General features: G+C 38.1%; 10 protein-coding genes and 1 pseudogene across 17 annotated transcripts; 4 read left to right on the top strand and 7 right to left on the bottom strand.

Moving 5' to 3' along the window:
- Positions 1–673: 673 nt before the first annotated feature.
- LOC103715084 (universal stress protein PHOS34-like) lies at positions 674–6386 on the bottom strand. 2 transcript variants are annotated; one of them, XM_088710592.2, is made up of 4 exons: positions 6157–6386; positions 5946–6040; positions 5038–5159; positions 674–785 (listed from the first exon to the last, which is right to left on the bottom strand). In XM_088710592.2, the coding sequence occupies exons 1-4, from the start codon at positions 6353–6355 to the stop codon at positions 761–763; spliced, it is 441 nt and encodes a 146-aa protein (XP_088566718.2). In that variant the 5' UTR covers positions 6356–6386; the 3' UTR covers positions 674–760. The 2 variants fall into 2 exon arrangements, with proteins under 2 accessions (XP_088566718.2, XP_088566717.1); XM_088710591.2 differs by lacking the exon at positions 674–785 and adding an exon at positions 1569–1906 and having other exon boundaries at positions 6157–6385.
- A 5178-nt stretch (positions 6387–11564) lies between these two features.
- LOC103715085 (kinesin motor protein-like protein) lies at positions 11565–32580 on the top strand. Of its 2 annotated transcripts, XM_008802602.6 has the most exons (12): positions 11565–12472; positions 13178–13384; positions 16440–16616; positions 19008–19112; positions 21998–22075; positions 22224–22305; positions 26062–26224; positions 27303–27632; positions 27844–28062; positions 28164–28758; positions 28853–28918; positions 31783–32580. In XM_008802602.6, the coding sequence occupies exons 1-12, from the start codon at positions 12281–12283 to the stop codon at positions 31963–31965; spliced, it is 2397 nt and encodes a 798-aa protein (XP_008800824.4). In that variant the 5' UTR covers positions 11565–12280; the 3' UTR covers positions 31966–32580. The 2 variants fall into 2 exon arrangements, with proteins under 2 accessions (XP_008800824.4, XP_088566712.2); XM_088710586.2 differs by lacking the exons at positions 11565–12472; positions 13178–13384 and adding an exon at positions 14680–14790.
- Positions 32581–35444: 2864 nt separating this feature from the next.
- On the bottom strand, positions 35445–51727 carry LOC103715086 (ABC transporter C family member 14-like). 2 transcript variants are annotated; one of them, XM_088711102.2, is made up of 12 exons: positions 51432–51727; positions 45391–47623; positions 41852–42172; positions 41063–41149; positions 39874–40503; positions 39512–39676; positions 38925–39219; positions 37765–37979; positions 37156–37461; positions 37008–37071; positions 36193–36432; positions 35445–36016 (listed from the first exon to the last, which is right to left on the bottom strand). In XM_088711102.2, the coding sequence occupies exons 2-12, from the start codon at positions 47506–47508 to the stop codon at positions 35916–35918; spliced, it is 4542 nt and encodes a 1513-aa protein (XP_088567228.2). In that variant the 5' UTR covers positions 47509–47623; positions 51432–51727; the 3' UTR covers positions 35445–35915. The 2 variants fall into 2 exon arrangements, with proteins under 2 accessions (XP_088567228.2, XP_008800828.4); XM_008802606.6 differs by lacking the exon at positions 51432–51727 and adding an exon at positions 47753–48283.
- Positions 51728–71657: 19930 nt separating this feature from the next.
- Positions 71658–75137, bottom strand: LOC103715087 (Tetratricopeptide repeat (TPR)-like superfamily protein). Its single transcript, XM_008802607.6, has one exon. It carries the CDS (start codon positions 74780–74782, stop codon positions 71924–71926), a length of 2859 nt encoding a protein of 952 aa, XP_008800829.3. The 5' UTR covers positions 74783–75137; the 3' UTR covers positions 71658–71923.
- Positions 75138–84541: 9404 nt separating this feature from the next.
- LOC103715121 (protein LURP-one-related 11-like) lies at positions 84542–85479 on the top strand. The gene is made up of 3 exons (XM_039116290.3): positions 84542–84709; positions 84808–85041; positions 85226–85479. Exons 1-3 carry the CDS (start codon positions 84557–84559, stop codon positions 85352–85354), a joined length of 516 nt encoding a protein of 171 aa, XP_038972218.3. The 5' UTR covers positions 84542–84556; the 3' UTR covers positions 85355–85479.
- A 1289-nt stretch (positions 85480–86768) lies between these two features.
- Positions 86769–112736, bottom strand: LOC103715088 (uncharacterized). 2 transcript variants are annotated; one of them, XR_005507074.3, is made up of 28 exons: positions 112469–112736; positions 112151–112346; positions 111940–112058; positions 106552–106668; positions 106269–106415; positions 105433–106133; positions 102429–102550; positions 102217–102308; positions 101772–101982; positions 101585–101648; positions 99739–99887; positions 99556–99626; positions 99295–99468; positions 99039–99110; positions 94883–94984; positions 94706–94795; positions 93120–93195; positions 92923–93022; positions 92752–92821; positions 92347–92526; positions 91871–91993; positions 91698–91781; positions 91195–91379; positions 90960–91098; positions 90807–90866; positions 90593–90618; positions 88845–88949; positions 86769–87200 (listed from the first exon to the last, which is right to left on the bottom strand). XR_005507074.3 is itself a non-coding variant. In XM_039116289.3 (27 exons), the coding sequence occupies exons 1-27, from the start codon at positions 112559–112561 to the stop codon at positions 87087–87089; spliced, it is 3756 nt and encodes a 1251-aa protein (XP_038972217.3). In that variant the 5' UTR covers positions 112562–112736; the 3' UTR covers positions 86769–87086. The 2 variants fall into 2 exon arrangements, 1 of the variants encoding a protein (XP_038972217.3); XM_039116289.3 differs by lacking the exon at positions 90593–90618.
- Positions 112737–115165: 2429 nt separating this feature from the next.
- On the bottom strand, positions 115166–119306 carry LOC103715089 (ABC subfamily C protein). Of its 3 annotated transcripts, none has more exons than XR_015973089.2 (5): positions 118351–119306; positions 116581–117107; positions 116129–116321; positions 115542–115696; positions 115166–115439 (listed from the first exon to the last, which is right to left on the bottom strand). XR_015973089.2 is itself a non-coding variant. In XM_008802609.6 (5 exons), exons 1-4 carry the CDS (start codon positions 119195–119197, stop codon positions 115571–115573), a joined length of 1710 nt encoding a protein of 569 aa, XP_008800831.4. In that variant the 5' UTR covers positions 119198–119306; the 3' UTR covers positions 115166–115439; positions 115542–115570. The 3 variants fall into 3 exon arrangements, 2 of the variants coding, with proteins under 2 accessions (XP_008800831.4, XP_088566761.2); XM_008802609.6 differs by having other exon boundaries at positions 116129–116338; XM_088710635.2 differs by lacking the exons at positions 115166–115439; positions 115542–115696 and adding an exon at positions 115774–115957 and having other exon boundaries at positions 116129–116338; positions 118351–119239.
- Positions 119307–123306: 4000 nt separating this feature from the next.
- LOC103715090 (stress-related protein-like) lies at positions 123307–124519 on the bottom strand. The gene is made up of 3 exons (XM_008802610.6): positions 124349–124519; positions 124020–124253; positions 123307–123915 (listed from the first exon to the last, which is right to left on the bottom strand). The coding sequence occupies exons 1-3, from the start codon at positions 124379–124381 to the stop codon at positions 123499–123501; spliced, it is 684 nt and encodes a 227-aa protein (XP_008800832.4). The 5' UTR covers positions 124382–124519; the 3' UTR covers positions 123307–123498.
- Positions 124520–130179: 5660 nt separating this feature from the next.
- Positions 130180–132617, top strand: LOC103715091 (pollen-specific leucine-rich repeat extensin-like protein 4). The gene is made up of 2 exons (XM_089927116.1): positions 130180–132160; positions 132419–132617. The coding sequence occupies exons 1-2, from the start codon at positions 130180–130182 to the stop codon at positions 132487–132489; spliced, it is 2052 nt and encodes a 683-aa protein (XP_089783242.1). The 3' UTR covers positions 132490–132617.
- A 3932-nt stretch (positions 132618–136549) lies between these two features.
- Positions 136550–141149, top strand: LOC103715092 (2-oxoglutarate (2OG) and Fe(II)-dependent oxygenase superfamily protein). Of its 2 annotated transcripts, none has more exons than XM_008802614.5 (5): positions 136550–136694; positions 136787–136892; positions 137087–137118; positions 138584–138791; positions 140508–141149. In XM_008802614.5, the coding sequence occupies exons 1-5, from the start codon at positions 136587–136589 to the stop codon at positions 140723–140725; spliced, it is 672 nt and encodes a 223-aa protein (XP_008800836.4). In that variant the 5' UTR covers positions 136550–136586; the 3' UTR covers positions 140726–141149. The 2 variants fall into 2 exon arrangements, with proteins under 2 accessions (XP_008800836.4, XP_008800834.4); XM_008802612.5 differs by having other exon boundaries at positions 138584–138796; positions 140508–140996.
- An 884-nt stretch (positions 141150–142033) lies between these two features.
- Positions 142034–142923, bottom strand: LOC103715093 (translocator protein homolog pseudogene; annotated as a pseudogene).
- Between the last annotated feature and the right edge of the window lie 548 nt (positions 142924–143471).

The following is a 143471-nucleotide window of genomic DNA, read 5'->3' as shown; positions in this document are numbered from 1 at the left end:
CTTTTTCCCCTTCTTTTCCCGCGAACCAAACGAGCCCTAAGGAGTCCACCAAGTACTTATTGAAGATGTGTCAACCGAGCTAACAATTATTGGCTTTCCTTCTCAGTTATTATCTCCATCTTTAGTAGTATACCTCTCAAAAGTTAGAGCACATTTATTGATCACAAAAACAACAACAATACTTTGAACTAGATGGAAGTCATAGCTATCTGCGATTCCTTTCATATGCAATGTGAACAAAATAGTAAATAGTATTAAAATAGGAGAAGGAAAAGAAAATAGGAATATTTATTGAGTAAAAGACGAAATCAATGGAACATGAAAAGATCAAGAAGATGTAAAGAAAACATGGTTGTTATCTTTGAGGTATAAACCTTGACATAAATGTGGTAGATTTTCTGGACACAGAGCCATGCAAGTTTTTCTAGCTGTACTATAACGGCACAACAGATTGAAGAAAAGAAACTTTTAATATCACTTTGACATAATTTATTGGGTGACAGTGTAAGTGCAAGGAGGGGGAAGAGGTGGTAGAGTCACTAAACATTGTTCTCCAGCAAGAAACATATATTGAAAGGTGGTACTAGTAATGGCTAGATCCCTCTGAAAAATGGATCAAAAGCAAGTCCATGAATCAAATCTTCCATAGATCTGCCTTCTTGGGTCCACCATGGCTGAAGGTCCGGCGAAAATCCATGAACACTTTGACTCTCCATCATGTACGTTATCAGAAGGTAAGTTACAGGTGCTCTTTGTAGGCTCAAGATGCAGGATTGTTATTGAATCTGAATGCAATATATAGGTTCATGAATCAAATCCCATCGATTTAAAACCATCATATTTGGTGGAATGATCATCATAGTCATATAACAGTCAGGATCCAAAATCACTGCAGGCTGTTGAATGCATATTAAATTATCAACATGTTTCAAGATACCATTAGTAGCCACTATAGCAGAAATTAATCAACGACAATAGCAAATAATGGTGTTATTTGACTCGTTAACATATTTTATTTAAGAGCTCTGAAAAAATGAACACTTAGATTTTACAAAATGGAGCTCATAACCACTGTATTCCTGAAAATAAAAGCAAGCATTATATTGCTAAATATGTACTTTATACAAAAGTGTATAAATGTCAGGGAAATACTTTTCCAAACCATAGCTAATATAAAAACCCATTAAATTGATGTTGCTAATTTATGCAATGATCACCATGAACAGTAACATGAACTTCGAGCATATCTTTTTTGTCTCTGGAAACAAGACGCACATAGAACTTCTGTTGCAGGCTTCACAACTTGCATCAAAATTTCTTTTAGAAAGCTAAGTAATAAACAGCTAACCATGTGCGATATTGCCAGGCAACCATCAATGTAATAATAATGATCCTATCATAATGGACAGATATAGATTTGCCGAGTTGCTATTAACTTAAACACCAATAGTTCTGCCCCTTTCGAGGGGCATAAATTTGTAACTACAGTAGAGCATATAGTCTAGGTGCCCTGCATCCTCTAGCGGGGACGAGCGGCCCACAAGTGTCAGGAAAATTAAGCAGATTCCTCAAAATAAACATCATTTCACAAAATATATTTCACACCTTTGTAATGATTATTCAGAACAACTGAATTATTTTACATCATTATCACATATTTACTGACAACATATACTCTGCGCCTTGCAGAAAGTGCACAAAATGCTTGTTGAGATAAAGATACACAGAGAACTTCTGATTGTCAGCGTTTTATTGCATAAAACACAAGTTCACAACAAATTGTAGAACTTTTTCTTCTGTATCTTTCAAACAGATTGATCAGTGCTTTGGCTTGGGCTTTTTCACTATCATCACGGTACAGTGTGCATGATGAGCACAGTAATCGCTCACACTTCCCAAAACCGCTCTGCAGTTAAGTATAAAGGCTATCCATATTAGTTGAATTAACAAGAGCAAAATATAGATAGCGCGTACTCTTTGTTTTACTATAATTCCAATGCTCATGCAATAAAGCACCTGGATCCACTACAAAGATAATTATTGAGACAAGCATTATTTTGCATAGAATTTTCAACAGAGCATGCCTGGTTTAACTATTTTAGAAACCAAATGCTTATAATTAGAGAAAAACTTCCTACACATTCAGCCTAGAAGGAAAAGAAAATAAAGGAAACTCACTTTTACCATTTAATTTACCATAATACTGAAGGCCTCTAGTGGAGGTGATGCATCTAATAGTTGTAAGTCATCAAAATTGAGAACAGATATATTTAGTTTTCCACTTTTTGCTGTTAATTCTGTTTATTTTTAATCTTTAGTCGGTTTGTGTTAATCTACAGCTGAAATCTTTTCATTTGAAGCCTTAACAGATAGTTAAATAAGTCATATTACTGTAGCAGTACTGTTCATTAGGATTGCATTAGGGTTTTGCACTTTTCCTATTATTATAAATAGGGTTACTGAGTCCGTAATACAGTCTTGGAATAGTTCCGCAGATTTCATTGGAGTGGGAGTAGGTCGCAGACCCTTTTCTTTTCTCCTCTTTCTTCTCCTTATCCCTTCTTATTCTTTCTCTTAAGCTATTATATCCTTTCTTCCCGATATTGGTTCAGATCTAATCAGATCTTAATTTAATACATTATTATTCGATCAGCATGTAGCCTTCTATCTTTTACGACATTGCATTAAGTTTGGCATTAAATAGATCCAAGCAACATACTTGCTTCAAGAGGCCTTTTGAATCTGCACTCTTTACTGTGCACAAGAATTGAAGATCCTAGAGTTCTTGTAACAACCCAGGACCTCACCCCAAAAAGCTAGCCGAAAGGTATTATTTGAGTTCCTCGATCCTATATAAGTACCCAAGATCTACCCAGTGTATAACCAATGTGGGACTAAACACATGCTTGCATTCCCTCGTTTAAGCCCTAGTGTCCTCATCAATCTAAGAGTCCAAATCCAATCACAAATACCATGATTAACCTATGGTCAGTCTTAATGGACCCATGCAGTAGTATCCCCTAGCCCATATGAGCCGTAGACCAGGTCCACTTTGATACCATTTGTAACAACTCAGGACCTCACCCTAAAAGGCTAGCCAAAAAGTATTATTTAAATTTCTTGGTCCTATATAAGCACCCAAGATCTACTCAATGCATAGGCGATGTGGGACTAAACACACTGCATGGTCCTCAAGGTTCTCAAAGAGGTATTTATGGTTAGATGAAGCTTCGGACACCTGGAAGCTTTGTTGCAAGCCAACACAACCTTCTATTGGAGTTTCATCATCCAACAAAACTCGGAAAGTACAATCGAACCAGAATGTATAGGTAATACTTGTAAGGACTTGCATTGTTTCTGGGCAAGTATGACACATGAAGAACAAGTTGAAGAACCTAGGATAAAGATCTACTGAATAAGGAGCCTATGGTCAAACAATCATCCTCCAACATGATAGAGGAAGGCCAATCAGCTGAATATCCACAACCAGAGCAACATAAGTCATGTGAGCATGCACGGTTTCCAATCATTGAAGAGAAGATCCACAGATGTTGAATAATATTGGCCAAGATCTGATGCTTTGGAGATCCATTCTTTGATGATTTACCAGATCCATCAGTGTACATCATTCGATGGGTGATTGAATGTTACGCAATTGTTAATCAAAATGAACCAAAGCCATTGTCTGATGATCTGACTGGCATATGTTGGTTTGCATCATCAAGTTGAGAATCCAACAATAAGGACCACACAAGTTATGCCATCAAGATCTTGGGACAAATTTTACACAGTGGAAGCGAATGACACATCTAAGGGTTGCAGGTCATCAAACTCGAGAACAGATCTATTGAGTTTTGGTAGTTATTTCTGTTTAATTTTAATCTTTAGTGTATTTCTGTTAATATACAACTGAGATCTTTCTTTTCTGAAGCCTTAATAGATAGTTAGATAAGTCATGTTACTGTCACAGTACTGTTTGTGTGACTATTCATCCTACTGTCCCTAGGTGCTTCTTAGGGTAGTTTGGGGATTTAGGTTTGCATGATATAAATAGGGATATTGAATCTATGTAATGCAGTCTTGGAATTGTTATGCAGATTGTATTGGAGGGAAAGTAGGCCACAGACCCTTTTCTATTCTCCTCTTTCTTTCCTGTCCCTATCCCTTCTTCGTATTGTTTCTCTTAATCTATTATATCCTTCTCTAATCCATGCTGATTACGATCTGAATTGAATTCATTATTATCTGATCCACATGTAGCCTTTAATCTTCTATGAGGTTACAACAAGTTTGGAATCAGAGCAAAAAGAGCCAATGACATACTTGCTTCGAGAGCCCTTCAGCAACCCTAAATCTGCAGCCATTTCTGTGCACAAGAGTGAAAATTATAGAGTACTTAAAGATGTATTCATGGTTAGATGAAAGGTTTTTATGCCTAGAAGCTCTATTGAGCCAAAACAACCTTCTATGGAGTTTATCATTCATCACAAATCAGAAGGAACAATCTAAGTGGACTGCAATAGGTAATATTCCCAAGGATCTCAATTGTTTCCAAGCGATTATGACACATGAAGAACAAGTTAAAGAATCTACACTTGAAGATCTGCAAAACAAGGAGCCCATGGTGAAAGAATCATCTTCTAATATGGTAGAGGAAGGCAAAGCAGCTGAAAATCCAGAATCGGAGCAACAAAACTTGTATTCAATCATTATTGATCAGTCATGTGAGCATACATAGCATCTAATCATTGAAGAGAAGATCCACGAGTGTTCGATGATATGGCCAAGATCTAATGCTTTGAAGTCTTTAAGGACATAAAACCTTTAAGCATCTATCTTAAGAGTGAGTAAATTCTCTAAACATTCTTATGAGGTGCTAGATTCCTCATAATGGATATATTAGCAAGGCACTAAATATGTGTTGTTCGAATGGCTACTTGAAATCTCCAGACCTTATCCAAAAAACAAGGTCCCTTTTTATTCAAAAAAATAATGGGTACTTGAAATTCAAAGAACAAAAAGAAGAAATTTCCAGACCTTTTTATAGCTCCATAGCCATGGCTACCAACAACCAACATATCTGCGTGATGTTTCTCCACTGTCTCACAAAGAACATTCCTTGGATCTCCTTCCACCACTTCATATTCAATATCAGCCACCTGTGATTAAATCAGATATTCAAATAAGCACAAGAATTGACCGTCAAAACTCCTAATATCATAACTCGACAAGCCCAGAGCACACTAATCATGATTGACATTGTGGAAAATTTGAAAAAAAAAAAAAGAAGATAGATTTCATGGATCCTACTGCAAAGACCCATCAACCCATCAATGATTTTGCGTTGATAGATTGATTTCAATCCTACAAAAGAGAGAGCAGAGAATCATACTGAAAGAATTTGAATAATCGTCCTACTGATACAAACTAAATGATAAGTCATTCAAGTTGCCAGCCTTCATCATTGATCGTGATTTAAAACATTAAGTGTGTCCCAATACTTCAAATATCAAGAATAAGAGGTCCTGCAGGCAGGCTTTTTACCTATGCATTAAGTGGTCAAAAAATTCGAGCCTGCAAAAAAAAATCTAGCCTGCAAAAGTAGGTTTCAGTGTGTCATCTAATGTCCATAAAAAATACCCGTACAGCTTCTATACGAGTCTTTACGAGGATTTTGTGGAACTATAACATAACTAAATTTTGTCTCAGGGTTATGAGTTTCTATGTTCTAACAAAAAATTACATCGAAACCCCCCAGAAAAAAAAAAAAAAATCTTTTGAAGTTTTCTTGACAAATTGACTCAATTTTAACAAATACGTAGCCACCAACTATAAATTTTGGAAAGAAATTAAAGTCAAATATCTAAATGGAGCAAAGTAAGCAAAATCACCAATAAATGTCAAAATTAGCAAAATATTAACAAAATTTGGGCAACTAATACTACCGAGTTGGCAGTACAGAGCTCCTTAGCCTTCTCCATCACCCTCGCAGCAATCCTCTTCAGATCCGACTCCAGAAACGGCAGCACATCAGCAGCAGCTACCACCAAAAAAATTTCATAAAAAAAGAAAGAAAAAACTCATTTTTTACTCCATAAACATCCCCAAGAAGCTGCTTGAATAGGGAAGAAACCATAGAAGAGACGAGGAGGCTACCAGGTCCGGCGAGGCCGACGACGGAGGTGGCGACGGGCTTGGCGTGGACGACGACGAGCTTGAAGGGCGGGTTGGATCCGCGGCCGCCTGAGAAGAAGTGAAGGAGGGTCCACTGGAGCGCGTAGAAGCTGTGCTCGCTGTCGTCGATCCCCACCACCATCACCGTCTTCCCCGCCGCCCCCGCCTCCGCTGCCGCCATGTTCTCTATGTTTTTGATAAGGCAAAGGAAAAGGCCGATGAACTCGGGAATAAATGGCGAGACGTGGGTGGACGGCGGCCCCGCGAAATGATTGGAGACGTGGGGACCGAGGATGAGAAATGGGTCGCCGAACAGCAGACAGGGCGAACTATAAATGGCAATGCGACCAGTATGGCCCGGTGGATAATGTGTACGTGGGTCCCAGTGGTGGTGGTGCTGTTTTGTGGTGGTTTGACGCGAGTGGCCGGCTGCCGGTGGATACGGGATCGGGCGAGAGACTTCCATTCGTGCACGTATTAAAGAGAACCTTTGCGATTCGTTCTAGGCTTTTTTTTTTTTCTTTTTCTTAATAATGTTTCAAATGGCTACTTTATAAAGCTCCAGAAACAAGCCTCCCATGGTAGCCTTGTTGCGCAGCAACAAGCAGTGCAAGTGGTTCGGATCATATGGGTCATGGATGATCCCCACTCAATCTGATTCTTTGGAATCTAATTTTAGACCCAAATATAATTTAATAAAAATCGAATCGAATCGATCCATCATTCGGAGTTGGGTCATAACCATGTATAACCTATATCCAATTCAAAAAATTTGGATTCAATTCGGATCCGGATCGAATTCGGTTCGGATCAACCCATCCATGACTTCAAAATTTGTGTGTACCCCGTGGGCTATGGCCCACGAGCACAAATAATTTTATAGATTTGGATCCGGTGAAGTCAAATCGTAGGATTGAAAATTCAAAATTACGTAAATTTCAAATAAGCTAAACTGATATGAATTCAGTAAATTCAAACCTGACCTAGAAAATAGAATGGTCCAATTTTAGGACCTAACCTGGCTCTACAGGTCCTCCAAAACGAATCGGATTCTGGTCAACTCGACCCATTTGCAGCTTTAACAGCAACCTAGTCGGCAGCATCAAGAGTCTTCACTCATTAAAAAAATATTTGCTCGCATTTATAGATTAAAAAAAAAAAAAAAGAATCCAGCCTTGCTCGGCATTACTTTGAATCTATTTTATTCGGGGAATTTGTTTGAATTTTGCTAGGCGCAAATTGACTATCATTCTCTGAGTCCTCATTTTCATGCATTTGTCATGATTGAATTATATGCTCAACTAAGGATTGCCATAATGTTCTCTGGGAGAAATAAAATGTCTAGAAGAGAGAATTAGAAGATGCTTACATTAAAGTAGCCATATGTTGCTAGTTTTGCAGGAACTGAAATGGTTACCGAGCTTTTGGGCAAATTGACAAAATTGATTGCAATAGGCATCCAATTCAACCATTTTTAATTATTTCGATGTGGAAGTGATGAAGAATAAAAAACGGTCTACAAGGGCTTTTTTTTTTTTTTTTGCTAATAAAAAGGGGTAGGGGGAGGAAGGGACAAGCCCACCCCCACGTAGCAGCCCCCATTGGGCCCCCGCCCCGCCAGGAGAATGTTCGATGCGGGCAGAAATGGCCGTGTGTTGGGCACCCCGACCGGCCGGCACCACCCCAGCTACTAGCGGTTCAAGAGCGGTCCTACACCACAAGTCCAAACAGTGACCAAAGTAGTGAGCTCCGGTCCACAATTTAATCCTCGCCGCAGCGATTCGAACTTGGAACCTTGTGGTTAGAATTGCTGCCCAGTATCACTAGGCTACCACCTTGGTGGCTCTACAAGGGTTTTTTGCTAAAATTTGGTTCACATACGGATTGGTCATTATTTTGCCTACAAAGAAATGGCAAACTAGAGTGTGTATTGACATAAAAACTAGCTAGCTAGCTAGCTGATACATGAGATGAAACCCTTGGATCTTCTCTCTCTCTCTCTCTCTCTGTATTACGACGACTCATACACTACAGATATGAATGCGGCTAACAAAATCAAAAAATAGAACACTATGTAATGGCCCTGGCACAGACTCACTGTCGACCCAGATAAAACCACTAGAGTGGTGGGCCGCATAGAAGGCCACCCAGTCGATCGTCTCGTTGGCCTTTCCGAGTGAAGCATGGTGGGAGTCACACTCCTCCATCAACTTGCGAATCTTATGGATCAACGGCCGGTCCTCAGCTATGCGTCTCCGTCTTTAGATCTGCTCGACCATTGTGGCCAAATCACCCTTAAGAATGATATAGTCCAACCCCGTGTCCGCCTCGCATAGCAGATACCCTCTCAGGCTGCCTTAAGCTCGGTACACACCACTGACAAGTCAATCGTCCGCCGGCCCTCCGCCACAACTAATCTGGCGTTGTGATCTCGGATGGCGAATTCCATATCCCTGCATCTTTCTTCATCAATTACACTGTCGTCGAAGTTCACTTTGAGAAAACTTGAAGGGTGAACCCTTAGATCTCGGCAATCTTAAACTCAATTGACGAGCCCTGCATAAGTCAGAATAATCCCACCCAATAATACATGCACCGAGAACTAGAGCACTTCACAAACAACAGGTCATAGAGACTCTCTATATAAAAAAAAAGCCAAGTATCGACAAAACAAAACTCTATTTATTCAAATATAACTAAAACTAGAGTTCTAAAGCTAACTCAAACGAATAGAATTTTACGGAGACCAAATAAGTTAAACTCCTAATATAAAATCAACTCTAGATAAACCGGGAGATGCAACAAACATCAATACCCTAGTTATTGCAAAGTCCATGCCGACAAAATTGAACCTACGATGGATGGATGCTATGAAAGAAATCTTTCATGCAAGCTTCACAACGTACACAGCAATGGGTTCTGAGTTGAGGAGCGTGAGGTCGCGCATGAGAAGAGAAAAGAGGGGGATAAGGGGGCTTAGGAGAAGGGTTCGGCTCATATATTAATACAAAAAAAAAATAATAAAGCGAGAAAGGAAAATTTTAATATACTTCATGGTGTGATGATAGCTGTAAATCTTCCCTATCGATGATGGATTGTATCAACGCTGAATAGCTCTTCTCGGTGAATTAAAAAAACACTCAGACGATAGTTATCATAGCATTGAAACCATAGCCCAGGGCGATATAGATTTAGGAGTGTTCCTCTACTCCTCCCCTACATATATTGGAGTTAGTAGATGACCTGCAATACTATTTGAGGAATTCCATGAGGCGATCGAGCTTTATCGAGGAAGGGATCAAGATGATATACTTGGCCTATCACATTTGGTTGGACATGAATGCTCGTGTCTTTGAGGGCAGTAGGTCGGCGCCGAGGACGATAGTGGGCAGGATGTTTCATCATGCAACGGAGATCATCACGGTGACCGTGCTGAGATCCTCTGGGATGGCCGGAGACATCTGAGATATCCGTTCCGTTTTCACAGCGCTCAAGTTCGCCCTCTTTTCATGGGTACCCCCACCTTGTGGTCATCTCAAAGTCAATTTCGATGGCGGCATGTCGGCGGATGGAGCATATTGTGGAGTGAGCTTTGTGATCAGAGACCATTTTGGTAGGATGATTGTGGTGGGGGGGGGGTCGGTGCACCATCGGACGGACCGCCATTGAGATGGAGCTTCGGGTTGCCTAAAAGGGTATTTCCTTTGCGAGAAGAGTTTTTGGAGCGGACATGGTCCACCTCGAGGAGGACTTAGGAGTGGACCGCTATGGGGATGGTCACCCGTTGATCAACAATGCTTGCAGATTGGTGAGGGAGATAGAGTTCTTCTAAGCAGCTCATGTATTTCGGAAGGCAAACATAGCTGCAGATTGGATTGCCTTCTTTGTTGCCCAGCACTCCAGAGATTTTATCTGGACTACGACCGCTGATATTCCTTCATTGTTTCATCTTCTTTCTTTTAACTTGGTTGGCTGTACTTATCTAAGAGCTATATGAAATGCCCTCACCTTTTTTTTTTAAAAAAAAACCATAACCCAAATGCTGTACTGCATCCAAACATTTTATTTCATGCAAACTCATTTTTTTTGAGAAAAAGATGGGCGACACCCATTAATATTCTACTGAAAACAGTGAGGTGTAAGATTATTTAAGACCACAAGAAGTAAATAGAAGTAAATATTTTTATACTATTCTGCATTGCATCATATTTGGGAGAGACTACAGCAGCATGAAAGAAAAATAAAAAGAATGAACAATGATACCCATGAAAGCTAGTGAGATCTATAGGACTCGAGTTGATAGGGCTTTATTACGCCATCATTTGGGATCATATTATGGTGAAAGGATGAGAGCTCACAGGGATCTGCGACCTAAACAAGCTGCCTTCCGTTGAGGATGCTTTGATTGGACTCCCAGAGCACATAATGATGGGGTCCCAACCTGCATGCTTTCCACCAAAGAAAAGCCTTTCTGCTGGAGACTGGAGTGAAGTGTTCCTCAAGGAATCACAGGATCTAAGCCCACATCTAATTAAGATCCTGCAATCCTGCTCCTGCCCAGCTCTGTGGGCCTACGTGGAGCTACATTTATAACATGATAATGACCATTATGATGGTTTTGTAGACCTGCCATTATCTTATAGATTTGTGTAATTAGAATTAGATTAATGGTCATTATTTTATGATTATTTTGCTATGATTGACATTAGATAAGTTTGTTATGGATATCATTTGATCTTCTAACTAAAGCATATGTTTTATACCATGAAGTCCCTCAAGTTCTTGATCCAATAAAAAAAATTCAAAATTTCAAATTATTCTAATAAAATAATATTGTACTTTGAAGAATAGGAATATCAAAGGTTAATCTAGATCTAGACTTATAGTTATTATTATTAGATATAATATATTTGATAGTTATTTATTTTAAATTAATATAAGTTATATGGAATGGACTATACTTTAGTAATAAGATTAAAACATGCTTTTTTTTCAAAAAATTAAAATAATTAGAGCTATCAACATAAACCTTATAAATAAAAGTTTTGAAAGATTTTAGACTCTAACTAAATCTCTTAGATAATAAAGCCATACACTAAAATGATTAAAGAGACCTTTGCCGATCTAAATTCCGAAGGAATTATATTGAAAGAATAATATTTTTTTCTCCTATTCAGTTAAATTTTTTTAATGCATTAACATAAACTGATGGAGTGGCTGTCATGGTAATTTCATTGGTAGAGGTATTACCTGAGTTATTAATGTCTTTATCCATAGAATTTGAATCCAACCCAAAATTCCAGTACAACCTTTAGGTAAACTTGAACATAGATCTTCTTCTCTCCCCCATTTTGAAAATTTATTCATACAATCAAACAATAAACATCTTCATCCTTCCTCAAAACCCACCTAACAAATCCCAATCAAGCAATAAAATTCATCTTCTCCATTTTTCTGAAAATCTCCTCATAATTTTTTTTTATAAAAAAACCCTCAAGGACATCTACGTCTCACCCTAAGCCCTCCCCAGCATATAAAAAGAGCCCATCCAAAATAAGAAAATTAAATTCATCCCACCTTCACCGGAGAGTCCAGTGTTCTTCTCCATTTGGAGAAACAAATCTCTCTCTCTCTCTCTCTCTCTCTCTCCAAACGCAAAAAGATCGCAAGAAGAGAGAGAGAGAGCCTTCCCACGCCACGGGGGCGTGCAGTCTCTTCGACATCGCTTGCTTTCATTCGCACGAAAACCCTCCCACCTGACCTAACAAAAAGGGAGGGGATCAAAAAGCAAAGGAAGAAATCGCCCCCAAATTCTAAAATTAGGGTTTCTTCCTCCCCGATCCCAACCCCCATTGGCCCCAATTCGCTTCATTGGCCCTCGGATCCAGCGCCGGATCTGCTACCCCATCGATCCTTCCATCTTCCCACCCTCCAAAACCGCGGAGATTCCTCGCATTTCCGAATCCCATCACGATCGGCCTCGATTGGATGATCTGCGGGTCTCCGTAGGGATCGGGGGTTCGGGAGATCTCGTCCTGTCTAGATCGAAGGAGGTGTTTGATAGGGAGGCGGAAAGTTGGCGCCCCAACGCAGGTCGCAGCGCCCCATGGGTGGCCAGGTGCAGCAGAGCAACGCCGCTGCGGCGGCGGCGGCTCTGTACGACCACCACCCCAGCGGGGCTGTCGGGGACGCCGGGGACGCGGTCATGGCGCGGTGGCTCCAGTCCGCCGGGCTCCAGCACCTGGCTTCGCCTCTGGCTTCCGCCGACCAGCGCATGCTCCCCAATCTGCTCATGCAGGTACCGGATCTTGCGTCGATCAGAGATTCCTCTGTTCTCGGTGATGTGTTATGTTAAAAACTTAATTTTGATTCACTCTCATGTAGTGGTATTAGAAAAAGATCTCCCTTTTTTGCGTTTTTGTTCTGATTATGCTTCATGACGGGTCTTTTATTTTGATGGGTATACTTAATGATTTGTCATCTTTTTCTTTCCTCTCTCTGGTTTAATCCTGATTCTTATATTACGGTGATGGAATTGGATGCTGTTTGCTTAATAATCTTCAAATAGGGTAGTCTTGTGTTCTCAAGATTGGGGTTATTCCTTCGTTTGTTCAGATCGTGGAATATTTGTAATGCTGCAAAGATGAAATTTCTTTTTTAAAAAATAAAATTTTTCTCAAATTTCAAAGCATATAAATGGTCTCAAGATCCGGGGTATCCTTCATATGTAGGTTGTGGAATATTTGTACTGCTGCAAGGATATATTTTTTTAAAAAATGTTCTCAAATTTCAAAGTATGTAAGTACGAGTTTGTATCATTGCTTGTTTACTCGTGTTGTTGGAGTATTTATTCTCTTGTGATGCGGCCTTCACTGTTTAATTATATTTTTCCATTTGAAATATTGGTGTTATTTAATGAATATACAATAGCACTGTTTCTGGTGGTTTCGTTGGGTTTGATGTAGTTTATAATATCCTTCTGTTTTGGGTGCTGTGGCGATAGGGTTATGGACCACAGACTGTTGAGGAGAAGCAGAAGCTCTTTAAACTTTTAAGGAATTTGAACTTTAACATGGAGTCTGGCACAGAGCCATACACCCCAGGAGCAGCTGGTGCATCTGATGGCTTTTATTCACCTGAGCTGAGAGGGGAATTTGGAGCTGGCCTTTTGGATCTTCATGCTATGGATGACACCGAACTTCTTTCTGAAGTATGATCCTTATGAATGTCAAGAAAAACCAATTTTCAAATCCATTCCTCCATGGAATTTACATTTTTCATGTTTCAATTAACATTTGTATATTGCACCCATATTAATTTAAAGGGTGGCACAATTTTACACTGCATCGCATGATACTCATATCTTCTTTTTATTTCAGTCTTAATAAATGTTTGCTAGATGAACATTTTTCTTAACAAACTTCCTTATTTTTATAATTTAGAAGTACATATTTGGAAAACAGTATCTGCTAGAAATCATTTCTCATTTTGTTTAATTTGAGAAAGGATACGTAGGAATACTTAGAAGAAAGAAACAACAATGAGCATAAGATATATGGGATGAAGCGATCCATTGTTTGTGATTTGCTGAAAATAATATCTCATCATTCTTCTTCTCACAGCTATGTGCAAACAAGAATATATCATAAATGTGAATGACTGCAGTAGAGAAGTAGGAAAAAAACTAAACTATCTGTGTCTGGTGGAAGAGGCCATCATCATCGTGACATCATGATGGGTTTTTAATAGTAACTCATAACAAACTTTATCTTAATAAATAAAGTATCATAATTAGCTATATGGTCCATCTTTATTCACCTATTATCGACATGTGCTTGGATTCCCTTCTCTCTCTGCTCGATCGTGGTTGTTATAAGCCCATCACATTACTTTCTCATGTAATTCCCACACTTTTTCTTCTTCTTCTTCCATCTAATCTTAAGTGTCCATGCACTTAACCAGACTATTTGTTGGACATGCACTTCATGTCCAACTATTAGTTTGCTTGCATATCTTTCAACCTTTTTTCCTTTTTTTTTACTGTGATTAAGGGGTTCCTGTTTTGCACAAACTTGCATTATTGAAGGATATAATTGGTCCCATATTTTCATGTAGGTTAAAAGATGTGATCAGCTGATTTTTATTCTTGACTAGGTGTGCTGTATGGATTTTGGGATTTTCTTCAGCATATAATTCTGGTGACATAAGAAATGGTCTCATAGGTTTCATGCTACCAGCTGATGCTATGCATATCCTTGCATGTCTGTTGCTACATTAGACTGTATCAAACCCTTTTAATCAACATATTAACATATCATGACATATGGTGGAACATGCTAAGGTATGTGATAACAACAATAATGACAATTAAGCCGTATCCTATAATTGTAGGGTTAATTATTGAGTACAATCTGCATATTTTAGAAAAGGTTACATTAGTGGATTAATAAAATATTATTCTTAGTTGTTACTATGGCATCATCCTCTCACATATTGTGTAACATTCATAGCTTATGCTAGCTGGTGGTGTGAGAAAGAAATTAGGGGAAAAAGAAAATGGAAGTAAGAATTTTGCTGTTTTGAAGGAGATCCACAATTGAGATCATCAATATATAGGTAGTCCACTTTATCCTTAAGCGAAACTATGACTTCGTACTTTGTTCAAGCTATCTTGAAATCTCATTTTAGTTATTTATTATGTCAAAATTTGGTTATTAACTTGATCTGAAGCAATAATAGTAAGAGTGTGGTGATAATTTTATGCTTTGAAAGTTAAAATGCTTATTCATTTTTTAAGAGAAAACTGATTCATTTTGTTGAGTAAGAGCAATCAGGTAGATTCTTTGATGAAGACATGAATAGATCAGATTAAACAAATGATTTATTGATTATTCTGTAAAATTTTAATTAATGGAATTGATAATGAACCAATTAGATCTACTTCAAATCATCTAAATGTTTGCTATTCAATTTTAAAGTTTAATACTTGGTCTTGTTCCAAGGTCCAAACAAGGCTTAAGGAAACATTTTGGTAATTTCACTAGTGTTGGCTTCGGCTTGAAACTCAGTAGATGTTGTTTAGAAAATTAAAAAAAAAAGTAAAATCAATTAAAGAAGTAGAAAGTTTTCGAGTATGGAGAATTCTTGTAGACTCTACTTCATTTCTTTTAATGAAGATCTGATACCGATAGGTTGTCACTTGTTTCAAAATCACTAAAAGCTCGATGCCAATCCCATTACCCATTTAATATTGTATATGAGAAGATAGCGCGACAGAGTAAGACTGCATTTAGTTGTAGAGTAATCTACCCAGAGTAAATGGGTTCATTCACTCCTTTTCCTCTTTACTCTGGAATAAACTACTCCACCCTAGATGGTGGATTAATTTATTCCAGGTTAACTGGAAAAAGTAGCAGAACTTACTTTTTAAGATACTGGCCTTACCTTTGGAATAAAGGTTACTTTATTGGAGTTTGGTAAGTTAAAAGTGGAATAGGTGGAAAAGGTCTTTAACTTTATTCTATTTAACCTCCCTTGAGCCTGCAAGCAAACACAGCCTTTAGAGGATGCAAATATTTATAAGCAGGTTAGTGAATCAACCAAGTGTTTTACAAGGGAGAAAAAATTGACTCTGTGAACTTCAGTGAAATAAAACTAAGTCATCTAAATGAATTTTTGAAGATCGAACCAGCCTCTTAAGTTGTTTCATATTTCATTTCATATTGGCTAATATAAAAACTTTTTAAGTGTAAAAAAATAAGGGAATAACTAGCTTGGGTTAAGGGGAAGGTGGCATTTATGCAATCACTCTTCTACAATGCATTGTGAGTCTGTGACTGTGGTAGTCTTCATCTTTGTTTTCTCTCTCTTCCATGATTTATATGATTATTTGGCATCGATTAGCACTGATTATGTAAAAGCAACAGAAATGGTGGGGGCGTGCTTTTTTTATTAGTAAACCTACAAATTTTACTATGATATCTTTCAGTCATTGAAATTGTCTATTGGGGATCAAACTGTTATCCAATTGTGTGAGAGATCTAATAATTTGATCTGTCACTGGTTTTCCCTTCACATACCCCATCCTCTCCATCAAAAAAAAGGAAAAATTAGTCAATGGATCAATTTCATCATGGATGTAGATGACAATTGTTAGTCAATAAATCTTGTTTTTTTTTTTTAATTCGATAATGTTGATATCACATGCTATTTTTTCCCTTTTTTAAAGTCCTAATTGCAATTTGTGCTTTGTCCTCTCTTTGCAGCATGTAATGTCAGAGCCATTTGAGCCATCACCGTTCATGCATACCAGGGGTTTTGATAATGATGATGGTGCAGTGCCTAGCAAGCAACAAGGGCTGGCCGATAGCAATATTAGATCTTCAGTCAGTGAAAGAGAAATTAGCACAAAAGAGAGCAATGTAGCCAAGATTAAAGTTGTGGTATTTAAATTGCTTCTAATCATATAAACTTGATAGTTGATACCATAGGGTCGGAATGCATTCTGGATATTGTGCTTTCACATTATTGATGCCTCTGCATTTAGAAAATTTCACCTGGATGTTTAAGATACTTATATTCCAATTTGGAGATAGTTTTATACACTTAGATTTCTCAATGCATGTGAGAGATATTTAGATACTTGAGTTGTAAATGACTTCATATCCTATCCAAACACTATGTAAAAATGGCTAGAGTTCCCAAATTTTCAGTTCTCATGATAACCTTAATTAGATTTCTCTCTTAAGAGTTTTGAACCATGCTAAAGTTCTGTAGAAACGGATCCTAACATTGCTGGACTCTGAGGAGTCCAAGGGGGAACTCTCCTTAATTGAGGATTATTTTATGCATAATAAGAGTCCCATATCCTCCAAATTCCAAATTCATAGTGATTTGTTAGTCATAGCAAAACTTAAGCTTATCTAGATTAAGAGCGTAATATCCCAAATATATCTTAAGCAATTTAATGAGGAAGGCATATTAGCTTCCAACCATGCTATCTTTTTAAAATTGATCCTATAGATGAAATCTTTAGTAGTAGCCACATGCATTGGCATGTGCATTATAACTAGTCTTTAGATGGAACAGTTCATTAATGTATTATAGCTTTATCTTTGATAAGATGTGAACCTTGTCACTGTAAGAATGCTGCTATTTTGCCTTTTTTTTGGACCTTAACCCTGAAGTCCTAATTTGCATCTCCTATCACTGCAACCAATATTTTTATTTTCATCCTCATGTATGTTCAACTGGAAGTTGTCAAATATAAGTGGCACAGATAAGAATTCTCCAGGGAATTGGTTCCCCACATACATGGGCTGTACCATTCCACCTGCTATATGGGTGATATTCAAAAGTCTCCTACATTTTATGCTGTCCTTTTTACTATATGGTGAAGTATTATTTTGACGGCAACAGTTTAGGGGTGTTTGCCATTACAATTCTACTTGATTGGCCCACAAATATTTCCTTTCCAGCAGAGATGTTCAAATATCTTTATGTATATTTTGTTTAGTTTATAGGTCCAACCATTAGACTTTTGCTGATTCAATAATTTATGACGGATTGAACTATTGTCATGGAGGAATAACATATTAAACTGGAGAGATTGAATCTGGATTGCTGATAACAAAAAAGAGAGTGCAAACAAAAATACTTATTTAGAAAAAGCACTAACATTATCTACCACATGTTCCAAATATGAGGAGATGTGTAATTTTTTTCAAGAAGTTTCTTAGAAGAGGTTGTCTTTTTGTAAACTTCGGTATATCGCATTCTCAAAGCTTCTGTATTAAATTTTATTGTTAATGCTTTGCAAAGGTGATTTCTCTATGGGTTTGTCATCACACTCAAGTTTCAAGCAAACAAAATTTGAAAGCACATTGGTATTGATGAAACAATCACACTACTGCCCTCTATTATATCCCAAGCTGTTCTCTTCATACTAAAGATTGAAATTTCGAATTTTTAATTTGACTTCAGTGAGGCTAATTGAGTTTATGTTTGCATTTTAATGTTTCAGCTGAAAAATATTTTTAAAATAAAAAAGAAAAAGATCATAACGGTAAAGATAAATGAACCATGTGTCTTAGATGTGATGTTAAAGTATATTGTACTGTCTTGAACCCTTCATTGTATTGTTGTTTGGTTACTGTTGTTTGAAACTTTTCAAAATGTATTAGATTATTCAAAGATAACATACAGAAAACTTTTGATAATAGCATAAGAATTACAAAAAAATTATGTAGAAAATTGATGATGCATCATTTTAAGATTAAAAACGTTATGTGGTGGAAATCTAGTCTATTAGGATTTATGCATTTTTAACAAAAGTTTTCTGCAGTTTACAATATTTATATTTTTATTCGGAAACTTAAGTTATTTCAAGATACTTCATGAAATGTAAGCTCTACAAAGTCTTGTTTAACTGTTACCAATTTAAGCCATTGGTTTAATAGTCCTTTACATGCATTTCTTTTAGCATTTTAAGATATTTTTGTTCTCTGAGGTCCAGCTTGCAGATTTGAATTTAGTCCTGAAAAAATGCATCCTAGAAGCTTGATACATCATCCATTAGCAAGCTTTATGTTAGCAAAAATGAAGGAGAAAGATCCTCAAAATATTAAATTTAGATTTTTATTTAGTTTACTTGGCTGAAACTAGCTGAAGCTGGATCAGAACTGATTGTTGCAATTGAAACTTGGGCAGTTTTGGATTAGTTTTGATTGGGACTGCAAACCTTGCTTAAAGCTTCTGTTAATAAATTTGTTGTTGATTTATGAGATGCACTCGGGAGTCCAATTGACTGGTTTGTTCCCCCCCTCCTTTTTCAGGTACGTAAAAGGCCTTTGAACAAGAAGGAGATTTCTCGGAAAGAGGATGATATTGTAACCGTACATAATAATGCATTTTTAACTGTTTATGAGCCTAAGTTAAAGGTTTGATATCTTTCTTTGTCTGCAGAATATTATACGATTTTGATGTTAACCATCTTCTTTACCATGACTCTCGGATACTTGTTTTTGAATGAGTTCAACTGTTTACTAAGCATGTAGTATGAAATAATATTGCAAAACCTCTGTGAGATTTACAATCCAAGATATTTTTTTCCATTACATGATTGAATGTTATGTGAACTATTGCCTTCACAGTTTGGTATTTTTTTTAATAAATTTGAATTGTAAGACGGTTCTCCATAAGGACCCGTTTTTTGGTGGGTAAATATCATGGAAAAGTTGGTTAACTTTTCCATTGACCAACTTACCTATGTTTTCATGCTTCTCTAGGCGGGTAAGTTATTTTTCCATAGATAGCATTTACCCATGAAATGGGAGAAAAGTTTTAACCACCTGGGAAGTGGATAAGTCATTTTTCCATCAGCTGGTAAAGTCACCTTATTATTTTGTCCCTAAAACACCCCTAACCCTAATATATTATTATTATTATTATTATTATTATAATATAATATAATCTTCACAAAGAACGGGCCCTTAGTATCAAATTTTCCCATGAGCCGGTACAGCAACCTTTTTTCATCCCCCTAAGAACAGGCCCTTGGTACCAAATTCTTCACATGCGCATTATACAATTTCTTAACACCTACATAAATATTCAGTTGGATTTTTCAGCAAGTTACCAATTACCATGTGATGTTTCTTTGTTTGGCATTCATTATTTATTTGCAGGTAGTAGGCTTATTTCCATTTTTTGTTTCCAAGTATTGGCATCTAAATTCAGTTAAATGCTGACCTTGAAACAATATGACCCAATTGTTAACAAACTAGTTCCTCTGTTTGGTTCCACATGTGAAAGAATGATCATAGAGATGTGAGAAATTCTCAAAAAGCCACCATAACCTAGATTTTCCTTGTTTAAATTCTTACATGAGTTCCAGGCTGGTCCATGTGCTTTCTCTTTACATTAGGCTGAAGTAAAGGAACCATATTCAAGGCCACCTACTACTCAGTTGTGCAAGGTTATGAAAGCTAGCCTGAAGGCTTCTACTTCAGGATTAGTGATTAGGGCTTGCTCTTCAAAGTTAGACATGCCTTGTATAATGATTCTGTGGTAGAGAAATGGTATGTATTATGTTGTCACATGATTTCCTTTTATAACTAAAAAAATCCTTCTTGTAACCTAATAAAATTTAAATGGTGTCCTTTGAAAATCAACGACTGAGATCAACATCTTGAGTCCTTGGTGGCGAGACACCAAGTTCTTCAATCAAGAGGATGCAATAAAGTTAAACTTTCTCTCCAAAAAATGGTAGATACCCTAATTTATCTTCTTATGTTATTTTTAAGGAAAATAAATTTAATTCTTTATTGCCTCTACTGCCTCATGGTTTTGACTTAAAGAAAGATTTACTTTGTTATCAGGACTTTGATGTATCTGGTAAACCCTTGAAGTGTGGTTCTTTCTCCTATTATTGTTCCCCAACAAAGTTACTGGGATCCTTAAAATTTATAAATTCTTGTAGTTAACAGCCTACAAAGTTTTGACTTATATCCAAGGGTCCTACAGGGTTCTGTGAAATTGGTTTATTAGTAGCTTCAAAATGATTGTCTATTTGGAGCAAGGAATTTTTGCTTCTGGAGGAATCAGCTGTGATCTGTTGCCTAGTATCTGATAAGTTGTGCTTTCACTTTCTTGTTAAGGAAGTGATGATCTTGGAATGAAGAAAATAATAAAGATACTTAGTGGCGAGTCTTTTGTTATTCCCGTTATGGGCCCTTCTATTGTTTGCTATTCTGATTTTGCTCAACCCCTTGAAATTTTAAAAATTCACTTATGCTAGTAGGCTGTTTGGGTTAAAAAGAGGCTCCTCATCATTGGTATGGAGTTGTGTTTCCGTCTTTGTGAGTTCTAATTATATGGAAAAGATTTCTGTATATCATCATCAGAAAAGATTTGAATAGATTTAGTTACATAAAAAGAAACCTTTTGCTGTGGCTTCAACATGGGCTTGTGTTGAGACTTAAGCTACAGCAGAAGCACCTTATTTCAGGGTCTAACCATGGGCTGGGCCAAGATCAAGCATCTTGTGTGCCGCAGCTGAAAGTTTGTTATATCAAATGAAAACAATTTCAAACGTGATGCTGAATTTAAACCCAATGGAGAGATTTGTGGATGAGCTTTCTAATTCAACCAGATTGTATTGCTTGCAGTTTGTGTGGAGGGAATGGCTGAAACATTTACTGATTTCCTCACCGAAGAGAGGTTCGATCAGTGAAACAAGTTTGTTCCTTGCGAATCATGGCTCTTGATATTAGGTTCTACCTTGTTGTTCCCTTGTTTTAGCTGGTGTGAATCCTGCAAGGTTCTGAAAGCCTGGTATATAGTGTAGTGTAGTGGGGTTTGTATGATTTTCTTTAGGTAATGAAAGCTAATTGTTACAGTCAGGGGTTATTATAACTACAAAAATCAATACCCTGTTCTTTTGATGAGGTTCATCACTTGCTTGTTGATGAGAGTCTGAAGCCCAGGCCATTGTGAGTGAGATTTCATCAAATGCCCTCATGCCACACTCATATTTGATAGGATGATGGTCTTTTTAAGTTTTTATGCTTAATTGTTTCCATTATTTTTTCAGTGAATGTACTCTTGGTTTAGTTTCTTTATTGCATCATTCTTTGGCTTGAATAATTACATTACATCACCCTTAAGTGCATGATTTTTTCTTCTCTTTTCATACATGGTAACAAATATTTATGATGAATTCTGTTGTTGGCATGTAGCATGCCAACCCTGCGGTGGTTAATGCCTGCTTTCTTTTGCTTGTTGTACTCACTGACATGACTGATTTATAATCTTGACGTGGCAGGTGGACTTGACTGCATATGTGGAGAAGCATGAGTTTTGTTTTGATGCAGTTCTGGGTGAGCATGTTACAAATGATGAGGTATGATCTCCTGTCAGAATGACCTTCAATTTGTGAGTCTGTTCATCTCTTTTTTTGCCATAAGACTGCCTTGATATGTTTGCACAGAGAACTATCCTACCATTCCTGTCAATTCTGTGTATCTTTTTAAGCTCACTAACCTGAACAGGTATATCGTGAGACTGTGGAACCGATTATACCGACCATTTTTCAGAGAACAAAAGCCACATGTTTTGCTTATGGTCAAACAGGTGTGTTGAACCATGGACAAGATTAACAACCTCTATAGTAATTTCAGATATGCAGTTTCTTTATTCATGTGGAGCTCTGTTCTAGATGTATGGAAATCTTTTATTTTAAAATACTTATTGTGTGCAGGTTTGTTCAACTTGTTTTTCTACAACTTATAATCCCTTAGAAGTTAACGAAACATGATTTCTGCCAAACACTAGAATGCTGGCTATGGAGCAATAACTTTAGAAGGCTTTGTGGGAAAACTGGGCATAGTTTTATGACTTAACATGAAGCTTATGCAAGTTCTCTATGATTTGATGCTAAGATCCTAGGCAAGGCAATTTTTAGCAACAAAAGGAGGTCTTCCATGATACGCTGACTGAGATGCAGCTTGGTGGATCAGGTTAAAGGCCAACTGGAGCCCAACCCAACCCGATAAGGAATTTGACTACCCAATTGCAAGTTGAACCCAGCTCCAAAACCTAGACACAATTTGGGTTGGGCTCGGTTGGGTTGGGTTGATTTAAGCAAGGTTTCAAACGGATTATGTTGAGAGCTCTATTGCAGAAATTGGAGTCAGGTTTAGTTTCGGAGCACCTAATACAAGTTAGCTTTCATGTTAGGCCAGGCTAGTAGGTCGTGGTATTTCAGGTTTGGCTTGGTTGAGTTGCCCAAGCTTTTGACTTGAAACCAACCCAACCTGAAATCAGGTTGACAATTTTCCCAACCAAATCCAAACTGCAGGTCGGTTGGGTTGCTTCAGACTAACCCAGCTTGGGTTGCACCCCTATATCCGAAAGGTTAGTTAGCATGTGGGTGGACTAATCTCACTGATTGCAATTTATGCTCATCTGACCAAAGCAACCCTTAAGATTCCTTTAAACTAGAAGAGGCTAGTTGAAGAGGGAAGATGGGGAGGTTTGATATAGGGAACTGTGTTATCTGAGGAATGAATTATAAACTTAAGAACCAGATTGCAACATCTATCAACTTAAATTTCTTATATATATATATTAGAATAACATTATAAAAATTCAAAATAGAGCTTAGTCACTTGAAGCAGGAGCTGGTGTGGGTGTGGCAGAAGTAGGCGCAAGACAAGGGTGTGTTTCCAAAGAGATTTGAAGCCGGTGTATTGCCCAAGTTAGAAGCTTCTGACAACTTTTAGATAGGAGAGGAAAATGCTGGGGTTGGGGTGTAAGCGAAGCGTACAAAGTTGTTGGATCATGCCTGATGTAACCCATATTAAGGTAAGTTGAAATAAAGCACTGTTGAAGGCATCTAGCTTGCTAACCAATTGTACAACTTGTCTTTCTTTCTTAAAGTTAATTGTCTTTCTTAAAAAGTTAAAAACTGGTTTTTGTTAAACTTTAAAACGTGAAGAGGTTAAAAAATTGAGACTATCATTATTTTTGTCATCCAAAGGAGCGAAATTAAAGAAAAGACTGATGCTGCCATAGTTCATAGGACTGATCAGCTAATATTTCTTAGACCATTTTTTGAAGTTTAAATTACATAGTGCAAATGCTCCGCTCACTGTGCGGACATCCCAGCACATGAATATGATGATTTTAGGTGGATGAATTATGAGATGATGGCTTGATTTTGAATCATCTCGTAATATACACAGAGAACTTCACTGGGCTGTCAGTTGACTATTCAATCATCTCAGTTTTAATTAGGATTATTGCTAGTGATTCAGAGTATAACTTAAAAAGGATAATCCAACTAAAAAGGGAAAACAAGGTTTGATACTATCGTTTGTATAGTCCCAACTTCCAAATGAAGGAAAAAGAAAATAGGAAAACACAGTCAAAATTCGAATAAAAGTCTCACTGCATGCAAGAATCTGTGATTCCCAAAAAATTTGATCAGATAATTGTTGATGGCACATGAATATGATGGCCGAAACCGGGTGAAATTGGACCAATGTAATAAAGAAAAAATTAGCGAAGAAGAAAAAATTTGATCCATGCTTCTCTCACGTGCATAGCATGAGGTCTGTGCTAGTAGTCATATAAGATGCCAAAAGAATCAATAATGCTTTTTGATAAGCCTTGCCAATAAATTAGTTTGAATAGGCACAAGAAAATTTGGTATTGAAATAAGGAGAGAGAGTAGTAGGAGGAATCAATAATGCTATACAGGTCCTTAATAATTCGTGAACTACCTTATCAAGAAGTTAGCGAAGAAGAAATTATAAACAGGTCCTTAATAAAGAAATTATAAACAGGTCCTTAATAATTCGTTAACTGCCCTTATCAAGCTGTTAGCCCACTTGAAGGAAAGAAGAGGAGGGAGTGCAGGTGAGGGGCTGTTAAATTGCCCCATCATCTCCTCATCCAACTATTCAATGTCTTATGGTCTTTTGATTTCAACCATGCACCAAAAAAACCCACCAAGGTTCAAATTAACATGGTAAAACACTAACTAAAGAGTAAGATCAGTGAGTGGAGCTTTCATGAATCACATTTTGGTGACTGAATGTCCAATGATGAAAATGAATATCCTAGCTACTCCTTGCGTCACATAGACTGAGAAACCAGGCCTTGGCTTTTCTATTTCTTTGGTCAGTTTCCTTTTTGGGAGGGGTTAACAGAAACTGTACATTTGATATTAGAGTAAGATCAGCGAGTGGAGCTTTCATGAATCACATTTTGGCGACTGAATCATCCTATGAGCATCCTAGCTCCTACTTTCATCACATAGATTGAGAAACCAGGCCTTGGCTTTTCTATTTCTTTGGTCAGTTTCCTTTTTTGGGAGGGGTTAACAGAAACTGTACATTTGAGAGCTGCAGCTGAAGCCTTTTCGAATCAGAAGCTTTTGGGCCTTCCTTTGTTGAGTGCTATGTTTTCGATAGAAGGCTGATGATTTTTGTTTTGCATTTAGTATTGGAAATCTAGCCTTAAATAATGGGCCTTCTTTGGCTGCTGCACCTCTTATGGCACATCATAATGGCATATGTAGAGCCTCCTTATAATTATAGCTATTATGTATTTATTTATACTTTCATAGTTATTATTGTTATCATTTTTATCTACCATTATCAGTTTGAGACAACATCAGACGTAACTTAGGAATTCTTATTGAATGATGATTCACAAATCCAAAAAGTTTCCCCCATTCTTGAGAGAAGTTAGATGCAGAGTGTCTAACTGGTTTTCATTAGGATAAAAAGATATGGTCATAAACTCATATAGTTCGGAGAAGGTTTGATGGTTATGGTAATGGCCACACCCTTATTACAGGGGACCTACCTCAGTCCAAGGAGCATTCTACATGTCATAAAGGGTTGCATGCCACCTTGTAATAGTCCTATGATATCTGAGAAGTTCACTTCCCTAGTTAATCTGAATTATTTGCCTCTTGAAGGCCTGTCTAAAAAAATGTGCCTTTTGAATCAAAGAATGTTATTTGCATGCCTATTTATTATCGCTAAACGTGATTTTAAGTTTTAGATCTGCTCTGCATGGCATCCTATTTTTGTCAACAAGGAAGTGGTGTATCCTTGAAGTTCTTGCACATAGCATTCATGCCAGTTTGTATGATGATGTTTGATTCTCTTAGAAATTAAAAATGAAAAGGATGAAATATGAGGCTGAAGGTATGGTTTGAAACTAATATCTGAGTAGAAATTTTTGTATACAGATGCAAATCTAATATACAAAAATACTTGCCTATATCTTTATAGATTTATATTTTGGCACATTTTTATGACAAGTTGTTAGTCATCAAAATAACCATAATACCTGGTTTACTTGTTTTTCCAGGTAGTGGGAAGACATACACAATGAAACCTTTGCCTCTCAGAGCTGTAGAAGACATTGTTCGATTGTTGCGTCAACCATACTACCATAATCAAAATTTCAAATTGTGGCTCAGCTATTTTGAGATATATGGGGGGAAACTTTTTGATCTTCTTTGCGATAGGAGGTTGGCTTCTCCATACCTATTAATGTTATATAACTAGTGCACCTTATCTAGGGATTTTAACTTAATGGTATTTGCCAAGGTCTGACGAACCGGCCCGGCCTGTAACCGGTACGCCGGAGTAGTGAAAACCGGTACGAGACGGTTCTGTGTCGGAGACGAAGAAGACGAAGAGAAGAAGAGAGAGCGCGGGGAAGAGAGGGAGGGAGGAGACCCGTCGCCGCCATTGGAGAGCCGCGGAGGGGCGGTGGAGGGCGGGGGGGGGGGGGGTAGAGCCCGCGGGGGTGCGGCGGAGGCCGAGGCCGCGGCCGCGTCCCTCCCGCCGCTCCTCCGCGGCTCCCCAATGGCGGCGACGGGTCTCCTCCCTCCCTCTCTTTCCCGAGCTCTCTTTCCTTCTCTTCTTCTTCCCCGGCTCCGGTGGGGAAGAGCGGGCCAGTTCGTATCGGCCGGTTCCGGAACCGTACCGGTCCGGTAGGCGACCGGTACGCCTACCGGATCCGGTACGGAGAACCTTGGTATTTGCCTTGTTTTTTGTTCAACCAAGTTATCAAATTTCCATTGTCAATAAATTTTTGTTTGATTCTCTCTCCACAAGTTCGTGGAAATACCAACAAAATGCAATATGTGGCATAAAATTCTCAGCTGTTTAATCTTCTAGTTATTCAGTGGAAGTTTTCTTGATAGGTAGTTATTGGAAAAATAACTAAGCACATGATTGATAGATGTGCAGAATATTGCTTCTTCGGTCATGTGCAAGGATTTATCTTAATGCTTTAAGAATTAAGACAAAGCTCTCCAGTAAGTTCATGATGAACAGTTCTATATGACATGGTTGATTGTGGAATTTTTCGAGTCCCAAAATACATGATGCCCTCATACTACTGACAACATTTTTTCCTTATTTAATTAAATAATTTAATAAGTGACTGGTTTTACCAACTTGGACAGACATTATGGGCATGTGTACTATAACTGGGTACTCTTTCAATTTCTGTTTTGTCGTTAGTTGTCACAAATGGTTTTGCAATGTTTGTTTTAAATGGAAAAACCATAATTCTTTCCCTATAATGTTTTTTATCAGGAAACTCTGCATGAGGGAAGATGGAAAGCAACAAGTTTGTATTGTTGGATTGCAGGAATTTGAAGTCTCAGATGTTCAGATTGTTAAGGATTTCATTGAGAAAGGAAATGCTGCACGTAGTACAGGTTCTACAGGAGCCAATGAAGAATCATCAAGATCTCATGCCATCTTGCAACTTGCCATTAAGAAACACAAAGAGGTAGTTGACACCAGAAGGCAGAAAGATGGCAATGAATCTAAGGGTGGCAAGGTTATCGGGAAGATCTCTTTTATTGATCTTGCTGGAAGTGAGCGTGGTGCTGATACTACAGACAATGATCGTCAGACACGGTGTGTCTTTCAGAAAAGTTTTTTATTGCAACTTTATTTTGTTTATATTTGTATCTTGATGTGACCACATAACGATGCAATCAATTATTGTGTTCAAGTGTCTGATTTTATTTACTGTGTGACCCTTGCTAAGTGAGATTCATTGATTGTTATTCTTCAAAATGCTGTTTTTGATGTTAGCTGATATATCTGTATTATTTTCTCACTTCAGAATTGAAGGAGCAGAAATAAATAAGAGCCTTTTGGCTTTGAAGGAATGCATCCGTGCCCTAGACAATGATCAAATTCATATTCCGTTCCGTGGGAGCAAACTGACAGAGGTGCTTCGTGACTCTTTTGTTGGCAATTCAAAGACTGTTATGATTTCTTGCATTTCCCCAAATGCAGGCTCTTGTGAACATACCCTTAATACCTTAAGATATGCTGATAGGTATGATTAGGTACATTTATTGAATCTGAACTATAAAATTGCGTGAGAATTGCTGGGTTGTTGTTGGAGCTTTATTGACTGTCTTATTGTTATCTGAATAGGGTTAAAAGTCTCTCCAAGAGCGGTAATCCTAGAAAAGATCAAGCTACTGGATCATTAGTACCTTCTGGCAAGGAATCAGCTTCAGCATCATCTTTTATTTTCTCAGTTGAATCCGAGGATCTTCCTGAGCAAAATCAAGAGGTGAAAGTGGCGGAGCTGCCAAGGAGAAATGCGGAAAGTTTTTCATATAATTCCACATCAGAGCTTGATAGGAATTCATCCAGTATGATGTCAAATTACACCCATAATGGAAGGGAAGAAAGTGGAGCAACATCAGGCTCATTTGAGAGGGAGAGGGTTGACATAAAAAGCAGTCAAAGCAGTTACAATAACAAGTTATATTCTTCTGTTCAGAACTCATTTGATAACCAGGATGAAGAAAAAGTATCAAAGGTCTCTCCACCTCGTAGAAAAGTTTCTAGGGAAGAAAAATCTGAAAAAACGAACAATTGGTCAAGAAAAGACACTGCAAGTGAATTACCTGTCGCAGGCCGTAAGCAGCAACAAATGTTTGATTCTGTTTCTAACATTTCATCAAGGCAATATGAACAGGAAGTTTCATGTAATGATGGTGAAATCGATGCCTTACTCGAGGTAGCGAACATGTCCTTTCATAATTACTTTTTTTCCTGTTATTGATTGGTAAAATATGCAGTCTTTGATCTTTTCCTTCTCTTGATTGGTACAGGAAGAAGAGGCTCTTATGGCAGCTCATAGAAAAGAAATTGAAAATACAATGGAGATAGTGCGCGAAGTAAGCTATCAGTCCACTTCCTTCTATTTTTTACTTTTGGCAACTTTTGTTTTTTGGGGATCCTTAGTGCATTTGTTATATGATTGTTTATAGACCTTCCATTATTTGATTGCAAGCTATCTTAATTTTTGATTTGCATTATTCTTGAGATTTTCATTTTCAAAGTCCTTTTCTACCTTCCTTTTCCAGCTTGGTCAATTATATGATATAACTAAATAATGAATATATGCTTGATTTCTTTCTTTAGGTTATTGACCTTTTACCATATAATTTTGAATGTTCATGCACTTAATAAGATACATAGTCAAGCAGGACCATTGTGCCTATTTGTTTCCTCTCCACTCGATCTAAATTGTCCATGCACTTGATCACATGGTCAACTTCTTGGACATGCATATTCTCTCTACTGGACCATTGTCTTATTGGGCCTGATTTTGTCATTAACTGGACATGCTCGTATGCAAGGTTCGCTGTACCGGTCGGTACCGAGCGTACTGTACCCGTACCGATGGGTACCGATATCGGTACACCAATGCGGTACGTCTGGCATACCGCATACCATATCGTACCGACACTCGGTACGCCTATACTAGTGCGGCACCGGTACGGGGTTCGGTACCTGTACGGCGAACCTTGCTCGTATGTCTATTCGTTCTTACTGTACTTGACCTCGCACTTATAGCAGACCATTTAACCATGTGATACATCTTTTCTGCTCAGCACCTACTCTATGACATCCATGGATTTGTTTTTTTCTTTTGAGCATGCTCCATCATGCAACAGTCCCTCTACAATTTTTTTTGCAAATTTAAATGAATATCAATTTCATGTGCCATGCATGTGCATAGTAATATTCTCCACTTAATCTTAACCATCATTATATATTTTTGCCATGACAGTCATGCGTAGGTGTACAGTGCCATGCATAAGTTTTTATGAAATGGTGGTGCTTATGTTTGTCAAATACTATCCTTTCGTGATTGGATGCTGAATAGCATGCATCAAAAAAGAAGTTGCCTTATGTTACCATCATGAATGCGGCTCTCCATATGAATGCAACCCAACCAACCTCCTGCACCCCACCCTAACCCCTCAACTACCCCACACCACTGTGCATTTCCACCACCATACTACCAGTCACATGTGATCCTTTTGCTATGGCTTTTTTCTTCTTTTCATATACAAATTGCTATTGCTTAGTGCATGGTTTTGTAACTCAGTGATTTGAGTCAATGCTTGCTGAGAACCTGCCATATATCTATATTAGTTGGATCATAAAAGATTGCTGTTGGAGTTTTGGAGGTTGTATTGGATAATTGGATCAGTCAAGTCTACAGACTTGGTGCATTTCCCAGCGTAACATTCATATTAGTATTTCCTGTCAAAGAATCACAACTTGTAATAATTTACCTTCTAAATGTTTGATTCCTTAAATTATAGTAGTTAAGTCAATACTTGTATGACTGCTAGCAACATTATTAGAACATTGCTGCCATTTTATGTTTTGCTCCTTGCAATCGCCTTTTGCTCCAGCATCTACACTCAAAAATGGTGATACAAACATCTCCAAAATTGTTTTAACCAAAGTTTTATCTTAAATTTACAATTCCACATCTTTGTGATGTTCCATATTTAGAAGATGGATCTGGATTGTTCTCAAAGATTGAATTTATCTTAAATCCTTTTTTATATGTACAAAGTGAATTTAATAAATAGTCATCTGATTAAATGATGATATTAATGTTTCTAATATATCTTTTTTCTTTGTTTATTTGTTTGTGTCAAAATATGTCATAGCTCACCCAAATTTCCAAGTTGACTCACTAGAGTCTACTTTTCCTGAGTGCTGAACTTTCAAACCGTTCTTTCATTAGTGCATACTGTTTCTTCCACAAATTTGTTGTCAGTTATGCAGGCTAAGAGGTATTAAAAGAACTAATGTGATAAGTTATTTTAGATTTGGTATCTATGATTCCTGAATACTCTCCAAAATCAAGATTTTATATTTAGAATGCAGAGAGGAATCTATTGGAGCTATGATACAGCTTACACACTAGTATCTCATCCACTTAAAACAATCTAGCTATCGTCTCTAATCATGGTTGTAACCCATTGACCTGGTCCAACCTGTTTTTCTGGCTGGAACATTGCTAACCTTGCGTATGATCTAATCATCGTGAGGGGCTCTGGTGACTGTCGATCCTACAGCAGTCTCCCCAAGCTCCCGTTGCCATCAATGATGTTTTCAACTTCCTCTGCCCTTCATCACCATCCCTCCTCTCCCCCTGACAGCGAAACCTCCTCTTTCTACCAATCCCCCTACCCGCAACCAGTCCCTCCTCTCTCTGCTGTTCTGATTACATGTCCAGCTGAACCATGGGGAACGAGAACCATGGACACCCCTTTCTTCAAAAAAGATCTCCTTGAATTGCTGGGTTAAATTTGGTTTCAGTGTTTTGGATGGTTTCGCCGTACAACCTGCTCGGTCAGTTGTCTTTTCTTAAAAATTCGGGTTTTTGGGTGACCCAACCCACCAGAGCTCCTGGGTGACTGGTCAGGCAGGTTAACCTGTTTGGGTCTCTAAACATAGGTTTTGATCTTAATAACTTTCAAGTAACCTTTCATTAAGCAAATCTCATTCTGTGCGGATTTTTCTTATTTGAATGTGATATTTTTGCTCAATGATGATTGGTATCAATGGATAAGCTATGAGGTGTGAATATTTGTGTTTAAAATTTTTTGGGGTGAACAAGTGGTTTATGGGAAAGAGGCCTTATGCAGTTAGCACTTAGTTATTAATTTCTTCTTTGTTTGTCAATTTCATGCGCCGCCGCTGCTTATCCCAGTGTTATTTATCTATGTAGGAGATGAATTTGTTGGCAGAGGTTGACCAACCAGGAAGCCGCATCGATAACTATGTGACACAGTTAAGTTTTGTGCTCTCTCGCAAGGCTGCAGGCCTGGTTAGCCTTCAAGCCCGATTGGCAAGGTTCCAGCATCGCCTAAAAGAGCAGGAGATCCTTAGCCGCAAGAAGGCACCACGATAGTTGCTTCCTTCTGATATTCTGGGATGTTTTCCCATTGTTTCCGGTGGCCACTTGTGCCCGGAGCCCAGTGGCCATTTTTTTCGTTCTTTCTACATCTCAGCCATATCATCAGTTAAAAAAGGTTGGTGCCTTCAAGAATGTGCGTGAGCTCTGAAGTGTGGAAGATGTAGGTGACTTCGGCAGAGCCCCCTTTTAAGTTCAGTTTCCTTTGGTTACCACCGTTGTTTGTGGTGTGCGGCTGTCTGCTCTGTGAAGCGCCATGGTGTGTGGGAATGCATGGTGATATTACTGGCCAACAGTTTGTATGAAGCGTATATCTTCTATCAAGATTATGGGGTTGATTCTGGAGGACTGGTACCAGAATAGTGTTAGTTGGAAAAAAAAAACGATTTTTAGGTGGTTTAAACATTAAATCTCCAGAGATGTATGTAACCCTCTTTCAGTCATTGTATTCTTTATTTCTATGTACTCGCTTTGGAAGAGCCGACCGGACCGAGAAAAGAAAAGGTGTGCAAATAATATTTGTTACTGCAAAAGATTCAGCACCATTAAGTAGGAAACATCTTGTTGGCTGAATTTATCAATGAAATCCCGAGATCATTAAAAAGCTACAAATCTGGTTAGGCTGTTAGTTTTACATGCTTATTTTGTGATTTATATGATCACCATGGACAATTTAGAGTTTGTAGAAAGCGATGTTACTTTGGCATTGCTGATGATCTTGAGCATGAAGCATCAATACTCATCTGTGTTTCTTACTGGTATATATTTTGGTTTATCATATATTAGAGTGGATATGTAGCAGGGAGCGTATATATTTTGGTACCTGTATTCTCTAGTACTACTTCTATGCTTGAGTGCTTTATCAACTGAGTGCAACCTTCGCCACCCTCGTTTAACTGGTCCCCAAGCAGGAGCAGGAGTACTAGATCCTCCAATGTCCTTTGTAAATGACAGCGTAAGTAGATTCAGCCACTAGATCCTCCAATATCCTTTGTAAATGACAGTGTAAGTAGATTCAGCCTGTCTCCTACTTACTGCTTATGAAAGATTAAACAAGAAACATTTTGTTGACAAAAAGCCTGTTTTAGGGGCCTCCTGCTTACTACTTCCGAAAGATTAAACAAGAAACATTCTGTTGACAAAAAGCCTGTTTTAGGCAAGTACAAAACCTTGAATTAGTCTTGTTTTGTAACGGATCATCACACCTAGACCCTACCAAAACAAGCTTCCCAGACCCATAATGCAAACCATGGAATAGGTTATCAAGCCCACACCTACCTATCTCTCTATGTGTATGTACAATGCCTACATTAGAAAAGAAAATGCTTGACATTTTGAGAGCCTAAGTCCCTACGCATGCACAAATTATGGTTTTCTTTTGTTCCATTTTTCATGTTATCACATTCCATGTTTATCCGATTTGAATTGGATATCATACAGTTGAATGGATATCATCCTCCACGCTGATAGTTAAAACTAGATTTTATTACTCTAAAGGTATGTCCATGGCAGACAACTTTACAAGGACAAATTTGCTTTGAATGTTACATAAACAGCTTCCTTTAATATTGATTTTGATATCTTATGGGATCAACCTTCCTAATAACCTGATGGCGTTACTATTTTTTTTTCAATTCTTAGTGGCTTATAATTTCAAGCATTTTAAGGACTTGTAATGGCACAAAACAAAAAGGTTCTAGTGAGGTTTGTAGCATGGTCCAGGTATCCAATATAAAAGACTAAGCAAAAAACGAGAGAAAAAATTATGCACTAGAATCAGTGTCTTTTTTTTTTTCTCCCCACATTGTATTGTACCAAAGGACTTAGACAAAGCTGCCAACTGCCAATCCCCTAGTTAACCAACCACTGCATTTAAATAAAGAAGACTAACATAAATCAGGAGTTCTATAATGGCCGGTTTTCTGAATATGAATCCAATTACCAAAACCTATCTTAGGTTTTGCTAAATTAATTACAAGACATTATCTCCTGTTTCCAAGAGGGGTCAATTTCATCTTGACTCACAACTGACTACGCAAGTACTTGACTGCACCCAGTGACCTTCCGTCACTGAATTAGAAATTCAGGTAGTCCGGTACTAAAGTACAGTGAGTTGCTTGCTAGTCACAGATTGCGGTCTCAAGTCAGAGGGCCAAACTTATACCCATATCTATTCGGAACATCTCTCGACAGTAGAGCATTCCGGAATTGGTCACGTTCGGTGAAATGTACTCCTACACTTCACCTGTGTGGCATACCAGTGTCTCCATACTCCTTGGTTAAGAGGACAACCAACGTATATGTCACACAACAACCTAATCTCGATAATGTTGCCGTCCTAGTAACAACATATCATTTGGTCGCGAACAAGTTTAAGGACTCAAAGATAAATCCTCCTTTATCATAACAAGCATAAACTCCAACACCCTAAGTAACTAGATTACATTTTTGCATCAATATTTGACACAAGCCAGAGCACTATGTTTTTTGTTTTAATGCAAAATCAATTAATAACTTCAAGAATATAGTTTTTCACTAGCATCAAAGTCCAAAACAAATCATGGAAGGATAAAAAGGAAAAAAAAAAAACATAATGACAAAAAAAGTATCAACCAAAACCTTAATCAAAACCAACATGTTCATGTAATATTTTTCGATCTACAGATTCAACATTATTTTTACAAAATAATTAATTTTTTTCGTACGTAAGACAGTAGAATTGGACTATACCCACGTGTTCATGTAAATTGGTTTTAACGTTCTGTTTAAAATATCAAATGTACAAGAAGGCTGCTGTCTCAAAAATTCTGTGCTCTATCTTTTTTTCTTCCTCTAGTAACATTGAGTTATAAGGTTAGGCTATGAGAAAGGTAAATTCAATGGAATAAGAATTTTATTAATAAGGCAGCTAAAATATCCAAGTTCTTGTAAATTGAAGGAACAGAAGAGCATTAACAAGTGCAACACTTCGCAGTGAATAAAGACTTTGGTCTGATTGACCATTAGCAAATTAGAGTTTGTTGTTAGGAGTGTACAAGTTCTGAGGACTGTTGATTGCACATCATATTTTATCAGCTTGGGCAAAGGCATTACATCAAGATACTAAAGGGAGCGTACTAGTTTACTGGAGAGAACTAATGCTTGCTGGAAAAGTTGAAGCCCAGAGAGACTTATTCTGCATTATTTATTCAATTAGATGGAGAGAGAGAGAGAGAGATGGGTCATGACACAAGCATCAAATCTTTTGAGAAAACTTGTGCCTGGCTTTGTTCACATATATTCCATTAACATTTTTGGGTGTTGGAGAACGTACTGGCATAGAAAGTCTAAGAAGCAACGAAGTTGCAGAGATTGATCTCAAGCTTATACCTGCGACCAAAGTGAAGAACCATACATATAAAATCCTACTTGATGTGCACCAAAAGCCTGAAAGTTTCTCTGAAGGGAGACGAGGAACAATTGTTCAGAACAAAAAATTGCTACAGGAGGAGGAGAAATTTTATTTCAAGGTTGGAGCTTATGTACTGCAAAATTTTCTGCTGCCTCACTGCCACTATTACATGGCAAAAACCAGTTACAAAACATAATTCTTCAAAGTTGGAGTTTGACCAAGTGTTTCAGCAGGTGGTTTCCTGAGTCAGAACCACCAGTCAATCACAGCTCAACAAGAGCTATGAAATTGAGTAATGGAGATCGAATAAATGTCATTCACTTATGAAGTATCCTACAACCACCCGATAATGTACCTTTCATCTCTCCACATCGTTGGCTCTTAAATATATATATATATATTCATATGTTCTGCTACTCCAGACAAAATTCTTTCAGGATTCAGCACCATCAACTGCCACCCAGCCTGCGAGTTAGGATTTTAAACATTGATGTTTCTTTTGACCGAGGCAGGCCCATTTCTCCAATTTTTGCAAAATTCTGCTTACTCAAGTGACCTATAAATCAGAAGAGCGGTTGGCATACTCTTGAACCAATGCCCCGAAGAGGGATGGGCGTTCGATCAACTTGGCTGGCTTGTCGAACTCCTTTGCTAGTCCTGGTATGACATTAAAAATCAAGTATTATATCTGTGAGACTGTGATGTACCCAATGCTAAGTATGAGGTCATTGATGAAATGAAGAAAACACTAAATACTACATTAAGTAGTGAGATACAAAAACTACTTTGACTCCATCAAATTCTCTCTTTTTAAGAAAAAAAAAGAACATTACCTGCATCTATAACCAAAACTCTGTCGCAGTCCATGACTGTGGGTATTCTGTGAGCAATGCTGATGATTGTACAAGCTGAAAAGTCTTCTCGAATGATCTTTTGAATCACAGCATCAGTTTGTGAATCCACTGAAGCAGTTGCCTCATCCATGAACAAGATGCGGCTATGTTTCAACATAACCCGTCCAAGACAGAGAAGCTGCCTCTGTCCCACACTCCAATTCTCTCCATTGTCAACCACTGAGAATGTCAATTAAGAAATGCATAAGCTACGGAAAAGGGAATATCATAAAGGATAGAGCGAGCCAGAGATCGTGAACGTCCAACAATAACTAAATGAACGAGCTGGTTTCTTCTTCTTTTTCAAGCTTCTTTCTGTGTTTTTTTTAATAAAAAGCCTTACTACATGGACCTAGCTCTGCACCAGATCACAGTATTCCATATTCCATTAAATGGTACTTCCCAGTGTTTAGTTTCATCAAGTTCTACACAGCCAACTTAGAACCACATTTCTTGACATATGTTATTCCAATATTGATCTATTTAACTGTGATTATACTGCTGAATTGTATAAAAACTGGGAATTCTGAGCCTTAACAAGACATAAGACAGGCACTACAGCATTCTCAAATCACAATCACTCCAAGTGCAACCTTTGCTTGACCCTTGAAACAATTTTTTCTTCTTTTCCTTTTTTTTGAGAAAAAAATGGAAGCAACCCTCTAATATTAACAAGTAGAAGAAGCCAAAAGGAAAAGCAAAGAATATTTGGTTTGCCAAGCAATAAACCAACTAAGAAAAGAGAAAGAGGATACCCAGTGCATCAAGCTTCTCAGTTTTTGAAGTAACAGCATCTTTGAGCTGGCAACGCTCAAGGGCCTGTAAAGAAGCAAATTTGGAGACAACTGTCAACTAAACAAATACTGCCAACAACATTTGTTTGGATTTTATACTAACTAATACCTGCCATATCTCATCATCTGAATACATTCCAATTGGGTCAACGTTGCTTCGAACTGTTCCTTCAAACAGAACTGGTTCTTGAGGAATAATACCAAAGCGTGACCTGAGATCATGAAGACCCAAAGTACAAATGTCTACTCCATCTATGATTATTTGCCCCCCAGAAGGCTCTACTATTCTGAAAAGAGTTTGTATCAATGTTGACTTGCCACTCCCAGTCCTTCCCACAACTCCTATTTTCTCTCCTCCATGGATGCTAATTGTAATGCCTTTAAGAACTAAAGGAGTGTTTGGTCGATATCTAACCTGCACAAGCAGAAGGCATAACTCAATTTAGCACAACTCTCCCATATGCCAAGATATAAATTGTAAAACAACGATAAAAAGTAGGAACAAGGTTTCAAAGATAAAACTACATGCAGCCTCATAGGCTTTGGTTATCTGGATCTTCGACTAACAACACTAATTCAACAACTTTTAAGTATTTTACGAAGTAATTGAAGACTAGAACTGACACTCTATAAAAAAACATATTAACTTCAAAAACCACTTGAAAGTTTCATAAAGTTTTGGTTTAACTGCACGAGTAAAAGAAAGTTTTCCGGTAACCTTTAAATCCTTGATAATGACATCTCCTCTGGTTGGCCAATTCGGTGATGGAAGACAATCTTTGATCTCCCAAGCTGCCTCCGAAGGAATATTGCAGAACTGTTTTATCCTTTCTACTGAAACCATCCTATTCTCTATAAAGCAACTAATCCATATGGTCCAAAACACAACAGAGTTGAGAGAGAGACCATAAGAGAGAGATAGACCAACATACTCTGCAACACGGAAACAAACATTAATTCCTGCATATTTCATGGTAGCTCATAATAATTGTTCTTTAGAATATGAATGTATGAGGTGCATTGTGAGGAGACAACAGGCCTTTAAATCCTTGACCTTAAAAGTAAAACAATAATGCATGATTTTTTTTCTTCTACTAATCAACATACTGACAAAAGTTGCATAGCAGAATTTTCATGTCTCAAGAGATAACCTTATTTTAGATTTCTGTAGTAAACTAATGAACAAATTTTCTTCTATCAAACCTTCTCATCTTCCCTAAACTCTTTCCATATCTAAGGAAATTCTGGAGGTTTGCTCCATGGTTGCATGAGCTCAAACTGTAAATTAGGTGCACTCCCTACCCACCAACTTGTCTTCTAGGTCTCATGACAGGCCCCTCCCTTGCCTTCAATTGCTTCACGAAAGAGTTGACATCAGGAGAGCAGGTCAATCAGTTCTTCCGTGCAATGTTTTGACTACAAGCTGTTCTCATGGTTGACCCTATATTAATGGGAAATGAATTGGAGGTTGGTGATGATGAGATTCTTATATTAAGTCATCCAAACACAAACTTTGGGCAATGACACTAAAAAATTCCTAAAACTCGATATCTGATACCATCTTATTTGGTATGTACTATGCTATTTTAACATGAATTTTAGACATTCAATGCTGTAATGGAACGGAAGATGATGCATCTGAGGATTTTCAGATTTCGCTGGACCGATGTTAGGTGTACATGATATGGAGGTCTTGCAGCTACCCAAAGAACCTAAATCGATTTATTCTGCAACCACCCCCACCCCAACATGTTCATTTAACGACTATCTCAGCATCTTATGATTTATATAGACAAATAGTCAAATGTGCTTGCATTTTAAAGACCATTAACATGAAAATGGTCGATACTAGTGATACCAGTGACTTCATATAGATACCTGGTTTTATAAAACTGCTAGGCAGCATGACCATGAGCAAAGCAGCGATACAGAGAAGAAAACTTCCTATCAATTCTAGCCGGAATCCCAGCCACTCATTGGAACCATTGTTGTGAAAATCCATGCGTAAGCTTGAATTGACTCTGTCCAAATTTTCCTGGAAAAACCTTTCCTCCTTTCTGAAGCACCGGATTGTCATGACGCCCTGAATGGTCTCTGAGAAGTGATGGATAACCGGTGCCTTTGTGATTGAGTCAAGACGAGTTAACTCCCGAGACGTTGCTATATAATACCCCTGCAGCCAAGACAGCAAAGAGAGAGTTGAAGGCTAAGGATCTTATTTAATTCTGCTTTGTCTTTCTTAGATTCATTGCCACGGTCGTAAACTACAGTAATCATACTTTAGCTTTCTCCTTAGGTGAGTACATCTCATCCTGGAGAAAAATATCTTTTTTTTTTAAAGAAAAGTCTGAAAGATAAATAATTAGCTCTCAAACAACATGCATATAAAAAGCATGACTTTGTTTTGACATGAAATATGGGAACCATGAGGGCATGAATTATTCGTTTTGATGACTGAAACATACCCGGTACCAGATGTTCAGCCATGCCAGTGGAAGTACGGCTATGGCTGTTTGCCAGGCAACCTGACACGTAACTATGATGATGCCAAGCACTGTGATGTACATTGAAACAGTTAATCCTACAAAGAAAGGAAGAAAAAGATCGATGTTGGTTTGATCGGATGATGCCTGGAAAAAAATAGATAAGTCACAAAAGTCAGATCAATCCTCATGAATAGCCAACATCCAGAATCATAAGAAGAAGAAGAAGGACCCGAAAGCATGAACCGACTGGAAATATTGTACTTAAATCATCTGGATATTATACAGATCAAGACACCAGGCATGTGTAAAATAAAACCAATATCAAAGAAAGCGAGACCTACCCTGGTAAGAATTCTTCCAGAAGGGGTAGTGTCAAAGAATGACATTGGTGCATGCAGGATACTGTTAAGAATCTGCTTGAAAAAGATCTGGGCAGTGATGAGCCCCAAGTATGATACAAGAAAGGACCTGGCTGCGACGAAGACAACTGAAACTGCTGCTATAGTCACATAAACTTGAATGAATAAGGAAGGGTGGAATGAAGCTGTATTCTCCTCGGAAGTTTCATATGCCAACCAGTAGTCACTTGCCATTAACGATCCTTGCCACACAATTGAAACCGCCAACACTGCCACCACCCCCCACCAACCCCAAGCCTCAGTGATGTATAACTTGTACACACGCCAGCTGACATGACCACTCTCCCTTTCCTCCTCCTTTATCAGTTTAGAAGTGCCCTTTTCTGTATTTGGAGAGATTGCAGAACCACTCTCCCCATTAGACTTCTCCAGATTTGTGGCAGGTTTTTCTGATGGTCTCGAGTGATGCTCTGTGTGTACACTAGTAGAGCCACTCTGTTCAACAAGCTCCATAGAACTGTCATGAGCAGCAACAAGTGCTGCGAAATCTGAGCCCGACTCTAGTAATTCATTGTATTTTCCAGATTGTACAATTGCGCCATCTCGCATGACCTTTTTTTTGATTATGGGGAGAGGAGAAAAAAAAATATTTAGCCAATTGCCAAGAACTCATCAATATTGAGGAACGATCAGCTAATTTAGAGAAGTAATATGACAAAATTGTAAAGTTTATAAGGAGAATGCTTACGAAAAACATTTATAGCAGACCGAATATATAAAATAGGAAAAAGATCTACTGACAGTCTGACACCTTTTTTGTAACAACACAGGAATACTCTCATCATGTTGACAACTAGTATGTATGAGGAACCAAGCAAAGAGGGAAAAAATACAAGAAAAATAGTAGCTAGAACTTCAACATAGGAAACAAATGAAGACGGATTCATGACAATTTTATCTTAAGATATCATTACTAACTAATCATTTTTTGAAAAAAAAAGATGTTACTAGCTAATTTAAAGCAGCAACAGAAAAAGGCAAATGATGAAGCAAACATCATTTGTCAATTTCTACACAAATTCCCAATGAGAAATTATACAGCATCTGAAACTATTCTCCTCACCTCAAATTTGACATTCAAGAGTACTCAAGAAAGGAAAATAGCACTTACTAATATGAGGTCAGCATTATGCAGGAAGTCTACTTGGTGTGTTACGAGCACAATAGTCTTCTCCTTGAGCGCACCCCTTACACATTCCTACAACAATAAGATAAAAGTTATGATTCTACTTCTAAAATAGTCTATGGAACAGTACTTATGACATATTAACGAGTTTTTGGAAAAAAGATTTATATTAACAAGAAAGCATGCGTTTCGATTCACTCATAAATTGACATATCCTCTGCATACAATGGGAAAGCCCCAGAGGCCAACAAGCATGTTGGGCCTCTCCAAACTCTCCAAATCTAATGCCATGGATTAAAAGAGAGAGGAGGAGAGGGGGGGGGGGGGGGGGTTCATCTTCTTCCACATAAAAGGGAACCAACAGTTGTTGGATCATAGTTTTTGGTTGCTGACCAGATTTTCTCTCGAACGGGACTTTCTTGCACGTGCATTGCATATGATAGACTCTAGTGTTAATAATTGGAAAGCAATTTGTTCTTCGACAAAAAAACAGCAAAAAAGAACAGAATTGATAGATAATGGAATAGACTCAAGGAGAAAAAGTGAATGGGGAGTCCCCTTGTGTCCACATACAAAAGGGAGGGTCAAACCATCAAGCTCAATTATCACTTTTGCAATTGGAGCTCACCATGTTTAAGTGTTTAAGGAGGGGAAATCAATATAATATAATTATATGTAACTTGTCTTTGATCTCCTTAAACTTTCACCTACAAACATAGGCCACAATAATGTAAGTTACCATCAAGAGACTAACACCAGAAGAGAAACAGTCACCTTGAAGATCTCTGATCCAGTGTGAGCATCGACAGCACTGAAGACATCATCAAGGAGGTAGATATCACAATCCTGATAAACAGCCCTGGCAAGCTGTATACGTTGCTTTTGTCCACCGCTGAGATTGATCCCTCTCTCCCCAATCTCAGTCTGGTCCCCAAACTCCATCATTTCCAAGTCCTTCTCCAAGCAACAAACCCGGATGACTTCCTTGTATTTTTCCCGATTCATTGGTTGTCCAAACAAGATGTTGTCTTGAATGGTTCCATTTTGGATCCATGCCGTCTGTGATACGTAGGCCGTGCTCCCACAAACGTTGACCTGCCACCATAATATTGAATGAGAATCAGACTGAAGGTTAGCCAAAGGAATTTAACTGCAGTTATGATACAACAGTGGTGGTGTTAGTGATGATGACAGTTAAATCGAGTCTAGATCCTCAACTCCTTGTTTGTTAGAACTTGTTTAAATTATAAATTTTATAATTTATAGTTACCGATAAATTTTATAAAAGTAGGGAAATATACCTCTTTGATACAAAGCTTACAGTGTTGTAAAGAAAAGACAAGGTGAAACACAGAAATGATAACTGATGATGATAGTATTGAGCTCACCAATTTCAACTGATTCAACAAAATTTAAAGGGACAAGGTACATGTACATCTAACACCCAGTGGGGTTTTCAAAACAAATAACTTTGTAAAACAAACTCCATTTAAACACAATTAGACATGACTTCCTTGTCTTTAAATTCCATAACAATCTAAAAACATGAAGTATTGTGATAATAAAAACTGTACTTTATAACCCTTAAACTAGATGGTAGCTGCTAATATCCCTTAATATTGGTAATGGCTTCTGTAATAAAGAAAAATTGAGAAGTGAAAGGCAAGGAAACAATTCTTTTCTAGTTGATGGTAACACTACTGTTACAGCATTGCTGATCTAATAATACATGAACACATTAAAAAGCTTATTTACCATAGGAGCTGTTTGGTTGATGGGTTTTATTAAAACGATATACAAAAGCTCAAAATGAACAAGTTTTATAAAAATAAATGTTTGGTTGTTTTCCATAAGATCTATTTTGTCAAAATAGATGAGTCATAAAACCTGAAAAATGAGTTTTATGAAAAACAAGTCTTCATTTATTTTCATCAAATTTATTTTACAAAGAATCATGTTTTACAGATGGCTATTTTCTATATTTAAGATTTATTATCTTGATAACAAGCAATAAACATATACATGAGTAAATACCTCACTCACTGAACCATGAACACGTGATTTGTCCAGATGAAGCCGACATAGTATACTTCTGATTGACATTTTTATTATGAACGAAAAACTCAACTCCACGGTTAAATCCATCTGTCTAATAAATACAAACAACAATTCACTGGATGGGAATGAAAGAGGAGCATTAATGCAAATTCTATTTGCCCAGATTGGCAACTCAATTGGTTTTTGAGGCACACCATAGAAACAATACAGGGAAAATATGATGCAAGGTGAATATTCTCTATGGGTATTGATATGAGCTCACCGTCTTGAGTTTGTCAATCCTAAACAACTGTTTAGAGCATAGTAATTAACACAATTGCCAACATATCGGCAATATTGTCATATAATCCATGATTCTTTCCTTTTTTTGCCCCTTAACTATTCTCAGGTCATCAAGTAATCAAAAATTCTTTATTTACTCATGAAGTTTTGAAGGAACACACATAAACTACAAACTAATTAATGTTTACTGGTGTGGCCTTATTACTGCTTGTTTTGTTTATTGATAACATCATTTTTTAACAATTTTACTCTAATTTTTTAGTTTTAAAAATTTCAACATTTTTCAAACTCTCTATCAAATCACCATATTTTTTTCCCCAATCTCAAGTCTGATCTTATGTACAAGTCTAGCCATGATAAAATCTCGTTCGGTCAGTATCGCCGCAAACTTTTTGCCATGAATACTGCACTTTCTCGCTGTCCAGCATGTATGTACGTACGTAAAAGAAGTCTAGCCATGATAAAAGAAGTTTGAATGAGTGGAGTACTTTTTAATTTTTTTTAAAGAAAGTAGCCTACTTTTTCGCTGTCCTGCAGTAGCATAAAAGGCTGTACATATGAGCACATGTACAAACATGAAACATGCAATCTCTCTCATGCCACGTCCTTTACCCTGTTCCTTTCACAGATTCACCGCTCACCTCTCTCTCTCTCTCTCTCTCTCTCTCTCTCTCTCTCTCTCTCTCTCTCTCTCTCTCTCTCTCTGCTTGCTGGACAGGAAGGGACAAACCCATCCTCACATAGCTGCCCCCATTGACCCTCCCACCACGCCAACAAAATATTCGATGTGCGCAGAATGAACGTATGTTGGACACTCCGGCAGATTTTATCATACCCTCCCCTCCCCTCCCTTAGGCCGGCTCAATGACCTCTCTGGGCTCCGGCACGAACCCTCCGTGTGAGTATGTCACACCTGGCACCACCGAGACTACTAGTGGATCAGTAATCCTTCCAAACCTCGTATCAAAGCAGAAAGTATCTGGTCTCCTCAATTTAATCGATGCTCGCATGTTTCGAACTCGAAACTACTTGGTTGGAAGTAAGATTCGTTTTGATGAGCTACTAGCTCAGTAGCTTCACCGCTCACCTTTTAGCAATATTTTTATAAAAAGAGAAAAAAAAGAGCACACATAGTGCCAAAACTTATGTCCTTTCTTCTCCGCAAAATGCAAACAAAGTTCCCAGCTTCCATGCATGATGAATAAAGATATCCATGATACCTATACAATTATTTTTATGCGTTTGTCGGCATGGGCCGTTCATGCTGCTACCTAACCGCAAAATAATTTTTTATTTTTTTGTTTTTTTTGTTCAGTCGGCCAGGGTCCGCTTATGGACGCACCGAACCATTTAAAAAGGAGACAAAAAGCCGGCAAACAGAGAGGCGCGTCAACACCGGCATGTGAGAGGGCGTAGCTTCCTATGGTACGATTTTATTAATTAAACCGCCTGCGCCGTTTTGCTAACGGCACGTGCGCACGCAGCATTTAGTTCACGTGACAATGCCCGGTTCCTCCCAGTTTCTCGTCACTGACATGTGACATACTCCTGCGTGGACCCCACCACCCACGTGGCTCGTTTCAACGTGACACGACGCACGGCATTTACTTCACGTGACACCGCGCGCCGATCGCTATGAGGCCCGTGGGTTTCCCACGGAGTACTTGCACGTGCTTCCCTAATTTTTCTTGCGTCGTTCACTGTCTTAATTAAATAACAAAATCCCGGTACAACCCCCCCTCGTAGAGCTACAAGACACAACGCTCAAATGCTCCACGGAAGAAGAAACTGGTACGATATCACCTGAAGTGTCGTTGTACCGGACATTCTCTCACGCTATAATGCCCGTTATAATGACCTTCTATCATAGCGGGATGATTTGGGTGCATGAAATGAACGGCCAGATATGCATCAAAGTGAGAGAGTGGGGAAATTAAAAAAAAAAACAGAGAGAGAGGGGGGTAAGCGTGTACCTTGCCGGAGATCTTGTGCATCTCTCCGAGAAGGCAGGAAAGGAAAGACGACTTCCCGGATCCGACGGTTCCCACCACGGCCGCGAGCGCGCCGCGGCGGATCGCGACGTCGATCCCCTTCAGCGCGGCGTCAGCGTCCTCCGCCTCGTCGTCCCAGGCGAACACCCCATTTCGCACCTCGATGGCGAGGCCGTCCCCGTGATCATCATCACCGCCGTGCAGGCGCTGGACCGCGCCGTCCTCCAGCTCGCCGCTGGTCATGTACGCGTCGAGGCGTTCCAGAGAGATTATCGCCTGGGAGGCCGAGATGAGGGCCTGCGGGAAGTTCCGCATCGGCTCCTGGAGGATCCTAAAGAAGGAGGTGGCGGTGAAGACCAGGCCGGCGTCCAGCGGCACCCCGACCGCCACGCAGGTGCCGAACACGAGCGCCCCGACCAGCACCGGCGCGCTCCACAGCACGATGATGTTCCCGGAGATGGAGTACATGAACTTGGCCAGCCAGCCGTACTCCCCTTCCCGGAATTGCTTGATCCGCCGCTCGAAATGCTGCTCCCAGGCCTGGAACTTGATGACGCGCATGTAATTTAGCATCTCGTTGGTGGCCTTCATGCGCTTGTCGCGCATGCCCATGAGGGAGAACTGGTAGCGGTTGTTGCGGCGGGTGCCGAGGACGACGAAGAGGATCACGCCGGCGATGCCGACTACGGCGGAGGTGACGGAGGGGCCGAGGTAGACGTAGAGGAGGCCGAGGGCGGTGCCGACCTGGAGGGGCATGAGCCAGATGTAGTGGATCTGGAGCATCATGTCGGCGAGCTGCTGGGCGTCGACCGCCATGTAGTTCACGATCATGCCGAGGCCGTGGGACTGGCGGGCGGAGCAGGAGAGGCGGAGGCCCTTGTTGTAGAGGGCGGTGATGAGGGTGGAGCGGAGGAGCATGCCCAGCTTGGCGGAGTGGAAGTTGTACTGGTGGGAGGCCAGGACCTCCACGAGCTTGGCGGCGAGTAGGGTGGCGCAGAGGTAGTAGCCCTCGGAGAGGGAGGACCGGCGGCCGGAGGTGTAGTCCACGAAGCGGTTGATAAGGGTGGGGCCGATGTACATGACGACCAGGCGGACGACGGAGAGGGCGGCGGTGAACAGGAGGTTGGGCCAGAAGCAGAGGATGAGGGTGGTCCGGACGGGGTGGGCCGACCGGACCGCCGGCCGGGGCCACTTGGACTGGAACAGCTCGTACATCCGCTCCGCCCGGTGGTCCAGCGCCAGGGACGGAACGTCGTCCAGATTCAGCGGCGACCGGTAACCCTTCGAGATCAGAGGGTTCATCCAGCTCCACGTGGCGCGGGAGAGGAGCGAGGCGGTGGCGTAGGGGGTGACGTTGGGTTTCCGGTCGTTGAGGCCGGAGTCGGACCGGGACGGCGGCTCGTCCGCGGCGGGGAGGTTCTGGACGGAAACGCCGGTGGAGCCGGAGACGGCGAGGAAGAGGAGGGGGAGGGAGATGACGAGGGCGATGAGGGAGAGGACGTCATCGGGGAAGATCGGGGCGGCGGCGTCGAAGCGGAAGATGGCGGAGGCGGAGAGGAGGGCGGTGAGGATGACTCCGGCGATCCAGTAGGTCCGGAGGGTGGCCGGGTGGGTAACGGCCCGGAAGCGCTTCTCGTGGGCGATGAGCGCGGCGGCAGCAGTGTGACAGAGGAATTGGAGGAGGACGAAGGCTGCCTCGGCGAGCTGCCACTGGGATCGGGGGAGGCGGGTGAGGGCAAGGACGAGGAGTACGGCGTATGAGGCGGCGAAGAGGGAGGAGATCGCGAGGGCGAGTTTGAACCGGAGGTCAGTCCGGATAACGACCCGGGACGCGGCCAGCAGAGGCTTACGCGAGTCAGAGTCCGGTTCTCCGCCGCCTCCACGGCGGCGGAGGAAGCGGGAGCAGAGCTTGTGGAGGGCGAAGGCGAGTAAGAGGAGTAGGAAAACGGCGTCGACGGCGGAGAAGAGAAGGCGCTGCGGGCACGGGGAGAGGAAAATGAAGCGGAGCCATTGGAGAGGCTGATGGATCGAGGAGGAGGGCTTGCACGTGAGAGAGTTGAACCAAGAAGAGGAAGAGGAGGAAGAAGAAGAAGAAGCCATTGTGCTGGTGGCTTATTTCCTTATTCTTGCTGTTCAAAAATTATGAATGAAATAAATAAAGGAGATAGAGTTTCCTATGCTTCCCCTGCTTCAGCTATCTCTTCCTCCCTGCTTCCTGTGAGAAAACAAAAGACATGGTGAGGGAGTGCAACTAAAGAGTCTCGCATAATTGGGGTCGGAGATGATTTGAAGCAGTATAATATTTTGTTTTCATAGTGAGAACTGGGAAGGGGTGGGTGTGTACTTTTGTAACTATATGATTGCCCTTCAAAAGAAAGGGAAGGGGGAGAGGGAAAAGAAGGAGAGCTTTTTCGGTGCATGGGGTTCCGGGAATCTGCGAGTCTATCTGCCGTTTTAAAGATTGCGTTCAATCTTGATAAGCAAGAGGAGAGGGAGAGAGAGAGCGTGTGACGCGGTTCCTTCGGGATTCGGAATACCAAACGCTTGGGGAAGGAAACTGTGTAGATACTGGATAGAATAACATAACAAATAGTTGCTCGAGCGAAGAGTTTGTCGTCTTGGACGTATGAAAAGAAAAGCCGAGTACGAAGATGTATAGCTGGAAACCTTAAGACGTGAGGCCATTGTGAGCCATCATTTGGTTCGCCGGTGCTGAAATAATGCTGGAGTAACGTACTCATATGTAAAAAATGCTATCACGTTAGTAGATATGAATATATTGTCTACCTATATTAGACATTTTTTTTTAGAAAAGAGATCAATGAGGACCGCTACATAGGTGGGGTTAATTCCCCTCCCTCCTCTCTCCTTTTGCCTAAGCAAAAAAAAAAAAAAATCTAAATTAACATTATGGCATATTTATACCCCACTAAAGGCAACTATGCATATATATTTACTTATTTTGTAAGAAAGAGGGGAAAGCCTCATGGAGTTCATGGAGACGTGTAAAATGTAGCTTCCATGTCAAACTATCTGTTATAAATTCACAAAAATACAATGCGACTAAGAAAATTTTTTGTATGTCATACTTGTTACCTGATTTAGATGCCAAATAGTGAGATAAATGTGAATTGTTAGATCTTTTAGGTACCCCCATCATGACATTCTCCACTAGATTAAAGAAAGTGACCTGCATATGTTGCAGCGTTGTCATTTATTATTGAATTTAATTCATACTTAAATTTTTTATGTAAATGGAATTATAGCCACAAATGTCGAGGGTTTCTTTCGTAGAATCGCGGCCATCATGGACAATAATTGTGGATGAATGTTTTTTTTTTTAGCCACAACCGTGGAATGTTTCTTTTATAGAATCTCGATCAATTTGGACAGTAATCGTGGATAATTTTTTTTTTAAATGTACATTATGTGAAGGCATGCGTCGGTTCATTCGACGGCCTCATACCTCGCCCAAAATAGCTAATCGCACATATTTTGCAAGTGACCAATAGTGGAAGACTCCCATTAGGAGTCTTCTTCTTCTGCAATGACTCTGGGATGAAGCTGGAGTTCTAGGATCGTCGAGATCCTAGGGCTCCTCTATAAAACGGCATCCCTTTCCTTTAGGACTCTCTATTGAAGAGCATCACACCTCTTCTTCTTTTTTTCTCCCTCTTTCCCCCTACTTTGTCTATTTACTCTCATTGTGCCCGTTGGGAATTGAGGCCGAGGACACTGCTGGAGCCAAGGCAAAGCTTCGGCCTTCCTTCTCATTGCTTTCTCTTCTCCCTACGACCTTAAACCACCAGCACCGGCAGAGAAATTGGCAAGAAATTAACCAAACTCCAATTTTTCTTTTTTTTGGCCATCGACGTCACCGCCTTTTGACACTGAACCGCTAGATGAGTCCTCCGGCCTCCCTATGGCCCTTTCTAGCGAAACTATGGCCACCGATGAGCGGCCAATGGCTAAAAACGAGAAAAATCTTCATATTTCTTTATTTTTCTGAACTTTTCCTTTGATTTCTTGCCAGTCGGTTGCCACTACCGGCCGCTCTCCACTGTCCGTCATTCGAAGCCGCCGACACTGTCATTCGACCAACCATCCCATATTTCTTATTATTTTTAATTCTATTCAAGTCATCGAACAGAAATTAATTTTGTTTTTAATATTTTAAATAAGTTTAGCTGATTCACCTAGTAAATTTTTAAAGTTCAAAATAAAAGTAGTAAATAAACCTTATGCTCCTTATTAATTTTCAAACTATCATATATTTTTTATATATTATGGTTTGTCATTAATGATATTATATTTTCTTAAAATAAAGGATCAGCATATGCATTATGAAAATTATGTCTTATTATAAAAAGTGATTCCGTAAATATTCTTAATAAAAATAGCATGTATATGAAGCACTAATTGTATCATGTCTTTTAGTATTTTTCCAACTACTTATATATATGTTCGAAAAAAAAAATATGAATATTTCAATGGCTCTCAAATAGCTATGTTGGATCTCTAGAATTGGAGAAGATCGACATCCGGAACTAATTCCATACAAACACAGGCTTTGCTAACGGATATAAAGTTGGCATACGAAATATGATACTTTGTTGATTATGAACACAAGCCCTATTACGGTATAAAGTAATCTTAGCATGAATATCTGTGAACGATATTTTGAACTATGATATGACTAAATGCTAAAAAAAGATTTATGATTTTTATTTGCACACATACTTGGAGCTATATTTATGAAATATTGATTATTTATGCATGCATGATTAGCTTTATAACTTGTTTTTATCATATCATACTTTAGAATATTTTATTTTGTAATATTTATTATTGTCTTTAAATGATACCTTGTTCATAGAAAAGTTTATGCTTGATCCAGTAAGGTAATATAAATTTTACTTACTAAGCTGTGTAGTTTATATCCTTTTATTTTTTGTCTCTTTTCAGATGATTAAGGTTACTAGAAATGAAAGATGGCCTAACTTCGAGTTCGTGCTATCAAGCTTGGCGATTTTCTAGTAAAATTTTAGTTCTTTAATTGATTATAAAATTTGTAGTTGATGATTTTTTTAATTTCGAGGTTATGAATTTTGATATTCAAATTTGGATTTAGTCGCTCTAAATTAGCTCGTATTTATTTATTTAATGGATGATGAATTTGGATCTTTTAGTTATATTTTATTTGAAATAGAATTGTATACAGATTATAATTGCTGGTTTTGTGTTATCATGGGTGGTAGCTCTCGATAGCATCGCCGTTTTATATCTTGTATTTGGAGCGTGACACGTTGGTCTTGTCCCTAAACCGACTCACATATAATAATTTTAGAAAGTATTTTTTCCACTAGTAGTGTTTTCTATACAAAACTATCATCTAAATAGTATTCAAAATAAGAATTGGGTGACAAAGAAGGTTCACTAAAGAAATCACTTAGCTTTTGTTTTCCCAAAAAGAGCCTATCATGTATTTTACGCAACAACTACACCTCTACTTTTATATAGATATCCAGGTTTATTTTGGGCCATGTATATTTATCGACAATGGATGCACACAACACAGTTTGTGCATACTTTAAAAATACTCTAATAATTATTGATGGGGTAGTGATTAAACTAACGACATTACTTTCTAGCTACTCTCTCTCCCTCTCTCATGTATCCAAACCAACCACCATATGCTAATTAATGTCATCACCCAAATATAGTGATCCTATATAATAAATTAGTGTTAGTTTCGGCATCAATCTGAATCGACGTATGCTATAATTATTTTTAGTTTGTCTAGATCTGATACTATTAGTAACAACTTAAGACCTCGTCCAAAAACATCAATCAAAATATATTGTTTGAGTTCACGATATACGCAATGCATAACCAAGTTTGGTAATCGGATGGCCAAAACATATCTAATTTCAATAAAATGGAATAAATTAATTGATAAATTTCAAAAGTTTGATTTTTTTTGAAGAATTTAACAATAGTCTTTCTTAATTGGAGACACTTACCTTGAAGGAAACGCAGTGTAAGAATTCTCGATTGGATCCAGCACTCCACGACCGAATCCACAGGCGAATCAAAATCGACGGCGAGCTCTCCGATGCGTCCGCGTCTCAGAGATTCTCTCCCTCCATTTTCCCGGCTGCCGGATCGGATCGGAACTCACCGGCGGCGAGGGAGCGATCCGCTGGCCGACAAGAAGCCGCCTTCGAAGAAAGGAGATGATAAAAAAAAACAGAGAGGGGGCGCGGGCGAAGGCTCCCCCGCCTCAAGCCAGTTGGACTCTCGAGATCCGGTCACGTGCAGGTAAGATTACCGCTCGCGAAAGGAGGTGTGAAAGCCATGAAGATTTTGGGGCGTGGCGGTGTCGCGACAGCGATGATTCGATTGGGATTTGGGCGGTAGACCTGAGATCTCCTTCATCTAGATCCCTGGTGGGACCTCAAGTCAACGGCTGCGATGGATGATCGTGTTTTAATCTGGGCCGTTGAATCGTGGAACCAGACGTAAGGGGTGATGTCACGAGGGATCCACGCGGCAAGGACAAAAGGATGCCTATTATTCGGACAGCAAATCATGAACCATTGACCGGATCCGTAGCCGAATTAATTATCTTACTCTAATGATAGCCTTAGGACCACTTTTTATTTTATTTTTTTAATGAAAACGGCAATATATATAGCTCTAAGATGAGTACATCCTAACAAATCAAGAGAAAGTAAAAGATACAAAAAAGAATGTATGTTTACTGCGGATGTCTAAAGAAACTTTCCGAAATGTCGGGTGACAAAGGAGGCGACCCAATCTGTTGCCCTGTTCGCCTTCCGGAACATATGTGTTGCCTGAAAATCGCCCATCTCTTGAGCCAGTTTGCGGGTCTCTTAGATGAGAGGATGACCATCACTATACATATCCATTCTCCGGATCCAATCGATCACCAAAGATGAATCTTCCTCGAGATGCACTCGCTCGGCACCAAGTACCCGCCTTGCATAGGATAAACCCTCCCAAGCTGACCAAAGCTCTACCCTAACGACAGTGAGTCCTGACATGTGGCGACCACCAGCTGCTATCAGCCTGCCAAGAGAGTCTCTGATCACAAACCAACACCTCCAGACACACCGTCCACCGATATGCTATCGTCAAAGTTCATTTTAAGATGACCAAAGGGTGGGGGCACCCAAGAAACAAGGGTGAAACTGGAAGAGAACAATGAGGCAGCTACGGTGACCTCCCCCGCATATAGCATAGCTCTATCCACCACCATTCTCGGAGATGACCTCCTACCCTCAAACAAGCTAGCATTCTTGTCCAGCCATATATAATAAGCCAAATATGCTCGAAGAATCCCCGTCTCAACAGAATTGGGACTCTGCATGGAAACTCTCAGCAGGTGAATCAAGTCCTATTCCGACTCTACTGAGTGGGATAGAGGTACAGGTGACCTACTCCATATTTCTCTGGCCTTGGGGCACTGCAAAAGAATATGACCAACGGTCTCCTCAATATCCGTACATACCTCACATCACGGAGTAATCCACACATCTGGCCGAGCTAGCAAACTTCTGCACGATAGACAACCCTATGCCACCTTCCAGATAAAGAGCGCCACACGCGGGTGAATCCGCATCCTCCAAATCCATCCTCCCTCAATCTGCCGAGCTGGCTCACTACTGATCAGAGCGTGAAGATCCTAGCTTGCACCCATGACCGCCCCAACGACAACCATATCCAGGCGGAGATCGGTAGCGCCAAAACCATCTCTGCCAACTGCTCTCCAAAAATCTCTCGAATCAGCCCATCCCTCCACCGACCCCCATTTGGGACCACCTTTTTTCGTTGTGACCTGGAATTAGTATGTCTTGTTGTTCCTTCCTATGCTTCTTCAACTGCTTGTATTATTTGCTTTCTTTTCTTTTCTGTCGGTTGCAAGCCCAGCTTGCACACACCTCTAATATAAATACATCTAAAAAAAATTAAAAAATAACAGATCTCAAAGTACTCTAGACAACTCACTTTTTTTAATTCACAGAGCCCTCCAAGTGATCAACCACGTATGAAGCCACCCAATTTACGATCCCATTAGTCTCTCTGTAAATATGTTCAATCTGAAAAGCAATGCCGCCACTAACCATAGCTCGAATAGTTGCCAGTTCATTGGTGGCGAAAGAAACATCAGAGGTTTTTCCAAATCAAAGTTCATATTAGAAGGAGATTCGAACACATTAATCGGATGGATTGGAAACGACAGTCTCTGCAGAAATCTTATTATGCCCTCCTTAGAGACATACACCTTATTGTTGCTGCCTGCCTTTCAAGTGGTTCATGCAATAGAGTCTTCATACCTCTAATGCGTCTTAATACGTATCCTCATAAGGATAATCTCTTTCTAGATTTTAAAGTCTTTCATCTACAAAGTATTTGTGAATTGGCTCAGAGCTTTGGGAATCAAACTCCTGCCATAACAACTCCCTGAACCAAAGTCTTCTCCAAAGCATGCTGGCTCTGCACTCTCTGATATCTATATTTGTTATTCTTTTATGCGAGAGAGAAGGATGGGGGAATCCATTCTGTTTAATAATGTGCAAAAAGTTAATTAGAGATAATGGAATTAAATAAGAACACAAGTCAACCTCTTTGCAGTTGCTAATTATATAAATAAGCCCCAAAACTTATGGTTGTTGTATGGTCGGTAACACGGTCAAGTTATGTTGCATCTGTCTGATTCGATCGTTTAGCGACTCTTTTTAAGAGACAGAAATGTAAATAGAAAACATCCCCTGCCATAATAATGTTGTGGACTTGATGATTTATTACATGAATTAATCTGCAGTAGCTGGAGAAGATGCAATGCATTAAATTTTGGATAGGCACAAGACCCCAACAGTGTGGCGACCTCATAAGATATCTTTTGCTTATTTTTAGGTCAAGTTGATGGCAAGTAAGTTGGCTATGCAGCAGCATTATGGAAGTAGATTGTTTGTCTCTGCTAATACAGTATGTAAATTTATGAGCCCCCATATTGAGTCCTTGTTAGTTAGTTGATATGGTCCAATTCATTAGTCACTTCAAACATATTATAATCAACACATGTTGGGGCTAATTATAGGTTCGGGTGGGTTGTATCTTTCGTGAAGGAATGATTGGTCTTTTTTTATGATATCGACCATTAGATCAGAATCTATATAGATCTCGAAATATTTCAAACTCTTTCTTGTAACCACCAGCATAGCTCTCAAAACAACTATTGCTCAATCTAGCGGTAGATTCGTGCGAAGCAAGATGAATCCATCTCCAAATGCTAGCTTTGCACTATCTAAAATCTATTTTTCAAGTCCATATTCTAAAAGATTTTAGAAATTTTTGGTAATGTCACCGAAAATAGAGAATTTTAAATTAATGAATGATACTCTCTAAATATCATAAAATATCATCTTAAAGTTCATCCAAAAGCAACCTGACAAAACACAACATCTGATCAATCTCTTATAAAACATATAAACTATCACATTGCATACAGCAAAACACATCGAATAACTCAAAGTATGATGACATGTGAATTATATAAACATTAAAGATACCAAAAGCATTGAATCATTTTATTGGTGCGTTGGATTCCAAAAGATGAACTGACTTTTGAATTAAATTAAACTGGCGAAAAAGCTTCCAATAATTTGCTATCATGCATTGACACACCACATGTTTTGTTCATCACATCTACCTCTTTTACCAGTAAAGTAAAAGAAAGTATATAAACCTTGATTCTTGAATGGTGTCCCTTAGTTGATTAAAAAATATGATTCCTTTTTCCCCTAAAAAAATATCCAAGCTTGGATGGGGTTAGGTAGACCCCCCTATCGATGCACTGATGGAAGATTAATAAACAAAAGAAAGGAAGACATTTAAAAGATTGATGCATATAATAAAGTAACTAATAAATAGGAATTGCTGTAGTTCACAGCTCATGCAAGTGATTCTTACATGCGCATGCATTATAATAAACTTAGGAAGAATAACATTTTAGTGCATCAACTTCAAGAGATGAAGAACAAATAATAGATGGAATTTTATGAGCTCAGGCAACCCCAACAGTAGCAAACAAAAGTTTTGGACATCAGCTGTGTCATGTAAGTTTTGGTACCATTAGCATTATTATTAATTTTTTTGGGGGTACAAATTAACATTATACCTGATAAAGTGATGCATATGATCCACAAGCAATCAATTGCCGCCTCTATTGGAAAACACAAGGTTGTTTTTAGATAATATTTAGGTTTGGGTTCAAAATTAAAATTCGAACAAAAAAAAATTTGTTCGGATTAGGTCACTCATGATCCGATCCAACCGGACCTATTTGCATCTCTAGAAAGTTTATACTATATTACATCTGAGATAGTAAAAATTATTATATTTTTTTTTTAATTTTTTAAAGCTTATATTTTATTCCACATGATGTGAACGTTGGGATATGGCACATGCATATTGTCAGATTTTCAGCAACATTTCTGCCGTCTGAAGGTAGGTATGGACGACTTTGAAGACTTAGGATTCCATTGCCAGCTTTCTGCCAAATGCAGCGTGACTAACGGAGCCTCAACCTAAATATAATAATAGAAAGATATTATTTGAATTTAATTTTATATAAATAACTAAAATTTATTTATTGCATAGTTGATATTTAAACCCAATATTTTTTTTATTAAACTAAGAATCTAAATTTATTTATAAATGCTGAAAATTTGTTTATAAACATCCCGGTCCCCTCGTGGTCATTCCAAATAGATAATATCCTGAACTTCATATAAGCTCAGAGCCGGCTCAATTCTTAGGCGACTAAGACGGTCGCCTAAGACCCCGGCTCATGAATGCATTTATTATAGTGAGTTCGAAGGTGAACGTCCAAATGTATTGAGGTCAAATGCTACGTATCTTTGTAGCTAAAATGCATTGAGGCCTCCAAATGTTGGGACGTATTTCTTACCTAAAGAAATTTACCATCTCTTTCCTTATTTATGCATTGAAGCTCCAAATGCATTTATGTTGGGATCTTTGAGTTCGTCTTAGGCTTCCAGATGCATTGAACCGCTTCTGCATTGGCTATAGCTAGATCAAACTATATAATTTGTCACAACTCAAGATTTTATTTAAAAACGACGAGGATCGAAAGGTATTATTTAATTTATCTGATATCTATTTAATATATGTAATAAAATAATAGATGGAGAGAAGGAAGAACTTATCAGATGAGGCGTGATTTCACTGTCCTTAAGAATAGATCGCGCCCCTCGGAGAATGAATCTCGGTGTAGCAGGTAATGGCGGCCTATCCTCCAGGATACAACAACTGGATCACTCCAAGCGCACACTCGCAGATGTAGTGATCTTGTCGAACAGCCCAGAAGCGCTCAGGAAAACAAAACAGAGGAGAGTATCCTCTCGGGAACACAGAAAACAGAGAGAGAGAGGCTCTCGGGAATCAGAGAGAGGATTAAGAGTCTCTCGGGAATCAGAGAGAGGATTAAGAGCCTCTCGAGAATCAGAGGATTAAGAGTCTCTATTTATTATCCTCGGATCTGATAGGGTTTAAAAAGAAAGGAAGAGGCGTATTTAAAAGACACGTCGTTTTACCAAAGAGGCGTTTTTCAAAAACGCGACGTGACAAAATAAAATAATTCAAAAAATAAAACGGCAAAAAGAAATCTGACTCAAGCCCACACCCGGGGGATACTAGAAAGGTCCACACCCTCTCTCTCTCTCTCTCTCTCTCTCTCTCTCTCGCAAGGAATAGTCCTTGCGTTCTGGCTGTCAGGCAAAAGCTAGAAATATCACATGTACGTGGAAGCTAGCTGCCATACTTAAAAGGGAGGATGGTCCACTTTTTTTTTTTTTTGGTCAAAAAGGATGGTCCACTTTCATTAACTGGTTATAGAGCTACAGAGGACTCACTTGATGGCAAAAATATTCAAGGGGGCTCTCTCTAGTAATAGACAAAAGTTAAGGGGCTTCACATAAGGTGTATCTTCATATATTCTAGTGTTGTAATTGCCTACAGAAATTTATGATAAAGGGTCTCAAAAGAGTTGGTGAAAATAAGTGGATTTGAACAGAAGTCGCAGAAAAACATTGGAAAACCTACTATAACACCAAAGGCTATTGACTGGTGAATAACTACTTATAAGGCAGACACTAAGTGCTTAACTAGTATGGTTATTATTACATTAAAAATGTTTGAAGTCTGTATGAAAAATATAAACATAATCTGAGTGAACATATTATGAAACACTAGTATATTTTCAAAAATATGAGAAATAACTTACAACATTGATCTTAATGGATAATGTCAGTTCAAATTAAAAATTTACCATATATATTTTGGAACCATTACAACACCAAAACTTGCACAGGGCTCTGGCCTTATTAGAAGAGACTCTTTCTAATATATTGGACCATGTATATGCTCATGATTGACTCGATAATTCTGGAGTTTTGGATGTGTGTGTGTGTCTATATATACATATTTATATTCTCCAAATTTACGTGAAGATGACATCTCTTTTATTCACCTTCAAAGCATTCTCTAAGTCATTAGGTAAAACTCCCAATGATTATGGATGTCTTGTTCCTTGACTCCTTTCCCTAAATGTTGCTAAAAATAATTGCGGTTAGATGACACTGCTGGACTTTGCAAGACAATCCGAAGTAGACACTCGTTTGTCATTCCAAAAGTTGACCATGATATGAAGAGTAAAATAATCTCATAAACAATCTGTAGGTAACAAAAGTTAGGATTGTCTTAGCTATAATATATAATAAGAAACTGCATAATCTTGGTTCTATAGTGGAATGACCATGAGGATTAAGCTTCATTGATTTCCCAAAAATGGTATAGGGTCCTAAGAAAAACATATACTTGATCCTATATAAGTACCCAAGTCCTATCCAACGAATAACAATCCATGCTGCAGTGTTCCCTATTCTACATAGGTTATGGACCGGGTTCGCTCTAATACTATTTGTAACAATAGAGGACCTCACCCAAAAAAGCTAGTCAGAAGATATTATATGGGTTTCTTGATCCTATATAAGTATCTAAGATCTACCCAATGAATAACCGATGTGGAACTAAGTATACGCCCGCACGGATCCTCACATTATATATAGCAAAAGATATGTGTGTTATTTTTGGACTTAATTTTAGAAATATTAGATATTTTACATACCAAATGGTGCATATTGTAATGGTTAGTGCACGGTAACACATCTAGCTTTTTTATGTTTAAGATCTAATTCCATACATATCATACAAAAGTATATAAATTTTCCATCTCTTCCATTCTGTCCAAATCTTAAAAGCCTTTGTATTAAGTTTTTTTTTTTTAAAAATCGTAGTATTGCGATACTCCATGTTCGAAAGGCTCACCTATGTGAGCCAAAAGTGGTCCATAGAGAATCTCGTCCTGGTGAATGAGACAAAAGTATGACATGAATAGATTTTGTTGAGCAATGTTTGATGCATGCAATAATTGACAAACATTACTGTCCATGATTGACGTTGCCATCCTTTGTCGAATGCACAAGACCTATGAATTTAAAAGGTCTCAGTAAGCAAGAAATATCTATGAGTAGATATTCTATCCAAGTAGGAAAGTGTCTCAAGCTGTGAGTTTCTTATGCTGCAAATATTATCTATTCATATCCCTATCATATCTATTTTGACAGTGGAGGATATCATATTCTCACTCGAGTGCACGGTCTTGCTATCCGATCCGATCTATTTTAAAAAATCCGTATAGCTAGGTTATTGGATTCTAAAATTGGATTTGTTTCATTTTCAGCGCAGGATCTGAATTTTTTGAATTCTGGTCCGATCCGATTTTCTATTGAGTTGCATCTGTTAAACATAAATAATAACATGCTAAGATTTAGAATCACAAATAATACCGTATTCAAGTTTAAGAGATATACCTGCGGAAGACATATTGAATACGTTCCTCAATCACCTGGAATAATAGCGGCTGGATCTTCCCTTCCTTGCTTCTCACAAAAGATAGCCGTCAATGGGGTAAGCTATCAACCATATGGAGAGGAGAGGGGGACCTAGCCTATATATAGGAAACATAGAGGAGCCTTCCCATTAAAGGCTCCAAAACCCTAATTGGGTTTCCTGGCCTACATACCAAAAGTACCACAATAAATAGGACTCAATCCTATACATCCAAGGTGCACCAAAGCCCATAAAACAAAATGATCACACATCATATTGGGCTTAATCATAGTACCATTCTGAGCCATACGTCTAACCCGTTTTATAAAACAAAAACACGCAATCAGTGTAAGCCCATATTTTGAAATTATTCTAACATTCTCCCACTTGGGCGAACACGGATTGTCATATTAATTTAAAAACTTTGTTTTGAAAACGACTCTCGGGTTAGACTACAAAAGTGGCCACACATATAGCTCAAATGATAATCACCTTGGATACATAATCCGGTCCAACAAGAACATCAACATTGAACATGGAAGTCGTTACACCATTTAATCGATGTAAGACCACTCCACAGCTACAAATGCTAACATCCTTATCGACATGGATCCCCATCCTCCAACCAATGTGGTAGTATGTAGTATGAACTTAGCACCAAAATGTGATCAAAGGTGTGCTAATTCATATTGGTCCTCATAAATGCTTCAAAAGAAGCCACATGTCTCAAAAGAGACTCACATCATGTCTTTATGCATTATATCTCGAGATCAAAATGATATCATAATAAAAGACATGTGAAATGCATGCTCAAACATAATTATAATTTCTGTGCACAAAATACAGAATTATAAATAGGAAGATAAATATTATTATTATTGGAAGAGGCTATACCCGAAGCATATGGGTTGCCTACGTACCCTGTAAAGGGGATCAAGCCAAAACATAATTCTTTTACATAAATAACTCCCACTAACCAAAAATATCAAAGGTTTCCACAATGCCCATATTGGCAATATGTGTCTTAAAGACTTTCGGTGCGAGTCCTTTAGTCAATGGGTCTACAATCATTGCCTCTGTATTTATATGCTCTATTTTTGTCTGCCCTTCTTTAACTTTATCTCTGTCTATCAAGTACTTGATGTCTATATGCTTAGAGCTACCAGAACTCTTATTATTCTTTGAAAAGAACAACGCTGCGCTATTATCACAGTAGATGGTAATTAGTCTCGAGATGGAATCAACAACTTTCAGTTCCGAAATAAAATTCTTTAACTAAATGGCTTGAACTGTAGCTCCATAACATGCCGCAAATTCATCCAGCATAGTAGAGGAAGCCACTAGAGTTTGCTTAATGCTTTTCCAAAAATAGCACCACCAGCCATCATAAAAATATAACAAAAAGTTGACTTCAGATCATCTTGACATCTTGCAAAATCAGAATCCAAGTAGTCTACCACCTCAAGATGATCTGACGCTGAAAGGTAAGCATATAACCTTCAGTCCTTTTTTTTTTAAATATCTCATAACTTTCTTAGCTGCTTTCCAATGCTCTTATCCTGGATTCGATTGAAATCTACTAAGAACACTCACTGCATAGGCTATGTCTGCTAACAACGAAAAAGAACAACCAAATGGAAATAGCAACTAACTATGGCTCTTGGCCCAGATCTCGAAGAGTAAGATAAAGGCCTATTCATGCAAACTTGAGCATACATCAGGCTCCCTACAACACTTGCATACGGTATGTTCTTCAAAGATTTTCTTTCAAGTTTATTCTTTGGACATTGGGATTTGCTAAACTTATCCCCTTTTACAATAGGTACATCACCAAGTGCACACTTTTGCATATTGAAACTCTCTAGGATGCGTCGTATGTATGTCTTCTGTGAAAACCAAACAAGCTACGGTTCTATCACACTGTATTTCAATTCCAAGTACAAAATAAGCTTCCCCAAGATCTTTCATTTCAAAATTAGCAGATAATATTTTCTTTGTCTCATGAAGTAACCTTAAGTCACTACTCGCAAGTAAAATATCATTCACGTACAAAATAAGAAAAATAAATTTTCTCTCACTGATCTTGAGATAAATGCATTGGTCCACTGTATTTTCAACAAAAACCAAGAGAAGCACAACTTCATCAAATTTCAAATACCATTTTTGGGATGCTTGCTTGAGCCCGTGTATGGATTTGTTCAACTTACCCACCAAATTTTTCTTTTTCTCTACGACAAAACCTTCAGGTTGTCTCATGTAAACTTCTTCATAAAAATCTTCATTTAAAAACATTGTCTTAACATCCATTTAATGAAACTCCAAATTATAGTGTGCTACAAGTGCCATGATAATTCTAAAGGAATTCTTGGATGAAACCGGTGAAAAAGTCTCATTATGGTCGATACCCTCTCGACGAGTGAACCCTGCAACCAATCTAGCTTTTTGTGGTTCAATATTCCCTTTTGAGTCTTACTTGAATTTGTAAACCTATTTGCAACCTATGGCCTTAACATGTGGTGGAAGTTCAATAGGTTCCCAAACTCCATTTCTCTTTATAGAAAGCATTTCATTTTCCATGGTATTCAGCCATTTATCTAAGTCAGGTCTTGTTAATGTTCATTAAAAGAGACAGGATCAATATTATGCCCAATATTAAAATCACTTTCGAGTAAGTAGACAATATAGTCATTAGGCAAGGCAGACCTTCTTTCCCTTTATGATCTCCTAACCTATAGTTCAGAAAATGACTCAACTGTAGTTGGAGGAGGAATGTGAGGCTCTTCTTGATGCCCAGGTTCTTCATTAATTGTTGTAATCGGCTGAGAAATAACTCTTTCTTGTACAATGAGAATTGGAACTACAACTTGATCCAGTTCAGCAAAAGTTTTCTTTAATACAGAACTCTCACTATTACCAACATCATTTTCCAAAAATTTCGCCGTAATAGACTCAACAATTCTGGTGCCACGATTAGGACAATAGAACTTATAGCCCTTTGATCTATAAATTCTGGTGTAGATTTGGGGTCTAATTTCTTTTCAGAAGGATTATAAATCCTAACCTCAGCTGAGCAGCCCCAAACTCTAAAATGGGCTAAACTGGGTTTATGACCTGTCCACAATTCAAAAGGAGTTTTCTCAACAGCTTTACTAGGAACCCTGTTCAGAATGTATATATCAGATTGCAATGCTTCACCCTACAAGAATTCTGGCAAATTTGTTCTACTAATCACACTCCTAACCTTATCCTTCAGAGTTCGATTACGCCTTTTAGAAAAACCATTTTGCTCATGTGTTCCTGGCATTGTGTGTTGAGGAACTATCCCTCATTCTTGTAAAAAATCTCGCAAAATCACACATGTTCTGACCAGACTCGTCATACTTACCATAGTATTCACCACCACGGTCAGATCTCACAACTTTAATACTTTTCCCACATTGTTTTTCAACTTCCATTTTAAATATCTTGAATTTTTCAAGAGCGAGGGATTTATCATTAATTAAGTAAACATAAATATAACGCGAGAAATCATCAATGAAGGTTATGAAATATTTATTCCCACATATAGTAGAAGGTAACGGTCTACTAATATCGGTGTGAATTAGTTCCAAAAGACCATCGCTTCTAGTGGATCCCTTTCTTGTAGTTTTAGTTAGCTTCCCCTTATGCAATCTATGCAAGTGTCAAAGTCCGAAAAATTCAGAGAGGGTAGAATCTAAACTTTCATCAATCTCTCCATTCGCTCTCTTGAAATGTGCCCTAAACGCTTATGCCATAATATAGAGGAACTTCTTACCAACCAATATGGGAAGCCAGCAGAATGGCATTGTATAATATAAGCAATTAAGGTTTTTTTTTTGTTTCTAATGATTAGATGCTAGGGTTGTTACCACTATTAGTTCTTGTAATTATTAGGGTTGGGCGGTCTCCCTTTGATTACCAAGACTAATCAAATTCCCTCTAGAAGTTGGTGACTGCAGAGGTTTCATTGCAACAACCGCACCCTTCTAAGCTAAAATCCCAAAACAAAAGGGTATCCAAAGGATTACAAAAAAGGCCCTTTTACCATGCAGTAGTAGTAATCATATCAGTCTTAATTCTCTCCTTATGATGTACATATCACTAGCTGAAGGGTCTTGTTCATCCATTCATTACCATTTATGCCTCGGTTATAATAAGATGACACAAATATAGAAGAGGTATAGGTTGTAGGACTCATATAGTACATCCACGCCATTCTTACTCACAGCAGATGGTGGGTCATTGAGCTGCACCCTTCAGTTCATGTCATGAACTAGAGAGACTCCGGACTGGTGAAGGTTGTTTTGGTAATCTAACGTTGGGCACATTAAAAAGCATTCTTTCTTTGTGAGCACTCTAAAGTTCTACTTGACCCAACGCTAGGGACAATCGAGTAAGGCCCATGCTTGAGGAAATAGGACACCAGTGTGCGGTATCCAGTATTCAATGTTCAACGTATGTCACCTACTCAATCTGTCCACTATCGAGTCTTAAACGAGTAGCAAAGGGATGGGTGCCGTTCTTCCTCATCCAGCATTCTGCATGGAAACTTTTCTTCTTGCCTTCAGCATTTTCTTAATGTTGCCGGGGCTTCCAGCAGGTACTACAAGGCATTTTAAGTTTGATGCATGTGATGTAGCTAGTTTCAATTGGAGATCGGTGAGCTATAGTTATGCTAAGCTAATAGAGCATAATTCAATATCTTATCTCACGACGATTTGGTTTCACAGGTTAGGATGGTGCTATCTTCCATCTCACATAATTATTTTCAGTCAAGGTTTCAATAGCAGACAATTGGCTTGAAAAGGAAAGAGGCATTCAAAACTGCGGAAACAACATATTTTATTTAATATCATCCAAATATGATGCATGCAATCAATGGATGATAACATATCTATTTAATCAACTTGGGCTATTAATTAGATAGTCCGTAATCAACTTGAAAAACATATAAGTCTAATTACGGTAAGAGCCTTGGTGCATCATTGTAAAGTCACCTTTGGGCTAACAATACAACACGCTATAAGGTACTCTTAAAACATATCATGAAGCCAATTAACAAAGTCATATCAGCTGTCAAAACACCATCGCCTTTGGGCAGAAGAATGATTCTAAGCTAATGCAATTCCATTAATCACTTCATGTCATTTTTCTAAATCATCATACACAATAACACCTTCAGACAAGATATTGCATGCAATAATGTAGAAAAATGCAATGCTACCTTTTTTTTTTGAGAAAATTAGATAAATATCAGTGAGTGTGCCACTTTGGTGGCACCACCCACTTCAATTTCAAAATATTCTCTTAATGGGAAAATAAGGATAGTTTTTATGCCCAACAAATTTTAATCACAAAATGATAGTTATGTGACAAAATCATAACCATTAAACATGCTATAGTCATAATCAAAATCATATGTGATTTAAACAAAAAATGTTAATCACAAAATTCAAGGCATATATGGTAGCAAGATATGTCCAAAATATATGTCCAAAATTTAACACTTCAATAATCAATATGCATGAGGGCCTAATTCAAATTATTCAGTATTTAAACAATAATTAAATGGGTTACTAACTCTTTGCCCCAGGCCGAAACCCATTCTGATCCATTAAGATAAAATGCAAATGAAATAAACATGGGCTGACTAAATAAAAGGCCCACCTGCAATCATGGACTTATTCAGATTGGGCTTTGCAAGCCCAAAACCAAAACCCAAGCTTAAGCCCAAGCAAAAGAAAAAAAAAAAAACTTAAGCTATTCTCTCCCTCTCCATCTTCTTCCTCTTCAGTCTTCACGGCTGCCGCCCCTTTTTTTTTTTGGAATGGAAGCAACCCGTGGCAGCCACTGTGCCGGCCACCACCCGTGGCTGGCGACCCCCCCGTCGGGCCGCCGCGACGCCCTGAGACGCGCGGCCGGCCGTGGGGTGGCCGGGAGAGGGCCCCCACGGCCGAGCCTGGCGGCGTCTCGGCGAGGCCCCACGGCCTGCGGCCGGCCGTGGGGTGGCTTGGGACGCGCCCCCGGCTTCCCAGCCGCGGGACCATGCCGTCCGCCTCCCGGGGACCTGATGGCGTCGCCGCGAGGCCCCACGGCCTGCGGCCGGCCGTGGGGTGGCTTGGGACGCGCCCGCGGCCCGCAGCGGCGGCGGCGTCCGCCTGCTGTGGCGCCGTGGGGCGGCCGTCCGCCCGCGGTGGTGGCGGGCGAGCCGCCTCGGCCTCCTTCCGCCGGCCGTCGCACGGCATAGAGGCGCCGGCCAGCGGCGAGGAAGGCCCCTTGCCATCCTTCATCTTCTTCTTCTTTTAGCCCATGAAGAGAGGAGTTGTAGAACGGGAAGAAGATGAAGGATGTATGCGGGAGAAGGAAAACAGAGTTTTTTTTTTTTAATCCGAAAATAATATACAATGGCAGATTTAAATTAAAATCAAATCTGATATTTGATTATCAATGAAAAATCTGTGTATGCAGATTTATGCAGAAGATCCATTCACCAATGCATAAAATTAATCCGTAAGTCCAAATGAAATCATAATTGTGTATGAAGGACTCTAATCTTAGCATGGAGGCTCTGATACCAATTGTTAAACATAAATAATAACATGCTAAGATTTAGAATCACAAATAATACCGTATTCAAGTTTAAGAGATATACCTGCGGAAGACATATTGAATACGTTCCTCAATCACCTGGAATAATAGCGGCTGGATCTTCCCTTCCTTGCTCCTCACAAAAGATAGCCGTCAATGGGGCAAGCTATCAACCATATGGAGAGGAGAGGGGGACCTAGCCTATATATAGGAAACATAGAGGAGCCTTCCCATTAAAGGCTCCAAAACCCTAATTGGGTTTCCTGGCCTACATACCAAAAATACCACAATAAATAGGACTCAATCCTATACATCCAAGGTGCACCAAAGCCCATAAAATAAAATGATCACACATCATATTGGGCTTAATCATAGTACCATTCTGAGCCATACGTCTAACCCGTTTTATAAAACAAAAATACGCAATCAGTGTAAGCCCATATTTTGAAATTATTCTAACAGCATCTAAATCCAAAATTAGAATCCGAATAAAGAACCGATTGGATCCGGATCATTTATGATCCAATTCGATCCGATCCATTTGTACTTCTAATCATTACTAATAGTGTTCAAAACTCTGCATTCCGTAAGCTGCCAACTGCCTAGGAGCAAAACCACCTTTAATCAACCCTTTATTTTTAACACTGCATGTCCCCTTTGTTTAACTATAATTTAAGAGTGGAGGTTCCTAGTGCCTCTCAAAGGATCCAGAACTCCTTCCACTGCGTTCTTTCTTCATCAATGGCTAGATGCAAGTCAAGAGAGACTAGTTGGCTGACGTGGATGGACAGTATCTCCTTGTGTGCTACGAGACTGAAGGAAAAGAGAGTTCGGTTTCAATGATGGTTTGCAAAAGTTCACGTCGTAGTGATTGGTTGGTTTGGAGGTACGTAAACAAAAAGAGACTGGAATCAAATCTATGTTTGTACTTGGACCCGGAAGTACAGAAGAGGACTGCAAGGGCAAGACAAAAGGAAGGAAAAGTGGGGGGGAGAGAGCGAGAGCTTCTCATCTTATCCGAGCTTTTGGCAAATAATTTTGGTCTTTGGCAGTGATGGCATCACTTGTGACGATTTCAAACCATTCATGAAGCCATCGAAACAAGGAAAGGATCCAAGTAGAAAGAGATGCCTCGGGGTGCAGATGGAACGAACATTGTTGGTGGTGTGCGAAACTCACTCAAAATTTTCGGGCTTAAAAATTAAACTCATGAGCGATCGAGCTTGAATATCCAAGCTTCAACTTGATTCGACCCAAAAAAAATTAATAATAATGTTCGAGATCGACTCGAATATTAACCAAAGCATATTCAAGCTCGAGTTCGAGCTCAAATTAGAGCCTTAATTATAATTTAAAAATATAAATATAATATAACATAATATAATTTATAATTTAAAAATATAATATGTAGGTTTGTACCATGCTGTTTCGGAATGCATAAAAAATAGGAAGAGGGAGGGAGTGAGAGAGAAAGAGAGAGCAAGATGGAGAGAGGGAGGGAGGAAAAAAATTCCAACCCTATAAAATCAAAGGCCGGAGATGGGGAAAGGGTTAGAGATCAAGAGAGGGAGGTATTTTGGCCGTCATGTCCCAACGAGATCGAGATAGGGTCAAGACTTCGAAACTCATCCATGTAAGGAAAAAAAAAAAGAAAAAAAAATGAGAGGAATAATAAAGAAAAGAAAAAGTGAAAGAAAAGAAAGAAAATATGAAGAAACCAATGAAAAGATGAAAAGAAAGAAGAAATGAAAGAGCAAGAAGAAAAGAAAAAGAAAATGAAGGAAGGGAAAAGAAAAAGAAGTAAAAGAAGGAAAGAAAGAAGGCAAAGAAAAGGGAGAAAACAAGAAAGAAAGGAGGGAAAGAAGAAAAAGAAAGAAAAAAAGAAAAAAAAAAAGAAAGAATGAGAGAGAGATAGAGGATACCTATAGGACTCTCATGCTATATAGTTAAAAGTCCACAAAATTAGGGTAATGTAGCATGAAAATCTCATCATAAATTTGTAAGACAAATTTCAAACCAAGAATAATCATGAAAAAGTTATACTAAAATGTTGCAACTAATCTCAACCTTATGGACGATCCAAAATGAAACACTCAATCATCACCTTTCCATATTGTTACTAAAACTATCTATCTTAGCAATTGCCAGAAGCATCTTCTTGCAACAGCAAGAAACAGAGGAGAAACCACAGTTAAAATGTAGACCAACTGTTGATGACAATGCAAAAGAAAGAGATCCTCCAGATCCCCTCCCACAGGGATCTTTATGGACCAACATAGATGACATGATTTTATAAACAACAATATGTTGAAGAGTCAACTAGAGGTCTGCCTCAAGAACAATTAATCCATCAGAATCTTTCATGTTTGAGGCATGTTTTTGCTTCAGCTTCATCAAAAGTACTTCATAAAGCATGAACTGGATGGAGGATTGTTTACTTTGTAATAATGGATGATTGAAGTTACAATATGACCAAGTTAGAACTTCAGAAATGTTTCCTTCTTCCCAATCATTCCAACTGCTGAAAACCCTACGTGAAACCCCATAATCCAGATTCATGTGGATTCTTGAACCTGTATGGGAGGAATCAATTCAGTCAAAGAAGCTGCCTTAACTGGATCAAAGAGAAGAAAAAGCTAAAGCAGCACATGATATGACTGGAGTAGATATTTCAATTATGAAAAAAATATTTCTGTCATGAAGACCTTGCAGGAGCATTTCAAGCAGACCACTAATAAAAACTATGATGAAAAATTATTTTACTAAGTGTTATTTTGATCAGCATATAGATCATCTGTGTGACATTCTAAGTGTGAATATGTGTAGTGCCTCACCAGCTACATCTACAGTTTTATTTATTGAACAATTGATATTTAACATAACAATATTTCTTCTATTGAAGAAAAGAACAAGTGTAAATTGCATAAACTCACGAGCTGTAAATGTTATTTGTAAAACTTGAGGTAGGAAGATCCAAAAAAGTTATCTACAAAGAAATATAATAGGAGTCTAAAAAGAGTTCCAATTAATTAAATAATTAGGTTTTTTTTCGTACATATCCTCCTAAATATTAAAATTTGCATGAAAAATCCTCCTAAATTTGATATTTGCATGTATACCCTTATAAAATACTTGTTTTACGTGTGTACCCGTTATTTATTTATTTTTTGCATATATGCCAATACCATCTAACGTCGTTAGAAACTTAGTAGTTTAAAATTAAAAATGACTGAAATAGCCTTAATGGGTAGTGTTGCGGGGACGGCCTTTGGCCGGAGCTTCACACAACAGCATAGCCCACATTAAGCTAGCAGAGAAAGAGGACTGCGTTCCTCCCGAGGTATTGTCCGCTTTGGGCGCTCCGGCCCGCGCGTCCAGCGTAGACGGAGGGAGACCACTGCCCTTTGGGCGCTCCGGCCCGCGCGTACAGCGCAGATGGGGGGAGACCACTGCCCTCACGGTTTTGCCCTTCAAAAGGCGCCTCGAGAGGAAAGGATTTCCACCCCCCATTTAAGGCACAGAACCTTTCCGCTACTAGCCGATGTGGGACTAAATTCAAGGCCCCCTCCCCCCCCGCAACATAGCCCTCCCAGCGGAAAGGTTCTTGAGCCTCCGCAGTCCTGAGGGGTAGTCAACGGTGGGAGGAGGCGCCTCCTTCCTGGCGTGCCATCTGTTGTGGGATTTTCACCCCGGCAACAGTCCGCACACCAGCCGAGCAGGGAAAGCGACTGCATCCTCACCGAGGTATTGTCCGCTCTGGGGATCGGGGATCGTCGACCGCTCCCGGGGGTCCACCCTCTGGTGGCACCCCGGGTGGAACCACCCTTTCCACCCCTCACGGTTTTGCCCCCAAAAGGCGCCTCGATGAGAAGAGGTTATTGAGCCCCCCATTTAAGGTACAGACCTTTCCGCTGATTAGCCGATGTGGGACTAAAGTTTGGAACCCCATCCCACAACACAGCCCCCCCAAGCGGGAAGGTCTGTACGTGGCCGGGGCCCTCCTTCTAGCGCCATCTGTTGCGGGGACGGCCTTTGGCTGGAGCCTCACACAACAGCATAGCCCACATTAAGCTAGCAGAGAAAGAGGACTGCATTCCTCCCGAGGTATTGTCCGCTTTGGGCGCTCCGGCCCGCGCATCCAGCGCAGACGGGGGGAGACCACTGCCCTTTGGGCGCTCCGGCCCGCGCGTCCAGCGCAGATGGGGGGAGACCACTGCCCTCACGGTTTTGCCCTTCAAAAGGCGCCTCGAGAAGAAAGGATTTCCACCCCCCATTTAAGGCACAGAACCTTTCCGCTACTAGCCGATGTGGGACTAAATTCAAAGCCCCCAAAGCGGACAATACCTCGGGAGGAACGCAGTCCTCTTTCTCTGCTAGCTTAATGTGGGCTATGCTGTTGTATGAGGCTCCGGCCAAAGGCCGTCCCCGCAACAGGTAGATATGCAAAAAAAATATTTATAAGGATATATATGCAAATAATACTTTGCGAAGGTATTCATGCAATTTCACATATTTAGGAAGGTTTACATATAAAAAAATTCTAATTTTATTTTTTTTATTTCAACCTGTTTTAATACTCGAATTTGTCTAGTACCTGCTCCTTAATGTTTTCCGTAAAAATATTGCTTAAAAAAATATTGATTTGATAATTAAATAACAAAAAGAGTTATGAAAATTCATTCATTAATTATAGGATTATTCTACTCTATTCTTCTTCATTTATAACAACCACTATATCTTATTTCATCAAAACATAGCTTATAATATTTATTGTTATAGATGTATATACAAGAGCAGGTATTAGAATATAAAAAAAGATTTGAATCTCTTAAAAAAACATGCGATAGATTGCAATGATCAAACTTCTTTGCTTTACTAGGCTCATGGGTGTATGCCCTTTTAAACATATGAAATTTCATGAATACCCTCCAAAATTACTATTTACATGTATATCCTTATAAATATTTCTTTTTGCATGTTTACTTGCTAAGGGTATTTTTGTCATTTTAATTTTAAACCGCTACCTTCTTAACGGCGTTAGATGGTATAGGTAGATATACAAAAAAAAAACAGTATACATACAAAATAAGTGTTTGATGAGGATACACATGCAAATATTAATTTTGGAAGGATATTCATGCAAATTTTAATATTTAGAAGGGTATGTAAACAAAAAACCCTAAAGATGACTTTCACGCAAGCGTAAGATTTTCATCCTTCGTAATCTTATCCCTATGCATAGAACCTAGAGATGAGTTTGCATATTTCCTATCTCCCATTTTACACAAACAAGATCAAACAGGACCTCTCATTTAGGTTTGGAATCCTTTCTAACTTGTAGCCAAAAGATGTATCTAGAAAGCGACCCTGAAACCAGTACTGTAACTGTAGCCGACAATAATGAACAAGGTTGAACAGCATATGTGGATTGCCTTGCTATATCTATCTATATTTCTGCTCTGCTTTCTCTTTTATGGACATGTCTAATAGCCAGGAAACTATATAAAATGGCGAGATACAAGTTTGATACCACCTGCTCTGCTTCAACTAAGTTCTGTCACAGAAGCTAAGTAAATAGATAAACACCTTGAAAGAAGCTCAGAATCAGATGGTGCAAAACAGACACCACAATTCCTCACAAGTTGGAAGCAAAAACATGAAATGTTTCAGAATTGACTGTTGGAACATGCATTTTGCATATAAACATATTTCCAAATAGTGGTCTATATGCTGGGAAGATGATTTTCTCCCCAAAAAGACAGGAAAAAGATGTTTCTGTATGCAGCAACTGCATGTATACAACCATAATTTATGATAGGTTAAAGGAGGCAAGACGCAGCAAGTCTCCCAAGCCTGTTATCGTCAAATATAAAAGAACCACAAGTTTTGTAACTCCACAGTCTACAGTCTACAAAGATCTAGCAGCATGTTGGGACTTTGCCATCTCCCTCAAGACAGCACCAACAATTGCAGCCTGTTCAAGACATTCAGCCTTATGCAATGCATCTAGAAGAACAATACAGGTCTTGGCATTAATTTTGCATCCCCTCAACCGTGTTTCTTCGAAAATCCTATATGCATCCATTGCTCTGTTGGCATTACTCATACCTTCTATAAGGGCATTAAAACTAACCGAGTCGGGGATACCACCATTAGCCTTAAACTTCTCAAAAAGTTTATTAGCCTCCATTATGTTTCCAACCTTTGCAAGCCCTGAGATCATGGTTGTATATGTGACCACACTTGGGATGAGACCCTGTTTCTGCATTTCTTGCCAGAAAACGAAAGCTTTATTATACTTCTGCACTCGACAAAGACCGTTGATAAGAATGCTGTAAGTATAGGTGTTGGGAGCACATTTCATGTCTTTCATCGATTGAAAACAGACCAGAGCTTCATTGATCTCCTCTGCCTTCACTAAAGCATCAATCAGGCAATTCCATGTGTACACATTAGGAGTTAAACTCTTCTGCATCATCTCTTCCATAATTAGGTAAGCTTCATCTATCCTCCCTACTTTTCCAAACCCATCTATAAGACTACTATACACGACAACATTTAACTGTACCCCTTTTGACTTTGCCTCTTCAAAAAGCATATAAGCCTCATCAAGTCTGTCAATCTTTGCAAGGCCATCAATTACAGCTCCATAGGTAACCACAGTGGGAGGATGACCCTTAATCTTCATCTCCTCGAGAAGCTGGTAAGCTTTGTCCACCTTACCTGACTTGCAAAACCCATCAATTACAGTGTTGTAAGCAAGGATGTCAAGTACACAACCTTGCTCCTTCATGGCATAAAACAGTTTGTAGGTCTCTCGTGCATGTCCAGCTTTTGTGAGACCATGAATCAATATGGAATAGCTCCTTACATCAGGAGAGAACCCGTAATTACTGATGTCCTCAAATATAGCACGACCCTTTTCAACTTCACCTGCCTTGAAGACGCAATCCATGTATGTGTTGAGAAGGGTTAGATCGGGGCGACACCCTCGACGGTTCATCTCTTTGAATACCTTATGGCCATCTTCTTTTCTGCCATGCTTGAAGAAGTTCCTAATTAAAGATGTATAAGCAACAGCATCAGGGTTATGACCTGCATCCAACATCCTCTCAAACATTCTATAAGCTTCTTCAACCTTGCCATTCCTTCCTAATCCATTAATAAGTGAACAATATGTTACAGCATCTGGAGTGCAGCCTTTTTGCCTGATGCCTTCAAATATTTTGCAGGCCTCATCAAGCTTCTGTGCCTTACACAACCTGTCAACCATTATGTTCACAGTCAGCAAGTTGGGAAATAAACCTGCTTCTTCCATGGCATCCCGAATATTATAAGCAGCTTCAAGTTTTCCTGACATGCAAAGCATGTCTATAATAATGTTATAGGTTGACACATTGGGCTCTGCATCCTTCTTCATCTCCTCGAAGACGCTCAATGCCTCATCAACTCTCCCTTTCTTCCCTAGGCAAGTAAGGATAGAATTATATGCAACAACACTGGGAATGCATCCCTTCTCTCTTAGCCTCTCCAGCAGCTTGTAAGCATCATCAAACTTTCCTGCAGAGCCATACCCCAATATCATTGTATTATAAGCATAAGCACAAGGAACTTTTCGGTTGTGCTCCATCTGCTCAAAGAGTTCCACAGCTTCACTCAGTCTATCTGCTTTGCATAGAACTGAAATCATGCTAGTATACGACACGTCGTCTGGATCCAAACCTTGTGCTTTCAACTCATGGAAGAACTTCCAGGCCATTTCTACCTTACCCACCTTGCCAAAACAATCAATACAGACATTATACAACACAATATCTGCACTGAATGAATTGCTCTTCATCTCATCCAACAAGGAGAGAGCTGCATCGATCTTTCCTTCTCTAGCAAACACACGCACCATAGTCGTGAACAATTGAACATTTACTTCGTATCCAATCTCCTGCATCTGATGAAACATGGTCAAAGCCAAAACAGGCTCATGAGCATCTGCCAGAGCACCAATCAGAGTTGTGTACGCAGAAAATGCCGGGCGAAACTTAAACTTCCTCATCATTTGTATCACATCAGCAGCTTCCTTCAGCCTCCGGGACTTGATGAAACTCGTGACCAGCTCAATGCAAACGTTGCTCGATAACCCATGTCCAAGGAGGCTCATTTCGTCGAAGATCTTCTCCAAAGAATCATATTTTCTGCCAGCGGCCATCATCATAAGAATTGAATTATATGCTTCAGGACTGTGCGGTTCCCCAGTCATCTTTTCCACCCACCGGAAATAATTCAACGACAAAATCAAATCTTTCTGCCTTTTTAAGACACCGTAGACGATTTCCGAACTGGGTTTCTGGTGAATTGCCGAGAGAACAGCCTCCAATTCGGGTCCCCAAGGTCTGCTATCAAGAACACGGCAAATTTCATCGATACTTGATCTCAAACCTTCCCTATTTGTCCCTTCAATGTGGCTTACTCCCCTATGGGCAGACCCACTCCCCTCCCCAACTGGATCGAAAGGCCCATTCGATGAATAATTTCGAAAAATAGGCTTAGAGAGGGTCTGGAAACATACTTTTGAGCGAAAGCTAGTACCTTTTCTATCAATTGCATGGTTCCCCTCCCATGCGAGGTGCCGCCGGAGAGTCGGGGAAGGAGCTGGGCTCGTACAATCTACAGCAGATGCTTCTTCCGAATTAAAACCGAGGGCTTTAAAATAGGCGGCGCAGCGAACTCCTTGGGAACAGGGGAGGAATGGCTGTGGTCTCTTCATCGCCATTGCAGCATATGGTATCCTCGAAACGGATCAACAACAGGGAACCGAACTCGAGAGATGGGAAATAGACAACGCTGTTCCAATCCGAACCCTAGAAATCCACGAAGAAGGCATCAAATCGAAACCTTTTCCCTCGATTTCGCTCGAGCTTTCCGATCTCTGAATCAAGAACACTCGATCTCGATGAGGAAAACTTGGGAATCAACTCACCGGCGATGAGAAAGAGGAAAAGCCCTAGAAACCTCAATCGGTTCGAGACCAGCGAACCAGGAGTTTCAACGGGCCGGCCCGGCCTGGTCTGAACTCTTAGTAAAACCCTAGAACTCGTGCAACGCATATAGAGAACACAAGCAGTTGGACACTTAAGGGGAGGCCAACAAAATTATCAACTAATCATGCTCAGCTTACAATATATGGAATTTATTAATCTTAATGTACCTATTTTAGGTGAGATAGCTATTAAAAATTTAGCCATTCTAGTTGTGGAAATGAAGCAAGGATCTAATATATGCCTCTATGCCACGCCCCTCACTTTGATGGCATGTGCCGAGCATGCGCATAGGGCTCAAGTCCGACGAGCATACAAGGTAATAACCTATTAAATAATACTTATAATCTTGTTCCAACAACCATCCAACAAATATAAGTAGCAGTAAAGATTCAAAACTATCTAGATTTTTGATACTTGAATTAGTCAGGAACCAATCCTAGAAAAATAACAATAAATAACATTACCAAAGGTAATGGTGCACGGCGGAAAGAGAAGAGGAAAGAAGAGAGAGAGGAAGGAAGGGACATGCATGCAAACGAGCACGAGAGATAAAGAGGGATTTTTGAGGGGGTTAGGCCGATGACCTAGGTTTAAGTCAGGTTGGGCCTTATTCATGAGTTGGAGGTATTACATCCTTCCCTCGTTAAAAGAATATCATCATTGTAATTGATATACTAGAATCCTCAAAAATTTGAGAATACTTCTTCCTCACCTTGTTCTAAAGTTCTTAAATAGTTTTCTTTTCCAAATGGTTATTCTATTTATAACTTGCACGCACTGGATTCTCCTTATAAGTCGGCTCTTTTTGAAGCTATAGAAGTTCATACTCCATGATATGGCCAGGGTCCAATATACTTTTTTTTAGCATTAATAAATGAAGATATTATGAACTCTAGCAAGTGCACTTGACCGAGTAAGTTTATAAACTACATATCTAACTCTTCAATATCTCAAATGGATAAAAAGAACCTAAAACGTAGCTCGCTTCTGAATCTCGTAATACCCCTAGTAGGTGATACTTTTAGGAATACATGAACACCTACCTAAAACTCCAATTTCAACAAACCTAGAGCTTAACTCCTCTACTAGCTCCATGTTTTATGGAGCTACTCTTTAATTAGATGAACCTTTTCCATAGTCTTGTTAAATAATCTGAAGTCCCAACAGCCTCCTCTCATTTCTATCATCCTAACAAATAGGAGAGGTCAACAAATTCTTGAAGTAAAGTTTATGATATGTACCGCATATAGAACTTGGTGGTTAACATTCAAGGGAGATTAACCCAATTAGTAAACTAATCAGCTTGCAATATTTCTTGCCATGCAAAATTTATTTAAACCTTACCATACCTACCTTACATTTGATAGCTACTGAAAATTCAGCCATCTAGTTGCTCATATGAAGAAAGGATTTTAATATGTGCCTTAATGTATATCAAACCCCTCGCATGATGGCACGTGCCAAGAGATGTGGCAACCACCATACATGTGGAGGGCTTACTTCCATGAGCATACAAGGCTACAACATGCCAAATAACAATTATAATCCTACTCGAACAAAATAGTAAAAATTAAAACAATTTAGATTTCTATTTTTTAAATTGGTTATGCATCCCAAAAAATAACAACAAATAACAATACCACAAGCTAAACATCAAACGAGATCTACAACGTAACCATATATAAGTCCTTGAATTCTTCAGGTTTTTAGCAAGTTTTACAATTCAACATTTACAATAGAAGGCTTACAACAACAAAATTAAAATAACAAAATTAAAATTGTTAGCATAATTTTAGGGATCACGTAATAACCTGCATCGTCCATAATATTTTTTTTTATTAACGTGATTCTGTATCAATCTATATTATTTTTCTTTATTAGCATGATCTTATTAGAGTAATTTTAGGGATCACATAATAACTCATATCAGTCAGTAATATTTTTCATTGTTAGTATGATCCTATATCAACCTATATTATTTTCTTATATGGAATCTATATACAACTATATATAACCTCTAAGATATACCGAATATGACGAAATAAAAAAATAAAATCACTTTTCTCTCTCTCCTTTTCTCTTATTTTTTTTTTCTGCAAATATTTTAACATGGTATCCGAGCCACCGATCACATAACCTACTACCATCATCTCTTCCGCCTTTGTTGTGGTCGCCATCGTCATATCAAGAAGCTTTAAAGAGCCCCATTGCCGATTCATCGAGATCTATTTCTGGATGAATCAACATCCGAAAATTTTCTATTTTTTGGTAGATCCGCAGATCCTCTATTTTCTAATGAATCAATATTGATCTCATAAAAGGATCTGCATATCCTCTATTAATGGTAGATTACTATCCGGAGATTCTTTGTTTTCTATGGATCTACAGCTCCTTTTTCCCACCTTTCTCCTCAGCTCAGATCTTCGGTCGTCTCACCTCACCGTCACTCAGCCCTATTCTCTCCATCTCTAATTTTATTTGCTACCTTCGGCTCTTTCACCCTCCAATTCGAAGCCAATTACTCCTCTTCAATGGTACCTCCGTCTATGAGGATCATCGACTTTCGGTTGTCCTCTTTCTAAGCTATGTTCTCACTGCAACTATCATCTTCTACTTCTACGAGTCTTCTTGCCGCCACATATCAAACAAGTTAATTGGCTACATCGACAGACATGTCAGTCTATCACATCAGTCAAACACATTAGTTTGTAATATCAACTTCTGAGTTGTTATGTCAGCTCTTAATCTTCTACATCAGCTTTTGAGCTGTTATAGCAGCTCGTGTTCAGCCACATCAAGCTCCATATTACCACATCAGCTTTTGAGATGCTATAGCAGCTCGTGTTCAACCACATCAAGCTCCATCATGTCGGTCTCTGAGCTGCTATGTCAGCTCCTAGTCTATCACATTAGCTTCTGAGATACTACTTGTGAGACCCTGGAACTGGGCCCGGTCCACTCGACCGGCCCAGTCCCAAGCCTTGCACGTGAGGTAGGTTGCACATGAGGCAACAGGATGAATTCATTCCATCCCGAAGAAGAAGGAAGCCCTGTTTTTAGGGCTCCTTCTACTTCTCCTTTAAGTCCACCATAGGAGAGCCACCACACCCAAGGAAGAAAGGGGGAGGGTCTTCTTCGTGTTGCCGGAGAGAGAGGAAGAGGGAGAGCCGAGGCACGGGTGACCCTTTTCCTTCCTTGCCGCCGGAGAGAAAAGCCGCCAGACCTTCATCGGGGCTGAGGAAAGGCCTTCTCCTCTTCCTCTCTTGGTGATTAGCCATGGTGTATGGGGGTTTTGAGCCGGCCGATCGCCAGAGTTTGGTCCAAAACGGGATGCTCTGCTTCAGCTATGTGCTTTAGCCGCTGGCATGTTCGCCGCCGCCAGCCGCCGGGGGTGGTCGGGCTTGCTCCGCCGCCTCCTGCCGCCGTCGGGGCCGGCCACCATGGTCGCCCCGGAGTCCGACCGAGAGGGAAGAAGAAGAAGAAGGGGGGTGTCACGGGACCCCCTATTTCACCGAAGGAGAAGAGGGGAGTCGGGAGAGAAAAGAAGAGAGAAGAAAAAGAAAAGAAGGAAAAGAAAAGAGAAAAGAAAAAGAAAAGAAAAGAAAAGAAAAAATAATAATAATAATAATAAAGAGAGGGGGTGGTTTACGGGTATGAACCCAAACTCGGAGTGCTAGGCACTCCTGCAGGGCCAGCCATGGGAGAATATTAAAATTTAAGTCTTTGTACACATATATTGTGATGAATTTTAAAAGAAGAATATGATTTTTGAATATTAGGTTCTGCGAGGGATTTGCGGAATTAATTGGATTTGTTGTGGATTGCGTTCGCAAGGTAAGTGGTGTAACCTCTTTACTAGATTTATCGGCAAACTAAATATCTGTTTTATGAATCGAATTATTCGTGATTACGAATTTGATGCATGGATTATATGTATATTTTTAGAATATTGTATGACTCTGATTGAACGTATTTGCTTCTGATTTGAATTGTATTTAATTGCTCTGATAATGTATTTTTCGGCTTGGAACATTGAACATAATGTAAGAAAAGATAATGACTTGAAATAGATTAAGACTTGCTGTCGGGCTATGTTGAGGATCCTGCCAATGAGGGCTAATACATTTGTACCGCAAGAAGAATAGTCGGTGATATGACCCTGCCATAGGGAACATGTGGTCATAGTTCCTGGCTGTTGAGCTGAATCTGATAAATTGAAAGAAATTAAGATATGAGCGATATTTGGTTTTGACACTGTATGTTTTTATAACTGAAAATATGAAATAGAGAACTAATTGAACTATTGACCTGGCTATGTTAAGGACCCTGCCAATGGGGGCAGATACATTGGCAATTGACTGTCCTGAAGGACTCACCGCAAGAAGATTAGTCGGTGTTGATGACCCTGCCACAGGAAACATGTGGTCATAGTCCAGAATTGACAAGATGAATTGAATATGTGAAAGAATCTCAAAACCGCGAAAAGAATCTTATGAATTTAAGAAATATTTGACTTGTACTTTAGAACTGCATATATATTTATTTTCCACATATTATTGCTTGATTTATCTAGTTGGGGTGTTCATTACTTACTGGGCTGTCTAGCTCATTATACAATCTCTTGTTGTTTTACAGATTTCGAGAACTAGTCTATTGGGGTTCCAAAATGGGAGAGCGACTAGAAGGACTATAGCACAAGTTATCTTAGATTAGAGTTATTTAAGTTGATATGTTATCTTGGACATTTATTATGATTTGCTGGACATTACAAGGTTTTGTTATTTTAAGAACTAGGTTTCTGCATGTTGGTAAATTATTGTTCCGCTGCGTATTTTGCACTGTGAGACCTTATGACTTGAGTTAGTCGATGGAATAAGATTGCATTTATTCAGTTAAATTATTTTAGACTTTTATAATTGAGATGTTTGGTTAGGATACCTTGCATGCTCGTGGGGAAAGTTTCCTACGGGTGTGTGGCGGTTGGCGCGACCCTCGGCTCGCGATCTCGAGCCGGGAGCATGACACTACTCCAGCTCTTCATTTAGTACGTCAGTTTTTTGATACATTCATTATCTAGTTTCCAAACTCAAGTTGCCCCCTATAGTACCATCTTGAGTTTGAGGAAGAATGTTAGCATAATTTTAGGGATCATATAACAACCTATATCGTCTATAATATTTTTTTTTTAGCATAATTCTATATCAGCCTATATTATTTTTCTTTATTAGCATGATCTTATTAGAGTGATTTTAGAGTTCACATAACAACTTGTATCAGTCAGTAATATTTTTCATTGTTAGTATGATCTTATATCAGCTTATATCATTTTTTTGTATGAAGTCTATATACGAGTATATATAACCTCTGAGATGTACCAAATATGACGGAACAGAGAAATAAAATTACTTTTCTCTCTCCTTTTTCTCTTATTTTTTTTCTTCTACAAATATTTTAACAGAAATTACACTGGTCGACCTAGGACCTTGCTCCAAGCTCATACCGAAGCATTACCCACCCACTCTGAAGTCTCCGGCTCTAAAAAGAGAGACATAAACAGCGAGATAATAGCATTACAAGCAACCAAAGCCATAACTAAAGAACCAAGCAAGTACAATAAAAGAAGCTTTGAACAATTCATAAATGCATAACCCAAAATAAGTTTATGATAGGAGAGGTCCCAAGAGCCTCCTCTCATTGCTATCATCCTAACAAATAGGAGAGGTCAACAAATTCTTGAAGTAAAGTTTATGATATGAAATTTATTGAAGTTTATTCAATGTACAGCACATAGAACTCAGTGGTTAACATTCAATGGAGACCAACACAATAATTAGTAAACTAATCAGCTTGCAATATTTCTTGCCACGCGAAATTTATTTAAACCTTACCATGCCCTCGCATGATGGCACGTGCCAAGGGATGTAGCAACCACCATACATGTGTAGGGCTTGCTTGCATGAGCATACAAGACTACAACATGCCAAACAACAATTATAATCCTACTCGAACAAAATGGAGAAAATTAAAACAATTTAGATTTCTATTTTAAATCGGCTACACATCCCAAAAAATATCAACAAATAACAATACCACAAGCTAAGCATCAAACGAGATCTACAACCTAACCATGTATAAGTCCTCGAATTCTTCGGGTTTTTGGCAAGTATTACAATTCAACATTTACAATAAAAGGGTTACAACAACAAAATTAAAAATAATAAAATTGAAATTACATTGGATCTAGGACCTTGCTCCAAGCTCATACGAAAGCATTGCCCACCCACTCCGAAGTCTTCGGCTCTGAGAGAGACATAAACAGTGAGATAATAGCATAACGAGTACCCAAAACTGTAACTAAAAAGCCAAGCAAGTACAATAAAAGAAGCTTCGAACAATTTATAAATGCATAACACAAAATAAGTTGGTTAACAAAAATAGCATTTCTATAATCAAAATTGCATGCAGTTATATTTACAAAGAGGAATATACAAACAACTTTCCAAAATCAATATCTTACATATAATTCTAATAAGCAATGTATAAACCATGTACAAACAGTTTTCAATTAAAAATCATCAATCTATGTGACTACAACTATGTTTTCCTGGGACAGAGTTCAAAGTACTGCATTTAACCACCGTAAAGTAGGTCCAAAATACCGTATTTAACTTCGATGGAGTAGGTCTAAGATATTCTATTTAGCCCCTATGGAGTAGAACCAAAGTGTTCAAGTTCTGAAACGATCAAAATACCAATATATAATCCCCACTAGTGGGGTTCGAAATGTAACCAAACTAAGAGTCCAAAATAGACAATTTACAATTTCTATATTTTCAGGTTCAGTTTCATCTGGCTTTCCGATTTTAATCTAAGTCAAGGAGTTTACTAAATTCCAAAGCATCAAGAGTTCGAATGATTTAACAAACATGCATGCTTTCAAAGAAGAACGTACCCAAATAATCCATAATTATGAAAACAAATAATTTTCAGAGAAACCTAAGAGTTCCGATGTCACATTCTTCATTTGCCTGATCAAAATACATTAATGCAAAGGGTAATTTTGCAAAAAAAAAATGATTGAAGTTCTGAATGTGATGCCCAAGCCTATGGTATTTGATACCATACAGTGTCCTATCAAGTATGATATATGCCGATATATATACTTTTAGTGGCATGATCTTGTGTCAACTAGTGCTTTGTGATGACTCCATATCAGCTCAGCATGTTACAGATTAACACGATCCGAGACTTCGCATTTTGTAGAGACACATACATTTTATCTGAAAAATCACAATGTATAATCTAAAATTTCCAACATATTTTATAATAAATTAATATAAGCATGTATTTTAGAGATCATAAACCATTAAAAGCTCCAGTGAGGCTGAGGTTATTTACCAAACAAGCTCGATCCAACCAGAGGATCCTTTCTACCAATTTCAATCTCTCTAACATCTAACAATCAACCTAAATATCAAAATATAGCCTCTAGAGCCCTAGAATAATCCTAGACACCTCATCAAAACCTACACAATTCATTAGTTTAATTATTCCCTTAAAATCTGACGCCAAATATACAAATTTATAATTAATAAAATCATGAAATTCTATTAGGAATATTTTGCATATATAGAAGCACTAGTGTATGTTTGGTTTCGATCAATCAAGAGATTTCAACAGGCACCGTCAATTTCAAACCTTGGTTTCCCTATAACAAAATGATCCATACATATCAAAAAGACCACTAAAAACTATAATATAAATTTAGTAGAATTTAGATGAAGAAAATTCCAAAAAATAGGTTAGGGTGGAGGCTTTACACTTCTCCAAATACACATCAAAACTACAATATTCTATCAAAATAATCATAATAGGTAGGGGTTTATCTTAATCAGGCATCTAACTATAATCTAGGGCCTAAAATCCGAACTCTAGCATCGACGTCTTCACAAAATTCAACGACACCAATAAGCGTCGTTTTATTGAAGTACTCCGACGACGCAAGAAGCAAAAGCGTCGTGGGAGGCCAACTTAAATTTCTATTTTTACGCTTATAAGCGTTGCTAATCTTCGATGCTTATTAAAAACATCGAGAGATTTTGGCGTGCTTAGAGGGATGCCGACACTTTCTGCTAGAGTCGGCAGCTTGGCGTCGGCTTTCCATCTCTTTCCTTATAGCATCTCCTTGTCGTAGACGCCAGTCTCCTTTCCCTACACGTGGAGGCATATATTTAGGGTTAGATGGAAGGGAAAGAAAAACTATAATTGAGAAGGACAGAGGGAGAGAGGGATAGAGAGAGGGGTTATACCAATCATATGAAAAGTAGGAGGAACATGGGCGAAAAGAAGGGATAAAGGTGGATCAAATAGGAGAGAAAGGAAGAATGGCAGGAGGAGATGGGCTGACTGATGGAGAGGAGAGACAGAGAGAGAATAAAGTTCGAGACAGAGAATAAGGAGAAGAAGAAGAAAGGAGGGTGCTGCGTGCACGGAAGAGGGCTATAGTTCATGAAGAATTAAGCTAATGTAAATGAAAAAACTAGCATTGGGGCACTAGAATCTCCCCCCACCCGCATCCTGCAATCCTTCACCTTTCAATGAATATCTACTACGTACCGTACCTCATCTTCTTCTCATGGTGATTCCACCTCTTCAAGCAATCATGGTACCCATATAGATTCTTGAAACAGAACCTTATTCTGCTGTGCCGAAAGGACTTCCATCTCAACAAGAAGAATCTCCCACGTAACATGGTAAAGAACCGTTTCTTTCCGCTCTCTTCCCTGTTCCATTTTTAGTCTTGCATGGATAGATTGGTTGATATGGGGAGCTCCTGCAGTAGATTCCATGCAACAATCTTTGAACTGGGCCCTTGCATTAAAGGAAGAGAGATACAAAACAATCAAAAGAGAAACTCTGAACCATATCACATGACACTGCCTACCACACGTGTGCCCATGCATCCATGAACAAGATGCCATGAAACGAAAAAGACTAAAACGATTCCTCATTTCGTTTTACTTTTTTGCAGCTCCTAGCTCCCAACCATGTGATCATAGAATCGAGAGAACTTTCTCTGCTCAAACCCATGCCATAAACGTGAGCATTGATGCCGTAAACCAGCTCCATCACTCCCCCTTTCTTCTCCACTGGCATCTTCCAGCAACCAAATATTACCATTCACTTAAAAAAAGAAAAAACCAAGAAGAAGAAGAAGAAGAAGAAGAAGAAGAAGACAAATAGATTACCTTATATGTTCATTTTATTGGGTCTAAAGGCTTGCCCCATCGATCCATTGCTTGTGGGCTCCATGCCAAATACACCACACTGATCATGTGCCCAATCCTTCGCTGTCAAAATTATAAAAGGCTGAGGAGCCACCTTTGGTCTCTTCAATGGCCAAGGTCTACCACCATCACCCTCTCTTCCCTCCTCCTCCTCCTCCTCCTCCTCCTTCCAATGCTTCTCCTTGTCTGACTTCTAGTAGAGAGATTTATACTCTTTGGATGAAGTCATTGGTGTTGCATGGGAATGGTTGCACTATTTATGATTCCAACGGAGAAGTAGTTTATCGTGTCGATAACTACGACCAAAAGCGTTGCAATGAGGTCTACCTCATGGATCAAGGTGGCAAGACTCTTTACAAGATACAAAGAAAGGTAGGACAGTGCCAATTTGCTTGAGATCATTTATTGATGAACTAACGAACATATCAGAAGATGAACTTAGTTCATGTTTTTGTTTGTTCTTTCTACAGAAGCTTCGGGTGTTTGGAAGATGGGAAGCCTATCGTTACAATGACTTGAATGGAGAAGAGAAAAAGCCTAGATTTAGAGTCCAAAAGGCTTGTGGGATTCTGAAAAGAAGTCAGTCCTTTGGAGTCAAAGTTATGGGGTGTGGCAGGGAGAACAAGGCTAGTTGCAAGATAGAGACACTGAAGCACCAGTCTGTCTCCAGAATACTGGACATGGCTGGGGGACTTTTGGCACAGGTGATGTATCTTTAACTCTCCGATTAGAAATCGATTCAATGATTTGTTTACGAGTGGCAAACAAACACTTAACAGCTCAAGTTAGCTAAGAAGAATTCATAAAGCCAACCCTAGAAAGATGGCATCATCATTAAACATGGCATACGAATTTGATGCTGATATCTAAGTTCATTGGTGACTGCAGGTTCAAAGGAAGCACATTGCTTCAGGAGTTCTCCTTGGAGAAGATGTTATGACATTGGTGGTGGAGCCCAACACAGACCGTTTGCTCGTTATGGGACTCGTCGTTGTTTGCTGTCTTATAAATCATTGACGTGTGGAGTCTCCCTCATGGCCAAGCCATGGAGTGTTGCTATGTTCGAATTTTTCTCGTCATTTCTTTCCCCCCACTATCCTTTAATTAATTCATGCCAAATCCATGGAGCCGCATGGTTTTTATTTTTTTTTCCCCCTTGTTTTACCTCTTATCTTTTTCATTTTGGAAGAAGAAAGATAGAATTTTCACTAATTAGCAAATATAAGAGCTTAAGAAGGCAACTGAAGGTTATCTCCAATGATCACTTTATTTATTGGCTGGGAATTGGAAAGTGTGCTTACAAATGTTTTTCTTGTTAAACTCATTGGTTATTCATTCATGGGCACTTCATCTGTAAATGCAACAACTCGATCATTTGGTAGTTTCCCAAAAAATATAAAATAGAAAAAATGAGATGATTCATTGATGGGATGTGTACTTTTCTTCTTATTACTTCAAAAAAAAAAAATCTCAATGCGCTATGTAGCTATTCCTTCATAAATCATGGCCAAGATGATTGATGCTGCTCTGCTTAAGATCCCAGGAAATTTAAGACTGCAGTCCCACTTCCGAATTCATTCCAAATGAAACGAGAACATTTCCTCAGCTAATGCAATAATAATACCTTGTTTGAACCTTCCAGATCAGTTCAACCGATCACTCTCACCGTTCAAAGCTCTTGGACAAGTAATATCTCAGTAATTAGATAAACATCATTGCTAAGATTTCTCTGAGTTTATATAATATTCGAGTTCACAGAATTAAGTTACAGGTTGTTCCGAGAAGCATGCCACATCTTCAAGTTTTGGCCACTTCAACTTGACAATTGTTATTACCATATCCCAAACAAGATCCACCAAACTAATACCATAACTCACCGGTTGGCTACTAGTTCGGTACGAAATAAACTGGACGGTTTACTCTAATTCAATAGACCAAAATTCAAATCTTTTAAAAAGGCAGAAAGAGCCCGAACCAATTCAAATCAGTGTGAACTGGTTCAGAAAGAATTTCAAAATTTAGGACCGAACTAACTTAATTTTTCATTGATTCAGTTCAGTATGAAATGAACCAGACAGTTCGGTCTAATTCGGCATACCTTGATCATAAACATGTATCTCCTCTCTACAAGCCTAACTTATAGTCAAATATAGCTCCCAACATTTTTATCATTACAGTTCTTAATGCAACCAGAACAGAACGCTCCATCCTTCAAAAGCAAGAAGCACATTCCTTGCTGCCCAACGAAAGGAAACAGTTTTGACTCCAGCAATGATATTATCTTAATTAGCCCTAACAAAACAAGTCACACCACCAATTCACTAAAAGGACAATGGCCTATAAGAGAGACTACGCTTCCAAACATGAAACATGGCAAAAGATGCCACAAAAACAGCTATTGGTAACATCCAGTAATGAATACACTTGCCACTTGAACAAAAGGAGAGATTAAATAAAGGAAGGAAAAACTCTAGTTGCAGTGTTTATTCCTCTCAGCAATTTCTATGCTATTTACATAGGCCTTCAGCCATGCTGAAGTGCCATATTTTACAGACAAAAAAGGCTATTGTTATACCAGCTTGATGGAAATGATAAAATATAACTTACTATAAATTAGAGATTGATAAATGACTTGAAACACCTTAAATACATGGAAGCCTGGGAAGGAAAACCAGTTATATTGGCTGCCAAATTTGCAAGCATTCGCGGATGGATGCAAGAGAACGGCTGTACACAAAATGGGCATCTCTTACATGAAATAGCTCAGTGCTTTCTTCTTCCTCGACCCACCTTCGCCATAGAGCTCATTCCATTGTAGAAGCTCACTCATGTTTGTGGATTCAGATGATACACTAGCACATACCTACATGATCACTCAAATCAGTCACCAATAAGGTCATTCCCTTTGTAAAGACAATTAAGCACAAATTTCTATTCCAGCAAGGTCTTCTAGGGGTAAAAGGAGAAAAGGATGGGCAACCATTTCGTAAATTGAACTATATATATGTTCCAGCTTCTGCAAAGTCTTGCCTTGAAACTGGCACATACAGTCCCATAAAGCAAGGATAAGGATTTTGAGATACAGAAATGACATGAGAAGACACGCTGATTCAACAATTTTATTTAGAAAAAATACAGATAGAAAATGTTAATGAATAAATATATTATTCTTTACATATATGCTAAGAAATCCAAAAAGCAATGTTAGTTATTAGATTTTTTTTTGGATGCAGTGGTTATTCATTAACTACCACTCATTTGAACCTAATACTACCTAGAGAGGTGAGTGCGAACAAGCCGATCTAGGAACTCTCGACAATTATTAGATATCAGAATGAAGTAGTGCATACTTTATACTAATAACATTCAACAACACAAACTCCAAGTAAAATCAGTCAACGAAAGCCATCATATTCATCAAAATGTTGGCATTCATTAGAAAAGAAAAGAAGTCCCCTCATCTCAAAATATCCCAGGGTACCAAAGAAGTATCCAGACATCTCAGAAAAGTATCTGGGCCTTTTTATTCTTGAACAAAATGGAATACTTATCATAAGTATTTAACACATAGGCTCATATAGGATACAGCAATGCCATGTAAAACCAAGTATTCATGCTTCCCAGTATAAATAGTTAGATGAACAAGGCTGAGCCAAATCTTCTGTACCATAGTAGGATGATAGGGCCTTGGGCTTTCAATTCTAAAACAACCATACATTCGGTATAGCTGATTAGAGGAGGCAGAGTAGGATAAAAGGGAGGTCGCAGAGGTTAGAGATGCCATTATTGCAGTCCAACTGGAATGTTAATATTGGCATCTGAAACTCCTAATGGGAGATCTTGAACTTAATCAGCATATCAAGTATCAACAATGAATGACGCTTAGTTGCTTGCAAAAAGAGGGGGGAAAAGAAAACCACAGTACTTCTGAGTTTAAAAGAAGATAAAATTTATGTGGAATTTCTGAGGTATGTCTATGTCGGGGATACCATACAACAGAGGGCTCACAGTAAAGCTTTAAAAGAGAGCAGCCAGGTTGAAGATGTTTTCAGGGCCAGAATGTTGGAGAAAGAAGAGGGTTGTGACACATAACGTTCCCTGCAGGGGCAGAGAAGCTTGTTGCACATGGCAAACAAGACAGAACTAGCTTATACAAGAAAAAGAAGAACTGAGTTGACAAATAGTGAAAATATTAGAGGATTTTTTTCACTTTCTTTGAGAACTAGGATGGAAGGATGCCTGGCCCAGCTCAGGTTAAGGGCAGCTTTTAACCCAGATCACTGGTATCCAACACCCACCAGGCACGTGAACAGGCCCTAGGAAGTCTTGTAATCAGGTTGAATTTGTTCGAGATGTAACACATTGTTACCGAAAGGAAGAAACGAGAAAAGAAAACATATGCTTGACCTAAAAAGAATTAGGGAAAGGCATGTTGGCCATGGTTACAAGGTATAATGGAAACCAAGCTAATTTTTTTATAAAGAAAAAAAAGGTAAACAGAATTGACCTGCTCATGTGCATATTTCAAGTCTTCCATGCTTAAAGGACGGATGTCATCACTTCCATGCAATGCAGGTAAAGGTCTACCTTCTGCTAATGCTGAACTTCTCTCCTGGAGATTGCAAAACAAATAATGGATGAATAATCATTAATGTCAACAAGAACTAATAAAGAAGCACAAACTTTAAGTTTCAACTAAAAATGAAAGCACATTGTACCATAGCAGTTCATGCAATGGCCGTATAACTATAACAACAGATGACATAAAATGAAGATACAGCAATAAAAAGCACTAGTTTTTATGACTAACTAAACAATCAACATGCTATTAAAATAAATTATTATATTTGAGTGCACAACTGCTGTATGGCTTTGATGACTATATATGCACATACAATGTGCATATACTCATTACCTCCCACTTGTTTCTTTCATTCTTTCTAGAATCATTTTTTGTTCTAACAAGTACATCATAGTGTCAACATGAACTATCCAAACAGAACAAAAGCACAAGGAGAAGTGTGGTATTTTCAATGTATACATATATGTGCTTAATAAAAGAGTATGCGAACAAAACAAAAGCCAAGGCATAAAAGAGCATTGATAAATGCACTAGTTTATATGACTAGATTAGCATACATGACTGCAGAGCTAGATGAAAGCATATTAGCCATAAAACAATATAGCCAATTATCCCCCACTCCCATATTGGGTAAGCATGCAAACATGCATCAGCATGTATGCAAACTCAGTACTATAATATATACTCACTCCTTGCATCTCATATTCAAGTGCTGATACGACCAATGATTTAACATATTAGCACGCCAAGCCAACACATTCCCCACCAACAAGCACCAACAGCCATTACTGCTATCAACCCCACGGCCCCAACCTGCTACCCCCATTCCCGACAAGTGAATGACAGCAAGCTAAGCAATAAGTTCAGAGATGGACTAGAGTTCGACTGGCAATACAGATTTCACTGGGCCTGAAGGGAGAGGGCTCCAAGATGCGGATCATGTGGAGATGAAAGAGGATTGAGGAAGAAGGGTTCCAGCAGAGGAAGAGGACGAGGAAGGGGGAGAAAGATGTTTATTTTCTTCCCATGCTTTAAGTTTTTTGTTTCCTCCTCTTCTTTGTGGTGGCCGATTTTGCGGGGTGGAGGTGGGGGTGGGGGTGAGGGGGTGGGGAGGTGCACAGATGGGGTAGCATGTCTTTGTGTGTCCATTCAAATTGACCAAAAAACTAACTTAAGACTAGAAGCTAGCCAAACAGCATAACCATCCCTTCCATAGACCATGATTTGAAAAATCATTACTTCTGATTTTTCCAGGACTAAATCTGATCTAGACAGAAGTTACATGCATTCAAGAACACAATGTCAAGTCATGATTATCAATTTGGAGGGACGTGCACTTCAAAAGATGTGAAATGGCTATTATTTATTTGGACAAAGAAAAAAATCTTAACTAGAAGAAAACATTCACTTAAAGTTGATTTTTCAGTCATAAATTTGATGGCCCAGACTACAAAATGTAACATTTGGGAATCAGCATAAGTTGTCTAGTTGTTTGTATTCTACCTTAATAGCATAAGCACAACAAAGATCAGAAAAGAAATGAGGACAAGAGGGTCAATCATCCTATGTTTGTTCTACAACCAAACATAGTTATCACATGATCACATGTAAAGACGAGAATTAGCAGAATTAATAAAAATTTTCTGCGTCTAACATCCAGTTAGGATTTTCACCTAAATGCAGGAACTCCCTTCTGTATCTGTCCATGTGTACATGTTGAAATAATTTTTAGTGAGATGACAAGTCAAATTTGACGAGAATATCCATAAATAAATATGCCAATTTGCTTTAGAAACTAGAGATATGCAACCAGAACTACCTAAACATATATTGTAAAGGAGAAACAAAGAACATATTGACCAAATAATTCTGAGAATAAACACTAACCTTCTTTTCCTTTTCCAGAACTTCTCTAATGGGGCAATGTGCAGCAGTTACACAGAGATTCTGAGAACAGAAGATAGAGTGTAAATTCAAAGTTTCTTGATTTTTCAAAAAACACTAAAAGAACAGATTGCAGAACGTTAAATCCAAACAAACCTTCAAGTCGCTTCCTGAATATCCATCCGTCATATTGGCAAGTGCTTCCAAAGCAACATCTGGTGTCAGCTCCTCTTTGGCTAATATTACTCTGAGAATTTTTTCTCTATTTGATGCATCTGGTAAGTTTACCATTAATCTGCATAAAATATGTATATATTAAAATCATTAGGCTTAGCATTCAGTTGCAAAACTGCAAAATTTGTCAACATACAACTTCAAATGATGGTAATACCTCCGAGGAAACCTCCTTATGACAGCATCATCAAGGTCAAAAGGCCTATTGGTGGCAGCAAGCACCAATACACGTTCTTTATCTTTTGTGCGCAATCCATCCCAGTTCACCATGAATTCATTTTTCATCTTGCGCATGGCTTCATGTTCTCCAGGATTTTCTCGCCTGCCCAGCATACTGTCAACCTGTTCAAGGAAATGCAAGTAATCACCAAGAATAATTGACATGACAATAACCATCTTTAACAGAACTATTGACCTCTGAAAGTATTTTAAAAAAGGGAGGTGGGGGAGGGAGCAGCCTAGTGCATAAGGCTCCCACCACTTCAAGGTCTGGGAATGGTCAGATGTACACAGCCTAACCCCTGCATGAGGAGAGGCAGTTTCCATGTTTTGAACCTAGGACACCCAGGAATGGAGCAACTTTATCGTTGTGCCAAGTCTTACCCTCTAAAGAATTATCAGTGAAGAGAAGAAGAAGGTTTCTACTGATTACTTACTAACCTCGTCAACAAAAATGACGCTAGGAGCAATTTTGCTTGCTAATGAGAAAACTGCTTTGACATACTTCTCTCCTTCCCCAAACCACTGTTACAAATGAGGTATGCATTAGGATTTGACAAGGAAAAAGAAAATATGCAATCAACAAGAAATGCCAATGCTGTATGAATTAATACCTTTGAGGTGATGCTTGACATTGATATATTGATAAAATTTGCACCTGCTTCCGTTGCAACAGCTTTAGCAAGCATGGTCTTTCCCGTACCAGGAGGACCAAAGAGCAGTATTCCTTTGCAGGGCTGCAAAAAAAAAGAAGAAAAGTTGATGTTGCCAAGCTATGAAATATAAATTGTCACTCTAGGATAGCCTATTACATGGGCCACTTATGCCTAACTTTCATGTCTGAGAACTGATATCCTTCCAATGCGAACATCAAAGGCATACATACTTCACAACCAGAACATCTAGGGAGCTTAACCATCATCAAGATGTTGCAGACCATGAATGCAGGGAAATTTGGTTGCTTGTATTCCACCAAGCAAATTTTATCCATCAATAAGTAAGAAGTTTAAAAGCAAATATTAACCAAGACTACAAGAATGGCTAATTTGGAAGAATGCTAGCATTTGGATGGGCTGTAGAAGGCTTATACCTTTGTCAATTGTCCTTTGCAGAACAATTCTGGTCTTTGTAGAGGAAGCATCACCAACTCTTTCAATGTGTCCTTCACATTCTCTAAAGCTCCAATGTCAACAAAAGTAACTCCAATGTCATCGGGTGGAATAACATCAGCTAGAAGTCTTTTCTCAAATTCATTCTCAGTAACCACATCCTAGAATGCTCAAAGCAGAAGATAAAGAATATATAAGAGGAACTGAACTGTATAGTACAACAAAATCAATGAGCACAAACCAGCAGTGTTAAAAGCATGACATTGCCAGAGCATATATAGCATATAAACGTGCACACATGCACAAAAGCAGAGAGGGAGGTGGTGGAAAGAATAAGAACACACAGAGAGAAGAGAGGAGAGGAGGGGAGGGGGGGGGGGGAAGACCTTGAGTGATTTCTTTGGACTCTTAGTATCACTTTGGATGCTTTGTAGCATACCCAGCCCGTGCTTAATGCTGCCGGTTATTGACAATAATATTAGTATGTCAGGAGGTGAAAAATCAGTCTCAGGTTACATCATACAATATGCTACAATGTTTGTCAAAAATATAAGGACCTGTCATTGGAAAGTACAAGCTTAGCATCCTTTGCAGATGCTTCAATTTTATTGTTCTTAAGGTGGTGACTAAGTGCAAAGCCAACTATTTTATCCACATCTGCAAAAAAGAAAAAGAAAAAGAAGATAGTAACAGTAAGCATACCGGCAAAGCAAAAACAAGGTAAAGAGTAACTAGGTCCAAGGAAAATACTCACTTTCATTTGTAAGTGTTTGATCCTTTATGGATATCGTTTCAAGATCATTACAGTCTAATCCATTGCGACTTAGAAACTGTAAAACAAGGAAAATGGAACCGTATTAACATGATTGCAAACGACAATTCATAGATTACAACAACCACTTTGGAGAAGAAATTAACAGTTATAATGACAAATTCAAGAAGCTTGTTCTAATGCCAGATTAATTTCATAGCATGCTATAGTCATCATATGCAACACTACGCCAGATTAGTTTCACAAACTAATAGATCAGTTAAAAGCACAATAGCAGATAAAGGTCAACATCTAAAACCACAATAGCAGATAAAGGTCAACATCTAAAAGCACAATAACAGATAGGGTAGATAACATTTGAAACAGGATATATAATATAAAACATGCACATATATGCATAATTAAGACATCAGGATAGATCCAGCAAATGATATTCTGGGAATCAAGGTCATATAAAATCTGACTGATATGTTACTAAATTATCATGTTTTAAAGAGTGATAATATATAATCTTTGTTTGATGACCTAGAGAAACTACAATGTTTCCTGAAGTCATGATATATTTGGAAGTATATTTAATGGTTTCCTTTGAATTTATAATTCATGATGAAGGTTTTGACTAGTGGGATACTTCAAATTTTAATGGATTTTTTAAAATGTCAGAATCAGGTTAAAGTTCTATTCAAGCTTGAATTGAGCTTGACTAGGCTAAAGCCAAGCTCAATTAAAACTTCATACAAATTTGTATAAACTTCAGCTCTTTAAGGACATCAAGTTGATCCAAATGGGCTCTTGTTTGACTTGGTTCAAAGTTAGGCATGCTTAGGTCCAATCAAATAATAAACAACGTAAGATAGAACTCAAATTTTGGGCTCAGAATTTATTCCAAGCCTAACTTCATTAGACCCAGGTCCGATCACGAATGGCTCAATTAAGATCCTAATTAAGGTCACATTTATATAGACTCTATGCATGCCACCTATGTATTGATTCACATAGAATAAACAAATACAGCAAGCTAAACAAGTAAATGTCATGATGTATACAAATTCTCCAAGCAATTAGAACAAAGAAATTACAATGAGTCAATTTGATTCACTGCTTCAACATTAACAAGAATTCTGTTTTCAGAGTATGAAACTTATTGGGCAGAGAGCTGCAAAAAGATTATCATGATATCACAGATAGTGCTCGGCAAAACAGACCAAGAAAGTTTATAAGAACTTCTGGAAGGGGGGAAATCTTCCATCTATTAGATGTATGTGGTGAGATTTTTTCTTTATAAAATGAAGGCTATGCATTTGCAGCAGAAAATGATGAACAAGAATGCAATCTCGCACAGATCTAAAACATCCAGAACTTCTCAAAATGAAGATATAGAATTAAGCAGAATGGTAAACAAGGTAAAGAGAACCTCTCTCTTTTTGAATAATGGTGATGTAGTGAGGTAGGAGAACTTATCAACAATAAAAAAAACAAAAAAAATGATCTCTTGAAATAAACAAAGTAAAAGGGAAATGAAATAACCGGATAAGCATCCTCAGTTTTCACAAGTTATTAAATCTTACAGAGCGGATGCTAAGAATATTGGATTTGGCCTTCAGAGTTTCAACATCACGATCCAATTGTTCTTTCCAATCTAAAAGTTGGGCTTCGTCCTACCATATTTTAAACATATCAAGAAATACTTTTTACAAGGTATAAAGTGTTACTGCGATAACATAAATAAGATGCCAAAATTAAACCTGTGGAAGTTGGATAGAAAGTTTATTAGGAAATAATCTAGTGAGTTGCTTCATGGTCTTCGGAATTTCTTTGCTTCTCTCATGGAGCCGACCAAGGTTATCCTGCACAGTTCCAGAAGATTTATACATTAAAAGCTGCACCAAGAAGACACGAAAAGACAGCAAAAACATTGCTGACATTGGTCCGTCATGGTAAATATAAAGAAAAATCAGGTGACTTCAGCTTGCATCTCATCAACAGCTAAACCAGTGGCCTTGCAATCAATATAGGGTAACATCAAGGGAACAACTGGCAGGTTCAATTCAGGCACAAAATTCAATGCAGGATTTACAGAAAGCAATGATAAAGGGGGGGAACTTGGACAGTAAACTTCTAGTATCATGATAGATGATTGGGGTGGGCCAAATCCAAGTACGTAGCAATTCATACTTATTGCATTGCCACTTAAGAAGGAAAAGGAAACAACAATCAATTTTCTTTCTTAGGTTCATCTTAGCCTTGTCTGATGAATCTGAGAAATGCACAGCAACTAACAACATAACTGCCCACAATGATGTTGGAATGATGGCTCAATTCCCAAAATGTATTGAAACCATTCAGCAAAATACCTATTTCCACTCCAATAAAAAAAGCAGATGAGAACTTAACAGCAACAGCATTATGACATATGTCTAAATTATTATTAAATCACTACGTCTAACTTCACTTTTCCAAAAGAGCAGACTAGACATGATGACACTCAATTTCTTAGACAATAAACCAGGACAATGCTTCCATAATATAACCAGCATCAATCAAGATGGTAAATTTATTCTTATCACTAGAGCAACATGGAATATTGGCATGAACAAATATCCACATTGCCCACATTGTTATGTCAGAAAATGTTTCTTTACATTGTTCCTGTTATCAAACTCTTAATCATCCTCTTATACATGTTATCTACCATTTTCAGTCAAAAACCAAATTGGCCTTTGACCTTTTAATTTTAATTTGGAAGCAGTTTTATGATTAAAAGAGGCTTGAACCCAAAAACTTACGGTTGCTAATACATGTGTAAACCAACAAATGGATGGGCTATACTCCTAAACTTGAGAAAACACATGGAAGGGCTGCCAAATGATCACGATACTAGATGGACAGCTTTACTGATAATAGAAATTGAAATCTAGTTGACAGAATTTTAATGATTAGGAGATATAAGAAAAGCCATCAAATTTTGCAGAGATTTATTATTCTTGGTGACATTTCTGGGGATAATAAAATTATCCATCTCATTTGGACATTCTTAGGGGGCTTGATGAGCAAGTGTGTTGAAAAAATGTTGATTTTCTAAAAAAACTTAGGAGCAAGGTTCGTCGTACCGATACTGAACCCCATACCAGTGCCACATTAGCATAGTGTCAATATGGTACAGTATGCAGTACGCCACCGGTACCGGTACCGATACCATACAGGTAGGGTACGTCCAGTACCGTCGAGTTCGGTATGGTACAACATACCATGCTTAGGAGACAACAGATTGGGACTTTATTTTCCAGGATTTTGAGGACTGTTTCAAGAGGCACTATGAATGTTCTTGAAGAGCAAGTAGTTCTATCAAAGATTTAAAAGTTTGTTCACTCTTCCAAGTAAGGTCCCTTGTACCAAGCATACCGTACCATAATACCAAAACCAAGCTAAGTCTCCGTACATGGAACCAACCCTTGTACCGTCCATACTGATAATGTACCGGCATGGTACCGATATGGGTCTCGATACCTAAACAGTGAACCTTGCTTCCAAGTCTCATTTCATATATGAAGAGTTAAGTTGCGCAAGTATAGGATCAGCAAATGAAACAAACATATGAATAATACCATTTACTTGATAAATATATCCCAAAATAATCTAAAAAGTCTTGCCCTCTATGTTCCATATATTCAGTGTTTACTTGGTCTAGTCTAACTAAGGTCACATCATTTATACATTGAATCTCGCTAAAAACATCATCTGAATCATTCCCCACTTTCGTCCAGCTTTCCTAGATCATGCCATCATCTCAATTAAAATCTGAAATAAATCAGATTTCAAATGATTTTCATAGTATCTGCAAGATAAATTTACTAATGTTTCTCTCATATGATCATTCTATATATTTATACTTCCAAATTTTACGCAATTGTATCCTTGATGTCCTTCTCAACTGAACAAGGACAAAATCAAGCAAAAAGCATGATGCCTAAGGAATCCACCCTGAGGTTAACGAAAACAACCATAAGTCATAAATCATAGAAATTGCGCGTGAAATTCATGGGCATGACGATCAGCATATAAAGCCACCCAAACAAATCCAAAGGCAACCATAACAAGTTAAACACTTCTCATTCAAATTTTTACAACCCAAGGTTCACTAAACTAGTACCAAGACTCATACCTGCCGATGACCAGTATAGTATGGTACTAGCACATGTCATATCGAGCCGAGATGTACCAAAACAAGGGGAAGGGGAGGCAGAGAGAGGGAGGGAAGGAAAGGAGAGCTTATGGAGAGAAGGAGAGGAAGATGTATAGGGAGGAAGAAAGAAAGAACAAAGGTGGGGGGGGGGGGGGAGAGGGCTTCGAAGAGGGGAGAGAGGGAGAAGGAGAGGGAGGGAGAAAGAGAGAGGGAGGGAGGGAGAAAGAGAGAGGGAGGGAGAGTGACAGCATACCTCGTCAATAGCAACATCCAGAACCCTAACCCTAAGTATTGATCGGGGCTGGAGATGTCGATGAGGGCTCCCATGGCATCGATCGAGGGTGACAACATTCTCAAACATCGTTCAAAGACAATGGCATCGGTTGGCATCGGTTGGCATCGAAGAGGGAAGAGAGAGAGCGTTGAAGAAGACAGAGAGAGCATCAGAGAGGTTATTATAAGCAAACTGGCCCAAATGGCTGGGCAATCCCAACTTTGTGTCGGTTCGGTTTAATACGGGTCAAACCACCTGATTCAGGTTGTTTCAGCTAATGATGGTACCACCTAACTCATGCTTCACCCAAAGAAAAATCTATCTTAAAAGGTTACAAAATTTCAGTCTAACCTATGCTCAAACCTTAAGCTTATTTCTTGCCAATGACAAAACAAACTAAAATATGAATTTTTCAAAGTCAGCTACGATGAGCACTCAGAGATCACATGCCTTTACAGTAACAGTCTTTATTGGGTAAGGATGCTTCAAGATGCCCGCAAAAAGAAAGCTGAGTCAATAGATTCAAAAATTGACTGATTTCTTAGTTCTCATAGGAATCATGGTTCACAAAACGATACACATATCCAAGTCCAACTTCTAGCTCTCTCCTAATATATCAGTATTCCTCATTCAAACTCCAAAATTTGCTCAAGGATACAAGATGCATGTTTCAGAGTTAATATTCTCATATCTTAAAGCAAGCTCCAAAAGAAATAAAAGCCTACTTCCAACATAATTATGGTGGGTCAAACTTGTTGGAAAAGCCAACCTCCATTTCTCTCTAAAATATACAGCAAAAGAATTTGACAAGCACCTAGTATTCTAAATTTCTAATGCATATCTTACTTGTGGATACTTATCCAATACAGAATCATTGAGGTGGACATGAGAGTCCCAGGTAACACAGCCTAAGTTGAAATGAATAAGCAAGACATTTTTTCACCATATGCAGTAGCATTTTCAGAAGTACCAGCAGCAAACATCAAAAGATGGTGTCATCATCATTTGAAAATATGAAATATCCAGTGTCAGGGAATTTCCCAGTGTAAGACACAAAGAAATTAGGCATTTGAAGCACTAATGTAACACCTAAAAGAAATAGACAACAACTGCTATAGTACAAATAAGCATAAAATGGTTTTATAGAATCTACTGCAGCAAAAAATAACATATATGTCGGCATCTGTTGCATTGGTTGATTACAGGAATGACAAAATTATGGAACACACAAATGAAACCAAGCTAGAAAAAGTTAGATGATTTATTGCATTGCCAATAAAAACCATTACATATTCCATCAAAAGTGGAATAAGTGAATGCAGATAGGTAAGCAATGAATGGGAGGAAAAAATCCAAATTCAAACACGTCAAAGAAAAAGGCACAAAATAATGATGCCCAATATGCATGCTAGATGTTGTACAAGTTTGACTAAAGTTAGAATACCGGGAAAGCAAAGTCAAGCAGTGCTGTCTGGTTGCTTCCAAATTTTGTGAAGAGAAGACCTCCAGGATGTGACTGCAAAACATATTACATGTTACAAATGGTAACAGAAACAAATCAAGTAATACAAATTTGAGTTAAGCTACATGGATCATACTCCATTAACTTTTCTCCTACTTTTCTAAGCACAAACAAAAAATATTAAGTTCCACAAGAAAATGCCCAAAATGAACTGAACATGAATAAATCACAGTGCTACCTTCTCTTTGCGGTTGTCTATCTGCGTATGGGAACCTATAATTAGAACACCTGCTGGCATCAATTCAAGCTTGCTCTTCAAAGTTAAATATGTATCTGTACCTCCAGCCATAGATTTCTCTATGTCTTTTATTAGAATGATTAAAGGACCATTTTTACTTTCTTCAGATACAACCTGTAAAACAAAATGTAATAAACAACAAGGAACTGTAAAAATGAATTTCATATACATCACTCAATTTGAAAAAGTAACAGAACACACCTCTAGTAACTCATTGATGGCAAGTCTTTCAATGTCTTCACCTCCAGAAGATTCTGGGCGGAGTAAATCAGCTGAATACAAGAAGAGGAAACACATAACGTACTCACATAATGTTATTATTTATCAAGGGAAGCAACACAAAATAGTTGAGATGGTGAGAAAAAAATATAATTTGAGAATCACCAGTGCAAAAGAAGCCATGATCTTCCTCGCATAGCCCCCCAAGATCGTTACCCTCAAGAATTTGCTTATCAAATCTAACTCCAATTTTGGAGGCTCCGTTTTCCTCAAAAGCAAGAACAACTTTACCTCGATAATCATAATTTGGACCACTGTATATCAACAAAACAACAAATAAGTGAACCTTGCACAACACCAACAGCACAGTTGTACTTAAACCAAAAACAACACAGTGAAAAATCACGAATAAGCAAATGAAATAAGAGATTTCTGTGCAAAAATGTCAATGTTGATTCTTAAAATACCATTACCTGACAATCAGCAATATTTTTTAAGAAAGATGCTTAATGCCGGGATAGGTTCGCCATACGTTATGGAGCTTTTACTATCTCAAAGATTGTGACCAAGGTAAGACACCTCATGCTCAAGCTAGTAAAAAGCTTTGATTATCATAATTTTTCAGCTAAGACTACATGTATTTATTATTTGTAGTACAGCACTTAATTAACCCATTTTCTCTAAAATTAAAATTAAAACAGGATCCAGTTCCATCTAACTAGGGGACCAGATGAATTAATCATCAATGCCGTTGAACATTTACATTATTGGGTAGGTTGGTATCATTCACCCACCACTGCCCACCTCCCCCTCCCCTGCCCCCCAAAAGAAGAACAAGAAGCACTTGTACAGACACACTCACAACAGACACAAAGCAATACTTAGACAAAAGGCCAACCTTACAAAAATAGTACATGGACAAACCTTATACAGCCTCTAGAAAACCCCTCAAATTCATGATTAGTAGCATTAGTTTTTGTCTAGAAGGAACTAGAAACACCTAGTCATCCTTAATCAAGATTCAGAGAGTTAACTTTTCTTTTCCATTTGAAAATAGTTGACCGTTAATCTATGTTGTCTGACATTTAAAAGCAAACCTATAAGCATTTGTCTGATGATATAATAAAATTAAAAGACTTAATTGCATGCACAAAATTAAAACAAGCAATATAGACATTGATGATGATGTGAACAAAAGTATTTGACAAACATCAAAATGGAGGAAAATTCAACTGTTTGCCTAAAATGCAAAGATAGGAATGTTTAGGAAAGATGTTTGATTTTCTCGCTAACATAACAAGATCATCTAAAGATTTAAAAAATGCATCGCAGGATGTGCAGCAATAATAGGATGAGCAGAAAATAAATTTAGTGCCTAAAAGAAGCTCTGGCAAGGTAGGTAGAGGATAAAGTCATAGGCAACTGCATGAGACGAGATAGGAAGAGGACAAAGAGATGGGCAATTGTATGAAATAGTTTGATGTGCAACAAAGACAAGACACAACAAAGGGAAAAAAATGTGCTTGTGCTGTGAGGCATGAACAGAGAATGCTACAAAACAAAAAACTCCTAGAAGGATATTGAAACATCATATTGAGACTTATTCCTAATTAAAAAAGACCTACAGAATTTGATTTTTAAAGCAGATCTTAGAGTAGACAAATGTTGACGGTGATTCAAGTTTTCATTCTCCAAGCAACTTGCACAAACTCGTAAATTTGTTTTTAAGAAATGTGTTTTTAAGCTGGTTGTTGACAGTTGATAATCAATTAAGAAACTCCGCACGTCACACCCATATCTAGACCTTTTATATTTCATAAACGATAAACTTTCAAATCCTCTTAAAGCAAAGCAGATGTTGTTAGAATGTTGTGTTTTGGGGCTTATATAAGTTAACAAGTGTTAACCAATCTTAAATTACAAAGAAAAAAATAGAGACATGCTAGATGAGAAAAAAATGTAAACCGAAAGAGGTTGAAGTAACTTCAACATGTGTTAACCAAAAACATACCTCTCAGGAGCCTGAAGAGGAAAGCCTGATGAAGGTCCTGAACCAACATATCTTACCCTATCGCCTATGTAACATATTGCAAATGCTTAATCAGTTAAAAGTGCAAACTAATGAACAAATTATAAAGAAACTGTTTATTTAAAGCATAATAAAATTGATACAAAGAATATAGTGAAACATAGCATGCCTTCTTTAAATGTGTATTTCTTTGATGATGTTGTTGATGCCTCCTGCTTTGGCAAAGAACGGGAATTTAACATAGATGTCCCCATCATGTCAGCCTCTACACTCGAAGTTGGTCTTCTAAGATCAAGCAGTGCACCACGCTTAGAAAAGAAGCTTGCTTTCTCGACCCTGCCACCTTCTTTTAGGGATTCCGAGTCCTTCGAAGATGGACCCTGCAATCATTCTTTTCCAGCGATCAATACAAAATAATTTCAAGATTAAGATTCAAAAAGAGTTTTATCTGTCATGTTGAGGTGATGATAACGATAAGCAAGAAAATGAAGATATCAGCAAGAAAATAAAACTACTATCTCAAACTCTAAGCAGTTTTCCTTTGTTCTCCCTTTTGTACAACAAAAAGTAAAATTATTGAAAATGTCATGTATAGTGTAAAAAGGGAAACTTACACCAGGTAGCTGAAGAGAATCTATTATGAGTAATCTAGCACCAAAGTGTCGTGCAAGGGCCTTTACCAAAGTCTCTTGATAGATTTCAGATCCTGGAAAAGGGTCGGCAGAAAAATCAATAGGCTAGAGAAACACATAAACCAGACAAAGCTCCATAAACAGAAATAACAGAAGCATAACTGTTTCATTCAGGAAAAAAGAGGGTAGCATACCTGTTGGACCAGTTAATAGAATTCGCGGATTTACAGATGAAATCTCGGTAGCATATTTTATAAACTCCTTGCATTCCAGGTGAATGTATGCACATGATAGAAGTAAATTTTTTGTATTGTCACTGCATGTAATGACATAAAATTAGAGAAGTTTAAATCATCCAAAGAATTGTGAAGAAATGACTTTGACAAAGAAAAAAGTGTTCAGCTGATAACAACATAAGGTAGGAGAGCAAGCATCCAATATGCACAAGAGCCTAGTCGTGTACTGATTTATGAGACAGAAAATTAGCAAGAAATCTGATGATGCTGGAATGGAAATTTTTCTTTTTTTTTTGAGGGAAGATGCTGGAATGGAAAGTTGAACTCGTAAGTTAGTAAGCATGGAGATTATATGGTCATCAGTGCAAGGCTCCAGCACCCAGTAATGTGGTTTTACAGTATCTCAAGAAAGAACACCCAATTATACAACTATATATACAGTTATATGCAATGGCTTGTTGTCTACAGATACTTACAGGTGCAAGTAGTATGAGAGATGACAGGGTTTACTTTCCAAAGTAGTGTAAAGTAAATGCATTCTAAAGTACAACAATATCAACAAAAAAAAAGGGTTTTGAACTAGAATCAGTAACTGCATAATTTATCAATTTGGAGAATCATGTTGAAGAAGTGACTACATATGCCGGCAAGAGGCATGCTGTACATCCTGCATCTAAATGAAGGGATTAGATAGAGTAGCAGAACCTTACAACTATAAAGATTAACAAATGATATTTTAGGCATGCTGGTTATAAACTGGCATTGACAAAACTTTGGATCCCTATGGATTTAACCACTTGATACTGATCCTATTTTTGTAGCCATTGGACCTTCAGTTAGGGGGAAAAGCACAGACAAGGGAGAAAATAAAATAGTATTTTGCCAATTTTAGAACTATAACTAAGAAGAAAATATGCTAATTCTATTTTATCTCAATGCCATTGAATTTTGACTTCACAAAATTATGATAAAAGCCATTCTTTCCTTTCTTGCTTCAGGTCAAGGAGAACGGAGATTGACGCCTCTCTCAAGAGATTTTTGATCTACTCGAAAGAATACATTCAGTCCAAATCAAAGAGAAGGAAGTTTTTTCCATTATATCTTTACTAGACCAGATCTTGTTAAATTCAAATTCAAGGAGTCCCATGCAATGTGCGATGTCTAACATTATAATACTAAACTGGTTGCATTTGATCAATCACCAGAGGTGGGACCAGAGACTAAACTTTCAGAAATTCATCCTACAACAATAGAAACTCTTCTACCTCATCCCCCCCCCCAACCCGCACCCAAAAAAAAAAAGGAAAAGGGAAAAAAAAAGAAAATGAAAGAAAAGAAACAACAGCAATAATAATGGGTGCAAAGCCACCTAAAGAAAGAGGAAAAAAATCCAGCACTGCTCCTTCCAAGAAATGTCACACCAACCATGCTCCCTAAAATCTGACATCTCTTTTCCATATAAATCAGTCCACAAAATAGAAACCCAGTAGCACCTGACATTCTTACCACAGTAAATCATATTAATTTTCCATCTCTTTCTCAACCTAATTAACACTGTAATTAAAATTTCCGGCTCCATTTTTGCTCCCTAAATTATGGAATTGGACTAACAAAGCACTGCCTTTTTCTCCAAGTAATATTAAACAGATAAAGTCTGGAAGCAGGTTTTTCTAACAATAAAGGGAGGATATTTGACAATTCTCAAGAAGAAAAAAACAGGAACTTACAGTAGAAACTACATTTTATGCCTGTACCAGCACCTTTCTCCTTATGAACCCTCGTATTATCATTAGACTGCCTCTCTCCCACACTATTCCTCCTTTTTCCCTCAGCAAAAGAAGCCACCAGGTCTAACATGCACAAGGTGCGTCCATTTTAGTTATGTTTACTATACCATGAGTATGATGAATATTTAATATATTAGGATTTAGAAATGCTAACCAAAAGTAACACGCACCTTTTTGTCCTTTTTCACATGCATTTTTGTATAAGTCTAAATGATGTCATCGTATTAAGGACATTGTTAAATTCCTCATGTCATGCACGATCCATCTCCCTGAAAACATTAGATATTCGACTGCAAGGCATTTTTCTTAAATATTGAAATATCATGGACGTGGAAAGTATTTCTACCTTCAGTTCAACAACTTTTCATGATAGTAGTTAGGCATGTTTAAAGCCCTGCTGATCATTTGATGGACAGAAACAGAGCATTTCTAAATCATCCTTTAAGTGACCAATAGCTGGGCCCCAAAGAAGGGAATCCTGGCTAAGCCCTGTGGCAGCCATGCAATACAAGTAACCTAGTCCAGTTTATCAAACAAGAAGATGGACAAATTTATAATTTTTATATCCCTCCTTCTTTGAGCCACAAAGAGTACTAACCTAAAAAATTCTAGACTTTTTTTTTGAGATAGTGAACCATAAGCATAATTTTTCACATAGAAAAGTACCACATAAATGGACAAAAATAATAAAAAAATGGCAAACAAGTTTATAGAAGAGGCAGCAGACTAAATAATGCCAATTATAAGCTCGTATAGCTGATATCTCAGGGATGGTAAAACAGAGGCTAAGACGAGTGGAGAATAGAATTTTTTAACATCAATACCAGACAAACATATAGGCAACTGACACTTCCACATAAAGAATCTCAAATATTCTTCTGGACAAGTTTAACATATCCTGTTCCAGAAGAAGCACAAGCACCAATACACAATCATAGAAACAAACTTATATGCAAAAAAACAAGGAAGAAGACCATAACTTGTTTAAGTTCATGTAATCAAACTAACAACGAATATTTAAGATCAGTTGCACGCAGAAAAGATAATTCATTAAGCTGACAAAACATATCTAACGCCAGAAAGCATTACAAGACCAAGGAACTAAGCAGTAGAATAAGTTAAATGGGAGTAGCTGATGAAGTAAAACAAAAGCAAATATCAATCAAGGCTCTCACCTAAGATAGTAGGGAAAACTTTCAAAGGAGACTTGGATATCACTAGCATCAACAATCCCCTGTTTCAAACCATCCTTAAAGGCTTGGCATCTAGTAGTAGGCAAGGATGCTGGGGTATCAAGATCCCTAAGGAGCTCCCTCTGATCCTCAAACACTTTAAATATGTTTCCAGTCAAATCCAGTTCAGCAGTCGATGATCCTGCAATCATCTTCACAAGTGGTCTTATCTCATAGTTTGCACCAGAAGTCTTTCCAATATCTCCATCAAGTTGAGCATCTGAACCAATGGTACCATGCTGAGTTGCTTCATTAGCACCAAGATCGGTAGATAAAACAACAGCAGCCTTATCACCAGAAGGAACCTCAGTACTCCCATTATGCTCAGTATTACCCGTCCCAGCATCGCAGTTCTTATCAAGGTCTGAATTGCAACCCTCTGATACATCACAAGCAGATGGCAGGGCAGGCCTTTGTACTCCTTCATGAGCATTATCACCACTGGATGCTGGTGGAAGGACTGACAGATCTTTCTTATGATTAGATAGAGAAGCCAATATTGACGCTCCAGCAACAGCTGAAGGGTCTCCAGATCTGCTCTCAAATTGAATCTCTTTGGTAGGAACATCCTGTGCATCCAAAATGCCAAGTGCAGAACATGATGCAGGTGTAGTTAATTTGTCACTAGCAAGTGGTTGAAAAATCTGCCAATAGATCAAGGAAGAACTTTTCTAAAGAAAAAGGGTAAATATCTCAGCACACAGAATTAGACAGATCTATATAAATTTAAAAAAATGCATTATGTGGCGATATGCAAAGAAACAACCACCAAAGGATACATAAGCATGCCTCCTGGATGAACCGAAAACAACCTCATCCCCTCCCATGAGAACTACTTGCGAGATTTGCTCAATGATTTTTCCATTAACTTGCACAATGCCTTTTCTTCCTATTATTTCAAGCAAGGCCCCTGGTGCACCTCTACACTGAAAAAGAATTTAAAAAAGGAATGAACTTCATATAAGTCAAGGGCATATGCAATAAGCTAAGGTATGACTTTTCAATTTGAAGCCAATCAACTTGTAATTCTACAATAGTGAAAAACAATAACCAAGACTATACCTCAAGATGTTTCAGTTTACAAAGAGTCCTGCCAACAGATGGATCCTTCAATGATAAGTTGCAGCTTGGTCCTTGACCAACAGTGAATTGAGAACCACAGATAACAAGATGAGGGTTCTGGACAGTAGCATCAGACATGCAGGTAAAGTGAACTCAAAAATTAAGATGGTTACTCATCCTACAAGTACTTGTATCATGACATGACCAAGATAACATTTTAAAGATAGAAATATTTTTTCCATATAATCAACAGAAAAATTCCTAGAGACACATGCCTTACCCAGCAAAATTAGTTAAAATGATAAATAATAGAACGATGCGGGGAAGACTCAACAGTGCCATGTATATTAAAAGGTACAAAAAGAAGTCTAGAGCTTGGTAACACAATGTGAATACGAAAGATTAGCAGTGATGTGTTATCATCATAATGCAACTAAGACCAACCATTGCATTGCAAAATATAATGTTGGGAAATGTCATAATACACATTTTATCAAAAATAAAACCCATTTATCATCTTTGGCAAAGAATTTCTCCAGAAAAATCATTAATTAACATAAATCCAAAGGCAGCCCAGAAGAAACTTATCTTTGGCGACTGTTTCTATCTGAAAGATGTAAGACACCTTACCTAAACCATCTTTTAATAACCATTGTTTTAACAATTCCACACGTCCCTAACTCTGTTACATAAACAATGGGCCATAATATATTTTTTACTACTGTTATAATGGTGTTATTAAAGGAAATTACTTTCTAATTAATATCACTAGTGCTTAAAGGGGAAGCCAAGTTTACTCTACACAGGTGGTGTGTTACATTTAAACAAGCCAAATTCATCATTGAAAATCTAAAAAGTAAAAAGAAGTAATAAAACTAAATACATGTCATTTTAAAAAAAAGGGGGAAAATGATTGTTATTTGTCGAACTTATTTACAGGATGAGTTAAACAAATAAATTTGGGTTTCATAATGAAATCATGACAACGGTGATTTCAAAGGGCAGCAAGAATTTAAAATGAATAAGCAAGCTCTGAGTACAAGTTGACCCATCACATCTAGTAATATTGACAACAACATTGATCTAAATAATTATTTTAATTGACCAACTATCATATAGGACGAATATTTTCAAAGAAGTTCTTCAATTTGCCTCCTTAAAACATAATTTATACTTGTGCAGTGCTTTGATAAAAGAATATTTAATTCAGTGGTTGTTGCCTCTCTAAATGGCCAGTTGACTTATATATTATTTCTCTTTTAGTTCAGGTACTCCTCTCATCTTTCTAGATCATTCAGACAAGAGGTACATGTCCTCCCCCCACTTTCTTTTCTGTTTCTTAGAGCTTGTATGCTAGCCAAATGACAAAACAAATATTACATATAGTATCTTAGCATATTATTCACTAAAGTACCCTTGAATTCCTCAAGTCGAAGAATATGGATGGAGTTTCTAGATCTTGCTCACTGCACAAGTACTTTTTTTTTCTTGCGCACTCAACTTACATCTCGCACACATAGGTTTCATGCTCTAATGTCGTACCTGCATGAACATGCACAGACTAAAACACCTGCTTTTGAAAGTTAATAGCCTCACAGCACCTAGGCCATCTGGCAATAGCCTAGGATTATCATAAGCAGAATTTTGAGTACGTCACAGGAAGTTAGTGCTCCATTTACAGGCCAACACCAAGCTTATTATAATCACAAATTAGCACTGAGAATGTTTGGCACACATGAGGAACAAGAAAATGGCTAGCTACAAAGTCAAGATCAATTTAATATATATATATATATATATGTTGGTTAATCAAAAGACACTAGCTACTGATGCTACAATCTCTAGTCTCCCACTTGAAGAAAAAAAAATGCTACACTCTCTAGTCTCCTACTTGAAGAAAAAAAAATGCTACACTCTCTAGTCTCCCACTTGAAGAAAAAAAAAGAAGGAAAAAGAACTCCATCTAAGTTGGTGCTTTTAGTAAAGATACATGTCTGTCCACAAAAGGTGCAAGATGGCTTAACAAAACCAGTCAGTCACATACCCAGTTAGAGTTTGCTTTATTTAATGGTAAAGATGATAAAGCATCTAGACATTCTCCTAGTGATGTCAAACATTCAATGAATTTTTCACATGATTTATTTCATGTCATCCTCTTATGCCTAGCCTAGAAATACTTATTAGGCAATAATGAATTTCTTTTTATTACGGAACTATAAGTCTTCCTAAAAACATTTTTTAAGATGCATGACAAAAACACTTTTTATTTCACCCCAATAACTTAGTTGATATAAACTAGTGCAATATAGACTGCTCTTATTGTTATCAAGGTCCTAGCAGGGGAAAGAACTTAATAAATTAACATCAAGAAACCGTCAAACCTGGCACTAATTTCGCAGCCATCATTAAACACTATCTCCCAAAGCCCATAATGTCTTGCCTCCTAATTAATAATGTCATCAATCTGACCCTTCCAATGTAGGTCATAAAAATCCCATGTACTTAAAAAAGGTGTTCCAAAACAACAGTTTCACTTTCTCAAACATCAACTAATATTTCTTAAACTTTAAATCCCTAGCAGCCAAACTCCTTTAAATATTATTCCTCCTATAATTTGCCAATATTTATAGAACAAGGCAATGATGCTATCCTGCTTCCATAACTCAAATGCTCTAAAAATGCCTCAAGAAAATCTCTTTCATTTGTGCTCAATCCCCATAATCTTTCAACTCATTCATCAACCTCCCTATGGCATTCTCTTTTTGCCAAAATGTTTAGTATTTTCTGTTGCATCCAAAGTTTCATCCTTCTCATAAGTTTTATCATCAAAAAAGCTCAAGAATCTCCACCTACATCCTTATAATCCAAAAAATAGTATGTCCATCTCACTCTTACCCAAACAACCAAGAGAAAATAATTCTTTGCATTCTTTTGGGATGAGTAAAATCTAACTCAACGATCGATCATATTATTCAATTGCATAACTTCCTTACTAATAACTGATCAATCAACCAAGTCAAGTTCCCTAAAGTAATCTAAATACCTAGCATGTTTCGCATGATCTTAAAAGCCTAGTTGCAAAACACGGACCAGAACAAAATTCCATAACAGGAATTACAAGTTTGTCCTGCCTATAGTTCCTAATTCATGGTGACACACCATATGGGACTGGGAAAAGGAAAAGAAGTATAATTCACAGATAGGTTTGACTCAATAATTTGATGATCCCTTTATTCAGCCATACAACTTTTCCACCAAAAAATGGACACAAAAACTACCCCATAAAGTATGATCGATCCATCATAATTTTCTCTTAGCATGCTCATCCTATGGAAAATTCATTCTCCCAAAGTATCAGACTCATGTACAAGGAAAAAATCCCACTTGCAATTACCAAAATGCATGCATATTAAATAACAGAGAATACAAAGTGTTCTATCTTAACTCTTACCCTAGCAAGTACATGGGAAATTAAGAATCCACCACATCTAAAGAAAAACTTAGACAAATATTTTTGTTATCCATCCTTCAGAACAATTTTTGCCCTCTGCATATAAGCCACAATAACTCGAACATTGGGTTTTCTAATCTTGAACTAAACAATTGATATAACCAAATTAATCTTAAAACCTACAGCATAAGTAAGCCCATGAAAACTAAAATGGCCATTATACCATTAATCTATCCATAGGTAAGTATTTATTTTGTCTAAGGGGGGAAGAGAAAGATGATTTAGATTCACAAGATGAGGAAGAGAAATTGATCTGATAAAGGCACCAATTCCCATGGGTCAACATGATAAATAGGAGATATAATGCAGAAAACATAACATAGATTACCATGCAAGGTCAAGCAGAAGAGGTGTACGGAAGGAAATCAGGGATCTTGCAATCTCAATTAAAATGTGGAAAAAGGTGGGGTTAAATACATAACATTTACACCTATCTTACAAAGCTCAAGGTTATCATCCAAAAGTTGCAGAGGAATACTAAGAGGAATCAATGACTGATTTGACATAACTGGACTGAAAGCAACCCTAATGTGATTTTGATGGTATAGAAACTAATTGTTATTCCATTGAGGACAGAATGACATTCTCAAAAAAACATATTAAATTCATCTAATACATCTTACAAGAGAGTGACTAACTTTATCATTTTCGATGTGATAAATATCTGTGTATACAGGGATGTACATATCCGTGTATATCTATATTTATATATGTGTATATGCATGTATGAGTGACTATATGTATATATCCTTATTCATATGAAACATCCATATCCAGGATCTATATTATTAAAAAAAAGGTGATCCAGTGCAAGAGGCTCCTACCATTACAAGGTTCAGGAATGGTCAGCTTTATGCAACCTAACCCTCACGTGTGAAAGGGTATTTCTGTATTTCTAACACATGACCTCCAAGTTACAATGAAGCAACCTTACTGTTGCGTCAACGCTCACCCTCATCCGGGATCTATATTCAACTCCAGAAAAGAGGTTTATTGTGCATTTCTATATAAGGAACAATTATATGTGCATGTTGTTCATGCATGCACACTCATGTGCATATGTATGATGTCCCTCCCAGTCACCCTTTCACCCACCCACATATATACATGTGCATTTATATGTAATGTAATGTACATGCAGATATGTACATATCTCCGCATAGTTGTTCTTTCTATACACACACTCAAGCACAAATATACATACAAATTTACATATTCACAAGCATGAATAAATGATGAGACATGCACACATATTCCTTATATCTCTCAATTTGATAATGTGGTCAAATTAACATCCTCTCATATCCCACATCAGTTGGTTTCCTATATCATCAGAATTGTTAATTATTCTAATTACCCAATTAACCGAATAAGCCCATCTAAGAATATCTGTCAAGCTGCAGAGAGTAACGTGTAAATGAAGACTCTAGTTAACTTTTTCATCAACTTAAAACAAAAAGTGAGACAGTCAAAAAGTAATGTTCTATGCTTTTCCTTTTCTTAACACCAAGTAAGAATGATAGCGCTTTTTTTAAGGAAAACAGGAGAACTAAATCTGCATTTTTTTGTGAAGTCAGTCACTTGAAGGCAAAACAAGTTTCCACCGATCACAAGGCTTACATTTTGGATTAGTATAGTTTAAATCTTTTCTTTCCAGTAAATATAAAGTACCCTGGAAGCCAAAAACCACATGGCATATCGTGTATTCTTCTTTTAACAAGAAAAATAAAAATAAAATCAGGAACTTGAATGCTCCCTAGAACCCTCGATACAAATATAAAGATGAATAAATCTTTCAAACGGCTGACAGAAAACCTCATCATCGAAAAACACTTTAACAAAATGGACAGGAAAAATTGGGAAAATAATAACCCAACCTGCGAACACTGCGAAAGAAGTTTCGCCCACGCCTTCGGCTGCACCTTCAAGTCCCGTTTCTTCGAGAGTTCCAACGGCACCGCCCCCAATTGTTCTCCATCAGCTTTTGCTGTTTGCTCTGAAAGCGAAGGTAAAAAAGCGAATTTTGTGAACACCCACAACGTAACAGAGGAAAAAAGGCCAACCTCCACGGTAAAGAACTGCAGGAACCTTGGGTCGGCAATTGAAGCACGGAACTCTGCCCTGCCCCATCCTCGGGCCTGTTCTCCTGTTCCGGCGAGCCATGGCCGGCCTCCCTCGGCGGATCAGCGGCAGCCGGCGGATCAGGCGCGACCTGGAGGTCCTCAGCGCCCGGCGCCGCCTCCTCCCTCGGCTCCAACTGGTGCGCCTTCAAGGTCGCCTCCACCTGGACGAATCCCACGGATCCCAGCCGAAATCCAGCAAAACCTTCGATTAGATGGAAGCCGAGGCAGAAACCCCCAAAATAAAAAGAAGAGAAACCAAGGGAAATTAAGGGAAATATCGCACCTTGGAGCGTTTGGCGGAGGGAGACGAGGGGGAGGGGGAGGGCAAAGAAATGGGGCGCTTCGAGGACGCCGAGCTCCGCCTCGTCTCAACCATCGCCTCCGGTTATTTCTTCCTCAACTCCGAGCCGATATTTTTTCTGGGAGAAGAAGAAGAAGAACGAGAACGATAGAGAGGGAGGGATGGGAAGGGGGAATGTCGCCAAGGATTTTTATTTATTACAGGAGATATCTTCGTATTAATTCTAGGTTACGTTTTATTTTTTTATTTTTTTATTACATGACACATGCGTTCGATTTATACGAACAACGTTACATGCAGGTTTGCAAATAGACCCCTGTCAATTTTAAATTATACAAATTTATATATTATTTTAAAGATTTATTAAGAAAAAATAATTTTGATAGCTTCTCTAAAGATGTTTATGTAAAAAGTAATTACAATGTGTGCAAACTGCAAAGCGGTGCATTACTTATTGAGGACCTTTTACTTTTATATTTTCGCACTTTTAATTGCATGTATTGTTGTAGCACATTTTTGTTTTTTCACACTATCTATTAAAGAATTTTCAAAAAGAATTAATAAGCAGCTACAATTTGATCCAAGATAGGTGCAACGAAGAAATATCAAAATATGTATTTACTCCTTAGTAGTCCAATCTAGTATGTAACTTTATACATCTAAATATTTTATAGCGACATAACAATTATGCGGCTATCACATAATAAATTTAGATAAATATAACGAACAAAGCATCTGAAAATTTATTTCATTCTAAATATAAAATTTTATACTCAAGCTTTTAAATATGCTCTAGGATAAATCAAACTATGCACAATAATATATAGGAAAACACAAGTTAATTATTATGATTCATTAGATTTCCTCATTATTTTCCACACTTTCTTCGTTGCGGGTTTTTTGTTTTAGCATATAATGGTCACACATTTAACGCTCATAGTTTTCATTAGGTAAAAGGTAGAAATATCACAATAGTAGCATGATGGCTATTGCCATCTGCATTCCTCTTTTTTGTGTGTGTTATTAATACTTAGAATTTACTTGTTGGAATTTTATGTATAACCCATATAATTGTGTTGGACATATGAAAGAACTTTAAAGTTTAAAAAGTATCAAGCTATATGATAAAGTTGCCGTTTGTCGTATATACACAGCTCTTGACTCAATAATATCATACTTTAATTTCTACAGCATGCATCTCTTATTTGAGATTTTGTAATTAAAAATTTAATGCTTCAACAATTATCGTAGGATAAAATGGATAGAGATGTTAGAAAGTCATATGATCACTATTATCCAATACAAAATTATGATAATCCCTTTAATTCAAAATGTAATTATTTATATTATTATTTCAATAGATAATGCCTAAGGTAATGCGTCACTATATAATATCTCCACCAATGAACCGTCCAAATTTTGATGAAAGCAAGGTCCAATCCAATATCTTTAGTATAACCACCAAGAGCCTTTACTATAAAATAGTACCTTGAATTCTTTGTTTAATAGCGTAGTTTTCTCTTTCCCCTCAAAAAAAATAGAACACTTTTTCACTTTGGATTTCAATAAATTTTAGAAAAAATTATAGAGACATCCCTTCAAATTTAGGCGAAAAATGCTTCAGTCTTAAATTTTTAAAACATTTTATGCAGACCTATGTCTTATTTTTCCATTGCAATGTAGTCTACCCGTCTATCTTGACACAATTAACAAAAACTAAATAATAACTAAAATGCCCTCCATCTTTCATGGAGAGTTGCTGATGGGAAAAAATTATTTTAGCTATAACTTTTGTTGAGGAGGATTGGAGGTGGGAAAAAATTATTTTAGCTATAACCTTTGTTGAAGAGCTTGCAACTCTAGCAGATAGCGGCGGTCCGCCTAAAACGAGAGAGAGAGAGAGAGAGAGAGAGAGAGAGAGAGAGAATGGGATAGAGAAAAGGAGAAGACGAGAGAGAAACAGAAAAAAAAAAGAGAGAAAAGGATGGGGCTCTTCGTGCAGTGTTTTGCGAAATAGGATAAATAAGCTGAAGGAAGTAATTTCTGCTCCTTTTATCCTTCCATCTCAGAACAAAAAAAATCCAACAACAAATTCAGCAAGGTTTGCTTTTTATTTTCTTATATCATTTGCAGCCACTCTCCATTTTTTGTGCTGATTATCTACCAAAAGGCATGGTTGCATCATTGATACCGACCGAGCAATTAGCATCTAGAGGGTGATGCAGTGAGCCAATAACAGAAATTAGCAATTTAAAATTGCTAGGATGCATGATGGACAATGTAGTGTTCAAAATTACAACACCACAATTTGAAGTTGTAACATTACATATGTGAGAGCAATAGCCCATAAGATCAGTTCTAACAGGCATTCACACCTTGCAAACAAGAGATAACTTGGACACATAAAGGAAAGGTGATTTGTAGGGCATGCTTATAACACATACAAGTTTGATTAGATGGAGTAGACCAAATAAGTTATCAAAGAGTGCATGCTTATATGACATATACAGCTCTGGCTAGGTAGAGAAGATCAAAGAAGTTACCAAAGAGAATATTGAAAGGTCAGGCAAGATCAGTAGTCAAATTGCCTTACCGCATTAAAAATCATCACATCTGTTACCGTATATCATGGCTTCATCAAGATAATTGCACTTGCTACAATATAAATCTTGCAAAAAATGTTTCGAATATCATGAAATATATTTCATTTGATACTTTGACATGATATATTTGCTCAGCAAAAATGTTATTTTGAGATCATGGGTACGGGCTACTGCTGCTACATGAGGAGATCAAGCCATTTATAGACATCAATATTCTGCGAATAGAAATAATTTTCTGTCGCACAAATCTCAGTTAAAACAATGGTGTCAACCACAAGAAAACCAATTTTGTAACTTGTATCAATACAATGATCCCGTCGCTGCCCTTTACAGTTCAAAATCTCCTACCACTGCAAAAAAACAGAAAAAAAATATGAGTGATTCAGCATAAATAAATGCACCACTTCAAGCAGATATTTTCGAATGTTGCATGGAGGAAAAAAACCCTTCACCTATTTTTTTCCCCTACAATCTCTCAAGTCTAGTCTAACAAAGAACGCAATGCAGTCTCTGCTTCAGCAAGAGGCTGTCCAGCATACAAATGAAGTTGGCCCTTTCTAACAACAATCACCTTAAATTCACCCGCCGTTACTGCCTCGTCAAGTTCCTGAAACACACCCATTGTGCAGCTTTATATCCCCAGTTGAGGGAAAAAATTCATGAGTAGAGAATAGAGCTGTCCACATGACAATATTATTGAAAAACCTACCTATCTTTAGCCATAAATTAGCTCTAACAAAACCAAATCTTAGATATGAGAAAGGGAGAAAAAAGTGTGAAAGTTATATTAAACATGTACTATATAAGGAGTATGCTATCTGCCACTTCAAATATGTTCTGACGTACTATAAGATGTCACAGATGCTTCCTGCATATCACGTTTTTATCAGTAAAGGCTTTTCTGCTTCAAGTTTCATATCATGAAGTACCAGAAAGGCTTTCTATTATATTGATGCATCAGTTGCTCCACCAAAAGAAAAGGAAGGATATATAACCAGATTTAGAGTTCTATTATGAGTGAATCAAGAATAACTCTTACTTGAATAGTCAGAGGAACAATGTCAGCACTGACATCACCCAACTCTTCAAAAAAGGACTCCACTAAGTAGCAGAAGTTTGATGCATCACCACGATCTTGAAAAGCAACAGTATAAGATGTAAAATTCCCATCATCTGACGAAGAGTTCATCTGTAAGGAGTAGAGTCCTTTTGGGCCATTGCCATCAGAACCTCTGCATAGAAAAATAGCCTGAAAATCATAATAGCTAAGAATAAGCATCTAAACATTCTTGATTTTATTATGAAAGAAAGTATAGTTGCAAGTCCTGAGATTAAAACCATATGCATAGTACTGAAACAATTGAAATCAGGTGCAAGGAGATAACTAATTTGCATAATATAATGAAACTGAAGAGATGCACATGCCCCTTTTTTTTGTAACAAAGAAGATAGGAATATGAACAAACACAGTATGGGAGAAAAATTGCTTACTAGAACATAAGGAAGTTTCAACCACCACAGATTGTGCCCTTTATCAAACTGGCTATCTTTTTCTTCATTAACAACTGACTTGTGTTCAACTTGTTTAGTTTGCGAATCCCGCTCTTCTTTCTCACTGACGTTTCTGTTTATAACAGAGGGTTCTCCATTTGCCTTCATGGAACTTTTGTCATTCTGCATCTCCAGCATGGATTTGCTTTCCATCAGAGAAGCCTCCTTTGATATATCTGCTTGAGTATAACTTCTAGAATCATATACAGCATATGTGGAACTGCTAAACTCGGGAGACAAATCCCCTTCAATATAATCTGGGTTGCTTCTACTGTTTCTGGTTCTACTAAAAGAAGTGCCATGACCATCTTCTAATCTTTCAGTTCCTTGAGTTGATGAAACTGTATAACTCTCCACATCAGCAAACGTTTTGGTCATCTCGGAGCCACATGCTCTTTTCTTCCCTTGCTCATTCAGTATTGAGGGTTCCTTCCCAGGTTTTTGATGAGCAAGCTGTTGAATACCACCTAAGATGAATAAATTAACAATTTTACCTGATACAGTGATGGATTTCTAAGTGCTTATTATGCCTTTTATGGCATCAGACAATTCATCATAATATCAGGAGTAGAAAGCAATTTTAGTCAAACAAGCTGAAAAATTAAGTTTTGTTTCTGGAAGTAAAACAAAAGAATTGTTCTTGCATGAAGAATGGGGAACAACTCGGGGTACCCCTGTATTCTGCAACATGCCCAAAGCAAACAAGTCAAGTCTAATGGTATAGAAAGTAATGTATGATAGTTTGAGATTATATATGGTATCAGAAGTTCACTAAACAACTAACCTCTTCATTCTAATTACAGAGGGCTAAATGTTTTTAATGATTTGTGGATATTGAATTATTTTAATTCATATCCTTTTTTTTCTTTCTTGGGGTGGGGGTGGGGGGGGGGGGGGGGGTGCGGAATTAAGCATAAGAGCTTGTACGAGGAATATATTTCTAATCTTCATATTCTGAGAGTACCCTTATATCATGATATAGATTCTTTGTTACTCAAAATCCTCTTGCCTCATGGCTTTGTGCAGGACACGGACAAGTTTGCACTTTTGCACAAACATTGAGTTTGTCACTCTTACCCATAAATTTGTTCTCCTAAGACAATTAAAAAGAGGCATCAAATGTGATAACCTTATTTTATTTAAACCAAAAACAAACTACTTCATCATTGATTGTAGAAATGCCCTTGAAAAGATATTGGTAAAACAACCCTAGATACCATATTACCATCTAACCTTGTCCAACTATTTGGGGTCAGCTTCACGAATTGTCTTTTTTGAAGCATTCCTTTTTAGCCTTCCTCCGATATTATCATTATTATTCTTTTTTGTAGGTTTCCACTGATATCATTAGGTGAATGTAGACCATAAACTCTAAATCAGCCCCATCCAGAGAACCAAACAATATGTAGGCTACGTAGCAAGAGCTAGGCTTGTCACTATCTAGCCACACACCAAACAACTTTCAGATGCAATCAGAAGAACCTGGACTTTTATAGGAAACCAAAATTCAAATAGTAACAGTTGACAAAATGATATATCGGTGAGTAAAATCATTTGTGCAAGCTAGAACCTAATACATAGTACCACAGGTAAAAGGCTAGAATTGGCCTGAAGAATGTGGTTTGGTTAATTAATTCAACGAAAGAAACAACAACAAAGTTATTAAATAGTTAACTTGCATTGAATTGAAAAAGAGGCAAAATACCATACCAATGCCACCATCAACAGACTCATCCTTCCCCTTTGACCCATTAAACCCCTTTGGAACATTCCGATTCTTCGCAACGGAGCTCAAAAATCCAAGCTTTCTTTTCTCGTTCGATTTCCCTCCACTTTTCTTCCCATCCCTACCCTTGGAAGAAGAAGAAGAATCATTCTCATCCAAAATAACCTGAGAAAAACTCTTTCTCAAGCGGCCAATTCCCCGGCCAACCTCCTCCTTGACTCTATTCCCCTCAGCAAGATCCTTCCTGTCGCTCTCCCTCGCCTCCTTCGCCATCGCCCTGATCTCCAGCACCATCCTCTCAAACTCCCCCACGCCCTCCACCTCCGCCTTCTCAACCTTCATCGTCTTCCTCCCCTGCTCCTCACGTCCCCCGCTCTCCTCGACGCTCTCGCCGCCTAGGAACCAGACGGCAACAACCGTCTGCACCGCGAAAAGGGCGGCAAACCGGAAGACGAGGTCGAGGACCGGTCCCGGGAACAATCGGTGGCCGGCGGGAGGGAACGGGACGACTCCCTCCGCCGCCCGCACCGTTCCCTCGACAGCTTCCACCTCTCCTTCGACGACGACGACGACGGGGTGGGCGGCGGGGGATTCATCGGGAGTCGGAGGAGGGAGGGGCCGAGGGGGCGGCGGAGGTGGGGATTGGGGTTTGGGGATTAGGGTTTTGGGGAGGTTGGGGCGGAGGCGGTTGGGGCGCTTGGTTCGAGGCCTGGGAGAGGGAAGAAAAGAGGAGGATTGGAGTCGGAGTCTCCTTGCTTTTCTTTGAAGAGAAAGAGGGGAGAGGGAGAGGGGTGGGAGAGGGAGAGGGGTGGATGAGGAGCCCAAGCTCATGATGTGTCATTATTTCTTGGAAGGAGATGAGATGGGGTGCAAAACTAAGCTCATAATAGAAGCAGATGATAGGAATTGTTTGGGTTCTGGGTGTGGGAATTTTGTATAGGGTTTGGGAAGGAGGGCTGACCCTTGCCTAATGGTGGGGTGCAAGTGGGTTGGGTAAATGGGCACGCCAGGATCCAAATCATATCGCACCCGATTTAGACCCAAACCCTAGATACCCGGCCAGTATTAGGCCGCTACCAAACCGGCAAATTTGAGCATGGGTTCCGGATCATAACCAAATGGTCGAGGAGGATGTGGATGAATCCGAATGAACATGCCTCATGAAGGCAAATTTTAGTTCAAACAATAGGTTTTAGTATCGAACTCCAATCCCTTTGGACTTGATTTAACCTGAATCCACCTAGTCGTGAATTGAAGCAAATTTAGGTCGCATCCAAACCAAAATGCATCCCTTTGATATTGTGAATGATCTGTATTCATTCAAAGTATTTTATAAGAACATTTCCTTTAAGGATGGATACAATATTAATTGGTACAATAAGGACCAAAATATCAATAATGAATACTTGATATAAACCTAGATGAAAGATAAGGTAGGAGTTTTTGCTTCACAAATCCATATCACCTATGGATTAAATGTCAACCCCGGTTGTCAACCACCGATGATGAGGTGCTAAGTATATTTTTATTAGATCTCAGCATGCGTACTTCATATGTGGTTGATTTGAAGAACTTAGAGAAAATGGACACTCTTATCTTATAGGAGTTTATTAAAAATTGAAACATTTGATGGATAGTTATAATTTCATTAGCACTCGTTGTTCATAATTGCTAAGGATACTTTTCTTTTTGATTTACATATTTATCTTGTCTTTTCAAAAAAATGAAAGTGCAAATATTCTAAAAAAGAAGCGTGCGGCAAAAAGAAAAGGTCCTATGCTTGAACTTTTAAGTCCTCTCCATATGTGCATTTAGGTTCCTCAATAGTAAAAATTTGCTTAAAATTTTGTATAAAAATATGGAAGTCATATTGCTGCCATCCAATTTTTCAATTACTATTGTAACTACGTAACTACGCTATCTCATACTTGAATGCGTGGCGATTTACTCTTCTCTCCCTATCTCATACTTGAACACGTTGTGATTTCCTTCTCTTACTTCTTTATTTTTTTCCTTTTATTGCGAAGCCTATTTGGGGATTAATTTCTTGCAAAGAGAATTATGTATTTTTCTCTGTTTTGAATAGGTACCTATTCTTTTGCATTAGGATTTAGGACTCTTCAAAGAAGAAGGGAGAGAAGAGCAAAAAACAATATAATAATTATACATGTTGTTAATTGAGAAAACACACATGAAATGTTTGCGATCTACTAATCATAATCACATGCAGCGAGCAATTGCTAGTCCACTTCTCCCTTCTTTATTTGTGTACCTTTTTTCTTAATAGCCATGACTAAGGCCTCGTTTGGCAAAGCTTTCTATCCCTCCGAAAGCATTTTTGGATCGTATAGTAATATTTAGTAAAAAATCGAGAAGCTATTTTAATTTTGTCAAAAAGCTAAAAATGTCTATTTGAAAAATGCTATATTTTGGAGCTTCTCCAAAAGTATTTTGCGGACAATATCGAGAAGTTGTTTAATTTTTCTAATAACCAAAATGCCCACCAACAAATCTCATGATTGGATCCTATATTATATTATATTATATCATATTATATTATTATAAATATAATATAATAATAGTAAATTAATATAAATATTATATTATATTATATTGTAAGCATAATATAACATATCATTGCAATCATAGTATTATTATCATAATAATAATTATTTTATGATAATATAATATAATTTTATAATATTATTATTATAATATACTATTAATAATATAACAAGATAATATATCAGATTATATTACATTATATTATATTGTATTAGATGATTATAAACATATCAGATTATATTACATTAATTTTATAATAATATTATTATAATAATATAAACATATAATATAATAATAATATTATATTACAATAATACAATCTAATATAATAATATTTAATAATAATATAATATTATTATTCTACAATATAATCTATCATATTATAATGTATTATTAGATTAAATTCTAATCCATTATATTATATTATATTATAATATTATTATATGATATTATATTATATATTATGTCATAATTATAATAATATTATATTACGTTGTAGTAAGATTATACTATTAATAATACATTATTATATCATATCATATCATAACATATTATATTATATTATTATGCTATAGTATTCAATATTATATTATGCTATATTATAATAATACTATACAGAATAATAATATTTTAATATGTAATAATATGTAATATTATATTGTATTATACTCTACTATGCAATATCTTTTATTGTCATTTTATCATATCAAAATTACTTTCATATTTTAGTTACCAAACATATGTTAAAGTTTCACAACACTTTAGAAATGTAGTTACCAAATAGTTAATGGCTTTTTATAAAAACTCTACTTCCAAAAGCTCTATTTTTAAAAACTTTATTGCCAATAGCAATCTCAAACAAAGCCTAAATCTTCTAGGGACTATTGCTATTGGAGTCTAGGATGCTCGAATTGACTATCTTCTAAACGCTTCATGGTATAACCGCATAAGACAAAAATGCACACATGACCAACCATGAAATAGCTTAATAAACAAGCTCGAATATACACTTTGAGCTTAGTGAACAATTCTAAGATTTGAATCTAATGTCATAGCTTTTTTTTATAAAAATATAGCAATACTAATGAATAATGATGAAATTAGTTTTTCATCACACACAAAATATTAAACAATAGACAAACAAGCATGGGGGAGCAAAGATGAATATGCAAGAGAGAAAAAAACACCAGAAATATATACATATGTATTGTATAATGTTTTTTTTTAACATAGTAATAAACAATTCAACAAGGCATTAAAAAACTCACAAACTAAATTAGCAATGATTAAATAGTTGCTAAGATTTGTATGCTTCGAAAAAATAATTCAACAAGCTTTCGACAGTGCATATAACACATTTACTATGCTACAAGTCATGCGACCGGACAAGAAGTTATTCATGCACAATGTATGTGCTTAAACACCAAGGAAAGAATATAACAAAAGGCATTGGTTTGATGTATAAAACATAAAACGCTCGAACGCAAAATAACCACTACACATGATTTGAGCTATAAATCTCTAAAGACCCATTTGGTTAGACATAATCTATTATCAAAAAATAAATTTTATGTGAGATTACTATATTTAGTACAAAAGAAAATAAAAAAGTAAAATAAATGATGGATTCCAATATTTTATATTCATTTTTCTGAAAGAAAAAGTAAAACAAATACTATCAATATTTTTTTTACAAAAATACCCTCACTTATATTATATTAATATTATATCAATATATTTAAATATATTAATATATTATTTAATAATATTTATAAATAATAATATATTTAATCTATCAGTATATTTGTTAATAAATAATAATTATTAATACATAATTAATAAATATTTATTAATTACCAAATAAATCTAACATAAAATTTATCAATAATTAATATATTTATTTATATACTAAAATATGCTAAAATTTATCTATAATAAAAAATATTTTTTAATATATGTATAATTGTTTTACTTTTATTAGCCAATATTATCAATGGCCAACAAATAGATGGAAAAAAATTAATAATGTCCTCATACAAGATTACCTCAACCAAATATGATAGCCTTTTTTTTTCAATAGTATTTTTCAAAATAATTCTTCCATCAACCAAACATGGTCCATAATCAGATAAATAATTTTCAAAAATTATTAGACACCTAGATCCCTACAAGAGATAGTTTGCTAGATATCTTCTAACCCTATTCAAGATCTAAAGTACTAGCTTGACAAATTACCACCTTCTCGAAGTTAATAAATCTCTTCACTAACATTATATCGCAGGTCTATTAACACCATTAGATGCAATTCGAATGTATCATATGCCAAAAGAAAGCAAGCTTTTATAATTTTAGCAAAAAAAAAAAAAAAACCAAGCTTCTATAAAAGCAAACATAAACTAGCAGCTGTTCATAAACACACAATGCGGTAATAAAACATCGTCCGCAACTACACAAACCACGCAACCTTCGCAATGTATGCGATATGTACCACAGGAAATATTATTAACCAACACCATCATCATCATCCATCCAAGCAACAAGATCGATCACAACCGTCCAATTTCACTTTACTGCACGGTGATCTCCCTCTCGGGCGGGGTCGCAGGAGCGGCGGCGGCAGACTCACCGTCGGCGGCGGGGGCGGCAAAGACCTTGGCGATGCGGTCGGTGGGGACGAGGGGGAGGTAGGCGGACACGGCGTAGCCCTTCTCCGCGGAGTAGCCGACCGCGCGGTTGTAGCTCTCGGAGAGGTGGGCCGCCGCGGGGACCACGGCCCGCTGAGCCACCTGGGGGAAGAGCGGGAGCCGGTTCAGCGACCGCCAGGCCGACACCGCGCACCGCTCGGCCGCCGGCTCGTACCGCGAGCGGGCCGCCCGGGCGAGGCCGGCCGCCGTCCCGACCACGCCGGCACGCTGCACCTCGCCCGCCACGGACTTCACCGCCGACGGGACGTGACGCTCCAGCTCCTGAACCGATTCCCCCACCTGTGATCCCGCGGCACACACACAATCCCAACCAAAATAATAGCATTAATGTTACCTGAACCCGATTCATACAAAAAATGCTAATAACAATGAGGGATACGGACCTTGCGATCGACGAACTTGAGGAGCTCGAAGGGGGCGTCGTGGAACTTATCGTAGACGGGGCCGACGACGGTCTTGACCGTGCCCTCCACCGTCTGGACGCCGGGCTTCAGCGGCCCCGCTCTCTCCCTCGCGTACTCGTACACCGTCGCCACGCACCCCACCGCTTGCAGCGCCGCCACGTGCACCAACTCCAGGTACCTCAGCCTCTGCTCCTCCTCCTCCACCTCCGATCTCTAGAAATTCAATACCCAACAACCCATCAACAAAACAAATCCCTAAAAATTCCCAAAGAAATCAAAAGAAAATCAAATCGGGGCGGAGTTCTCACAATCTGATCCGGTTGGACGTTGGATTCGGCCATTTTCGCGTCGATATCAAAGGAAGAGAGGAAAAACCCTGGCAAAGATGCGATCTTTGGGGAAGAAATTGGGAAATAGAAGGAAGACGCTAGAATCGTTCCAGATCCTTGTTTGGGGACGGCGGAAAAGGAGGAGGTGGGTAGGCGTTTCTTATAGGCGAGGCAATCTGTTGGCCGTCGGATGCGATCTCCGATCGGACGGTCGCGGTTAGCAGCCGTGCGCGTCGCGTCTCCATTTGGCGGACGGTTTGACACTTCGAGGCGAAGGATTATAATTTAACTTCATTTGAATTCTTATGCGGACCTCGGAAGATTCCATGACCGTAAAGTATTTCTATACGGACATAAGATCAACCGTCTGGTTTTCCAAGGGGAGATCATCATCCGTCCACTCGTTGAGGGAACGCGTAGAAGTGTGACGAATGGGGACGGGCAAGGAAGGGGGCTCCTTGAGGTTTCCCACCATAAGATCGTATATAACACGTGTCAGATGGGGAGTGAAGGTCCGGTGGGCAGCTGGAGGTGTCGTTCGGAGGAGGTTTCTTTCTGAGGCGAAATTATTGCGTATACCAGCATTTTGCCATACATGCTGAATGCATGAGGCCATAAAAATCAACGGCTTTTTTTACCAAAAAAAGAAATCAACGGCTATTATTGGGTGCATGCACGTGCATACAATATATATAATAATTTCTTCTTCCATGGTCCACCAAACGGCACAAATTCTAGAAAAAAAAAATCACATTGGAGGGCACTATAGAATATTTTATGAGCGGAGCTTTTATTTTGCCCTATTTTCAACTGTGCCTACCTCAAAAAAAAAAAAAAAATCAAATAAGAATGAGACTTCTATTACTAATGGAGCCTATTAATCTCATAATGTTAAAAAAAAAACAAATGTGAGATGATTAATTACTTGGTGTGCATCTGACTATATAGTGTATATTACTAAAAAAATATATTTTGAAAACTATGTATCGATTTATCTACAAGTGTGTATTAGATCATTACTACATGTGCATCAAATAAGCTTGCAGTATGTATCAGAAAATCAACGAATGTATATCACGGGTTATATAGTACATATTAGTGAATATGATAGCTCTTGACATTATGTATTGATTTGCTTGGAAGTATATATTGGGTTACTAGATGACTAATTTGCTAAATGTATCATCTGATCATGTACTGTGTACTGCTGAACACTATGTTCTAAAAATTGTGTGCTGATATATGTAGATGTGTATACTGTCTTGCTAAATAACTAATTTATTTGATGTATTAGCCATGTAGTATGTATTGCAATTTTATTAATTTTTTTATTTTTTTAATTACGGAATTAACGACTCGGTTAGTAGAAGGAAGCTATGACTTTTGGGTTTTTTCTTTAAGATCGTACACTCAAAAAAACTTGGCAAAACAGGAAGCCTGCCGCATATGATTTTTGTTCCAAATTCTAGGCAAATTAAATCATGGGTAAATCAAGGACTGCATGCACCATACCAATCAGCTCACCTTCTTCGTATGGTCTTCATTCATCATAAGCTCGTCTCGGTGGTTAGCAGCTGGAAGTATACTGATTAGAATTATTTTAGAGGATCACATTATTTTAGTAGCAATTCATCACATTATCAGGAGTGCATAAATTTGTGATAATCATTATAGAAGGAGTCTAGACATAGCATTACATTATTTTAGGAGCAATTGCTTTGGGCACATGTTTTTTTTCAATGAGAGTACAGAGGGGAAAGATAGGCAATCTTTTGGAGTAGTTCATTTGCTACAAATCAAGATAAATAAGAAAAAATTCACATGATATACCAGATGTTCCAGTTTTGGCAATAGTTGTTACACCTTAGAAGCCTTAAACTTGCTACAACATCCAATAGAAGAACAAATTTTTTTTTTTTTACAAGCTGCATCACTTCTTGGACCAAATAAATAATGACATGGAATCACCCTTACAATAACATTATGTGCACAAATTTTTCACCTTTTAACTATTCAAGAAAAAGGGAAATTAAGGATCTTGTTGAAGTTCTGAAATGACACCCAAGTTTCAGCAGTATATCCATAGAAAGAGAACCCTTGTTTACCTGAAAAATTTCCACCCTGTGCAGTGCTGACTGTTCTAAATATGCCTCAACTAAGAACTCTCAAGAATTTGCCTTGTGTTTCTGCTAAGTAACACCTAAAATACACATTGCAGTAAAGCAACTCCTGACTAGATACTAAAATGAAAGGCATGACTACTACTAGATAGCAAACTTAGTCATCTTTTGCATCCTATAACTCAATTATTTTGATACATAATGCCATTAAGTTGCAGTGAAGCAACTTGAGGCTACATACTAAAATCGAAGACATGACTACTACTAGATAGCAAACTTAGCCATATTTTGGGTCCTATAAGTCCATTATTATGATACATAATCCCATTAAGTATAGCAGGCAGACTTTGAGACAGAGTAATCTATGGCTACTAAGTTGATACATATCAAGGAGCACGCATTTCATGCTAAAGCTAGAGACTCAGCTACAAAGTACTAGATTGAAAAAAGGAATCATGATGATTCATTCTAGGTGTATATGCTTGTGGGGACATTGGAGAATGAGGCATTTATTATTCATGAATCACAGGACCATCAATTATTTTATTTTTTTGACAAACTAATTCAATTCAAGGTCATTATTAATTGGAGACTCAAAGTACACTTTACATGTCAAATCTCCAAACCTCCAAACCTCTTTCACAACAATGGTGATGTGCAGAACCTTTCAGAAACTTGTTGTGGAAAGGTTAGAAAACATCACTTGCAACTGCATACATTATGGAAGATCCTTATGCAGAGAATCACCCTATGAATATACTACACATACAAATAAACCAATGAACAATAAAGCTTGAATTCTAACTAATCTGACAATATATATATATATATATATATATATATATATATATATATATATATATATATATATATATACACACACGTTCTTATCAAATTTGACATTACAGTATCTTAATGCAGTTAATGAATATCCAACTATAGTTCTGACTTCTGAGGTTAAAAGTCAAATTAAACTCTCTCCTAAAAAGTCGAGGAAATTTATGTGTAAGGGGAGACATAGAGGCTTATGATCAGCTCGAATATGCATTCACAGAGTCAAATGTGCTCTATAAAGCACCTAAGAAATGAGCAGCTACATAAGAATTCTTCTACTGGTAAGGAACTCAGACACTCTTATCTATTGCAGACCTCCAAAGAGTCAAGAAGACGGGATTTAAAAATTTTGAGGAGACGATGTACTATCAGTAAAAAGAGCCAATATTATTGCCAGATACTAAAATATCCACTACGGCATCTAGCATACAGAAGTTCTATAATTAGCAACAGTAGAGTACATGATACCCATCTCATTTAACAAATCTAGGCTGCAAATGAATTTAGCTAAAACATAATGAAGAGTTTTCTCACAAGATCCTTTTCATTGATCATATGTTTTGAACTAAAATTTCTTTCAAAAGTAAAAATAGACATTAAAATGATAAAAGCAAGCGACATATCGAGTTAAAACAACACTTGACAATGAAGCTTGGCTACATGAGCAGAAACAGGTACAAATACAAAAACAAAAGGCACTAGATTTAATGGCAGTATTTGTAATGTGGGAGACCAGAGCCCATGAACTTTGTCCCAAGATATTGACTCATTTCATGAATAAAACAGAGCCTAACAGAGCAGCAACAATCACCAAATCAACATAAGCATCTTGTTAGCAATAATAGACTGTCAATTAATTAACCACACAATACTGTGAATGTGAAACATAGTAGGTGAAAGGATAAAAGCCCATGTAAGAAGTCATAAGCATTTGCTAAGGAATGGAGTGAAATAATGAAGCTTATTTGTGGCAATTTATCCTGTCTACCTTTATCAAGGAGATCGTAAGAATTTTACCTTCCACAATTCACATCGAAGATCCTCAGCTGCAGATTGTTGGTTAGCCATCTGCCTTTGGATCTCTAAATGCAGTTCGGGTGCCTGAGAAAACAACAAGATCTTTACATTGTAAACAATAAAGGGTAACTAAAAAAAATTAAGGTATCACTATTAGTAGTAGTAGTATAAAATAAGGTATCATAGTAGTAGTAGTAGTAATTAAGGTACCATAGTAGTAGTAGCAGCAATAGTAGCAATAGGAGCAGGAGGAGAAGCAGTAGAAGTACCAGTAGTAGCAGGAGGAGCGGCAGCAGCAACAGTCAAATTTCAAGATTATTCTCAATGTCGAATTTAGGATTCTAGATGAATGTCAAATTTCTTAAATGCAAACTCATTTTGCATGCATGGCAACAAAAGGTATTATCAGATTTGAATATTAAAATTTGAAATTGAGTTGAAATTTGAATGTGTTACATATCTTCTACAACAGTAGCATTATAATCTCAGCTTTTATCCTCATGCAAGTTCTAATCCTAACTGCAGTCTAGCAGCACATATTGTTGAACCTGATCGAAGTTAGACAAGCCAATAGCTTGTATCACAAATTTGATTATGATCTTACCCTCATGCTCAAAGAGGAAATAAATTAAGTCCAACAAACATAGCATCTTTTAAATTGCATGAAACAACGCCAACTACAAATAACACATTGAGATACATAGCATAACTATAAAGTGCATGCGAGGGCTCACACTTCACGCCACAGATGACAAGCCACCATACTTCACTTTGTTTTGATCATATGCCACATGCACTCTTTGAGGTCCCATCATGCATGACTATGAAAAGATGTTTGAGATGCTCTTATTTCATTTTTTTGTACTTCTTTTTTGAGCAAGTACAATTGGGCTGCCATCTTAGGACATCAAATCTCTATCCTCTCCACTAGAGATGATAATACCAATCGATTGGTCTAAGGCTCGTCGGCTAAAAATAACCCATCTATATCTCTCAAAATTAGATAAAATTTAATTATCTATATTGATGGAATTGTGAATAAAAAACTCAAATTGTGTGGAACAATCATATAATGGTAAATTAAGGGGCAGATATGCCCAAGAAACAAATATAGTGGTGCACTTGTATGATTAGAGTATAGTGTTCTTTGAGATCTAACCTAGGCATTTTATTAGGAGTTTGTTTATCCTCATTAAAATTGTTTACTCTTGCCATATATCAATTGCTAACGCTAAGAACTATACATGATAAATAATAAGCTCTAACTCTCCATAAGTTTCGGGTGGCAGTCAGTATATATATATGTTGGCTAGGTTTCTCAAGGATCGCTTGAAATAAATAATCATGTAACCTTTTAAAAGTCACAGCTTTTCATCCTTTCTCCAACACTCATCTAAAAAATAAAATTAAAAAGAAATCTTTAAGTCTATGTTCTACCTACTTTAGAGTAAGCAAAGGAGATTCATTAGATTGTGAGCAAGGTATGGTTGCAAGAGGGTGGAGACCAAACTTATCTACCGAGGTGATGTGGCTGCACGCATGACAATATCGTGGACATCCGAAAGTGGTGTACATCCATCCATTTTACCCATTCGACGCACATCAATTTATGGAAATTCTTATGCTTCTGTTTTTCGTGTTGTCATTTCTACATGTTCCATTTTAATCCGCTAAATCAAACCAACCAAAACAAACAAACTCTACCTCCAAATGAGGCCTACCATCCACAAACATCCATGGTTTCCCCCTCTATAACAACCCATCCCTCCCCTCCCACCCGATCCCCTTTAAGCAGCCTTGGGCTCTCCAAGGGTGGTGCTCCTCCTTGAACTACCTAACATGGAGGCCTTTGGCTGCGCCATACCCCTCCTCTTTCTCCTTCTTTTCTCCTTATCCCTTATCCTTCCATCCTTGGCCCTCTCTGATGTCGAAGCTTCCTTCATTGCCCACCGCCAGCTGCTTGCCCTTTCAGAGAATGGGGACCTCCCCGACGACTTTGAGTTCGACATCAAGATTGGCATCCGCTTCGCCAACCCTCACCTTCGTCGTGCCTATATCGCCCTCCAAGCATGGAAGCATGCCATCTACTCCGACCCCCTTAACTTCACCGGCAATTGGGTCGGCCCCGAAGTGTGCACCTATAATGGCGTCTTTTGCTCTCAGGCTCTGAATGATCCAAATATCACTGTTGTTGCCGGTGTCGACCTCAACAACGCCGACATAGCTGGCTATCTTCCTGTCGAGCTTGGCCTCCTCACTGACATTGCCGTCTTCCATATTAACTCTAACCGCTTCTGCGGCATCATTCCCAGGAGCTTCTCCCACCTCACTCTCCTTCATGAGCTTGATGTTAGTAATAATCGCTTTGTCGGATCCTTCCCGATGGTTATCATTGGCCTACCCAATCTCAAATACCTTGATCTCCGGTTCAATGACTTCGAGGGCCCCCTTCCACCTGAGCTATTCGATAAGGAGCTTGATGCCATCTTCCTCAATGATAACCGCTTCAATTCTCACATCCCTGAAAACTTTGGTAACTCAACGGCCTCTGTCATCGTCCTTGCCAACAACAAGCTTGAAGGGTGTATTCCAACTAGCGTTGGAAGAATGGGAGCTACTCTCAATGAAATGATCTTGATGAACAATGGGCTCGTTGGCTGCTTACCATGGGAGATTGGATCATTGGGCAATGTAACAGTATTTGATTCTAGCTGGAACTCATTAATTGGGGTGTTGCCGAAGAGCTTTGCTAGGTTGATGAAGGTTGAGGAGTTGGATTTGTCACATAACATACTCACCGGTGTCGTGCCAGAGAGTCTTTGTCGGCTATCAAGCCTCGTCAATTTCACATTCTCGTATAACTTTTTCAAGGGTGAGGCCAAAGAGTGCATGCCAGGTTCAAGGTTAGATGTTGTGTTTGATGACATCAACAATTGCCTTTCAGAGAGGCCAAAGCAAAAGTCAGCAAGGATGTGTACACCGATTGTAAATCGTCCTATCAATTGCAGCCGATCCAAGTGTAGAGCTTCTTCTAGCCCTTCAAAGTCATCGCCATCTCCAAGGCTAGTGAAGCCATCCCCATCTCCAAGATCAGTGAAGCCATCGCCATCTCCAAGGCCGGTGAAGCTATCGCCATCTTCAAGGCCGGTGCAGCCATCGCCATCTCCAAGGCCGGTAAAGCCATCGCCATCTCCAAAGCCCGTGAAGCCATCGCCATCTCCAAAACCATCTCCAAAGCCAATTACACAAGTGCATCCTCCTGTTCGCTCGCCACCACCAATTCAATCACGACCCTTACCATCTCCGGTGTACTCAACTCCACCTCTATTACCAAGTGATGCCCCTGCGACTCCAGTAAATTCTCCTCCACCATCACCTTTGGTGTTCTCACCACCTCCACCACATCATAAGGAGACACCTGAAACACGTGTCCACTCACCACCACCACCATTTCAATTTTCTCCATCTCCAACTCCAGTAAGCTCACCACCCCCGCCAATGTACTCCCAGCCTCCAACACAATCACCACCCTCTCCAATAGTCCAATCTCCACCTCCTCCAATCTTCTTCCCACCTCCTCCAACTTCCTTGCCACCTCCTCCAACGATCTCACCACCTCCACCAGTTATTCACTCCCCACCTCCTCCAGTCTATTCGCCACCTCCTCCAGTTTATTTGCCGCCGCCTCCAGTCCACTCACCACCTCCACCAGTCTTCTCGCCACCCCCTCCAATTTCCTCACCACCTCCACCAATGGTTCGTTCTCCACCACCCCCAGTCCACTCACCACCACCGCCAATAGCATCACCACCACCACCGGTACAATCTCCCCCGCCACCGGTGCAATCACCCCCACCACCGGTGCACTCACCTCCACCTCCAGTCACTTCTTCACCACCACCGGTACAATCTCCCCTGCCACTAGTGCAATCACCCCCACCACCGGTGCACTCACCTCCACCTCTAATCGCTTCTCCACCACCTATTTTCTCTCCACCTCCACCTATTTTCTCACCACCGCCAACAGTTTTATCTCCTCCTCCCACCCCCACTAATGTTCCACCACCGCAAGATGACTTTATCCTCCCACCGGTTGGTGGAACAAGTTATGCATCACCACCTCCACCCATCTACTCAGGCTATAATTAAATCTAATTAGTCCTCCATTCTCCAAGAAACACTCACTTTTTTTAGATAATTTTTAGAGGAAGCCCATCCATTTCCCATAATTTGCCATGCTACAACAATGTACTTATTTTTACTGTTTTATATATGGTCATGCAAAAGAGAGGCACAAGAGGCAGCAACTTGTAAATCTATCTTATCTTCATTTAAAGGATTTTTTTTTTAATATTTGTGTGTACTTTGAAAAATATAGGTGATTATGAATTCCATTGATTTTCTAAGAGGATAATTTTTTTAAGTACCATCTTTAATAACCTTGACTCTCTCTCACTCTCTCTCTCTCTCTCTCTCTGACATATGATCACCTCTATCGATTTTATCATAGTATTGATCTTCCCTTCCTAATTACTTTAGATAACCTTTACTTTGTCATGTATGCATACATAGTGTGTTTAAATAATGGATTAATGATACATAAGAAATTATTATACTTAATAAGAGGTCAATAAGAGTAAATATGGGGATAGAAGCAAATAGAATAAAGCAAGAACTTTAAACATGACTAAGATAACAATATGATATTGCCATCTTTACTACATTAGTACTAGCTATTCAAAAGTTGTCATATTCTTGACAAAATTTAGATGGTCAGCGAAAAGTTATTTTGCTAGAATTGTGGCAAAGATGCATTTAAGATAAAGCCAACAAATGCTAGCTAATACCTAGTTAGTGGAGCTTTCATCTCAATGGGCATCATAAACTAAATCACTTATAATCACAATTTGCCTTGGGACCTTTGGTTGAATGTGCATGGACATTGAGCATCAATCTCAACATAATTAAAGGGTCCACAATGATTGTCATTTTTTAAATGCGATATCTCATTTTTTGTCCTCTTGTATAAATGCAATCCTTCACATGATAAGACCCAAATTGAAGGCTTCACTCTGATCTTCTCCAAAGCAACAAGAAGATTCATGATCAAATCACTTGTGACATGGAAAGAGATCCATATGAGGTTATCTTTGCCTATTCAAACATATTGGTTTTAAAGTCATTTTACATATGATCCAATGAAAAGTAACTTCATTTATCATCAAATGAATGGTGACCATCATCAATGATTAGCCCTTTGATGAACAAAATTTATCATATAGACTATCTTCTTGTGTAAAGTAATATGTTTACTTAAAGCATCTACAACACTACCTCTCTGATGATATCCTTTAGGAGCTTACATAGATATAAGTTTTGTCAAATTTTTAAGATATGTTGCACAACAAATCTTTCTTTTTTATATCATTATCAAATATTGCACACTACTTTTTCGAAGTTGCAACAATTTCTAGTAGTCAAGGATCATGCCTTTCAACTCCATAAGTAGATTTAAAGTTTAGGTGAACAAGATAGCTCGCTCCTTATAAACATGTAAGTGTCATATAGGTTAAAGGAAGCTGATCATAGTTCTTTTGTTGACTATACCTTTCACTTTTCCATACATAACAATTATATTTGCAATTCTACCCAAAAAAAAAATTATATGTGCTAGCGTTGCATGTAGGTGGTAGATTCTTGTAAAAGTCCACTCTACGATGTTTCCATCCATTTATTTTCGAAACTATATATTCTTGGCGCATAAAGTTTCACGGGATTGTTTGCTTGTGCAATTTATGAAGTACCTTAAAAGGAAGGCATGGGATGAGAGGGTTGTGACATGGATGGATGGGGAAGGATTCCTAAAAGCAAGAAAATAAAAATATTTTCATCTCGATGAAGAGTGAGCTCTTTCTCGATGCCTTCAACATGAGGATAGTCTTGAAGATCCCCACTGATTGCATCATTTGGTCTAAGGTAACTCCATTGAATCACAATAAATAACCATTTCATATAATTTATCAAATATTATGTTATAAGTGGATCCAATAATAACATTTTAGCTTGACTTCAATTCATAACTATTTCTTTTTTATCATAATTTAAAATTTTATAAGAGTATACATACCAACCAACCTCCTAAAAATTACCAACACCTTGATACAAGCTTCTTTTTCTCTATCATAGCGAAGTTACATGATTCATAACCAACCGATTTAACTATCATTCATATTTGAATTTCTTGTCAAGGATTTTAAATAGGTTTCGATGAAATCTAACATTAGCCAAATATGATAAAATTGTTTGGTGTAAGGTAACTCCATTGCATCACAATAAATAACTATTTCATATAATTTATCAAATATTATGTTATTAGTGGATCCAATAATAATATTTTAGCTAGACTTCAATTCATAACTATTTCTTTTTTATCATAATTTAAAATTTTACAAGAGTACACATACCAACCAACCTCCTAAAAATTACCACCATCTTACTGCAAGCTTCTTTTTCTCTCTCATAGCGAAGTTACATGATTCATAACCAACCAATTTAACTATCACTCATAGTTGAAATTTCTTGTCAAGGATTTTAAATAGGTTTCGATGAAATCTAACATTAACCAAATAAGATAAAATTGTTTGATATTTGATTTTGCTTGATATACTTATAATGAATGGCCAACTAAACTATATAAGTATTAGGGACTATAGTTGTATCTACGTATAATAATAATATTATCTTCTAGCTAATGACATAAAAATTTGTATACATGCTCTAAATTTTCTATAAACATCATCTCTATCTTATTTATAGATCCGTATATCTTGCCACTTTTCTTCATGCCACATAGAAATGAATAAGATTTTGTCCACCGCAAGTAAAAGGAAAGAAAAGTAAGTCAATAATATGCATGCAAATGAAGAAAAAAAATCAATAAATATTATAAAGATTATCACAATTACTCCTAAATACACTATACCATCCTTTTGTAATGACTTCTATAACAACAAAATGGCACTTTGTGTAACATTTAGACTATTAATCTCAATTGAATAAGGAACAATACATACATATTTGAAGGACTGCGATGTGGGATAGCTGAACAAAAATAGTGGGGAGGGCCAAGGTGAAAACCATGCCATTCATATCCATTATCTGATAAATAGTGGCTTTGCCAACTCAATCAGAAGACGTTCTACCTAATCATTTCGCAAACTTTTATCCTAGCCCGAATCAAGTCCTTCACAGCTATTTTAAAATAAAGAGTTTCATGTACCAAAAAAAAATTATTAGGAGCTTCAACCGGACCTAATCAATCAACATGGTGGTCAATGAATCAAATGTTTTGGGCTCTATTTAAATTAGTAACTTATTTTTATTTAAATTTTTTTTTGCTTGTTGGTTGAGGCTGCATGAGACTTAGGAGTGGCAATTGGGTCAGGTCGGACTAGATATGAGCCGGTCAAAAATTCATCAACCTAAATCCGACCTATTTATTAAATAGGTAACTTGATTCGACCTACATAACTCATTTATTAGATATGTTAAATGGGTTAAACGGGTTTTAAACGAATTAAATTGATTTAAACAGATTAAACTGGTTAAGTGGTTGGGTTAAATAGATCAAAAATCGGTTGAGCAGGTTTCAAACAAGTTAAGCAGGTTTCAAACAGGTTAAATAGGTTCCAACTCTATTATTAAATAGGTCAAAATGGGTTAAACGGATCAAAAGTTTAAGTCCGAATCCAATCTATTTAAAAAACAAGTTTAGACAATTTAATCTATGTTTTTATCTAAACCCATTTATATCGAATCCAAATCCGCTTAAAATGGATCGTTCATAAATTGAATTGACGGATGAGATCATGCCTATAATTAAATTGTATGATCGCTTGGCTTGGTATTTTGCAGCTTTTTGCCCCTTCTTCTCCTTCTTCTTTTATTTATTTTTTTATTTTTTTATTTTTGAGCTTCTTTTTTGACTTAGTTGAGGTCTCTCCTTATTTCATTTACTAATGAAATGTTGTGATTGGTTTCACCATCTCGCTATAAAAAAAGAAAAAGATTGCTGCTTTGCTGAACGGTTGAAGGTAGACTTATTTTTAATAAAAGGAAGGATGGTACATTTATTTATGGCCATTAAAAAAATGCCACGTATCCCAATTGTATTAATTTAAACTCCTCGTCCTCTTACTCTTTTTGTTTGCGGGGTTGGCCCCGGGGGTTGGGGAGGGTGGGGGGCGATGGAAGAGGACGACACCGAGATCCAGCGACGCGTGCTCGAAGAAGCGTTCGGAGAATCCTCGGACGACGAGGGACCAGCCCGTTCGGCCGCAGATCCCTTCCTCTCGGTTCGTGAATCCTTTCCCCTCTCGCTTATCCCTCTCTCCGCCCCTCTTTCTCCCTTTCTTCTTGTTGAATTCGATCCGTGTAAATGCCACAGAAAAAGCCTATTTGGGAATCAGTGAATGGTATTAAGGGTTTGTGGCTGTGCCGGGGCTTCCTTTCGATAAAGCAGCAATCTTTGCTTCTATCCGCGATCGAACGAGGTGGAACTCCCACTAATAGCTTTTTTTTCCTTTAATTTTCCACCGTTTTGTTTGTTTAACCCTATTGTCGAATGCTGACTAATGATTAATAAAAGAATAATTTTGAAGCCAAGATTGCAGCATTAATTTAAAAAGTTCTTCTTTTTTTAAGAAAAACTCTGAAATATCTCCATGTTCTTCTTTTTATGTTGCAGAAGGGTGGTTCTCAGATGGTTCGCATAATCAGGTGCTGTTTACCATTCATTGAATTAACTGATTTCTACTTCAGTGTTAGCAATGTCTTGGTAGAAATTTACTCGATTGTTATTTCTATTATCTGGATAATTGTGGATGCTTGTGATAAATATTGTAACTAATAAGCATTATCCGAACTCTTCGGCGTTGGCATCTACTCTCCAAGTTCTTCTTATTAAGGGCAATCTTTGGTGTTATTAGAAGTTCTTCTAGTCTTGTCTCACAGCTTTCATTTATGTTAGTTGCGGCCTTCCTCTCCCTTATCACCCTCTGGCAATGTCAGTGCCTTTCCCAATAGGGGCCTCCTCAGGTCATCTATGTTGTACATGACTGTATCATCTTAATGAGTTCTTCATCAATTTGTCCTTAACTTGTGCAATTTCTATGCCATGTCTACATTTTTCCAAGTTATTCGTCTACTTGTTTTTGTTTCTTCTACGCACATGCATATGTTAACATGTATGGGGTATCAAAGAATTGCTTGTCACTGTCACTGCCACTGATCGCCAAGAGTTAGCTGGTCTTTCTACCTGACGACATTCTTGCAGTTTTATGTTGCTTTCCACTTTCTGCTGTTGGTGGTTTATGAATTTGTGTTTTTGGTGATTATCTCTGCATTCTGGGGCTTCATTTTGTTTTGCTCAAAGTAACATAGTTGCTGTGGAGTTTAACTGTGAAAAAAAGTGACAAAATGTGGAAGTAAGTTAGAAAATTCCCTAGGATGCAATGAAATTGAGAGAGAGAGAGAGAGAGTTTGTGAGAAGAATCTGTTTTTGAGCTTTTTCTCAATTGCTGCATTATTAGGCCATTTATTTGCATCCAGACTACTTTTCTTGCTGATAACATGTTGCTGGTGGAGCTCTTTCTATATACTGGCTTCCTTCACCTCAGTGTTTAGCACTGTGTTGTTTTGGTACCTGCTGGTCATTGTGTATTTGTGTCAATGTCTATACTTTGGTTGAAGTTGCTGGTGATGAGTACAAATGCTTCTTATTATGCAGATTTATATATCCAACATCCTGATTGATACAACGGTTGTTGCTCTTTTATCCCAAAATGAGCCTTCAGCTTAGGGATCTTTAGGGACCACCATCATACTGAGTAGTTTGTAGGGAGGACATACTTCAATCATGCCCAAAATAGCAGCTAGTTTTTTTTTTGTTTTGTTTTTTTTAATGGCAGCACTACTTTAAGATGTCATGGTGCATGTGCGCACGCTAGTGCATATATATCTTTCTGGAAATTCTTCATGCTTAACTTCATAGGCCTGCAAAAGTTTATTTCAGTTTTATATATTTTTCTTTTATTTCATTGAAATTTTACACGTCGTCATAATCTTGTCAGGAGCATAATGTAGTTAAAGCAAATCACATAACCAATGAGTGGACTGTGGTTGCTTGATCTGTATAAGTTCTCCCTCGTAAATCTAACTTCTCTGTCTTATAATTCTTTAATAGGCTATGAGATTTGGGGACCTTCCGGAATGGGCAACTGAACTTACTAGATTTGTTCGTGAGGCAGTTTGTTCTGGTGAAGTATCTTTTGAGGCAAGCAGAGAGTCAACTTTTGAAGATCAATATGCTGAAGAAACTTGTCCTTTGCCGTTAGATTTGTTGTGGAGAGAACCACTTTTTGATCAACTTATTGCAAATGTATATGAACCAGGTGAGGTGCGGCCATTATTTCCTTTCTACTTACACTCCTTTTGTGTTATTTTGCATTTTTTGTTTCTCTAAATAATCCTTTGATAATGAGGTTTTGCCATTCTCTAAGAAGGCTTTGTACTTTTATCTTTCAGAGTTCATGGGTTATTATCTGGTTGTTTACTAAAGTACGATCATTTATGTGTCTATATTTCTTCTTCCAGGGTGAGGATATGTTATATTGTTCTTGCTCATTGCTACTTTTCTCTACAGCCTAATGTATCTCGATAAGGAATTGCTCGTTGATTTATGCATGAATTTCTTGTATATGTATATGATATTTGGTTAACATCTCAGCATCAGCACTTACGACTGGTCTTGTAGCTTCCATATTGTACTTTTGCAGATTTCAAATTTTATTCTTACACTTTGGCAGTCTAGTTTTAGATGATCTGATTTTTGTTTCTGTTCTTTTTTCCCTGATTACCATTCATTTCCAAAGTAACCTTCACAAAGTCCATGTAGATCCCTTAACTGGGACATTTTCTTGAAGTTATCTATGGTAACCCATGAAGGTAAGTGCTGTATTTGTTTCATTCATATGCTATTACAACCTTGGTGTTTGTGCACGTGATATTTTAAGCCCTCAAGTATAAGTTCTGCCATGCTCCAGAACTCTACTAAAATCAGTATTAAGGAACATTCCTACTCAGCCCATGATCCCAATCAATCTGACCTTAAGGAGATTAAGCTATACATTTAGGATGAAAAAGTGGCAAAAGTTTTCATTGGAGAAACCTCATGCTGATCTTATCTGAAATTTTGTGTGTCATATCACTTGATGGACAGAGCTTTCCTCGATCAAAATCAATGCAGAATGCTACAGTTTTTCCTTGTGAGTGTTTATTCTAAAGCTAGTCCAGTGAACGACATGATCTACCTGGGATATCTTTGTTGATAAATGTGCATGAAAGTTTGTAGAACAGATAAAAAAAATGAAAATATCTTTCTTAGCATATCATGAAATTATCGTCTTGATATGATTTACAACCACTGGACTTGATCCACATCCCATTAAGGTTTGTGTGCATAAGATTACGAGCCCAAGGAAAAGGTTTTGATGACCTTCTCCATCCTCTTATAATTGCAGGAGTTGCTTTATAATTTTTTAGTTAAAATTCTTTTGGTCTTGTTTAATTTATGGGAAGAATTTTTTCTCATTAGAATATTTTTCTTGGAAAGCTGATATCTGAGTATATGATGCCTGAAAAAATGATTTTGGAATATTTTGTGAGCATGGAAAAGCGATACATTCTAGAATAACTTATGTTTGGCTGAGCATTTACTTTTCTGAAAAGATTATGTAAAATACTTATTATGCTTTAAATAAAGAAAAAAAATCTTAACACATTCTATCTAAAAGCTCAAAAGCACTTTTAGAAAAAAAAAAAAAACCTAATTTTCATATCTCCTATAAAATCTTATTTCCATAGAAAAGCTACTTTACCATTTCTCTCTTTTGAAAACTCCAACCAAATATAAAGTATTTCTCCATATTCTCATTGACCATACTTTCCTTCCTCCTCTTCATGCGAACCAAATGGGTCCTTGTTGTTCACTTCATCTTGACAAGTCAATCTAATCGTATCTTATCATCGAAGAAAATAATGGTTCCTCCTTTATTTTGTTTTCCTTCAATTTCTGCTGGTAGACATCTGATACTTTTTCATTTATTCAGGGAATATGTGCGCATGTAGATTTAATGCGCTTCGAGGATGGAATTGCCATTGTCTCCTTAGAATCTGCTTGTGTGATGCATTTTATACAATGCGAAGCCGGAGATGGTCACACTGGGCTTCAAGGGGAAGAGACTTCCTCAACGAGGATTCCCATCTTATTGAGTCCAGGCTCCTTAATTCTTATGTCTGGGGAAGCACGCTATCTCTGGAAGCATGAGATAAACCGCAGACCAGGGTATCAGCTGTGGGAAGGGAAAGAAATTGGTCAGCAAAGGAGGACTTCCGTAACTCTAAGAAAGCTCTGCAAGTCACCCAGCTAAAGCTAACGGAAGGACATCTATCTGTTAGTATCTTTCACCAATGCATTTGATTTTAACCTGGATTCCAGGTAGAAGGCTTTGGATTGCTGCAAATGACCCATGCAATCGCAACGTTAGCTACGAATGGGTGTTGTGGTTGGTTTCAAGTTGGCCAAAAAAAAGAGAAAAGGAACGTTCTATTGCAAGCACAGCAAAGTGGTTAGTTTCTTGAAACGAAAGTTGTCCATCTTTATTGAGTGCAACATCTTCAATTTGCTCCAGGATTATTGTGAAACTCCTTTGGAATTAAATGACATATTTAGCTAGCTAGCTTGCTTGCCACCTTGCTTGCTTGTTTGATTTATATTTACAGTTACTTTGTTTTTTTGGGGATAAATCCCATCGTATAAGGTTAATGTATATAAACAACACAGAATATAGTTGCCAATGGTATTCCCATGGTTCAAGTGAATCTTAGATGCATTGTTGCTTGCCTTAAGTGATTAAATCATCAGAAACAATGCTTAGGATAGAGTGCAAGATATTTGGAATAAGATCTTCAAAGCTTTTCGATTACTCCAGGACTTGCTCTTCTGAGCACTGAGGTCATGCAAGTACTCAATTTGTGGGCACAAGGGAATAAAAAAAAAAGGGTCATGTTTGATAGATGAAAGATGATGTCTACCTTCTAAAGAAAAGAAAGGAAGGAAATAAAATGACAAATAAAATGAATGGAGGTACGGAATTAATTACCACCAGGATAAATCTGTACTAATTTATGCACAAAAAGACTTTCTTTGATTGTACTAATAATGTGGGAGGAGCTTGTATGTGCGCTCCGAGATCTACTGTTTTTTGATTTCTTTGATTGTATTTGGCACCAAGGTCCAGCTAAACCTAGATTTCATCCTAATCTGCTTCTAATTAGATGCCAAAAGAGCCAAAACTCTCAATACAAGATACGCCTCCCCTTCTCCTTCTCTTTCTCCAGGAAAAAAAAAAGAACAAAAAATCTGCTTCTGATCTAAGATTTATCTCCAGATTCATCCCATTCATTTGATAGGCCAAGTAGATCTCCTTCAGATTTTTTTTTTTTTTTTGGTATGATGTAACTAAGTTGACGTGGACCCTATTTTGCTGAGGTCCATACCCACCCTAATTAGAACATGAGCCTAAACTTTTAAACTATGTTAATATGGTCTCATAAAATAACCATTCAAGATAAATTAAGAATGATCAACTATTCAATCTATAGATATTGGCTGATAGCTAAGCTGTCCACAGCATCACATGCCTTTTAAGACAATTTTTGGTGCACATTATAGGTTCCCTAATTACAACTAAAAAAGGAAATGTAGCAGTTCCAGAATTAACACTGACACTTGATACATTTTAATCAGCTATGAAAACTAAGTGTAAAAGATCCAGCAAAGAGTGTACACAGAGCCAAACTTCACACAAGCGTATAGTTGAACACTGCCAGGAAGGAGACCCAGGCGAGGCATAGCTTCATGAGATTGCCGGCGATCGGATTCACCCGGCGGGAGCTCCGAGAGCAAGCAAAGAGGGCGGCCAAGAGGATGATGCAGACCACCAGACCCACCCGGGTGGCGCCGAGCCGAAAAACCAGTGGGCCCCAGAACAGGCCCAATAAGAACTGGGCTAGGAAGAGGGGCAGGGTGGTGGCCTGGGAGTGGAAGCCACCCTCGGCCCACACAAGCCAGGCCGAGAGACCCATGAGGCAGGAGGTCGAGATAGAGGCCAAGTGGATGGCCCACACCGGCGGGCGCCAGAAGGCCTTTGGGACGACGGTGGTGGCGGCGGTGCAGGAGGCGTAGGACGATAGGGTGGCGAGGATGAAAGGTATGGCGATTGCGATGGCCAGCGAGCGGACGCCTCGCTTGGCCATGGCCAGCTTTTGGGCCTTCCTATTCTTGGTGGTGGTGGTGGTGGTGTTGGTGGTGGACGGGGCGGTGGGATCATCTCTGGGGCGGTGTTTGAGGTTCTGGGAGGCCATGGGAGGGAGGTGGAAGGGAGAGGAGGGGAAGTGAGAGAGAAAAGGTCATAGGGGCCACGCTATAAAGAAGCTGGTTTTACTCCTGGGGTGACACATGTGAGGGCATGGGACAGTGAGTGGTGGCACGTGTAAGAGGGGTTGCCAGCGAGGCATGGATGGATTTGGTCCAAATCTCTAAGATGGTGAGATGAGGGTTATCAGCTATCCTGCTCTGGAAGGTTCTCGTTTTTTGAGTTCGAGTTAGGCCGGTGAGAAATGAACCGGGTTCATCTTGTTCTTATCAGGCAATATTATAGACCTAAAGTGCATGGCAAATGATCACTTGATTAGTTTATCTATTACACATGGCAGAGCAAAGTGATTCACTGATGATTTTTTTGGGGTTACATATTAAATGTGTAACAAACTATTTTTTTTGGGTAAATCGGATAAATTAAGCTAAAGGAGTATAAATACACTCATGGAAATCAGCAAACAAAATATTTAACAATGAATCAAAGAGATGTGGCATAGAATCCAATAATGTTGAACCTCTACGATTGGCTATATAAAATGCCATTTTGTCGGTTGCACTATTAGCTTTCCTATATATATAAGAAATCTCAAAAGAGAACAACAAACGCAGAAATCGGCAGCAATCTAAAAGA

This window comes from Phoenix dactylifera, chromosome 14 (genome assembly GCF_051530095.1).
Source record: "Phoenix dactylifera cultivar Ajwa chromosome 14, Ajwa_hap1_PhDact_Kaust_v1.1, whole genome shotgun sequence".
Lineage (NCBI taxonomy): Eukaryota > Viridiplantae > Streptophyta > Magnoliopsida > Arecales > Arecaceae > Phoenix > Phoenix dactylifera.
Note: the sequence above shows the minus strand (reverse complement) of the source record. Positions and strands in the feature narration are given on the sequence as shown.

Excerpts from the sequence above, each read along its gene's own strand:
- LOC103715088 (XM_039116289.3), bottom strand. The coding sequence starts at position 112,561 with ATGGTTGAGACGAGGCGGAGCTCGGCGTCCTCGAAGCGCCCCATTTCT. Across the intron at positions 106,669-111,939 it reads TTCTTTCGCAGTGTTCGCAG|AACCCTCATCTTGTTATCTG; the intron begins GTTGGGTTATTA and ends GCTACTGTCCAG. Across the intron at positions 101,649-101,771 it reads GAAATACACATTTAAAGAAG|GCGATAGGGTAAGATATGTT; the intron begins GCATGCTATGTT and ends TATGTTACATAG.
- LOC103715085 (XM_008802602.6), top strand. The coding sequence starts at position 12,281 with ATGGGTGGCCAGGTGCAGCAGAGCAACGCCGCTGCGGCGGCGGCGGCT. Across the intron at positions 16,617-19,007 it reads TAGCCAAGATTAAAGTTGTG|GTACGTAAAAGGCCTTTGAA; the intron begins GTATTTAAATTG and ends CTCCTTTTTCAG. Across the intron at positions 26,225-27,302 it reads GATCTTCTTTGCGATAGGAG|GAAACTCTGCATGAGGGAAG; the intron begins GTTGGCTTCTCC and ends GTTTTTTATCAG.
- LOC103715092 (XM_008802612.5), top strand. The coding sequence starts at position 136,587 with ATGGAAGAGGACGACACCGAGATCCAGCGACGCGTGCTCGAAGAAGCG. Across the intron at positions 136,695-136,786 it reads CCGCAGATCCCTTCCTCTCG|AAAAAGCCTATTTGGGAATC; the intron begins GTTCGTGAATCC and ends TAAATGCCACAG. Across the intron at positions 136,893-137,086 it reads TCTATCCGCGATCGAACGAG|AAGGGTGGTTCTCAGATGGT; the intron begins GTGGAACTCCCA and ends TTTATGTTGCAG.
- LOC103715084 (XM_088710591.2), bottom strand. The coding sequence starts at position 6,355 with ATGGCGGCAGCGGAGGCGGGGGCGGCGGGGAAGACGGTGATGGTGGTG. Across the intron at positions 6,041-6,156 it reads CGTCGGCCTCGCCGGACCTG|CTGCTGCTGATGTGCTGCCG; the intron begins GTAGCCTCCTCG and ends TTTTGGTGGTAG. Across the intron at positions 5,160-5,945 it reads AGCTCTGTACTGCCAACTCG|GTGGCTGATATTGAATATGA; the intron begins GTAGTATTAGTT and ends ATTTAATCACAG.
- LOC103715091 (XM_089927116.1), top strand. The coding sequence starts at position 130,180 with ATGGAGGCCTTTGGCTGCGCCATACCCCTCCTCTTTCTCCTTCTTTTC. Across the intron at positions 132,161-132,418 it reads AGCATCACCACCACCACCGG|TTATCCTCCCACCGGTTGGT; the intron begins TACAATCTCCCC and ends CGCAAGATGACT.
- LOC103715086 (XM_088711102.2), bottom strand. The coding sequence starts at position 47,508 with ATGGCTTCTTCTTCTTCTTCCTCCTCTTCCTCTTCTTGGTTCAACTCT. Across the intron at positions 41,150-41,851 it reads CTGGATCAGAGATCTTCAAG|GAATGTGTAAGGGGTGCGCT; the intron begins GTGACTGTTTCT and ends TTATTGTTGTAG. Across the intron at positions 36,433-37,007 it reads TGAGAAGCTTGATGCACTGG|TGGTTGACAATGGAGAGAAT; the intron begins GTATCCTCTTTC and ends TGACATTCTCAG.
- LOC103715090 (XM_008802610.6), bottom strand. The coding sequence starts at position 124,381 with ATGGCCGAATCCAACGTCCAACCGGATCAGATT. Across the intron at positions 124,254-124,348 it reads ACGTCCAACCGGATCAGATT|AGATCGGAGGTGGAGGAGGA; the intron begins GTGAGAACTCCG and ends TTGAATTTCTAG. Across the intron at positions 123,916-124,019 it reads TCAAGTTCGTCGATCGCAAG|GTGGGGGAATCGGTTCAGGA; the intron begins GTCCGTATCCCT and ends GCGGGATCACAG.
- LOC103715089 (XM_008802609.6), bottom strand. The coding sequence starts at position 119,197 with ATGAGCTTGGGCTCCTCATCCACCCCTCTCCCTCTCCCACCCCTCTCC. Across the intron at positions 117,108-118,350 it reads GTCTGTTGATGGTGGCATTG|GTGGTATTCAACAGCTTGCT; the intron begins GTATGGTATTTT and ends TATTCATCTTAG. Across the intron at positions 115,697-116,128 it reads TTGTTCCTCTGACTATTCAA|GAACTTGACGAGGCAGTAAC; the intron begins GTAAGAGTTATT and ends GGTGTGTTTCAG.
- LOC103715121 (XM_039116290.3), top strand. The coding sequence starts at position 84,557 with ATGAAGTCATTGGTGTTGCATGGGAATGGTTGCACTATTTATGATTCC. Across the intron at positions 84,710-84,807 it reads TTTACAAGATACAAAGAAAG|AAGCTTCGGGTGTTTGGAAG; the intron begins GTAGGACAGTGC and ends TTCTTTCTACAG. Across the intron at positions 85,042-85,225 it reads CTGGGGGACTTTTGGCACAG|GTTCAAAGGAAGCACATTGC; the intron begins GTGATGTATCTT and ends TGGTGACTGCAG.
- LOC103715087 (XM_008802607.6), bottom strand. The coding sequence starts at position 74,782 with ATGGCGATGAAGAGACCACAGCCATTCCTCCCCTGTTCCCAAGGAGTT.